Source organism: Maylandia zebra, linkage group LG2 (genome assembly GCF_041146795.1).
Source record: "Maylandia zebra isolate NMK-2024a linkage group LG2, Mzebra_GT3a, whole genome shotgun sequence".
NCBI lineage: Eukaryota > Metazoa > Chordata > Actinopteri > Cichliformes > Cichlidae > Maylandia > Maylandia zebra.
In genome coordinates, this window is record NC_135168.1 from 34,732,234 (window position 1) to 34,874,391 (window position 142,158).

The 142,158-nt window shown below is 41.5% G+C and overlaps 10 protein-coding genes across 16 annotated transcripts in view; 6 read left to right on the forward strand and 4 right to left on the reverse strand.

Annotated features, from left to right (window-relative positions):
- clint1a (clathrin interactor 1a) overlaps positions 1-7,365 on the forward strand; it is a 12,093-nt gene extending 4,728 nt beyond the window's left edge. Inside the window, exons 3-12 of one of the 2 annotated variants that reach the window (XM_076891500.1) lie at positions 26-122; positions 557-665; positions 1,028-1,192; positions 1,338-1,512; positions 1,694-1,910; positions 2,041-2,131; positions 2,695-2,754; positions 3,367-3,671; positions 4,657-4,867; positions 4,974-7,365. In XM_076891500.1, coding sequence (XP_076747615.1) covers positions 26-122; positions 557-665; positions 1,028-1,192; positions 1,338-1,512; positions 1,694-1,910; positions 2,041-2,131; positions 2,695-2,754; positions 3,367-3,671; positions 4,657-4,867; positions 4,974-5,317 — 1,774 coding nt within the window. In that variant the 3' untranslated portion in view covers positions 5,318-7,365. Of the gene's footprint in view, positions 1-25; positions 123-556; positions 666-1,027; positions 1,193-1,337; positions 1,513-1,693; positions 1,911-2,040; positions 2,132-2,694; positions 2,755-3,363; positions 3,672-4,656; positions 4,868-4,973 lie in introns of both variants that reach the window. The other variant, XM_004541110.3, reaches the window with a different exon arrangement.
- Positions 7,366-9,472: 2,107 nt separating this feature from the next.
- lsm11 (LSM11, U7 small nuclear RNA associated) lies at positions 9,473-11,590 on the reverse strand. Its single transcript, XM_004541105.4, has 4 exons — positions 11,078-11,590; positions 10,489-10,628; positions 10,331-10,414; positions 9,473-10,018 (listed from the first exon to the last, which is right to left on the reverse strand). The coding sequence occupies exons 1-4, from the start codon at positions 11,529-11,531 to the stop codon at positions 9,692-9,694; spliced, it is 1,005 nt and encodes a 334-aa protein (XP_004541162.1). The 5' UTR covers positions 11,532-11,590; the 3' UTR covers positions 9,473-9,691.
- Positions 11,225-18,104, forward strand: thg1l (tRNA-histidine guanylyltransferase 1-like). Of its 4 annotated transcripts, none has more exons than XM_004541109.6 (7): positions 11,225-11,359; positions 12,184-12,297; positions 12,385-12,561; positions 12,659-12,828; positions 12,912-13,000; positions 14,669-14,776; positions 16,718-18,104. In XM_004541109.6, the coding sequence occupies exons 2-7, from the start codon at positions 12,194-12,196 to the stop codon at positions 16,877-16,879; spliced, it is 810 nt and encodes a 269-aa protein (XP_004541166.3). In that variant the 5' UTR covers positions 11,225-11,359; positions 12,184-12,193; the 3' UTR covers positions 16,880-18,104. The 4 variants fall into 4 exon arrangements, with proteins under 4 accessions (XP_004541166.3, XP_004541164.3, XP_004541163.3 ...); XM_004541107.5 differs by having other exon boundaries at positions 11,228-11,359; positions 12,100-12,297; XM_004541106.5 differs by lacking the exon at positions 11,225-11,359 and adding an exon at positions 11,740-11,880 and having other exon boundaries at positions 12,100-12,297.
- A 1,410-nt stretch (positions 18,105-19,514) lies between these two features.
- Positions 19,515-36,731, forward strand: adam19b (ADAM metallopeptidase domain 19b). Its single transcript, XM_004541104.4, has 23 exons — positions 19,515-19,813; positions 20,050-20,162; positions 21,675-21,745; positions 27,911-27,989; positions 28,180-28,256; positions 30,116-30,317; positions 30,397-30,462; positions 30,812-30,883; positions 30,980-31,146; positions 31,274-31,358; positions 31,480-31,619; positions 31,740-31,917; positions 32,005-32,094; positions 32,222-32,417; positions 33,448-33,556; positions 33,665-33,881; positions 34,114-34,191; positions 34,582-34,690; positions 34,795-34,924; positions 35,005-35,107; positions 35,210-35,536; positions 35,623-35,714; positions 35,815-36,731. Exons 1-23 carry the CDS (start codon positions 19,678-19,680, stop codon positions 35,819-35,821), a joined length of 2,844 nt encoding a protein of 947 aa, XP_004541161.2. The 5' UTR covers positions 19,515-19,677; the 3' UTR covers positions 35,822-36,731.
- A 3,702-nt stretch (positions 36,732-40,433) lies between these two features.
- Positions 40,434-42,524, reverse strand: gpr151 (G protein-coupled receptor 151). The gene has a single exon (XM_004541103.2). The coding sequence runs from the start codon at positions 42,267-42,269 to the stop codon at positions 40,944-40,946; it is 1,326 nt and encodes a 441-aa protein (XP_004541160.2). The 5' UTR covers positions 42,270-42,524; the 3' UTR covers positions 40,434-40,943.
- Positions 42,525-44,478: 1,954 nt separating this feature from the next.
- On the reverse strand, positions 44,479-87,604 carry ppp2r2ba (protein phosphatase 2, regulatory subunit B, beta a). Of its 2 annotated transcripts, none has more exons than XM_004541099.4 (10): positions 86,646-87,604; positions 57,397-57,494; positions 56,065-56,230; positions 54,074-54,186; positions 51,602-51,779; positions 51,136-51,300; positions 49,017-49,186; positions 48,331-48,422; positions 48,102-48,225; positions 44,479-46,364 (listed from the first exon to the last, which is right to left on the reverse strand). In XM_004541099.4, the coding sequence occupies exons 1-10, from the start codon at positions 86,722-86,724 to the stop codon at positions 46,209-46,211; spliced, it is 1,341 nt and encodes a 446-aa protein (XP_004541156.1). In that variant the 5' UTR covers positions 86,725-87,604; the 3' UTR covers positions 44,479-46,208. The 2 variants fall into 2 exon arrangements, with proteins under 2 accessions (XP_004541156.1, XP_004541157.1); XM_004541100.4 differs by lacking the exon at positions 86,646-87,604 and adding an exon at positions 65,116-65,882.
- A 99-nt stretch (positions 87,605-87,703) lies between these two features.
- rpl26 (ribosomal protein L26) lies at positions 87,704-91,294 on the forward strand. The gene is made up of 4 exons (XM_004541102.2): positions 87,704-87,857; positions 88,520-88,691; positions 88,787-88,927; positions 91,129-91,294. The coding sequence occupies exons 2-4, from the start codon at positions 88,524-88,526 to the stop codon at positions 91,255-91,257; spliced, it is 438 nt and encodes a 145-aa protein (XP_004541159.1). The 5' UTR covers positions 87,704-87,857; positions 88,520-88,523; the 3' UTR covers positions 91,258-91,294.
- Positions 91,295-93,738: 2,444 nt separating this feature from the next.
- Positions 93,739-95,636, forward strand: atp6v0e1 (ATPase H+ transporting V0 subunit e1). 2 transcript variants are annotated; one of them, XM_023154520.3, is made up of 4 exons: positions 93,739-93,966; positions 94,470-94,517; positions 95,071-95,194; positions 95,289-95,636. In XM_023154520.3, exons 1-3 carry the CDS (start codon positions 93,863-93,865, stop codon positions 95,162-95,164), a joined length of 246 nt encoding a protein of 81 aa, XP_023010288.1. In that variant the 5' UTR covers positions 93,739-93,862; the 3' UTR covers positions 95,165-95,194; positions 95,289-95,636. The 2 variants fall into 2 exon arrangements, with proteins under 2 accessions (XP_023010288.1, XP_004541154.1); XM_004541097.5 differs by having other exon boundaries at positions 93,740-93,966; positions 95,286-95,636.
- Positions 95,637-95,903: 267 nt separating this feature from the next.
- Positions 95,904-99,931, forward strand: bnip1a (BCL2 interacting protein 1a). Its single transcript, XM_004541096.5, has 6 exons — positions 95,904-96,013; positions 97,233-97,325; positions 97,424-97,515; positions 97,597-97,701; positions 98,187-98,305; positions 98,494-99,931. The coding sequence occupies exons 1-6, from the start codon at positions 95,933-95,935 to the stop codon at positions 98,688-98,690; spliced, it is 687 nt and encodes a 228-aa protein (XP_004541153.1). The 5' UTR covers positions 95,904-95,932; the 3' UTR covers positions 98,691-99,931.
- A 1,014-nt stretch (positions 99,932-100,945) lies between these two features.
- On the reverse strand, positions 100,946-102,982 carry nkx2.5 (NK2 homeobox 5). The gene is made up of 2 exons (XM_004541095.5): positions 102,558-102,982; positions 100,946-102,060 (listed from the first exon to the last, which is right to left on the reverse strand). The coding sequence occupies exons 1-2, from the start codon at positions 102,904-102,906 to the stop codon at positions 101,447-101,449; spliced, it is 963 nt and encodes a 320-aa protein (XP_004541152.1). The 5' UTR covers positions 102,907-102,982; the 3' UTR covers positions 100,946-101,446.
- Between the last annotated feature and the right edge of the window lie 39,176 nt (positions 102,983-142,158).

The window sequence follows — 142,158 nt, forward strand, 5'->3', positions numbered from 1 at the left end:
CCCCTCCGTTTTTTTTTATAAACAGAGCCACCTTCATGTATGAACAGTTCCCAGAGGTGATGAACATGCTGTGGGCCCGCATGCTGCGGGACAACAAAAAGAACTGGAGGAGAGTCTACAAGGTCTGCCTCAGTGCTGTTGTAAAATGACACAAACGCATGTTCTTGCATTAATTGTGAAACAAGGCTTGAAGACCTAAGTGCTGAGAACATTTTTCATTCTGTGGAACACTTTGGACTTGCTAAACTAAAATTAATAGATTTGATTTAACTTTAAAGGCCTTTCTCCTTACTTTTAGCAATAATCGGGTATCAGCAAGAACTTTAAGATTGGGTTAAGCTTTTTTACAAATAACCTACTGATGGATTTCACTCAGCAAGAGATGTGAAAACAAACCACATTGTTTGAAACACTGTGATTGAGAGTAAACGAAAGTCTGACACAAGAATCACAACTTGAACAAACTGGGTTAACTCTAAACTTGAAGTTAAAAATTAAATCTTAAATCTTTTTTTTAATTTCCCATTTTGTTTTTTTCTTCCCCCCCTCCCTTCAGTCTCTATTACTGCTAGCCCATCTCATCAGGAACGGGTCTGAAAGGGTTGTGACTAGTGCCAGAGAACATCTGTATGACTTGAGATCACTAGAAAGCTACCATTTTGTAGGTAAGGTATCATTCTGGTCTTCTTTTTTTTTCTTTTTTTTTTAATTTAGATCTTAGATGGCTAGACATTTTGTTTGCTGAATGTTGTTGTAATGAGGTGAAAAGTTCTGTATCAACAACAGCTTTAATGTGGGCTGCAATGAATGGAAGGAGGAAGGAGGCCCTAAGCAGTGCTTAGTCCAGAAACTCTTAGCATACTACTGTAAAGCTGCTTTCAGTGGCCCAAACCATGTGTGTATTTTAGACTTTGTTTAGAAGGAAGGACACAATAATTATTATTCTTTGTCTGTGTCTGGATTTTGTGTATTACTGTTGTAATTTAATCAGTTTTGTTATTCTTTCTCCTTAAATTGCTACCCTTAGATGAGAATGGGAAGGACCAAGGTGTGAATGTACGTCAGAAGGTGAAGGAGATGGTGGAGTTTGTTCAGGATGATGACAGGCTTAGGGAAGAACGGAAAAAGGCAAAGAAGAATAAAGACAAATACATTGGTGTATCCTCTGACAGCATGGGATACAGAGGCTACTGTAAGTCCACAGATGTGCACATTTTGTAAATAGAGGTGTTGGGAAAAGAGCAGCTGGAACTGATGTGATTACTTTTTGGTGCGGAAGTATAACCTGATATCCTATGATGTCCAACTCATGTTTGCTTCTCTTTTTCCACTAATAGCGGGGGACAGGTATGACTCTGGTGATAGAAAGTGGGATGATGACTGGGAGAAAAAAGGGCCATTCCCCTTCAGTGATAAGCTGGGGGAAATCAGTGACAAAATTGGCACCACCATTGATGACACCATAAACAAGTTTAGAAAGAAGGACAGAGACGACTCACCAGATCGATTCAGGTAGGATACAGCCTCCGATCTGATGCAAGGAAACTAAACACAAAAGGAAAGTTTCTTGTTGCTATTTAGGACAAAGACATTTGAAGATGTGATCACAGAGCTTTGTGTGTTTCTTGACGGGTAGAATGTGTACAATGATTGTGTCTGGTCACCTTACCTCTCATGTTGTTTTTGTCCCTAGTGACAACGAGGAGGACAGGGGTCGATCATCTCACAATGGCCAGCAAACAAAAGAGTTCAAAGATGAAGAGGAGACTGTTACCACAAAAAGTCTACAGATTGTCCAAGCAACAGAGACGACAGCAACACGGAAGAGAGGAGGGCCATCCAAGAAAGTAGACCTTGGGGCCGCAGCCCATTACACAGGAGACAAGAGCCCAGATACCACCGCCAAACAGGTAGCAATAGCGCTCTTCAACAAATGAAATGAGAGAAGATTTTATTGATATGAGGCTGGTTATGTTTACTCTGAATCTTGAGTTTTTAGCTTTCTTATTTTATTTTTTTGGTTGTTTGTTTTAATTCCAGATGCAGCCAGCCGCAGCCCCTCAGCCAACCAATGCTGCCCTTGCTGATCTACTGATGGTGGACACAACACCTAGTCAGCCTGCTGCCACAGGTATAATGTCACTAAGTTTGAGAAACCTTTTGTGAAGCACACTTATAACCTGTCTTATGAGAAGATTGATGAGACTATTATCAGTAAAAAAAAAAAATTTCCAGTAGACAAATTGGACAGGATCCTTAAAGAAACTGATGGTCTCTGCCCAAAATGAAAAATACCTTCCAGTCACTGCAATTGTGACATACCAGTAAATCCAGGACTAACCGTTTTAGTTCAGCGTTACAGTACCACAAAGAAAAAAACTCCAGAGTAGCTGCACGAACACACTAGACTCTACTGAAAGTGTGGTGCCCAGCTGCTGATAGCAGCTTCCCATTTTTTGGGGACAGCAGGAGGAGGGAGTTGATGTATAGGAACTAAGTGCACCAGATGTTTTTGGAGGAGTCCCTAGGGAATGGAGAGGGCAGAAGCACTGAACAGATGTTTGGTCCCCTCCACCTATTCACTGCTTCCCCCTCCCCTCCCTCCTACAATTCTGACACTAAGGGAATGCTAACTATGGTGGAATGACACCTGGAGCTCACTTGTTTTAAATTTATTTCTGTTTCTCAATGCAGGCCTGATCGGTGGATTTGCCGACTTCTCCTCACCTGCTGCCTCTGCTGGACTGTCCTCGGGTTGGTTTTAAAAGTTTTTGGAGTGTGTGTGTGTGTGTGTTGTTGGTGTGTGTGTGTGTGTGTGTGTTGTTGGTGTGTGTGTGTGTGTGTTGTTGGTGTGTGTGTGCGTGTGTGTGTGTTGTTGGTGTGTGTGTGTGTGTGTTGTTGGTGTGTGTGTGCATGTCTATGCTGTCCTGTTGCAACCATACCACTAGAATATTCAGAGGGATTCTGGGAGGGAGCCCTGGCCATATGGAGCCTGCTACCTGCTCTGCATAATAAGAACAGACACACATCAACTCCTGTTATGGATGACAAGGAGATGGGGACAGAGGAAGAAGTTGGTGGGGGTGGAGAAAGATGAGAGAGATTGAGAGAGGGAGAGAGACATTAGGCCAGGCCAGTTCAATAAAAATTTAAAAAGAGCCATCAGTGGTCACTGAGAATGTCCTCAAAAACATAACCTCTTTAGCTTTCTATTGTTTACTGTCAGGCTCAGATTTGTGATTTTGCTGAATCATATATTTGCACGGCTCACAGTACAAATATCACTGTTTCGATGGCAAATAAAGACACTCATGCAGCTGTCTGTTTTTTGTTTTTGTTGTTTTTCTGCCTTTCTTGTTGCAGCAGCACAACCCTCTAACCCCAATGGAGACTTTGGAGAATGGAATGCTTTTCCTGGAGGTCAGATGCCAGCATCTGCTCAGACTGGCAACATGAGTGGAAATGACCTTTTTGCACCCATGAATGCAGGTCCTTCTGTTGCCACCCCAACTGCTGCCCCGGCCCCAGCTTCAGGCTCTGGTCTTGCCTCAGCAAACCTGTTTGACTTGATGGGGCCAACACAGTCTCTCACCTCCTCTCAGAGCCTCAGCTTTAGCATGAGCAACACACAGAGTGTGAGCACCACGGTCCTACCCCAGTCTAAGTCACAGGTATGCATGATTGCACTCATTCATACACACATCCTTGTTAAATTATTGATTGTTCTACACATCATTACAAGAGTCCTATCGGGTGTAAATAGAATACAGGTGGAATCAAAATCTCTTGGGTCACAGACTCTTAGGCTTCATGGATACAGAGCTAGAGATATGGATTAGTGTGTGGTATATAAAGCATAGCATGAGATATGAGACATTGCTAGCTCCAATAGTAAGTTCGAGTGATTAGATCTGGATTTTCCTCAGCAATATTTTTAGATCTTGTCAATGCCGAATCTGAATTAAGCATGTTTTTGTGAATTCAAAATGTGTACCTTTTATCGTACCACATGCTTGTTTGCTCTTGGCCTACAAATTCAAATGCTGTGCAAAATTTCTTTCACATGCTGTTTATAATAGATTAATTCCAGATGTGACAAGCTAGATAACTATTATCACTAAGGGTCAAATACTTCCATTTATCCTCTTACTCCCACTTTTTAACATTGCACCTTGACCTCCTTGTGTGATGGAGACATACTTCATGTGATTGAAAGACAAAGGACAAGCGGGATGGTGGAGAGTTAATGTGCAGCCACTCCAGATGCTCATCTTCCCCTGAGACCTTTCCATAACCACCCACTCCTCATTTTACTGACACCGAATGAGAAAAATGAGATTTGAGTCACAAAAACATTAAAAGTCCAAGGAAAGTTCACATATGTTGACTGTATCTTCATGTAAAAAGGGTGTTGACCTACTTTAAAGGGGGGAAGACATTCACCTCTTCCATTTCGTCTATTTATTTTAAATGATATGTTTTTATTGAGTTAAGAAAGAGACTCGGGTAGATTTCCCTCTGTCGAGGTTAAGTGGGTCATGCTAAAGGTTTAGAGGCTTGAATAATGAAGTAAAAACTGCATCTCAATTTTTTTTATGAATTTGGCACAAATGAGCTCTTTTTCTAACATTTTGCCTGCTTGTTTATCTGTGCCAGCCCCTCCAGACAATGGGGGGTCCTCTTCAACCACAGCCCATGCAGTCTCTCCAGCCTGTTCAGCAGGGAGTGTCATCTCAAGGTGCAGGAGCCAAAGCATCCCTTCCATCCACCTGGTCAGATCACTCTGTTAACATCAGCCTGGACTTCCTAGGCCCTGGAATGCAGCCCCCCAAACAGGCCCAGCCCAGTCTCAACACTCTCCAACAAGGTGAGAGGATTAGTACTTCAGATCTGACATGAATGGCAACAACCTCACAGTCCAGGTTCTGGCTTAAGTCTTTTTAAAATTTGAATTTCTCTTTTGTTATTTCCAGGCAACCAGGCACCCGGCAACATGCTCTCCCAGGGATTTTCCAATATGAGTCTGGGACCTACAGCTGCCCGACCTCCTGTTAATCCCATGATGCACCCTGGTGCTGGCATGGGGATGGGAATGGGCATGGCCCCCAATCAGGGCATGATGGGAATGGGGATGAACATGGGGATGCATCAAGGTGGGATGAACATGGGGATGCATCAAGGTGGGATGAACATGGGGATGCCACAGGGAGGTATGACCATGGGGATGCCTGGTGGGATGGGGATGGGGATGAACCCTGCGATGGCCCAGCAGCCCAAACAAGATGCTTTTGCTGACTTTGGAAATTTTGGAAAGTGATGGAACTGGAGAGCAAAGATTATAAGAGGAGCAGTGGCAGTCTCCCTCTCCGTCCACTGGTGAAGGATTGTTAAGAGCTGCAAACAAAGAGTACTTGAATGTCAATAATGTCAACTATCATAATACCAACACCCTGCAATCTCTTTTTTATAGTAATATGATTTGGATCTAAGTGAATGAGTGTGTGCGTGCGTTTGAACGAATGATCTGTCAGGTCTGGGTTCATGGTCAGGCACTCTGATGATGGTGTGCCTTGTAGGTTAGTTGTATATCAGTGAGCAGAAAGAAGAAAGTGCCACTGAGAGAATGTCAGGGGGATTTGCTTTATAACCTCAATCAAATGAAATCACCAGAATTGCAAAAAAACACAACTAGCTGCGTTTGTTTTCCTTTTTTCCTTTTGCTATATAATGTCGATAACTTGATGAATCATGAATTTCGATAGCTTGATCTGCCATTTTAACTTCCTAACAAACATTGAAGGATGTCAGGTTACCTCTTTCTTTAATGTCATCGTTCTTCCTTCAACGTGTAAATAGAAATCTGAAGCCCTAACAATAAGTTATGAAGCTCACATATGAGAGGCAGTGACAATGTGAAGAATTGTATCATGTAGACCAAATCTGATATGAATTAAGAACTATAACAAAGCACATTGACACCTTCTCTTTGTACATAAGTATCCAGACTTCAAATGTGCCTGCAGCTGGAGTAATTAATTATTTGCAGTGAACGCTATCAATTGAATTTGAGGAGTTGCACCTGCAAGACCATGAATTTGCCTTTCTTATTGGTATATAGCTATATTTTTCTTCTGATAATTATAATCAGTTAGCATCCAAATGAGATAATCAGTAGGTAGAAAAGCCTTATACAGGAGTAGAGTGCCTGAAAGACCTTTGCCTTTTCTCTTCAGTCAACCTCTTTGAAGGCGACAATGTGACTGCAGTGTTGAAAATAGCTGCGAGGATGGAGTTTTTGTGCTTGGTACAAATATGCCTGTGCCTCAAGCCAAGTGTACTGTCTGTACAGATGGCGGATGCAGTTGTTTCACTAGTTCTGTTTGTTCATCTGATTCAACTTTTTTTTTCTTGTTTGTTTGTTTTTGTTTTCAATCTATTAAGGCCAGTGAGAACTTCAGAGCTACAAGACACCAAGATAAATTCATTCAAACCTCAAGTGTTGATTCAGACTGTTAAGATTGTAAAATGCAGCTGTCTGTTAGATGTTCATCAGTGCATTTTGGTACACGACACCTTCCATGTTGATTAATGTTGCACATTAAAGCAGGAGCAGGAGTCCTGAAAAGATTTTCTGTCATAGCCACCATCAGTCCGAGTCTGTGTGTTTAGTGACTTATCAGGTACAGACGATTGTGTGAGAGGAAGCATTAACCTGCCGTGTTTCAGATCAGCATGTTGGTTGGATTGCATTTGTGTCATCGGGTAGCACATCATGAACAGTCCCATCCAGCTGTATGCCAGTTTCGTTATGCTATAGATGTACACAACATTGCACTTCAGTGGTTCAAGTGCCTGCCGGTGGTTGCCTCCTGATCCTTGTGATGAGTGATAGATAATCAAAATTGAATCTTGACTGCCTGACATTTTTGGTGTGTCGACGCTGAGATAAATAATTCACTGACCACAGGAGAAGGCGGTGGATTCTGCAGCCTCAGGAGGATTTAAGTTGTGTTTTTCTACTCTCAACCCTCCTCTCAAGGGCTCATAAGGCTGAGCACACTAACACATAGTAGCCTTGCATCGGTGTCTGAAGCATTAAAATGACCAAAATCTGTTTGCTGTTTTTAGTTTTGTTTTTTTTTTCTATTATATACATATATATATCCGTAGAGGTTTGTTTTACGCATTTTCTTTTCTACTTTAAATCCTCTTGGTCCTCTCAAAAATGGGATTGTTGAAACACTAGTATATGCAAATGTAAGATCATGGAAATCCTTCTAGAAAATGAAATTTTGCATTATTCCCATTTTGATTTGATTTACACATCAAGATTCTTTATCTACAACATTAAACAGTTGATTGAAATTTGCTAATGGTGTGTGTTATTTGGTGTGTTGTGTCATTAGCCTCATTCAAAACTGCTTCAAGCAGCAAAAGTGAAGCATCTGCACTTGGCTTGGAAATTACATTTACTTGATGGGAGTTTAATTTGTGCCAGTAACGAGACGGTGTTCAAAAGGCCGTCTGTAAATCAAAGAGAAAAGTTACGCGCTGCCAGATGCATTATAGCTCAGGTAGATCCCCCAGCATTTTATCTTTTTGCCGGCCAGTCACAAGGACTCCTGTACCACTTCAAATCTTTATTATGGATCTCTTATAACACTGATATAATGTTTAAAAAGGTCTTTCAAAGTTTTTCTCTGGACGCTTTTCTGCTTTTCAACTCCTTTTCAGTCCAGTACCTGACCATTTTCAGAGGAATGTTATTTTTGCCTCTTGTGGTCAACAAGCAACTTCACAAATAATCAGTATAAAATTAAATTTTTAAACACAGTTTGAGAATTTATTTTTTGCACCAACAAGGTTATTTTCACAGATCTATAGGTGAAAACCTGACATATCGCAGCATAGTGTGTCCTTAAAAATTTTAAAATGAGAAAACTGCTCAAGTGGAGGACAAAAGGAGTGGAACTAAACTATAGATTAACAGTATCTGAAAGTCATGTCCTTAAAAACTAAAGAAGTCTGAACTCTTATGCAAGCAGTCCTCTGAAGCGTAGAAGTGGTCATACCAAATATTTACCTTAACGCTTGTTATAATTGTGCAAACTCTGATTTGCCTTGCATATTGTAACCCTGTATGTTTGCACGTTTGAATAAACCTGTTTCCAGGTTTCTTAGCAATATATAAAGAAATGAGGTGACTCAAGACTTTTGCACAGGACTGTATTTCAATTGTTAATCCAAACTTAACAGTTATAACTCTAGCTCTAATTTTAGCCAGTGAGTTTATCACTTTTTGATCATTCAGCTTGTCCATTATTGCTGATTAAGTAACTTTTCTTGTGAAACCAGTTGTGGTCCACGTAGGTCTTTAATTAACTGTACTTCTGTTTTCTGATAAGTTGAGCTAATTCCAATTTACCCGCCGGGTCCTGCAAAGGTAGCCCAGGCTGAAAAAACACTGATTATAGAACACAAGAGAATAAATCAAGAAAGCAACGAGCCAGCTGCAGCTCCTGAGCTCAACACATGCTTTGAACCTTTTGCACTTTCAGACTATCGGGACTTAAGGAATGCAACAAAATCCTTTTGGTGTTACAGTTAAGGAAGCGCTGGATTCTTTTATTTGTCAAATTTATAGTCTCTCCCAGTGCAAGTGATGGCCTCATTACTCTGGTATAACACACACAAGAGACAGATGTTGCAGTTGTTGCCACAATTAGACCACACAATCAGTACTGTGCTCTGCTCACACTGCATCAGGGATTGTTGGAACACACTTTTGTGACAAACACAGCTTGCATTAAACAATTGACCCCATTTTTTCCCTCTCTGGAGAGGCCTTTTAAATGGGCTACACTAATAATATTCTGATACATTATATGAAAAGTAACGTTATATACAGTAAATGAATAAAAGCTCACCTTACTCATAGAACATGCCCCACTTATGACATAAAATATATGGAAAGAGGGTCAGTCTCTAAACAAATTAAGAGACGCTGAAATGCAGAAAGAAATCTGACGCAGACCCAGAAACATTGCAGCGACGGTCGTTCTGTGCCACTCATCATCCAAAACTAACCTCTGTCATTTAAAAAGGAAAAAAAAAATGCAACATCTTTACAACTTCTAAGAGATGCAGTAAATCGTGCTTTTATGGGTAATGTGCCCATTAAAGAGTAAAAGCAATCTAAGACGTCAAGACAAATGACAGCTTTTGAGTGCCATCTGCAATCTCGAGCTTCACAAACTCAATTATTCATAATGCATTTATGAAGTCCGCTGAGACTGCGCCGTCATTCCCATTCAAACTAGCGGGGAAATGCAACATAAAGGGACAAGCTCTTTGAGATGACAATGGCCTGTTCGATGGCTCTGGTGTGTTTATGGTGCCACCTGCTGGGAGACAGCCATTTCACTGGGTTTCCTTTACAGGGTGTCAAATAAACTAAACAGGCAAAAACAAAACACACACAAACACACTTTTCTGTAATTACAACTGGAAAGCTTTTATTTATCAAAAGCAAAATCATTTCTCTGGTGGGCAAAGACAAACCTCCATATCAATATGATATAAATCATCAGTCTGTGATCCATCTGAATCTCTAGAATTTGTCAGTACTAGTTAGCGCAGAATGCTCCAAAAAACCCTGCATTGTTGCCCGGGATCAATGTAAGAGTGAAAATCAGAGCGGCTGGGGGTTAACCAGGATGACATTCTCGCCACGGATGAACAGCTGGTTGATGTGGCGCGTATGGACCTTGCCGTACGTCTTGGTTTCTTTCTTCTGGCGAGCCTGTGGACTTTGGACCACGAGCAGTGTTTTGTTTGCATCCTTTTCGGTTTCAGCAGCTCCTGACAGATCTGAGTCTGCTGTCCTGCTGTCTCCTCTCACACCAACGGCAGGAGAAGAAGAACGACTTTCTGGAGTCTCTTTGGGAGAATCTGCAGGCTGCTTCTTCACCGACTCAGCACATTCAGAGGTTTCCTGGAGACTTAGCTTCTCAAAAAGCTGCAGATACAAAGATTTGATCATTCTTAAGATTTTCATCCAACTGAACCACATAAAAGCGCTCCGTGTGCTCTATATGTATATGTAAAAAGACCTTTACAATTTAAGCCAGCAATACTACTGTCAGCTTGCTTGCAAGCATTTAATCAGCAAAGCACAGATAGCTGTTATTATGAAGTAGTCATTAGAAACTAAATGTTTCTAGCTTTCCTTAGAAAATCGAAGGACAAAATTTTACTCGTGTGTGTGTGTGTGTATATATATATATATATATATATATATATATATATAGAATGAAAACTCATCCATTACCCGTGTAGTGGTGAGGGCTTTCTCATGATAGAAAGCCTCTCCAAACAGAGGCTCTCTGTACGTTTCATCCACATCCACCATCGCCTGACAGCGAGAGATAACCAACGATTAAGATACGAAATTTGCGTAGTTCAAGAATGCCACATGAGATCACTGACCATGTTCCAGAACTTGTCGAAGGCCACGACAAAGCCAGAGCACACTCCCCTCAGACCTTTGAAAGTCCTGACGTGAACTTTGACTCTTATCCTCTCCTCCACGCAGCGGTACAGCTCCCCCAGAGGACTGCCTTTACACACTGAAAACACAAGACAAGCAGGTCGCACAGCTGCTTCTGCCTATTATGATAAATGATACAGGGAATTCAGCTAAAACTGATGCTTCTTTAAAGTAACAAGTAATGCTAAAATTATGAATAAAATATTTTAAAAATGAAATATATATATGTGTGTGTGTAATGTTGTAATGTGGTTTTCATTTTATTGGGGGCAAAGGGGTTATACGTAAACCACAACTAGGAACCTGCCAACCAAGCCATTCTGCGTCTTTTATTACTCCAGTAGTCCTATTTTACTGGGACATTTTATTTTATTTGTCGGTTTATTTGGGGTAGTCTGTCAGTTCTTAGTGTATTCTAATAAATACAAATATCGTATTCTAGTCCCTCCTAAAGTTTAAAGCGGCTCAGTGAAACTGCCCAGGCGGGACTAGGTCTCCAACACATTACATGATGAGTGTTGAACCTACGGGGCATTCTCGTCAGGACATTTTTCACAGGTTTCTGCCTCCTCTTCCTCCGCGTCGTGCCGCTGCTGCTTTCTCCCTCCTCTGACTCAGATACCGGGTTGTTCACCATGAGTTTCTTCAGCCTCTCGATGCGCTCCAGGTCAACCACGCCTTTCATCGCCTTACGCTGCCTTTTCTCCACGTTCTCCGGTTTAGCTCTCCCGCGGCCGCCCTTCAGAAAGCTCTCGTACTCGGCCACGTTGTTGAAGCACTTGATGTTTGGGATGGGAAGCTGCACTGTCGGTGAGTACAAGGCCAAGAGTGGATCAAATTTATCCGAGCAGACGTCCAGTTTATCTGCGCCATCGTCCTCGGCTTTACTGCCAGCCTCCGGCGCCGAGGCCGGGCTGGAGCAGGGTGCTGACAACGTCTCCTTACTGTCTGAATTTACACTTCTTTTTTCCCTCTCCTCCATGTTCAAAACAACCGAGGAATTCTGGGTATTTTGTCGTGTTTATCAACTGGACTACAAGTCCCATAGCCTCCTAGATGTACAGTATCTAGTTTAGTTTCTATTTAGGCACAAGATGGCGCTAGAAAGCAAATTACTTTCGTAAAATCTTTAAAACTTAAAAAAAAATTCCGCAAAGCATCCAAAAAAATTGAAAATTGAAGCATTATTTTTAAGGTGGCTGAAGAAACGGGAAATTATTTGCGTTTTATTTTAAGTCTACCGTAGCTCCGAAAATTTGTGTTCCGGGTGATTGTAGTTCCTCTACGACACAATTTCTGGGCGGACCGTATACAAACCAACGTGTTTGAATGTGCGGAAGAGAATTATTCTTATTATTTAGATATATTTAGTTTATATATTCGCTAAATAGAGAACTGACATACGTATAACACAGATCATTTTAATAATAACACTTTCCATCATTTGAAGTTATTGAATTTAGTTTTTTATATCATAGTAGTTGTCCGTTTTGACTGAATATTTTCCCACTGTTGACATATAATTTTCGCTCCTTGTGCTTTCTCTTCAGGATCATCCCAATGCTAATTAGTACAGCGAGCAGATTTGGTGTTTCGTGCTGTTCTCTTACACCTTCGGTCCGTCTTTTCTCCAGATCCAGTAACATGGCCAAAAGTAAGTTTGAGTATGTGCGCAACTTCGAAACAGATGACACCTGTCTGCGGAACTGCTACATTGTCGTGAGACTGGATGGTCGCAATTTTCACAAGTGAGTATTCTTCATTTGCGCTAAAACACCAGGAGCTATTTGAATCCAAATTGTTGTTTTGGCGTCTTAATGCATTATGTGTTTCAGGTTTGCAGAGCAGCACAAGTTTGCAAAGCCCAATGACGACAGGGCCTTGGGGCTGATGACAAGGAGTGCACGCTCTGTCATGGAAGAACTGGAGGATATTGTTGTTGCCTATGGCCAAAGTGATGAGTTCAGCTTTGTTTTCAACCGGTCTTCTACCTGGTTCAAAAGAAGAGCCAGGTGCTGATGTTTTACATAATGTTGAATAACATCATTTTCACACAGACATCTTCTAGCATTTTATCTGACTTCATTTTGTCCCCTCTTTTCCTTACAGTAAGCTCATGACCCACGTGGCCTCCCAGTTCTCCTCCTCGTACGTGTTTTACTGGAAGGAGTTTTTTGAGAATCAGCCCCTCCTGTACCCTCCGGGATTTGACGGACGGGTGGTCCTATATCCTAGCAATCGTAACCTTAGAGACTACCTTAGCTGGAGGCAGGCAGACTGTAAGTGCAAATGATGCTCTGAATGGTAAATCACACATTTGGCGTGGTGGAAATATGTCACATTGTGTCTCTGTTTCTTTAAGGTCACATAAATAATTTGTACAACACAGTGTTTTGGATGTTAGTGCAAAGAAAAGGACTCAGCACAACACAGGCAGAGGATCGCTTAAAGGTGAAACACAATTGATTAATGTATTTTTGAGTGTAAACTGGCAGCTGCAAGTGCTTATTAACAGATATAAGTATTTGAAAAAGGTATCATCAAAAAATCATATTAAGGTAATGCCCACATATTTAAGGTTGTAAGCATCGATATGTTAAAGACTGTCGCTTATAGTCAAGGTCATCCACACAGTATTCAAAGTGTACCATGTCCCAAATGACACACTGGCTTCTACCTACCAATAGATTCCAGCAGCATGTTTTGTAGATCCATATCAGCTGATCATGTGTCAGAAAAAAACAACAGTGAATGCTCACATCTCTCAAAATGTGCCATATAAAGGATAATTGATTGCCATACTTGGTGATTTTTTTCTTTCTGGCTACAGATACGTTATGGTAGGTATAAAGCTTTTCAACTACGAGTATCTGGTCTCCTAAACAGCATCAGGAACAAGCTAGTGGCAGTGATGGCTGGTGCTGATATAGTTATGTATTATCTATTACTTGTAAATTAAAAGGTTAATTTAGGGTATTGAATATTGTGAATTAGCCACAGTAAGCAAATCTGCCCTTTTAACATTTCCTAGAAGGAAGGTGAGGTCCCAAAACTATTAGGAAAGGGATTATTTCCATTATTTCCCCACACGCTATAGAAAACTGCCAACCAGAAACAAATAACTCACCAGACCACCAAAAAGCGAGGAAACAGGCGATGAGCCCCCAGTTGGCACAATATGAAAAAGGCATCCCCTTCCCCTGAGTCCCAAGTAGCCATAAGAACAACTTCTTAGTTATGTATTAGTGTTATATTTATTGAACAACAGATTTCCCAAAAATCAGAGTATAAAATGAGTGAGCCAAGACCACAATAACAAACAAGTAGAGCTATCCATCAACACAAACTTACATGACCTGGCAAAAAGTAATAAACCCAAATATATAAGTTTACCTACCCGGACTGTGAAAATGAATAAATTGGTTGATTCGTTAGCTAAGAATGTCTTAATTGTAAAAATTCATCTATCAGTATAATTTCAGTTTAAAAACAAAACAAACATCTTCTCCATTTAATAATATCACTTATATACTTACACAACACTTGGCTTTAGGGGCTGATAAGTTTCAAGGTACTATTTCTGATATTTCATCCGAGTAAACAAAGAGGTTATTTAAAAGATGTAAGCTTTCAGCTACGTCATTGTGAACAATTTATTACTGTGCATTAAAATAGTGTGTACAGGAACAGGTCTGTCACTAGCTATGACAGCTGCTACAGACTGACGCAGCTGTCCTCTGGAAATCACCTCATTCTTGTGGGGGCTGTCTGGAACCAGCTGATGGGTTTTGGGTGGATGTTTAGGCAGCATGAGTTATTTATTTATACCTTATCCAACATTCATGGTTCATAATTCCTACGTAATAATAACAACAACAAATAATAACAAAAAAATGACAGAGTGGTTTACTATTTATTTCTTGTTGATTTTCTTCTAGTTTTAATTCCAAAGTAAAAGAAACAGCCACTATATATAACCAGCGGTTTGGTGGGCGGTGGTGTTCCTGTCATGCTTTTGTTGTAGCTGTTTATAAAACTGTACTATCTAAAGACCATGTGAGGGATTGTGTAGCTACACACCTAAGTTTGGATGTCTCACAGTATTTCTGCCTTTTTCAGGGAACATTGGCTGGAGATAAAAATGAGATCCTCTTCACAGAATTTGGTATCAACTACAACAATGAATCTGCCGTCCACAAGAAAGGTACCACCCTCATCTGGGAAAAGGTGAGGTGCTCAAGAAGGGTTTTAAATCTATTCCCCTATTCCGTGGGCTATCTACTAAACTCAAAGGATAGAAACAAAGTATAGATCCTATCACGCAATTATCAGTCCGATACCGATACAGGCATTTGTGTCAATACTATTGATATTTTGATCAGTCCACCCACCTCCATTCATCAGGTTAGGTATGCCTCTCAGTGAAGTGCAGGGACACGCTGATCCAATCAGTGCGGTACATGTGCAGCCCTGGACATCCATGGCACGAAATCTATTATTGCTTAATCTAATGTGCATGAACGCCACTTGTCCCTGTAAGAAATTGGACTCAGTCTGCATGGGGGTTCAGTACCTAGTTAATATGTCAGAGTTTTTTGTTGGAATTAACCAGACGAATTGCTCCACCTGCGGCAATGCACCAAATTCTGTGTCAAAAAGTTAGGGCAAAACCTTTTAACAGTTTGAGGTGACGTCAGAACCTGTACATAGAAGTTTGTTGTTGTCCAGAAATTGAATCCAAGGTTTAAAAAAATGCCTAAAAACCTGAATTCTTTTAAATAGCCAGCAGGATCAACTCTTGTGCTTGCATAAATCAATTCCCTTGTTATGAGGTTTCTCATTCACATCACGTAGACATTGCTTAAGATTTGTCTGCCATATTGGACCAGTAGGGAAACATGTGTATTCTTCTACTGGTTGGCAGTGGAGTACCTGGAGGTTGCTGGATCTTCCTTGGTGAAATATTTGCAAAGAAGATGCTGCACCCAAAAGCTCATAGTGATTGCTTTGGTTGCTAGCAGGTTTCCAAGGTTGCCTGCGGTTCTTCCTGTTTGTCCACAAGCTTTTGCTAACTACTAGCGTAACAGTAATAACTTGAGAAAGTGTGACGCAAATTGGATAGGGGGAAGATTAGCCTTCAAAGTAAAAGTCGCACCTTTTGAAACTTTGAAAGTCCTACCTTAACATAACACATTGTTTTATTTATTTTTTTAAGTTATTCCCAAATTTCCTGTGAAATAGATGTTAAAGCAGGGTATGCATTTTAGAATGGCTGCCTTATGGTTGATAGATTGCTATTGTATGGTGCAACATCAGTTTTCTTCTCCGTCACATCCACCCCTCACTAGTTAGATCAGGATTTATAACACCAGTCAAAATGCCTCTCTCTCAAACTCAAAACAGTAGTCCACAAACCAGTGGGCCATGGGTGTGACCATATTTATATAGTCTGTGGTTGTTTTTGCATGTTTAAGCACACTAACGGCTCGCTTTTTCAAATGGTGTCTGTTTTTCTTCTTGTTAGAAGCAGTGAAGTCTGAGATTGAAACATTAAAATCACCACACTGCCTTTTTTCCCCTTTATTGGTATTTCTGTTGTTGTACATGAAAGAGAAATGTCAGCAGCTGCATACACTTTTTTTATTGCACATGACCTCACATTGTGGATGGAGTGTAAGAGAAAAGAGTTCTGCCACTAACATAGCAAGAAGCCATTTTTAGAAATTTCCTTTTCATGTAATAGTAGCATTTCCTTTAATAGGACATTTATTTATGCAGTTAGATGCTCCTTGGTTGTGAAAGGGAAATTTAAACTCACACAAAAACAAAGAAAAGGAAAGAAGAGATTTTCATAGGATCAAATGTATAAATAAATAACAAAGTATAAATCACTGTAATGTGTAGTGTGTCAGGCTGCCACTTGCTGTGGTACTGGATGTAGACCTGACACTAACTGCAGGAAACGCTGGTTTCATAGAAATTTAAGTTAGGTTGCATCACACTGCACCAGCTCCTCTGAGGGTTTTTTTTTTAAATGCACTCAAAACCAAATCCCACAAAATAATTTTACAGGGTTTAGGTACCGGACTGATTGATTATGTACTGCTTATCTATTCTCCAAATGTTGAACTACTTATATTAATCAATTTTCTCATTTGTCTTATCTAGCGAGATGAGACTGTCATTAAACGCACAAAGCTGCCAAATGGGGAGGAAAAGGACATGCCCGTCACACGTAGCAGGAGGAGGGTAGAGGCCTACCATTGTGACCTTATAGGAGAGCAGTTCTGGGAGGAGCACCCAGACATCCTGGAGGATGACAACTGCTAACCGAACCTTTCCTGTTGAAGGAGAACAACTCTGAACGCATCTGACCTCGGAGGTGGTCGGAAGCGGACCCTTTTAAGCAGCCACTCCAGAGCTACAGCTTTATATTGACTTTGTGTCAAATGACATGTTACCCATGAAGATCCAATGTATTCTTACTTTCATATATAAAAATGTTCCTAATATGTTGGAACTTCCCTTCTTTGACTGCATAATGATGTCTGTCATGTTTAAAGAAAAGCAGATGTGAGTGTTTTAATAGTGTGATATCTATTTACTCCTGCATGTGGCTCTCCTAAGGTTGCCTTTCCTAAAATATGCCCTCATCTGATACCATGAATGACATTTAGAATACTACCAACACTTGATCTTTCAGTACTTTTGACATATTTTCTCTTGGCCTCCTGCTCTTATTACTCAGGGGTATTCAGCATGTGTCAAATCTATTTTACCTTAAAATTCTAATCCTTGAGTTTTAATACTACTTCTGCAAAGCATTCCCTTGCAGTGTCCAGTAAGAAAAGAAATAAGCAGAGTAAAGCAGAAATCAATACCTTGACAGGAACTCACGGCCTTGTCTTGAAGCCAGCTTACCATTTAGAGACGTGAATGGGCTGCACTGTCATCGGAGCTAAGAATACCTCACACACCCTGCATACACTTTATCCTTGACATGTGCGCTGTGGGGTAGTTATCATCACACTTATAAATGACCGGCTCAGTATGAATGGCTGCTGGAAGCCTAAACTAGTAGGAGCCTACTGTATGTTGTTACTTTAGGTGGACTCGGTTGCAGTTGATATTTTTGGTTCTGTGACCTTGTTAAAAGCATTTAGCTGTACTGTATTTTATGTAATTAGAATTTAACTTTCTAAGCACAGATGTGGAGCAAATTCTAATACGGAGGCCTTTTTGTTTCAAATATACAGCGGTCATTATCTAGAATGACTTCATGAACAATTATATACAGATACAGTTATATAGTAATTAAAATATCAGCATATACTATATTATACTGTATGTTACTTTAATAACATATATAATCTGCCTGCCTGAGTCATTGGCAAACAGTCCGCCCAGTGGTTCAGCGTGTGGCCTAGAAAGTTCAGATAGCAGAACATGTTAGAACAAGTGGTGCAGTTATTTAAAGACAGCATATGCAATGCCAAACATTTACTCGCAGGTCTACTAAGTTAGACAATAAATTCAGGAGTGACCTAAATTGTAAGCTTGTGTTTATTTGGTTTTTTTTTTTGGTTAGTCCTTCAGTTCTGATAAGGTTACTAAGCTACTGGTAAAATGGCCAGATGGTGTGTGATAACGCCAACTAAATTTAAAACACAGTCATTAGGTCATTTAAAAAGGAAAACACACACAGCCACTGGACCCATGTGGGTATTTTATGGCATTTTTCAAAAGGTCTAGTAGCTCATTGTCCAGACTATCCTTTAATTATAACACTGAAAGCTTTTTTTTTAATTAACTGAAAAACAAAAGAAATTTCTGTATTGCATAGTGAAAAAAAATCTAACTTTTGTCATTTAATGGTTTATTTATTACCTAATTACTTTGGTGTAGTATGAATGGTAATCAGAGAGGTCTTCATTAGTAGGAAAAGCTGTAAAACTTATGAAAATACAGTTAAAAGTTCAAAATTTATACCCTCCTTTACATTTTCCAAAGCAGTCCAGAGATTCTGGTCCCCGGGCCTTACATTTGACAGCCCTGTTGTAGACAGTAGCTTTTAATCTTTAGCAGCTGTCAAAAAGCTTTACATTTGAAACTAACATGACTCTGCAGATGTCCTAGTGATGTCATCAGGAATGTCTTAAATTGGAGTCTAAGTACATTACCAATTTTAATTATTTCATAATAATTGTTCATAATTATTCTAAATAATTATGAAAAACATATATAGCACAGCTAATGTACACTTATCTTTTCATTTATATATTTTCAATGTATAACATGAATGCAACAGTCCATTGTCTAGCCTATGGTGGCATTAAAGGTCCATAACTTGTTCTGAGAGACACTGCAATGGATAAGCATGTTATAAAAAGAGAACAACAGAAAGCCTCCATTAAAAATTGTTTTGGTGGAAAAGAAAGTGAGAAATGAAAATAGTAGTCAAATAATGGGAAGTACATTCTTATTAATGTCTTTTGTCCTGTCTTCCTCCTTTTACCTTTAACTGGTGGCGCAGATGGCTGGCGTGGTTCTGGTAAAGGTTTCTTCGTGTTAAAATGAAGTTTTTCCTTCCCACCGTCGCCAAGTGCTTACTCGTAGGGGTCGTCTGATTGTCGGGGTCTTTTCTGTACTATTTTAGGGTAACCTTACAATATAAGTGTTATTGTGATTTGGGGCTGTATAAATCAAACAGAGTTGAATTAAACATGATCTGGTATTTCTGTCAGTTTTGCCACGGCTTTGTCTTTCAAATTTGTGGAAGTACAGTAGGATATCCTTTGAAGTGGTGCAAATAGTGCTAAAATAACCATTTCAAGACTTCTAGAATAAATTAAATGCGCTAAATTGATATATTTTTTAAATAATCCCGTTTATAGATTTTCACTTAAAAAAGCGCTGTGATCGTGATTTCCTTCTCGCTCGTTTGTTCCTGACTGCTAGTCTGCCTCGTCTCGGCTCATCGTCCTCTCTGTCTGTCGAAGGGGAGTGGTTAGGCAAAATGGTGTGCCAGCATCTCACGGTTTGCCTCTGTGATGTGAAGCAACCGGGCCGGATCACCGCACATTTATGCCTCTGCTGAGCGACTTCACCCGGAGCCGTTTGTTTTTAGAATGCGTCCAGGAGCGCGTCCTCCACCACCACCATCACCACCTCCCTATGCCGCGCGGTGCTGTGTGTGTGTGTGCCTCATAGTTGTCCTCTACTGTACCGTCACTGCTGCTGTGTCTGAAGCCGCTGTTTACAATGGTGAGTCCAAGTGTTCCCCGGCACGACTAGAATCTGGATGCCTGCTTTGAATAGACGACTGTTGTTTTGCGCAGGGATGCATTCCTGTTTAAATGGTTGCATCAGGTGTGTGTCGGTTATGTAGACGACAACGTGGATCTCCAGTGTTGTTTCTTAACTAGCAGCAAAGAAAAGACGCTAACTCTTATTCTGTGGTATTTTCAACCTTTCCCTCCGTTCCATGTGTTTCTAATCAGGAGACACCAAACAGGCTTCGCTGGAAAGCATCCTTGAGAACGTGGAGAGTTATGAGATTACTTATCCCATATGGCTGCATCCTCTCAGACACAAGAGGTCTGACAACAAAGAGGTGAATTTGTCTCGCTCTTTGTCCTTCTGACTAACAAAATGCTTTAGACGCACTGACACACATCCAGCTTTAATATAAAACCTTTGTGTAAACCACTGCTGTGAAAAAGTGCTTGCCCCCTTCTTGAGTTCTTATATTTTTTGCATATTTCTCACTCTTAAATGTTTCAGATCCAACAAAGGGATCAGGCAAAGATAACCAGAGTAAATAAAAAAGCAGGTTTTAAATGATTTTAAACGATCGCTTATTGAGAGATAAAGCTGTCAAAGCCCACCTGGTCCTAAAACTAATAACTAGTTGTGGCACCATCAGATTGCAAGAACTGCAATCAAGCGTTTGCAATAACATCACTGTGGAGGAATTTTGCCCACTCAACTTTGCAGAATTGTTTTATTTCAGCCAGATTGGAGGGTCATGTCAAAGCATATCCATCTAATTTAAGTCCAGACTTTAACTAGCCCACGCCAAAACCACCATTTAGTTGTTTTAGGCATTCAGAGGTGGACTTGCTAGTGTTTTGTAGAGTGTCCTTCTGCATAACTCGAGTGTGTTTGAGCTTCAAGGCACGAACTGATGGCTGATCGTCCTCCTTCAGGATTTTCTGGTAGCGAAAAGAATTCATGGTTCCATCAATGAGGGCAGTCGTCCCGAAGCAGCAAAGCAGCCCCAGACCATCACACTACTACCACCACCACGCTTGACTGGTTGCTGTGATGTTCTTTTTATGAAATATGAATTACTGCGTTAGTTTCATACCAGATGTAACTGGACTCAAACCTCCCAAAAAGTTCTGCTTTTGTCTCATCAGTCCACAGAATGTTTTCCCACAAGTCTTGGTGATCATTATAATATTCTTTGGCAAAAGTGAGACGAGCCTTTGTGTTCTTTGTGGTCGGCAGTGGTTTTCAGTTTGGAACTCCCCCATTGTGCCGTTTTACCCAGTTCTTATTGTTAAATCATAATCGCTGACCTTAACTGTGGAAAATGAGGCTTGCAGTTCTTTAGATGTTGTTGTGGGGTCTTTTGTGATCTCCTGGATGAGTCAAGTATGCGCTTTTGGGGTAAATTCGGGAGGCTGGTCACTCCTGGGAAAGTTCACCACTTCAAAGTTTTCTCCATTTCACCCATACAATGTCTCTCACCATGATTCACTGGAGTCCTAAAGCCTTAGAAATGGCTTTGCAACCCTTTCCAGACTGATAAATGTCAGTGACTCTGTTTCTTTAGATTACAGTTTGTTGCTTTTTGAGATCTTTTAGCCTACTTCATTCTTTCAGACAGGTACTAGCAGTAATTGGGGCTTATAGAGTGTGGCTAATAAAATTGAACTCAGCTTTCCAGAACATGTGTTGAATCACAATTAATTCATGATTTGAAACATACAAGTGTGACAAATATGCAAAAAACAAAACCAAAAATCCAACAACTAAGAAATCAGGAAAAGGGGAAATACTTCCTTGGCACTGTCACTTCTTCTCACTGATTAGTATGCATTTAATGTTTTGCTTCCAGCATCCAGCAGAGGCACAGGTTCTCATCACAACTGAGGGCCAGGAGCTCAGACTACTATTAGAGAAAAATGAGTGAGTAACTTGAGTTTTCAACACCAGCCTTATCTTTCCATGCAAAATCAGTAAAGCAGTAGTTTAGAGGAGCCGATGAAATCACTCATCGACATTGTTCCTTTGACTTCCACAACATGCCCTTTCCATACCTCTGTTTATTTGGCCAGATGTTAACTGTCACATAGACGCATTTATAAGGTCAGCGCCCCTTGAGGGGGTGCTGAGAAGGGGGATGAGCAGAGGAAAGCAGGCTGATGGTTTTTGGACACTGGAGGGATGACACCCGATCCGTTCAACCAGGGCATGATGAGGCAATCAGGAAGTGAGGACTGTGCCTCTGCATCTAACGCCCTCTAATCTGATGGAGCGGTTCCTGTCCAATAACAATGGATTGGTGATAGGAAGGGAGCTTGGTGTCTCATCTGTTTAATAGACTGTGTACTAGTTTGGGGGGGGGGGGGTTGCAACATTGAGATATCAGTGGTAACAACGGAGCTGCGGTTTATCACTTTTGGATTCGAGCCAGCGCACAAGTGGACTGGGAAGCTTTTAGGAATATTAGGAATGAAGTCCGTTTTTACCCTCGATTGCATACCGTCTCTGTCATTCATTGACTCGTAGGCACACAAATACTAACAAGCCCCGACTCCACCGTGTCTGACTGACTGCCCCCTGAGGGGATCTTGCCCCCTGTTCTCCAAACCCAGCAGGTGGTCACTCACTTACATTTCCTCCTGAGTGAGGTATTTCGCCTGCGCATGTATGATAAGAGAGTAACTGAAGAAGATACGCCACAAAACCCTTCAACAAGGTGTTGAATGGTGCAAATAAAATATGTTACAATTTTTTCCTAAGAAAGAGGAACTACAATCCCCGCTCGGTACTCAGGACAGGAAAAAATATTGTGAAACTTGTGTTCTTTTGTGAAACTTCTCATTTTTTGTGCAACAGAGAAGCTGTGAGAATGGATTAACTCATAACAGTTTTTTTCTGCCGCAGTCAGAGTTACGGAGATTTCTGTAAAGATATTTACTTTTTTCTGAAAAGCTGGATTTAGTTACTGAAGCAGTGTATCCTGTGATGCACACACTTTAGTATAAAACCGAATGTTTTGATTCTTTAATGTACTGTGTCTGAGAGCTATATTGAGCTGAACAAATGATGCAAATATTCCATCCATGCATCCAGGCAACCATTGTCTGCTGTTTTTGCTTATGTGGATGTAGGTATTGAAGTCAGAAGACAGTTTAACATTCGTTAAAACAACAAACAAAAAACGAGGCTTCAATTCACCTCAGCTCATATTTCCTGTACAGTGCGCTGCATGAGCGGTGCTGCAGGTTCAAAGAAAGCTTGCAGCTTCTTTTGTAGATTCATTGTTTAGCTGAGGCTCAGCAGTGTTGCCCACCAACTCTGTTGCCCCACAGAGAATGCTATTCTGGATTAGCCTACCCTGTTTCTGTTTATCCTTTGCTGGTCTAATGTGAGACTTGAGTCAGGGCTAAGGCAGAAAGCAGTTTATGCCAAGGGAGATTAATGTCTGATTTTGGAGACAAGCCAGAGAAAATGCTACCAGTGTCCACCCTGTGTCCTGGTTACTCCCTTATGTCCTCATTGCACCTAAAACCGGACAAGAATTCAATTCAATAAAAAAAAAATAAAAAAACGATGTGAGAGCTCCAGCTGTCCTCCTTAAATCACTTCAAATCTTAGGGGAAAGCATAACTGTGAGTTTATGTGGGCATCAGCCCCCTCCCCATGGCTCGAGTCAACACTCAATCCATTTCTGTCCTCCCTGGTCATGTTTTTGAATGTGTGTGTATCTGTGTGGCTCTTTAGCATTTATACTTCACTGGTGTGGTTGTGTATAAGCGGCTGCCTGAGCTTTTATCTTAATGAAAGACTGTAGTGCACCAGCAGAGGGTTAATTCAGTTAAGAGCAAGGCAGGGGCCATAGTGAGTGCTGACTCAGGTAGCAGGAAAAGGATGTAAAAACAGAGTGAGCGAGGCAGGAAACAGTAAGAAACTGAACGATGAGCTTGAGGTGTTGAAAGTCATGAGAAGAGGAAAGCAGATTCTCTGGTCAGTTCTGGTTCAAAATGTGCCGACACTCTTGCTTCCTCCTCCGCCTGACTTTCTCTGTTCTCCTCTTTAGTGTCCTTCCTGCACACCCTTAAGTGCATTAATCTGAATTAAGCACTCTCATGGGAAGATCACACTATACTGTTTCTCCTCTCCTTCCTTTCCCCTCTTGTCCCTTGCCATCATGCCCACACCTTATATGTCTTTCCACTGGCCAACTTAAAAAATGTGCACCCCGTTCTTTCTCCTTCTCTCCCCCCTTCTCTCACCTCGTCTGATATCCCCCCAGGGCTTTAATCCAAATATACATTCCCACATGTTCCCTGCGGTCAGGCTTGGGCGTCTGCGGCCACACGCAGACAGACGACACTCGCAGACACATTTGTGCACCCCCAAAAAGAACACAAACATGACTTGAAAGCGCAGATCTGATGGATTGCAGGTCTGTTGAACAGAGAGTGGGTTCATGGATTTGCTTGTCCTTGTTTCCCTTGTGCCTATGTTTAGTTTCACAGCCGTCCTGTTTGCTTAGATGCATTAATCTAGGCCTCTGTGTTAGCCTGTGTGTGTGTGTTCAACCAAGGCTCCGCACACACAGAACGTTAGCCTCCATCTGCAATAAAAGCCTCTTCATCATCTGTTGCTGAGAGGTAATTTGACTTTGCATCAGCCTTCCCCCTCCTCCCCGTCTTCCAGCTCTATGTGGTGATGTCATCTGATACTATGAGAGAATGTGACCCACTGACCCTTAAAGCATTACCCCAAATTCCCTCTCGCTCCCCCCTTCTTTATCTCTCAAGTACATTAGCATTACTCTTCCCCCATCCCTTCTTTCTCCTCTTGAGGCTGAACCAGGCCTTTGTCTCAGCTTCACTGCCAGACCGCCGTGATTCAGGCATCGCCAGGCTCCTCAATCACAGCATCTGTCCAAGCGCTGGATGACATCCAGTCGCTGCTGCTGACCGCCATTGGACAAAGCTTTTTTTTTTTTATTCCAGTCTCTACTTGAAAGCTGTCACAGTATTCAGCAGAATACATAAAGCTTTGGGGTATTCCAAAAGTGTTGCTGGAGAGTTTCACGGCAGTTGACTCAGGGCTTTGTGGTGCCATTAAATTGCATATCTGGCCAAATTATTACTGATTTAATAAAGGGTGTAAAAGTTTTTAATTATCTGCAGTATTTCATTTAATTTCAATTTCAAATGACTAACTAAGTGATATTTATCTTTCTATTTCAGTTATTCTAATATGTTTCACCACCCTGCAGGTTGTCCATTTACTTGAACCCTGTATAGTATTTTCATTTCTTTCTCTCACTGAGCTCCAACTTCTGGAGACGTTGGTGATTAGAAATGAAACTCAGACACACCCGCAGGTTGTTATTCTCTGGTTTCTGTGGTTGTAACTCGCTCATCATTAATGCACACCTTAGATCTTACAGTTAGAAGTGCTGTAGAGTCAACTTTTATGTCACGATTGCTCAGTCATTGACTCTGTCTTTTGAGTTCATTGTTTTTTGTCCCCAGTTAAGAGTTTTTCAGTGTTCTTGTAATTATAGATTTCTGGAGTTCTATGTTTGTGGTTATGATTAAGTTCTAGTCTAGTGTATTATCGATTAGTATTTTGGGCATTTTGGTTTTGTCACCTGTTATTTTTATCAGCCTCCCCTGTGCTCATGTGTCCAGCTAAGTTTCCGTCAGTGTAGGCGTATTCATGTTTTGTTACTTCCTGTCTTATTTTGCCAGTCCCAGTCTTGTGTGTATTGTGTTCAGTTTTGGGTCCCCTTGTCTTGTTACTTAGATTCTGTTCACCCGTGTTTCATTTTCCTCAGCTGTATAATGGTTCTCTAATTACCTCATGTGTATTTCACTTCCTTTTGGCTGGAGCCCAGCTTTGTTTTGAAATTTTTTTGCGCATTCCAGTGATGAATTTCCTTATTTTGAGTTCAGCCACTGTCTCTGGAGTCCTGCACAGTAGTTAGTCATGGTGTGATAAATCACCATGAATGTGTTGAATCTTTCCAATTGCTTCACCAAAAGGCAGAGGTAATATCACAGAAGCCTCTGTACCGTCTGCTCTGAGATCGATTTGAGAAGATGTATGTTGTTATTGGGAGATATTATGTAAAATGCCCCCAAATTTGTGGACCCATAATGGTCACGTGCTGCAGAACGATACGGGCCTCGACACAGGCTTCATTTGGACACGCCCCCTTTGCTCGACACAGGCCTCGGGGCTTCAACATCAGATGTAACATCACGAATATTGGGTCCTAAATCTGTCTACCGTGCAGCATATTGTGAGATTTTTAGTTGTTATTTTGCCATGTTTTAAGTCTTTTCTATTTCTTAAGCATAGACTACCATCAACGATACCAAAGTAACTTACAAATACATTGCTGGGATTAGACTTTTCATTAAAACTTTCATTAAAATGAGTCCCCAAGGAATAGCAAGATTCAGCTCAGAAACTGCAGCTGACTGTCAAGTTAAGGATAAGGGAGAACAGAAGTGGAGTACTTGTGTGGTTCCATTAAGGAAGAAATGACTGTGGAACAGCAGCAGGCTAAAGTTCAGTCATCTAATGTCATTAATTGCCACAAAATTGGCCTACAGTTAACACAGAGGATGATGGGAAATGTCTTCAGGAAGTTAGGGAAGCTGGAAAACTTGTGGAATTACAGATATAAATGACATTTAGCTCAAATCACAACATGACCCTGTTCATGCTGACATCATACGTCCCACCGATCGTTTTGAGGTCCCCCTTTAGAGTTCCTATTGGTCTAGGTGGTTAGCCAGCCCCTTCTTCCTGTGAGTCCTAATCTGTTAAAAGTAGTCATTTTGTGTCTTTGCTTGTTTTATTTCAAATTCTCATCAGCAGGCTGTCATTGTCTTAAGAGGCTTGTTTCCTTCTTGGCATCGAACAGGGATGAAAAAGAAAATTTGCATCATCCTTTCAATGAGTTTAACACTGGTGGATCTGTGCTAATTTGCCTTCCTGGTCAGATAGTCAGATTAGAAGCCATTCTTATCCTCGATAAAGCTTATAGGTATAGGTAGGGCTAAATCAAGTGACTCAGAAACATCCCTTAGGTACAATACCGATCCAAGGTTTTGGACTGGGAGGTAGATGGTCTTTTCCTGCCTTTGGGCAGAACATAATTTCCAGCAGTTTAATCATTTGTTCCTCATTGAAATATATGGCAGTGATAAGGATCTTCTCATTTAACTTAAGAAATCAAATTTGGCTGAGGCATATTTACAAGAAGATTACATTTTTATTTTTCTATTTCCCTTAAAAGCCACCAGATTAAAAAATAAATGAAGAAGCAATGATAATAAGGAAATCTTTAAGATCTTTGGTCTGTTTGAGTCAAACTCCTGCAGTTTAATGCTTCAGGAAACAACATCAGTAGATGTGCTTGAGTTTCTCTGCAGTTACAGCCAGTTGCTGAGTTGGCCTGAGGAGAAGATGAAGATGACTTAAAGTTTAAAGTTGACTGAAAACAGGAAGAATGGTTTGCAATAAACATTGGACTTAATTGTGCTGATACAGATAAATAGAAAATAAGAGGATTATGATACTTTATCCAAAGAAAGCTTTCGGTGTCATGCATATGCATGTTTCTGCTTCACAGCCTGAAAAATAGCAAAGAAGCTCAAGAGCACTTGTAAATAATCCATCTGTCAAACAAATGCAGTCAGGACATGCCAACAACTGAAGCTGTCAGCATAGGGAAGTTATCATCTCTTGCTTCAGCAATAGACTAGTACTCGCCAAGAAGTAAAAAGGATCACTGGGGGATGGTACATATGGCTTTGATTACAGTTTCCCACATTCTCCTGTGCGCTCTCTTGTCACCAATAGGCTCTTTGTTTAAATCTTTAAAGCACTTTGTTTTTTGGGGAGCGCCTGTGTTAGAGTGAATGTTTTACGAGCTGTGGGCTGTTGCAGAGAGTCTGTCCTCTGCTAACCTCTCAGCTTCCTGCAGTTTTGTATTTCACCGTCTTTTCACAATATTGTTGTTTCCATAGACTGTATTACTGTCACAAAATACAGAATATTTTGTTGTCCCTGAATTTGTTTTTTTTTACCCAGGCAGCTGTTGGCCCCTGGATATCAGGAAATATGGTACACACCCAATGGAGCGCGCAAGTCCTCTTCTCGACCCAGCACTGTGAGTCTGCGAGATAGTTTCATGCTCTTAGGCTGCGGAGGGGAGTCTTAGCTGATAAACATCAGTGTAGTTGATCAAGTCAAGTGGGAGGAGGGTAATAAACAGTTAGTGACAGGTTTTGGCATAAATACTACTACTTCTGTTTACATTAAAAGGTCAGTGTGTGATGAATGAAAATGTTGTTTTTCAGGGACACTGTTTCTACCATGGCGAGGTTCAGGGCATGGAAGGCTCCAGCGTTGCTGTCAGCACTTGTTCAGGGCTCAGGTAATAAAAAATATTTCTTATTATTCATTAAATCCCTCCAATGAGCAAGCCTTTCATTAAATTACATTGGTCTTGAATTATCAGTCCCATCCTATCTTTAGGAACTCATAGTATCGTATCACCCAATTAGAGCACTTTGCTCTCAGACTGCAGGCTTACTTGAGGTTCTTAGGGTAAAAAAAGTAGAATGGGATCCAGAGCCTTCAGCTTTTAGGCCCCTTGTCTGTGGAACTGGCTCCCAGTTTGGATTCAGGAGACAGACAGTCTCTCTATATTTAAGATTAGGCTTAAAAGTTTCATTTTCATTTTTACAAAGCATATAGTTAGGGCTGGAACATGTGACTTTAAACCCTTGCTTAGTTATGCTCCAACAGGCCTGCGCTGTTCGGCTTCCCATGATGCACTGTTTCTTCTTCAGTCACCTCTTTTTACTCCGTGTGCATTTAATCATTAGGTATCATTATTTATAATTAATCTCTGTTTTCCCCTCTCTGATTCTGGTTGGAGCAGAGGTTTCTTCCTGTTAAAAGGGAGTTTTTCCTTCCCACTGTCACCAAGTGCTTGCTCGTACAGTGTCATCTGATTGTTGGAATTTGCTCTGTATTAAGGCAGCATTTTTGAGGTGTTTATTGTTCTGATTTGGCGCCATATAAGTCAAATTAAGTTGATTTAAGACAGGGGAAACCATGCATCCGAACAGATTTAGAATATAAAAAGTAATAAAACTTTACAGTAACATATATTTAAGTCCAACTCAAGTATGGATGGATGTAGATGGCTCAGAGTAAGAGAAAAGTTTCTCAAGTTTGTTTGAAAAAACACCATTTAAAGCTACATGTTCCATCCATAGATAAAATCTTTAAATTTATCCGGCAAGGAAAAGAGCTGAAAGGACAAAAAAGAGGATGTTTCTGTAAAGTCAACATTTTCTGAAAAAGCAGAGGTAAGAGCTAAAAGACGTGATGGCAGGGGAAAGAGCTGTGCTTATACAAACAGGAAATTGTTTGATACCGACTAGATTGTGCAGAGATTATATTGATCAGCTGGTTGCTCAGCTCATTCATTTGCTTATCTATAGTAGCAATAAGTTGCTTGCTTTTAAAAAAAACCTGCTAGAAACAAGTTTCTCAAACTTCCTGTCTAAAACATGTACGTATTTCTGTTTTATATACGTGCTGAGAGACGTGCTGAGAATTCGACAGCTGGGCAGTGGGAGTAAAAGATGTATGAATTTGACTTCCTTCAGCTTGTGATCAAGCTGTGCCTCAATAAATAATGTTACAGGAAACAGCCCTGTGTACTGTCCGATGTAGTCTCCAAGTTTATTAGGTCACTGGCTTCAGTGCTGGTTCATTGAGTACAGCTCGGTACTGGAGATCTTGTGTGTTCTCCTGATGCACCTCCAGAGCAGCTGCTGCTTCCTGCTGGAGACACTCAGAGAGAGAGAGAGAGGAGAGGCAGGCAGCAGAGGGGGAACTAGTGAGGGCTGACAAACATCTTAGTCGTGCGTGTGTGATTTCTTTCTGGGTTAATGTTCTGCATCTGGAGGATGAGCGAATAACATCTTCCTGCTAATGTAGATTCTGCAAGGGAATGCAAATACAGCATAAAGGGATGTTGACGTGTGGGCGTCTGACTTCTCCAGATGTTTTCTGCAGCTGCACGGCCCGCTGCTCTGCATGCACTCGTGTGTGTTTGAGTATAGGTGTCTGTTATGATCAGTGGCTTTTTGAAGAGGATTGTTTATGTCAGCTGATCTTTATTTACACAACAACGGAGAAAGAGAGAAGCGTGACCTTCTGTCGCACAAATATTAAGACATCGCTGATTTTCTGAATATGACTGTTTTTCCCTCCTAGGGGACTAATTTCCCTGAACACGAGCATCAGCTACCTGATAGAGCCTCTTCCTGTTTCTACGGATGCTGATCGGCACGCTGTGTTCCGAGCCGAGAGTGTTCGTCTCCCCGGGGGTCACTGCCAGCATCACCATGGCAAAGTGGAGCATGAGGAGGGGCTTAATGACTTTATCAAGGGAATGATGTCACCACAGGGTTTGAGGGTGAGCTCAGTAGCAGTAACCTCATCGATGACATTCTTTGAGATTTATTAAAACATGATTATGTTGTCTTTCTCGTCAGGAAAAAAGGGAAGTGAGTCAGAATATGAAGTACGTAGAGCTGCTCATAGTTGCAGACAAGACTGAGGTGAGAAAACAGTGTACTCAGATTGGGTGACTTTTGCAACCACACTGGGGGGGGTTTGCAGTGAACCATTAAGATGTGGTAGCGGGGAGTGTGGCTTTTCGTATGTGGGATTAGGTGTGTGCCATCATTATTATTTATGACCTGTAAAGTTTGCATTATGTATAGCTTCCCACTTCATGCAGTTGCAGGTAAACCCAATTGTGGAGAACGCTTGCAAAAAAAAAAAAAGGTTCACTTCCTGTTTTATTTCAAGTGTGAGATGTACCCTTTATGGGAAAGATATTTTAACAGATGTGTAGACGTTGAGTTTCTATTTCTGTGTGTTCATTGTGGTTTATGGTCGTTGCAGTTTGAGAAGCACAACTCTGATCTTGACAAGACGAAACAGAAATTAGTGGAAGCAGCCAACCTAGTTGACAAGGTAACATCTGATTTGAAACCAGAAAAAAAAAGGAAAAAAACCCCAGATACTGGAGTTTAACATGCCTATTTTTATTCCTTATGCCGACACCGATAGTACTACAAAGCTTTAAATATCCGTGTGGCACTAATTGGTCTGGAGGTGTGGACCAGCCAGGACATGATCAGCGTCTCCGATAACCCGCACAGCACCCTGGCAGCGTTCCTGTCTTGGAGACAGAAACAGCTACGCAGTCTCCCCAACGACAATGCTCAGTTGGTCACGTCAGTGTTTCTCATTCACTCTAGTACATTTCATAATCATTGCGCAAGACAGTAATAAACACCGGTTGCAGTCCAGCGGGATGCTCTTGACTTGGAACTAATTTCAAGTGCTCTCTTTTGTCTCCAGGGGGAAGTCATTCCGGGGCACGACCATCGGGCTGGCACCTCTCAAAGCCATGTGCTCCGAATACCAGTCCGGCGGAGTAAACATGGTGAGGGACGAGTGTGTTTAGATTTAAATTTGATGATGCTACGCTACATCAGCATGCATCAAGTCAAAGAATCACACGTTGATTTCTGCTGATCTTAAAATTCTCGTGCTGTGTCGAACAGGACCACTCAGATTTATCAGTCGGCGTTGCTGCCACGATGGCGCACGAGATGGGACACAACTTTGGTATGAGCCACGACATTCCAGGTTGTTGCCAGGCGAAAGCAGAAGACGGAGGCTGTATCATGGCTGCTGCTACTGGGTATGAAATTCAGCTTGCCACAATACAAAAAATTGCATTCATTAAACCAGGAGAAAGGGGATAAATGATAGAATATGAAAGAAAAAATTGAACCTGATTTCTTCCTTACCTCATGCTCAGGGATCCTTTTCCTCGAGTGTTTAATGATTGCAACATAAAGGAGCTGAAGAGCTACCTGAGCTCTGGAGGAGGAAAGTGTCTCTTTAACCTGCCCAACACCAGGACAATGTATGGAGGGCATCGCTGTGGTAACGGTTACCTGGAAGACGGAGAAGAATGCGACTGTGGAGAAGAAGAGGTCAGTGGGTGTTTCTGTGTATGCACTGCGGGTTTTTCTTTTGATGGTTTTGCCAGGCTTCATAACTCTACAACACGTTTTGCCCAGGAGTGCACAAGTCCATGCTGTAATGCCAACAACTGTACCCTGAAAGCTGGAGCTGAGTGTGCCCACGGAGTCTGCTGTCAGAACTGCAAGGTACATTTATTAGTGTACATACTATTTAAATGGGAAATCACCAACCCTTATTCTCACTAGTACAGAATAAATGTTCTACTCTTCTAACTTTATTTATGTCATTACTCTTTTGTCTTTCACTGTGAAGCTGAAGAGCCCGGGTGTGCTGTGCCGTGCTCTCTCGGGGTCATGTGATCTTCCTGAGTTCTGTGATGGCAAAACAGAGTCTTGTCCTGCAGATTTTTATTTAGTAGATGGCACATCATGTGCAGGCGGGAAGGCCTATTGTTACACCGGCATGTGTCTGACCCTTGAGCAACAGTGTCGCTCACTTTGGGGAAAAGGTGGGTAAAGCGGACTCTCCATCTATAGCTAACTGCTGTTTATCCTCACTTAAACGCACTTGGTTAATTGATCATCAACAAGTCTCAGCACCTCATAAAAGCAGAGGTTTTGGCAGTTTGCTGGTCTGGAACATGCAGGTGTGTTTTAACATAATCCTACAATCAAGAAAGTAATCAAGGTGTTGGAATAGTCCAGGCAAAGTCCAGAACTCAGTCCGAATGAAATGTGGTGGGAACTTAAGAGAATTTTGCATAAACAAATTCAAACAAACCTCAGTGAACGGAAGCAACATTGTAACAAAGAGTCGTCCAAAACTCCTCCACAAAATGTTGAAACTGATGAACTCATACTGAAAATAACTACTTCAACTTATTTCTGCTAAAGGTGGTTTTGCTTCTAAAAATGGTCTTTATTATTAAAGGATTATTAAAGTTTATATACATATATCTTATAGACTAACTTTAAATCAGTATTTTTAGTGAACAATAACTTAACAAAAATAAAACTGAAACAGTCAAATTTTACAAACTGTACATGGTTTGAAGGTGCATGCACTCATGCTTTGAACTTTAAAATGGTTTTGGTATTATTTTAAATACCAAAACCACAGGAACAATAGCTCACTACTTTTTAAGGAAGTGACTGCACAAATAATATCTCTTTTCTTTTCATCCGTAGGGCTTTGAGGGGTTTGAGTCATACCAAGTTTCTGGACTTTTTTTAATTAAAGAAATGAATGTTAAAGAGATAAATATCCAGTCAGGCTCAGTGTATTTAAAGATGAGTCCTTGATGGGTCACAGGACTAGGGATTGTTATTGGACAGTGTCCATGTTCATGTGGTGACAGAGCCTTTGTAGTACCACAGGAGCCACATTGAACAGTAAGGGATGCCATCTGGTCTTCATCAGACGGTCAAATAACACAACCTGACTGTATGCCTGCATGTGTGTTATTGTGTTTGCGTGAGCTCACACTTTTAAATATGTTTCTGTGCATTTTTTTGTTGTTGTTTTTTGTTAAACCACAGATGGTCGTCCGGCCCCTGACCTGTGCTTTAAGAGGGTAAATGAAGCTGGCAATATGTATGGGAATTGTGGCAAAGATGAGTCTGGGAATTACAGGAGCTGTAGTGACAGGTGAAAACCAAAACGTTCAGCAACAAACTAATCACACTTTCATTTACTTCTCCCTCAACTGAAGTCTAACTTTGTTGTTTTGGGTGGGGGGTTCTGTTTACATGACAGGAATGCTAAATGTGGGAAAATCCAGTGTTTGGCTTCAGCCTCCAAGCCTATTGAGCAAAATGCGGTTGTCATAGAAACCACGGTTACTGAGGGCTACAAAAGAATCATGTGCAAGGGGACACATGTGTACAAGCTTGACAAGGAGGAAAAGGAGGCACAGGGTGACACTTTGGATCCAGGTCTGGTCATGACGGGCACCAAGTGCGGCGAAGACTTGGTGAGAGTTATGAAAATGTACTAAACAGAGTTTGCAGTAGTAGTAAAGAGCATGTACCAGTACTACTTTTTTTTCACCCGATCTTAAGTCACAAACAAAGCAGACAAAACTGTTTCGATCAGACAGAGAAAATGGATCATCTGTGATTTCAGTTTTCACCTGAAAGGGGATAAGCAACCTGTCTCGAAGCGCTTCTCTAATGTTCCTCCTCACGCTTCTTTTGTTTGAACAGATTTGCTTTAACGGATTATGCCGCAATGCATCTTTTCTCAGAGCGGCGGAATGCAACGCCAAGTGCCACGGACACGGAGTAAGTTTCAGTGTGTCGCAGAAGAGATGCTGGTTTGATGGATTTCTCTGGACTTCTGAGAAAGATTTGGCAGCTAGCCTACAATTGCTGAAAGCTGGCAGCCCTAAGCAGCGCTGCAGGAACGGTCCAGATCCTTTGCTTAATTAAAAGTAGCAACACAACAATATAAAAAAAACATATCATAAACAAGTAAGGGTTTGGCATTCAGGCATCTTACTTATGGGAAACCACGGCTGTATTATGCAGCAATATGGTCACCTCTGTAAAATGTTCCATAAACTATACAATTTTTTTCGGCAGAGCCTTTTTACTACATTTTGTTACAAAACATTGACTTCCTGTCCCTGATTCTCCTTCAGTCATAAAAAATGTGACTTATTCTCTTACCAGCTGTGCAACAACAACCGTAACTGCCACTGTGATCCAGGCTGGGCTCCTCCTCTCTGCGACCAGAAAGGATCAGGGGGCAGTGTGGACAGCGGGCCTGTCATCAACCGCAGTGAGACCCATGCACCAATCATTTATGTGCAGTTAATTAAAGTTAAAACAATTTTTTTGGTGTTTGTTTATTTTCTGACTCTTGTCTATTTTATATTCCAACAGGAAGCGTTGGTACAGCCCTCCTTACTTCCTTTCTGCTTCTCTTGGTGGGTTTGGCTGTTTTTGCTTTTTGGCGCTTCGGCAGACATAAGCTCCCCTTGCTGAAGCCTTCTGCTCCACCACCAGTGCCAAAGTATGTAGTTCTGAAGTTGCTAAACACTAAAAACGTACTTTGCAGATAACGTTTTTCCTTTGTGTTGTGCGAACATCCAGAATGAATGAAATCCACACTTCCGAGCCACCTGACGTCAAGCCTCTTAATCCGGAAAGTCGTGCCAACGGTCATGCCAACCCAACATTCTTGCTAAAGAATTCGGTAAATAAGCCCACTCTTTGACCACCTAAGTAATGTCTGTCATGTAATACCATAAAAAATGTTGAAAATACTTGTCATCTTTGTGCTTTTCCACATGGGAAGCCTTCCCCGCATCCGAGCCCGTCTGCCCCACCTCTACCCAGGAATGGTATTGTATATCCTGCAGGGAAGCCTCCCCCTGTACCAATGTGTGCAGGAGAGCAGCGAAAGCAGACACCACAGCCCCAGAGAGTGATCTCTCCTCAGGGCCGCACTCCCCCTGTCCCTCCAGGACAGAAACCCAACCAGGCTTCTGCACTGCCTACAAGACCTCCACCTTTACGCTCCCTGGATGCCAAAAACTCGTCACAGCTTTCAGCAGTACCCAAAAATAGACCAAACCCCCCAAACAGACCTCCACCGCCTTGCCCTATCAAAAAACAATCAGGGGTAAATCCTTCTCTTCTGCATTAATAAGTAAAGTGTGTACTTTTGCAACAGTGAAATAAATGCTGAACGTCTCGTTTGTCTTGCAGGACCCTGTGAAAGGCCCACAGGTTACCACCAATGCCTTGCAACGAGGAAAACCTGGTTTGGCTCCATCTGCTGGACAGAAAATGCCAAACAGGTAAGTGGTCTTGTGTTCTCAAATGTCTCTCTGTAGGAATAAACAGATCTTAATACCGTCCTATATTTTATTAAAATTTTCTTGCACTTCTTCTCTCTAGAGCCTAATCTACAAGCTCAGGGAGGCATTGGGGACCACTGCTTACATCCAGTGACAGACTGCCTCACAATATATTTTCAGTGCGGTGCCAGGTCGTAAAAAAGGTGATAAGCGAGGAATACTTGACGCTGTACACTGGTGTGCAATATGTGGAAAATTATATAATTACAGCAAGTTATAAAGTAGAGATGTTTTAAGCCTAAGATTTAGGCTTAACAATGAGTGCTTTGTGTATTACATGTGTCTGCTTTATCAACTTTGAAGCTAGAGCTCTGAATTGAACCGCGTTTAGTTTCTTTTACTTATGTTGGTAGAATTATAAATGAAGAAGTATTTATTCACAAAATCAATGAGAAATGAATGTTTACAGAGAAACCATTGTACCAAACGTGATGCCTCTCAAAGCGAATTAGCCATAAAGGGATGTCTTATATTAAGAAAAGATGCCAGTAATGAAGTTCTTATCTGTGAATAATAATGGGTTTTAACTGGACTGATAGTAACCAGAGAAAGACCTGCATGCCTGTAAGTTTATTCTTATGGTGAAAAGTGCATGTCTGATATGTAGCAGGAGCTGTGAGGGACTTTTTTCCATTTCTTTAGTTTTTAATTTCTTTAATTTAATTTTTTTTAATTGTCTTTTTGAGTTCTCATGCCCTGAAGGGTTTAAAAGGTGGTCGTGTAACCGCAGGCTTTGGAGCAGTAATAATTTGGCATTACTGTTAGGTGCTTCTAAATATTGTGTCATATTGTGACTGCTTGGGGAATTGTAATCTGTAAAAGGGAAATGCAGAATGCCAACTCCCATGTTTTACCTCATTATCAGACCTATGCAAACACAGGGCTTGTGTAACACTGTGTCTGAAACTGAAATTCAAATGAACACATGGGTAAATAAAAAGATATTGAACATTTTAACAGGTTGTTGTTTTTTCAGCTTTTTCTTCCTAGCTTTCACCAATACAGCTGCCAGCAGCAGTTCTTGAGTTCAGATACTTGCTATGTTAGATTAAAAAAAATGGCTTTTTTTTATAAAACCAAAAAGTGTGTGAAAAGTGTCAGTAATGAACATATAATCTGACTTTTCCCCTTCATTGTAAGTGCTATGTACAAAAACAGCTCTAGAGGTACTTTTAAACCATAGATTTGAACATGACTGCATCATAGAAAACTTCAATAAATAGCAACTCTGAGGGATTGTAAATTATTTTCCTGTGCATTCTTACAGTAAACTGGAAACACCTTTATTCACCCTGTTCACAATTCTCTTAAAGTGGTTCAGACTGCATTTGCAGAAGAAAAATAAACTCTTAATTTTAGCGTTTACATTCATACTTTGGCCACCAGGTGGCAGCACAACATGCTGGAATCAACACTGACACATTCTCACATGACCAAAATAGAAACTTCACAGCCAAGGCTTATAGTCTTACAGTGAAGGGATCATCATTAGTATTTCTTTGGGGAACTGATGACCACCCGACTACCAGTTAACTCATTTAGTCTAATCTCAATGCTGTCGTCGCGTGTTCTCCTCATAGAAGGATGTTTTTTGAACATATTACACTAAAAATAGTCGTCCATATTTGATTTTTCACATCCTGTTCTTCCTGAAAACAACTTGGTAGTAGGAGCAGAGTGGAATAAGATGAGCCAGTGGCTACGTTTATCCATGTTCTGTGCACTGACAGCCATGAAATATAATGAACTTATTTTTTTTAACTGTTTTTGGCAGCTCCATCAAAGCAACTGTATCCAGGTCTCAAATATTTTTATGTTTGTTATTTAGAGATCATTTGAGGCAAATGCTGTGGGGCAAATTGAGTCAACAGTCCAGTTTACATTGTACAGCAGCACATTTTCATTGTACAACTTACTCATTTTCCCGTATCTTGGATATCACGAGTTAAAAAAGAAAAAGGCTCTTTTTACCCCCGTCTCCCTTACCAGTTCTGTGCTGAGACAATCCACTGTGCTAAATTGGAGTTGAACTGTTTTTTGTACATTTCCCTCTGCTTTCCTGTCACTCACCTGTCACCAGTGTTTGTATAAGTGTAAATGGCATCCCCTCTTAGTAGGGCTAGAAATGCTGAAAGGTGTCTACCTGCCCTTTAGATCTCTGCATCATTCACTGAGATGAAAGCGCTTTGATTTATTCTAATTAAAAGACCATTAAATACCAGGGCCAGACCCCCCAAACCAATCTATCTCCAACACAAAGACAGCCTATCGCATGCACACACATATAGACACATACACAGTAGTTGACTCTCTGTGGACTGAAGAGCCAGGTGATCTTCCACAGGCATTGGTAGGCAAAGGTTTTAGCATGTGGCTTAATTGCAGCCAGCCTCCCCTGCTGAGCGTAATTAGTGTTCGCTACCATGTCACTTCCTGTGGAGGTTCATTTATTAGAGATGATGATTGGCTGTGGGATGAAACGCGGGGGTGACACCCCCGCCTCCCCTCACAGTGGGAGAGGGACACAGCCAGGAGGCCAGTAAAGAGAGGATCTCTCCTGCTGGATGCTCCCCTGCCTTGTATAATGACCTCATTAAACCCAAGTTGTTTTGCCACTTGTCATGTTGATCATTTAACACACACAAAAATTCACTTTTCGCCAGTCGGCCTGAAAATTCCTCTTTGTCCTGACTCTGTTATCAAGCTATTTCACATTTATTATTCAACACTGACACACCGATGCTTTTTTATTGCTTACTTTCTTTCAAAAGTAAATAGGCTGAATTCAGGATGAACTATTTAATGCCAAAAATGGCATACACTAACAGGCAAACACAGGTACTACTAATCAAATTAATGAAGGCTCTATACCTAGATGAGAATCTTTATTAATGTCATTAGTAACACCTGAGTTTATCAAATATTACAGTTTGTGAAATAAAGGAGCAGACACTGGGAGGCAATCGCAGTTTCCCCCACTGCAGCATAATGTTGAGCTGCCTCTTGGTTTATGCGGTGTAAGACCGTAGATCAGCACACTGATATCAGAGTGAACGCAAACCGTTTCTTTGTGGTTATCCATTGTGTAACAGAAATGTGGGTTATTATCGCCGAGAGGCTAATTTGTGCTATGACAATGGCAGTCACTTCACATCAGCACGCGTTTACAGCCAGTCTCTTCATTGCATGCAGTAAGTGTCTCCATTCTCTCATGGAAGAAAAACAGATCAGTTAATCTGTTCCATAGATTTTTTTATTGATTATTTTATTATTATGAAGTAAACACCCGACTGGGGGCATGATTTCCAATATGACAAGTGATGTATGTAAGCTCTGTGGTCTTGAGCAATCACACAGAAGTGTGAGGGAGTTGTTACTTGGGGCAGGTGCAGTCTGATCAGGCACAATAAGTAAAACAAACTCTAATGCACGCACTAAAAAAACGTGTGCATGACACCATTAAATATACAGCTATACTATATTTTGCATATTCGGTCTACATTATAGCATGTAGAGGAAGTGCACAGGCTCCTCTTGGCTGAAAATAAAATGATTTAATGGTAGCATGCAAATCTTGGAACAATACAAAAAAAATCTTATGAAGTTTAATTGAAGGTTTGGGTTCAAGCCTGGAGTTTGATTGTTGTGCACATGCTTTTTGGAAATCACTTCACCTGCCAGTAACTGTGCCAAATGAGCAAGCGAGATGCCTGCCAGATATTAGCAGCTCCTGGGGTTTCTGTTGAAATTGGATAAAATCCCACAACTGCAGATTTACTGGCTCATTTACCAGACTAAATGCTTCAGCCAGAGGTGCCAACAACCATGGCTGTAAATAACATCCGTGTACTTTTGTTAAAGATAGTACAACAGCCACGATTAATGTTCAGTTACTGTTTGTTTTTGTTTTGCAATAACATTGCATTATTTCACCGCTGAAACAGCAGAGGTGAAAACTTCAGTCCACTAATGAGGGTCTAGCTTTTTGTTGCCTTCAGTGTTTATGGTCAGGTCACTACCCCAGGGACTGATGGTGGGTTGTATAGTTAAGTGTTGCTCTGATTGATGTATTTTGCCTCTGGCAATAAAAGGTCAATATAAATGATTAATGAGAGGAAAATGTCATGAGGGAGGGGAAAGAGAAAACAGGGTGATTAGAACCTAAACTTTCCTCTGCTCTCTCTTTTTTTTCAACCTTTTACCCTCATTTTAGGATGTAAAACCCTGAGATTTAACTACACGTAAAAAAATAAGAATGTAGGTCTTTCATTAGGGAGGAGGAGGAAGATTATTCAGAATGGGCTTGAGTGTTAATCACAGCAGCAGACAGACAAATTGATTACAGATCAGCAGAGTTTCCACTCGTGATGTTTATCCCTTTTACTGTGATACCTGTTATGTGTGTTTAAATCAGTGAAGAGAGAATTCCTTGTGAGATTCCAGTAAAACTGCATGTGAGTTCAGGCGACAGCTCTTTCTCTCTAATTATAAAACTTCAGCAAATCTAATGAATACCCTTATGAAAATACATTCAATGACCCGATCAGCTTGAGACATGTTTGATGCATCCCTTTAGGATGCTACTGTATGTGCGTGAGTGCCACTGATTAAACCAATAACAAGAATATTTTTGACACCACAAAAACAACCACACTTGAGTTAAATTTTAATACTCTTTATTAGATCACAAAACAATCCCCACAGATCTTTTCATTTTTGTGCAAAAAAGCTGGTCTACTTTAGCATTACTTTATAACATTCAGAGAGTATTTACATGCAGTTATTGCACAGCTGCAAAAATTATTTTTTATATGTTCAAAGAGCAGCATGAAGTCCAAATAATATAAGCTGGCAAATATTCCACAGAAACACCAGGACATACAGGATATACAGATCTGTTCTACTGTGTAATTTACATAATCATTATTGCCAGAAGTTTCTATGTACAGCCACCAAAAATCACCTTACTCTAAATATAGTAATGCTAACACATTGTTGTGAATTCGGTCGTTTACACAGATATAGATGTAGTCCACATTCACACCGATTGCACTTCTTACCTTTGAATAATACTATAAACACACCTGACAGAATTACAGTTATTTACAGTTCAGCACTCTGCAGTCCTCTCAGCTTCGGTCGGGTGATGATCGGCTGAAAAGGTGGTAGCTATTTTTTTTCCTCTATGCTTTGGTTCTCCCACGGCACAGGGTCGTTTTCCTGTGTGAGTGATCCACCTTCCCTCTCGTGCCAGAACTGCTCCACATCAGGCAAGACGCTCCCATCTTTAAGACTCACGGTGTCCGCTTCCCTCCCTCCTCCTTCTGCTCCGACTTGCTCCGGCTGAGGCTGAGCCTCCCTGGTGGCTTCCTTGCTGCAGCCTGATTGAAGGCTTCTCTCCCCCCGCAGCTGACCTGAGGTCTCTGGTCTAGGACAAGGGGACTGGAGAGTGGTGGGGTTGTGGGGTCCAGGCTTAGGTGGCAGTTGCTTGCGCAGGGTGAGGCGTCTCCAAAGCCCCCTGTAACCCTCTCTGAACTCCTCGGAGAGAGAAAGGACAATGAGAGGGTTTACCAAAGACAGAGAGAAGGTGAGCAGCTGAGCAGAAAGGATAAGGAGAAGGGGAGGAGAGGAAATAAGGGGCTGAGCTCCTTCAGTTTCCTTTTCTGCAATCTGGCGCTCCCAAAGCCACACAACCCAGTGAGGAATCCAGAGGACAGCCATGGCCACAGTGAGGCTGAAAAGCATTAAAGTGAGCTTCCTGGATCTGATCTGTGTACGGAGATTCTGACTCTTACTGGAACGGCGCTGGCACTGGCCATAAGCCTTCCAGAAATACATAAGGGCAATGCTCAGAGGTGCACAGTAGACCCCCAGAGGATACGCTTTCACATACACAGACATGAAATCCTGGGCTTCAGGAGGAACCGTCATTACGCACACCAGCCCACGGATCTCTCTCTGCAGCCGAGCAAACAGCCAGTGTGGGATGGTGACAGTGCAGCCAGACAGCCATATGAAGAAGAGCACCACCAGGATGGAGCCCAGGTGTATGCTCACCTGCTTGTTTGGATTTGACACGTAGCGGTAGCAGGCTTTGGCCATGATGGCCACGGTGAAGCTCTTCACAACCATGCAGGATTGGAGAAACCAGTCGGCTGTCTTGCACACCACCCAGCCTAGATTCCAGCTCGTCTTGGAGTATGAGGCAGCCCTGAAAGGCACTGTAAACATCAGCACCAGCCCATCTGCAAACATCAGGTTGAAAATGAGGGAGTTGATGAGAGACAGTTTGCCTTTGTGCGCATTAGAGAACAGGATGACCATCGCAGTGAGATTGCAAGCCGCGCCCAGGATACAAATGACTCCCAGAATAGCTGGCACCAGGACCCTGAGCTCAGTCGTGTCCAGGTGCTGGAAGGAATCGTGTTCACTAAATGACCACATGTCTACAGAGCTGTTCACCACAGTGCTATTGGTCCCACTAAGCTTATCCATTGTTTCCAGAAGATGCTGATCTGGTCACAAGAAGATAATAAATGAATTTTAAAAAATAATTGAAGGCAGGCAGGAAATGTAGGGGAAAAATGCCCTGGGCGGAAAAAATGTCCAAAAACAATGTGACAATATATCTTGGAGTTTACACCTGTTCAAATTTAAGCACCAGAGAAGCAATGACTTCGCAGTGTACAGAGCACCTGACAGTCCTCTGGTTTATCCCGAGATGCGATGATGCAGCATCTCGAGCAAGTTATAAAGATGCTGTTTGATTGACAGCTGCTGTCCCCAGCTGGCAAAATGTGTGTAGACTACACCCACATGGGGCCAATTAGGAAAATCTCAGCACAGATGAATATACTGGATTGGTGCAAATGATTCATTAAAGTTATGGTCTTAACAGTAATCAGATTCCTTAAATAAGAGTTAAAGGTAACAGTGTCTACCCAAGGCACTACCATAAACTGTGACCTGCATTCACTAGACATCCTGACAGAGTATGTGATTTATCAATGAGGTGGTTGGGACATAATCACAAGCTTCATTTAAAATGTTTCTTTTGTTTTGTTTTTTTTCAAAATTTCATCATATATAAACAACAATAGATATTAATATTGAGCTTCCTCCAACGGGTGGCTGGCCTCTCCCTTAGAGATAGGGTGAGAAGTTCAGCCATCTGGGAGGGACTCAGAGTAGAGCCGCTGCTCTTCCACATCGAAAGGAGCCAGCTGAGGTGGTTCGGGCATCTGACAAGGATGCCTCCTGGGTGAGGTGTTCTGGGCATGTCCCACCGGGAGGAGGCCCCGGGGCAGACCCAGGACACGCTGGAGAGATTATATCTCTCGGCTGGCCTGGGAATGCCTTGGTGTTCCCCCGGATAAGCTGGAGGAGGTGGCTAGGGAGAGGGTGGTCTGGGCTTCTCTGCTTAGGCTGCTGACCCGTGACCCGGCCCCGGATAAAGCGGAAGAAGATGGATGGATGGATATTAATATGAATAAACCAACCAGAACCAATCAGAAGAAGTCTCCTGTAAATGTGCTCAGATGAACAGTTTTTATAATTTTGTCTTTGTAAACCACCACAGTGAATTTGAAGTTAAACACTCATGGCATTAATTGTTTAAGAAATACAGCCCCTCATTTTCAGCGACTCAAATGTAACTTCACAGACTAACATCATTTTAATTTTAACACGTTTTAATACTTGGGTGAAATTCCTTTAAATCAACGAGTGCCTGAAGTCTATCACCAAATGTTGTGTTTCCCTACCAGACCTTTCATTGCAGCCACCTTTAGTTGCTCTAGTTGCATTTTCTTACTATCAGCCTGTCACAAAAACACATAATTTGTTAGAGTTTGACATACAATCATACCAAAGATAAGTTTGAGAGGCATAAAATTATAGTTTTGCAACAACAAGATCTATTAGCTGGAAAACTTCATAGGCAAGTTGAGGACAAAAGGTAGCCAACATCCAAAGAAGAGCTTTGAATGTCTATACTACTCAAAGAAATTACAGAAAGCTTGCCTCAGGATGTTCAGACTGTGGTGAAAAATAAAGATGGTCATAGCAAATACTGATGAAATGACAACAAACAGCCTAAAATGTAGGAATATGTAGTATGAGGTGTGGTCCAGAAATTCATGTGTAGTGAATTAAAGCTGAAAATTGCATCTTGATTGATTTAAAATCCAACATAGTGATATACAGGCACAATATTACAAGTACTTATGGACCAAGCTGTAACTTTGCTTAACCTCCTAGGACCTGGCATCCACATATATGGACATCACATTTTGGGTTATTTAGACCAAAATACCAAAGACCAAAATTTTGCTCTCCTAAGGCCTGATATCCACTTACGAGGACATTATACTGCTACTGTTCTATCAAAATTGTAAACAAATATCCTTATATGTGGCTCTTATTTTTCTTAAAAACAAAAATAAGGTAAAAAAAAAAAAAATCTGTTAATTCTTTGTTTTTACATTCATCAGGCCCCAATCAGCCCAAATATCAAAGAGAAATTAAAAATGCATGCTGTGGAAGAGTTCGGGTCTTAGGAGGTTGAGGAAAATCCCATTTCATCAGCTGGACTGCCTTTATTTGTCTTAATTTTTGTCCACACGAGGGCGCCCTAACACCACAAGCAGAAACGGTCTTAGCCCATAAAACATCTTACATAAAGTTTGATAATTGATTCAGCAGGTGTTAACAGAGAAAGTCCACCAGTGCATGATTTGAACTTGCACATCTTTATTCTTTTTTTTATTCAAAAAAAAGTCCAGTAAGCATAAAGACTGCATGGTATTTCATTGCATTTCAATACATTCTGAGCTATAAAAGTCTTTTTTTTTTTTTTCAATTAGAGTGTCACAAAGGAGGTTGTTTAGAAGACATTACTGTTTAAAGGAATCACACTTAATTATTCCCTGATTTCACAGAGTTCACTTAGACCTTTGACTGCTTTGCTTTACGGGAGTTGGCCGGTAAGAGCCGAGTGCTGAAAGACAATCTGCTACTGTTCCATGTTACCCATTTTCAGCTTGATGAGAAACATGGAAAGGCATTGCAGCAATCTAATATTTATATAAAAAAAACTGAATAGTGCCCCAGATGATCTGCAGATGTACAAATATAGCTATACGCAGGCTGTCAGCTTCATCAGAATCAGATCCAACGCATGCAAAGAAAAAAAAAAGCTATGCTAGCATTGTTAGGCCAAGAAAATCTCAAGTTTTAAATTCAATATGTCAACACGATGAGTCGACCAATCTACAGTCTACAGATCATTTTTAGTACTATCCAAATAAAGAGAAAATGTGGCAAGAAATTTAGAAATGAATGTGACTTTGTTTGTGTCTCTTGCAAACTGACAACATCAGACTGACTTGCAAGGTGAGAGCAACAATTACTTTGTACATATCACAGCATTCTCCCCTGAGCTCACAAGCATGAAACCAGTGCTCTAATGTAGAATTGTGACTACATTGATTCAAGCACTTTTTCTACTTGGGACCTGTGTGGAGCTTTTTTTGTGTGTGTTTGTTTATTTAGAGAGAAAGAAAGAAAGAAAAAGAACAAAAAAAAATCCTAAGTTAACATTTCATTTGAAACATTCACACACTCCCTCCTTGTAGCCATTACCCCTCCTCCCCACCCGACCCTCCCCTCCCCTCCCTTCCACTACATCGAACCCCCACATACCAAAAGAAGGCACCACAGCTTCTAAACAGACTCATTGACCGAGAGAAGGACTTAACAAAAACAAAAGCGTTAAATAAAACCCAATGACACAGCCTGGAAGGGCTTCATTCACATTACAGACTACAGCAGTCTCACAAGGAGACACGAGATTGGTACTAGAAAGACTGTCTGTGTTGTGTCACAGGCAGCGAGAACTCAGTTTCTGCGGGTCAGAGATTAACAGTCTTTTCCTCTTCTGCAGCACATTGCGCTGTTCAGGAATTTTGCCTCAGGTAGAGGCTGCAGGGTTGATCACATGCATTGCAGCATGAGAAGACCGAAAGACAGGGGGCACTGTTGCTACATGACAGTGAGCCACCATCACGTAGGCCTGGTTTCTGTCAGTGTGCTCTATTTTCTGTTCATTGTGCCCACATCTGCCTCTGTCCTTAGGGTCCAGAGTGCTGCTACGTCATAATGTGATGGTAGCAATCCTCTTGTTGCATAAACGCATGGGAAACAATTCTTCGGGTGTCCGCATGGCTAAATAAATTAAATTATAAGTCAAATTGAAGAAGTTCATTCTTGATTTCAAGGAATCAAGTTGTTGCTTCCTAAAACATGTGCTGTCCACTTCCCCCACTTTAGTCACTGGATACTTTTACCCTGGTCGTCATCAGCAGAGTCGGGGAATTCAAGACAGCAGCCCCTTACAGGTGCAGGGTCAGGGGTCAGCAGGGGGCAGGCTGCCCTTTAGTTGACCTTGTCCTGAAAGATGTATAGGTTGTTGGTGGCTGCTACAGCAATGATGTTTTCATGTGGGTGCCACGTCGTGTGAAGGATCTTCTTGCTGAAGTCAAGGCTGTCGACGCTGATCTCATCCTTACGCCGCTTCCCACCTACACACACCTGGAGGACAACAACAAAAATGAAGAGGCATTAAGAAGTGGGAGTGTGGCAGCTCGCACGTTTCACTGATGTCAGTCATTTGAAAGATGACGGGGTGGGTGGGGTGCTGACTAGGCTTGTAGCTGGCGTCAATGGCGTCACTGAGCTGGACCTCTAAACCGTGTTGGTGCTAAGCGTTAAGAGGCCCATGCTCCAGTTTTGGTGAGTTAAAAGTCTGGCTGTATTTATTAGGTATCTGTGTCTGCGAGATATAAATGGATGCATCTTGATAACGAGCCAAGCTAGTGTTAGCTGATAGCTTTGCACCCTTCCAGATATGGTCAGTTTGGTTCAAAAACCTCTAATGGTGATAGCCAAAATGCTAAAAAATAGGACTTAAAAAGGGCTATTACCAACATTTGTTTCAGGTTTGGTCACTTTACAAAGTTGATATAAGATTGAGTTAGCAAATTAGCTAGCCCCATAGCTAGCTGGTATATAATGATGTGCTACGTGATCGCTAGCATGACAAAGTTATGTTAACATAACATAAACAGTAAAGCTGGAGGGCAAACGCTAACAAACGGAGGACTTTTTTCCACACGATAAAAGTTAACATAAGGGTTCCCAATGGTTAGGGGCAAATGCAATTGCATGGCAGAAGACATTACTGTAAACTGACCAAACGTCAGTCAGGAGAACCACCTAGATAATCCATTCACAATACAAGGTTAGTCATTAATATACTGCTGCACGGGCTGGGCTGTAGTTACATCGTAAGGGTTTAAAAACTGAGCTTTAAAGTGATTAGCAGTAATAAAAACCGAGAGAAGCTGACAGTGATCACTGACTGTTTTTAGGGGCTTGTTGAGATTAAATAGAACAAGATACAAAGCATTAAAACATGTTAAAACACATGACAGCCTTATTAAATGCAGACTACTTTGGGCCCGGAAGCAGTATTCATCACGTCATCACTTAAAGACCGGATTACTGCAGTTTGAAACATAAGACTGCACTGTGTACATATACTAAACACATTTCTTTTGTTCATTTGTGTGTTGTATTCAGTCATGATTGTCACTGTTAAGTCAGGTCTGTTTTGATATTGAATTTCTGGACTTGTACAGCAGATTTCTAGTGAGGACATTTTTATCAAAGTTACAGAATATAAGGAGGGGAAGTGAATTGTTTTTAGTGACACCATTACTTTAAAATCTCAAAACCGACTGGTCACAAAAACTGCTGGTATTTACTTAATCCTTTTTTTTTTTTTGTCATAAATGAATATCATAGATGAACTCAAAGACATCTGGAGGTGCCACTTTCAATCAGTGAAAATTACAGCAGGAAATTTCACTATTGACCAGCTTTTTATAGATATTCAATAAATCATTTGGCTTAGGAAATAATTGACAAATTAATCGATTATGACAATCATTGCTTAAACCCTGAACTAATTACATTATCAATGAGTCTGTCAATGATTGCCTCTGATACTTTGGTGAAAACATGTCAGAAAATAGTGAAAATAATGTCAATCACAGGTTTCCAAATTAACAAATTGAATACTTTTGCTTGACAAATCAAAAGATATTAACTGTCACAGATCCACACAATCCAGCAAGAATCACAATTTTGGAGAACCAGTGAATAATTAGCATTTCTCCATTAGAAACTCACTTGCGGTGAGGCATTATAAGACTAAAACCAGATGTCTTTGAATTTAAAAAGGATAACTTGTGTTGGTGATGGTACCTTGCGAGGCTTCAGAATAGCTCTGGGTTTGCTGTTCTCTCTGGATGCTTCCAGTGTGACATCGCGTTTGGTATTTCGGTCGAACATTCGGAAAAAATTGTTGTAAGAGCCGGTCATTATGACGCTGAGGAGGGAAAAAAGAAGAGAGGGGGTGTTATCGAGAGGGGTGGCTGGATGGACCGAGCGGTTGGTAGATCTGGTCGATGGCGGCGCTGAAAAGAAGTCTCACCTGTCTGATCCATTCCAGACGCACTCAAACTTGTCAAAGATGCAGTCGTTTTCGTACAGAGAACACAGCTTACCCCGTAAATAGTCGTGAACCTGAAGAACAAAACCAAAAACATGACAATCTGCAGTACTTTTTGGATCAGTCTTTATAGGCCTTTGGAGTTCTTCGCATTGCCTTTTAGTGGGCAAACACACCGAAACCATAAGCTGCACCACCATATGCTCTGCTTTCAGTAATCCCTCAAGACCTGGTGACCTGTGCTAAGATGCTAGGTAGCAGGTGGAGGCTGAGGTGGAACTGGACAGAGAATCCCTTGAGCCCGGTTGATGGCCTTATCAATCATGATCTGCCCTAAGATGGCTTCCCCTGATCAGACAGCGTGGACGTGACTGCCGTGACCACACAGTGGGAGGTTCTGCCCTCCGGGTTCCATCAGCGCCTATACTATCCGTCTTCTTACGGACATTCAGCTCAATAAGCCCTCCTGGGGTAATTGCTACACATGACACGGTTACAGATTGGCAGGGTGACAGTGAAACAGGATTATATTGAGTGATAAGCCTGAAATCAATAAGTTTTGATTTGATCTGGGCACAGCGGTTATTTACTAACTTCAGCAGCGGAACATTTTCTTTGGAGCCCTCAAGCTATCCAAAAAGCACACGAGAGAACAATGAAAAGCGTACCTGGTACGTCTCGAGCGGCTTGTTCTCCATTTGAAGGTCCCACACCTTTACAGTGAGGTAGTCTCTTGTCATCAGGTAGCGTCCGCTGTGGCTGAACTTCACGTCAGAGATGGATGAGATGATTTCAGAGAAGAAGGAGCGAGTGGATGGATCCTCTGGCTCCTCAAAGTCTACATGTAAAAGAAAATGTATAAAGCAGTTATCTTTCAACAGAAGATTTTACACTGTTGGTGCTCGCTGCTTTAAAGACTTTAAATCGCTTCAAGGAGGAAGATTCGGTTTGGGCAGTGGAGGCTGCTATTAGAAAACAATGACAGCCACGACAATGCCTGGATGCTGAGTTTTCTGCAGCAGCTGCATCTCCTCACAGAATTACATGTGTGTTTAGGGAGATAGTTGTGGGTCAGCATGGTGGGTAAATATTGGTTATGATTCATATTGATTTTGGCAGCTGCTGTTCCGTGTGTAGGCCAGCACGCTGGGGATAACAGACAGGCATTCCATCGTTAGCTGTCAAGTTATTGTTCCTCCTCCTCCTCCTCTTTTCCTCCCACCCTTCCTACCCTCTCTCTCTCTCTCTCTTTAAAAAAAAAACCAAAAAAAAAAAAATTCCCCCACCATTCTCCCCCCACTTCCACTCAATCCCACTCCTCAGCTGAGGCCTGGAGAATAGCTCTGTGATGTGTCAGTGGGGAGTCTAACTAGGGATGCAGTGTGAGAGATGAAAAAAAAATGGGGGGATGAGGAAGGGATAAGAAAAACAAATCAATGTCAAAGTGCTGGGTCCATATGAGCCCTGCTGGATTTGTATGTGCGCGCGCCAGCGAATGCGTGCGAATAAGAGCAAGTGTAATGTGTGCATGTATATATGCATGTGTTATGTGTGCCCCTGCCCTCCCTCCCATCCAGATCCACGGGTGGATAATAGGGTCCCCGGGGAGTCAGCAGGGGGGCTGTTTGGTCCCTCTCTCTATTTGTCCTGGGGCTCAGCTCACTGGCAATCCTCGGCGGCCATTCATCCTTCCTGTAAAACTAACTGATAGCAGCGTGCTCCAGAATTTATTTATTTTTATATATATATATATATATATATATATATATATATATATATATATATATATATATATATATATATATATATATATATATATATCCTTCTATATAGAAGGAGATACACTATGATTGTGACTTTGTGTTGTGTGTGTGTCACAAAAAGGAGGAGTGGTGTGTGAGTGCAGGAGAGAAGGCTTTACATTGCTCTGAGCCGTAAACGTTAATGCAGTGAGACAGTAGGTTGGTATTAACAGACCTCTCCTGAGGCTAACAAGAGCACCTGCCTGCTTTGCCTGTGTGTGTTTGCTACAAGCACCTGTCTAGGAATGGCACACACATGCCAAACAATCAGAGTATGAAGCCGACAACTTCAACTGCCCAATGTCTCCAAATGTAAACATTTTTTTTCCAGCTCTCATGTGATGCTCATGTGAAATTCAACAGGCCGTGTTGGTGCTGGGTCCAGTGGATCCATCAATACGTCTGAGGAAATGAGTGACATTATTGAACAACAGGGTGTGTCCATGAGGGACTAATGCGATTGCTCTTAAGCCATTGATTTCCCAGCAAAAATGTCAATGTATTCATTATTCATTCAGCTAAAGTGTATCCATGTGATGTCAAGCTTCGGAGAAGGCCATTCATTGTTTGAGACGCGCTACAAGATTTATTCGTGTGTTATCAATCGTGGCATATTGAGCAGGGGAAGCCCACATGTCACAGCTGAAAAAAAAAGGTGGAGCTGAGTGTGAATTTACAGCCAAGGTGTGGAATATTGGAATCGGGCTATATTTCCCTTGTTGACTACCATCACCTCAATGGCAATAAAGGCATCGATGGAAATTGTTGATTTTTGCGGTTTTGCGTCCCGTGAATTTTGCAGTTCTCCAGTATCTAAATTTTGTCTGCCTTAAAGGAATAAATTAATACAATAGAACAAAGGTGTTCAGTATTTCAGTGAACCTTTAAAGAATTGTGGCTAGATAAAAACAGCCACGTTTCTGGTAGGTCTACCTGAACACTAAGACACTTATTAAATCTGCTCCCATGATGCTCTGGTACTCACATTTGCAGTGCTTGTCGCAGAGTGCGGCTTGTCTCATGTCACAGAGGCGTATTGAACCTTTGCTGCTACTGTAGGCAAAGGTGTTACACTCCTGCGGGTGGAACTCTGCAGAGGTGATTACTTCCGTCAGCTCCTCCATGTTGGCTGGTTTGATGTCCACAATGTCTGAGAGAGAACCGCTAAGGAACAGAAGACTACAGTGGACATGTAACCCACAGAGTAAAATGAAAAATCGTGCCACTACTGAAATGCAGCCCTGGAAAAAAATACATATTTTATGTACAAACTGTTACTAACAATGATTTTTTTAGAACCTCAAATCTATTTATCACCCTATCATTATTAATTAAAAAGAATTAAGTGTGATTTTGAGTGTTTTTTTCTTCTCTTTTTTGTCTTTTTTAAAAATGAAAACAATGATAATCATAGGAAAAAAAAAAAAAAAAAAAACAGAACAAGAGGATACTGAAGCTGCGGTCGGTGATCTCCAGGTTCCACAGGTTTATCCGAAGGTCATCGGTGGAGATGAAGGTCTGAAGGTCGGAGTTGACAGAGATGGAGTTGATGTGGTAGGTATGGGCGTTGCTGAACACCCGTCTGGCTGTAGCCTCGACCATCAAATCCATAGGCTGAAGCACCGGCACCTGGAGTGAACATTTAAGGGAAAATGTAAAGTAATGCAGACAAATATGCAAGAATAGAAAAATCAGCTTGAGGTTTTTGAGGGTAGTAATTACTAGGCTGGCCTTCTGTGAGTGTATCTGTGTCTATACTTGTGTCGGTGTGTGTGATTGTCCAGATATTTTAGTGAGGACCATTTGGGCAGTTTTGTGTGTGTCTGTGTGTGAGGCACAATCGGATGACTCCGGGGATTTATTTGACATTTACTCCGCAAATCTTAATGACACAGAAGCTCAAGGGCTGCTTGATGAGTTGGTTCAATCAGACCGCAAATATCTCTCTGCTACACAGCTACCCAGTAATCACGCCTCCTTCTCTTTCTCCAAGTCACTCCTGCTTTCTTGTTTGTGTGTGTGTGTCATGGAGAAAGAGAAAATGGAGAGAAATCGAAGGAGGTGGAAAAAAAGACATGGCCCGAGGGCATCGGCAGGCCCTGCTGAGGAATGATAACTGAACTCTGCAGAATTAAGACAAGCTTGCACAGACACACACACACACACACACACGCAGACACACAAGAACCCAGAGTTGCACATTGCTGCTCGGGCTTCAAAGAAGCCCAGTACCAGTCTGCATGCAGCCCCCCGTTGGCCAGATAAAACCCAGACAAAGAGAAGAGAGGGGAGGGAGCGAGGAGAACAAATCGGCTGCTTCTTCCCTTTTTCTCTCGTCCGTTGCTGGCACTGACAGAGACATGGCAGCCCAGCAGGCTGCTGTATCTCCGTGGATGTCACTTTATTTCCATGTCTTTCACTGGCTGTCCAGAGAGACACAGAACATATTAACCCATAACCCCCGAACACTGACAGTTGTGCCGTTCAGCTTGCCCCTTGCAGATTCGCTGTGATCTGATTGTCTTTGTAACATAATATATTTATACATTTCTGCCTTAAAAATAATACTTCAAAGTAAATCAGTAGGTTATAATGTTTTATATATGTCTTTATGAGGTACTGAATGATAAACTTTAAATCATTGTATGAATTCTAGGATGAATATTAGTGAATTCCTCCCTCTCCTCCTCTGCTTTCTCCCCCTGCTGAGATTTCACAGCCTCTAAACAGGATTGCCACAGTCCCGGCCTGTCCTCCAGGTTGCTATGATCCCCTGGCCAGCCAGACAAAGAGGGACAGACACGCTGAACACAGCACTAATCTGCAATGGCAGACACACACAGACACAGTCCTGTGTGTCTGTGTGTGCCCTCTTTTGTGTGAAAATTAAATAGGTAGCGGAGTGATAAAAACGAGAGAGAGAGAGAGGATGATCCCTTCACGGTGTTCATCTCAGCGCACATATTGATCGCTCATTCTCAATTTCTTCTGCCAGAAGTTCAAAAGAGTCCAAAGATAGCAGGTTGCTTTGTTGGTGTCAGACTCTCATTTATCGGGACTGAAACTGATCACAAATGAAAAAACAACTGTGACACACACAGGCGTGCAGCATATGTCACTAAGAAGTTTATGCTGGATTAAAGGCTATCATAGCATAAAAGGCTGAATGCTAAATTTTGACTTAATCAGCTTATCTGAACTCTGCTTGCTTGGATTCCATGTGCAGGTCTTTCCAGAAACGCTGGTTCATTCAAAATACGTGAGCCTGGGTTACAAGCAGCAGTTGTGGGATCTGTAAAACAGGAATCTACCAAAAGGTTAAATGAAAGATGCTACTGCTAGGTGATGCTTTTAATTTCATTTTTAAACTGAGCACCACAAATATTCTTAAATATTTCTGATATCCATGCATAAATAAATAGTTCTCCATCCATCTACCCTCTATCTGTTATCTGGGTCATGGGGGGCGCTGGAGCCTATCTCAGCCTCCACAGAGCACAAATATTCTTCATTTTTGTTATTTATGGATATAGTGGCAGTAAGTTGTCATGTTTTACTTTTTTCTATAGTAGTTTTTTCAGTCTTAAGCCACCCGGACCACTGATGCATGGCTTCAAATATTTCATTTTTGTCAGATTTATCGCAGTCTCGTTGGGTCATCCAGCCTCCCCTCAAATAGAAAATCTGTGGTTTTTAGTGACAGAGAATAAAAACTCTGCCATCACTGACTCTAATTTTCACGTCCATAAATTGCAGTCCATTTCATTGTGGACTAATTCAAAGTAGTGCCATCGATGCAATGTTTTCATTCCACTCAAATGTTGTGCACTGTCTAATAAAGTGAGTGTAATCTAGTCGCAGCCTATTTTCACCGCAGTGTATGTGACATCATGGGTGTTGTGACATTCAACAGTTTCACATACCCGTAGAGTGGTGATGGTGGATGGGTCTCGGATCCGTCCGTCCTCATCCTTCAGGTTGTAGCCTTCAGGGCGCTTATCCCTCTCACTGATCTTCCACAGCTTCACTGTCTTGTCTGAGGTGGACACGTCACACAGGCGCACAGACATACACAAAATACAGTTAGATCACGGCTCAGCAGAGTGAATCTCAGATACAAGATGGATGCGGGGGGCTGGGGATACAATCTGGCAAGTAGCTGGGCAGAAGCCAGCAAGGATGATGAATGGCGACTCCTGCGTAGATTCTGATGTCACCGATATCAATCTACAAGTTGACTTAATTTCCCTGCTGCTGTTTATACCCTCGCCCCTCCCCTCCCACACCCTGGAAAAGCCATCTGGGTTGCTTTTCAATTTTTGCATCATATAAACATCGGTTACATCTCATCTTCTCGGTCTACTGAAGTGGATGGCAGCCGCAGTCAGGTTGTCTGCTTTTTTTTTTTTTCCTCTCCCCTCTTAATTTCCGCTGCGATGCCGGTGTCAGAGCAGCGAGGCCATCGCCACAGGACTCTCCACCATCTGCTCCAGCCACCGCAAGCACGTCTGTAGCAGCCATGCGTGAAGCCCACAATCTGCAAGACGTCTCTCAGCTGATGTGTGTACTTGTCTGCTGTGGCTCTCGTACATGTACGGCGTGTGTGGTGGCACATGCCTTAATATGTGGCCCTGCTGTGACAGCCATGCATGAAGCCCTTAATCTGAAACTCTTCTGCAGGTGACACTTGCTCACCCAAGCAAAACAAGCAACACTGTGTTCTCCCAAAAAGTCAAAAAGACACTGTCAAGTGATATTCATCACACCTCCTTTTACATCAACTGCAAATCTGAGCATTCTGCAAAGTGACGAATGAATCATTTTGCACAGTACCTGACTAATAACACTAGCTCACATGTAAACATACTCCAGTGTAGGGCTGGGCGATATGGCCTAAAATCCCTATCGCGGTATAATTTGAAGCACGTGCGGTAACGATATATATCGCGATATATTATTTTCTTCTGTATAAGGTATTTTCCACACTATAAGGCACACTTAAAATCCTTTAATTTTCTCAAAAATCGAGAGTGTGCTTTATGTATGAATTCTGGTTGTGCTTACTGACCTCGAACCGATTTTGGCGTGCAGAAATCTGTTAAAAAATGTTTTAGTACAACTTTGGTAAGCCACACTGCTTGATGAATTGTCAGAGCATTACGGCTGCCGTAGTGAGGAGCTTCGCGGAGTAATCTGGGTCCAAAACTCCGTCCTCTTCAGGTCCCAAAGTCAAACGAACACAGAGTTAAAAACGGTCTAAATTCTTTCATCTTTAATAAAATCATCAGCGATGCTGCTTTACCAGGTGTAACAATTAAGTTTAACATCCAGGCATCCATGAAAACAGAATTTATTAAATTTAACGGAGTTAGAAGTTAACAGGAAGTTAGCTCGCTAGTTTCCACCTAAACATGATATACCATGTTCTGACTGAGAGATTTTTGAAACTAATTCAAACGTACAGCTCTGCTACCACTTCCAACATAAATGAAGACAGAAAACTAAACAGCATTGGTGTTTGCAAGGTTACTGAAGTAGGACTACCTGGTATATAATGTTGTGCTACGTGATTGCTAGCGACACAGCTATGTTAGCATAACATTAGCGCAGTGAAGCTGGGGAATGAACGCCAACTTTTTTCCATTCGATAAAAGTTAACGTGAGGGATTCTGGTGGTTAGGGACAAATGCAATAGCTGCGATGCTTTCGACCAAAACAGGCGCTGCTTGATGACGTCATCAACATGCGCTATCACGATAGAGCGGTGTAGTCAAAATCTTTATCGTTGGCCAAATTTATATCGTTTCTATCGTATATCGTTTCTATCGCCCACCCCTACTCCAGTGATAGATTATTGGTTCTTTTGACCATTCTGATAGTTGTGCTGCTCTTACAGCACCTTAGGTGTACTGACCGTTGGTGGAAAGCAGGAAATATGCTGCATTCTGCTGAGGAAGCCATTTGATCTTGTTGATCTTCTCCTCAATCTCCAAACTCTTCAGGTAGTCAAACTCTGGCTCATGGCTCTGGAATGTGCTGTAAACATTGTACTCCCCACGACGCTGGGGCTGACTCTTACTCTGCAGAGGAAGAAAAAAAAAGAAAGTGAAGCACAGGTAGACTTTGTTTTTTTTGGTGAAAGTTTCATTAGATTCCCGTGATTATAAGACAGGTGTAAATGATTCAATATTAGATCTAGCATTTTGGAAAAGATGTAATTTATCTTTAATTTATCTTAAATTCCCCCTTAGGAAGCTTACTACCAATAATAATAATGCATTTTATTTAAAAGCACCTTTCAAGACACCCAAGGACACTTGACAATAGAATAAAATACATAGTAGAACAATGACAAAACGTAATAAAACACTTTAGTCAAGCTTTGCATTTGGGGATCTCCTCTCCTAATTCTGGTTTGACACAATTACATCAAGCCCCTACCTCCACGGATGAAAAGTAAAAGTTACATGGAAATGATATCTCGTTCTGAGGCTGCGAGATAAGGGTTTTGGGGGGGTCACCATCTTGTTTGGAAAAATGAGATATGACCAGGAGGGGCAGGTCATTCACTGGCTAACAACTTGTGACTGAAACAACAACAGTTGTTAGCCAATGAGCTAACGGGTAGATAAAATAATTTACAAAAAAAGACTTAATTTTTATGCCGTATGACCCATAATATGAACCATAAACGCAGCAGGTAAGTGTTTAGCATTTCCCATATGTAGGAAAATGGGAAAATATAGGATCAGAAGTCTTTTATGCAACCACAGCCATTGGCATTTGGTGGCCCTCAGACAGTATGCAGGATAGGTTTAAGGAACTTCCGCGAAGACTTCATTTCCCGACCTGGAAGCTATACTTTTTTTTTAGTAATATTAAAATGTTAATACCACAGGAAAAATTAATGAGCGATTTCATGGTGGCCACATCCATTTTTTTTATACAGTCTATGATATATTTACATAGATTCTGGAATATTATATGTTGAGTAACAGAACAGACTAGATTTTCGAATTGGGGCTTTCAACAGTACTTTTGTGCCACATTGTTACATGTCTTCATAATGTTGGTCCAACAAAAGCTTTTTGTTTTTTAGCATATTTACAGCTGTCCTTTTGAAATACATCCTCTTGCTTGCTAGTTATCAAAAAAACAAACAATCCAATGTTAATGCTTTAAGGCTGTCAAATCCTTTTCAGCTGAAGGACAGCATAATTATCACTGCATTGTTGGCATTTCCTACCTCCTGCTCCCTTTGGAAGACAACCACTCTACCTCCTTTATCCCCAGTGGCCAACAGCTCCCCCGATGAGTTAAACTCCACCGTTGAGATAATGTCAGCTGCAACACAGGAAGCAGAGCAGACAGGGGGAGAAAATGTCAGTGTGAACAAACCTGTCAAGTATCTGACAGAAAAAAGGAAACACTTTTTCAATGGGATCTTCTAGAAAACACTTCAGGAGAAAAGGGAGGGGAATCTCATGACAGTCCCACAGAGGACTCCTCGGTGCAGACAGCCCAGTTTGGAGGAAATATAGGTTAGGAGAAACCACTGGATGAGTCACTGCATGATAATTGAGACTCTTGTCTGATTGAAGTGAGCCAATCTGTGTTATTTAATTGCACTTCTGCTTATTAGAGGACTCTGCCGCCGCACTCTTGCTCATCACAAAACACATTCAAAAAGCTTTAATGTGTTTTAGCAACATCAGTTATCAGTTGCCTGTATTTTACATTTTGAAGCATCTCTGCATAGCTACAGGTTCACCAGAAAGTAAATATCGGACACCTACCCTTAAGGTAGGTTTTCCTCTCCTCAAAGACATACAACTGCCTGAATTTAGGAAAGGCTAATGGTGACTGTAATTACGTATTATACAGCCCAGGGATAAATTGTCATATCATAAAGTCTGTCTCTCACACACACACACACACACACACACACACACACACACACACACACACACACACACGCAAACCACAGCAGAGGCTAGCCCGGTTTTAAACAGTGACAATAATATTAGACAGAGAGAAAGAGAGAGAGCGCTTGTTGTTTTGTACCCCCCACGCCCTCTGTGGACCTGCTGCTGGTGGAGCTCTGAACAGGAGAGGGGAATGTTGCTATGGAGACCGTTTCCATCTCTAGCAGCAGTCAGAGAGAGAGAGAGAGAGAGAGAGAGAGTGTATGTGTGTGTCAATAGCTCTCTGACTTAGTTGCTGATGCTAGCTGTAATTCAGCAGAGAGAGAGAGAGAGAGAGAGAGAGAGAGAGAGAGAGAGAGAGAGAGAGAGAGAGAGAGAGAGAGAGAGAGAGAGAGAGAGAGAGAGAGAGAGAGAGAGAGAACGAGTTCAGTTCAATGCAGCACACAAGTTCAGACAATAGAGTCCCCATAGACGGACTCATCGCTTCACAAAAACCTGTCGTGCATGGTGGAAATGACCATGCATCCTGTCTGTGTGTATACTGTGAATCTGGCTCTGTCCTCCTCCAGTTTTAATTTAAATGTTAGAGAAAGTCACAGATGAGGCCAGAGGGATTCTTACGAGCACGTGTTGATAATGACATGAACTAATTATATTTGAATGAAGAAATAATGACCTTTCACAGAGAAGACAAAGTCTGACCTAATTGCAGCCTGGGAGAACCCTTCAATGCACCATGCTGGTGTTGCATGTACTGTAGCAACACATGCTAAAGGCGCTCTGTAAATGCATTTGTACACCTCATACATGTAGTGCATGTATGAGGTCTCTCTCTCTCTCACACACGCACACACACACACACACACACACACACACATACACAGTAATGTCTTCCAGTACCACCAGGCCAAAGTCACTCATGTGAATCGAATGGAATCGGCTTAGCATTCAGCATTCTTTAATCAAAGCTGGTTTCGCCCTTTTTTGCCCTTCTCCTCTCTGTTTCTGCCCCCTCCCCATCCCCCCCCACTGCCTCTCTTCTTTTCCCTTCCCTCATCATCATCCACACATTAAGTCACTGAGGGGAAACAGTAATTGATGGATGCTATTTAACAAGTTTACACACGAATACATCCTTCAATCATCTCTTTGAATGATCAACCAGGCAGAGCCAGTGGAGCTGAAACACACGCTAACGTGATGGAATGCTCCCTTAAAAGAGTTTTTTTTTCTTTCATGCAAATGATTTCAGACCAGACATGACTTGTAATTGCGTTTGTGAATGGCAAACATCTTCTTCAAATGAAACTTTATGACAATAGAAAAATAAATTCGCAGCACTGTCACAGGTGGGCAGGGTGTCTCAAATGATTTCTGCTGTTGTCAGTTGTTACATGACCAAGATGACTTGAATTAGAGGGAAGCCAGACACTGGACTGATCAAATGCTTACTTGGATGGACACACACACACACACACACACACACTTTCTCTCTCTCTCACACACACACACACACACACACACACACACACACACACACACACACACACACACACACACACACACACACACACACACACACACACACACACACACACACACACACACACACAACCAGATGAAGCCTATAAATCCTGTGGCCAGCCAGGTCTGACAAAGACAGGTCAGCGCTTCCTGATGCATCAGAGGGATGCTTGAGATAACACACATCCATCACCAGTAATAACTCAGACGAGCCTGCTGGCCTGCTGCTCAGATGTCTACATGGAAGACTGAATTAAAACAGGCATGGCACAGTTCTTATCTGCTTCTATCCAACAATCTGACCCCCAATAACCCCTTCACTGTGCAATATAGAATTGGCAATCAGACCAGCTGGATGGAAACATAGATATGCATCGATTCTGGAATGAAAACCCCGTACGAAGAGCCAGAGACACAGGAAAACCAGGAAGGGAGGGAGAATATTGAGTTTATTTATAGAGGCCTGTGCACAGCACACCACCCAAAAGAGAGAGGTGCCACTAAATGCAATCACAGAGAAAGGAAAGGTCTGGGGAGAGAAGTCGGTTTCTCAAAATAGCTCAATAAAAGCTTGTACAGCAAGATTCACTGGCACAGACACCGGCAGAGACCAAAAATAAGAGTGCCCTGCCTAACCTCTAGACAACGCATAATCCTGTCAGGAGCTAAGGCAACAAGAAAGCAAATTGACGTTGATCTCGTGGCACTGCGGAGTTGTGTAAGACACAAAGACTTGAAAAAGGTGTGCCTGAATAGAAAGCAAGTTGCATAAGGGGTGTGCAGTATTTCCAGGTAGAAGGAGGGACGTGAGCAACCTGGTGCTGTGCAAAAGCTTTGTTAGAGGTAGAGGGGAAAGGATTACAGCACTTGTGCTGAGCTGCCTGCGTCAAAGGATCAAGCCGGAGGATAATTCAAGTCTGTTCTCACACTCCCTTTCACCTGCCAGTCTTGTTCCCTCAATGACAATTAACAAATGTGTCTTTAGTGCCATTCTTCCTAGGGAATGAATAAACACACGCTAGTATTACATGCTCTGGAAATGGAGACCATTCATGTGCTGAACAAGCAGCTGATAATAACTTCAATTCACACCACCAACAATAGAGATCAATCACATTTTTGAATAAACCCCACTACCTACTGGTCTGGTACCCCGTCAGATGATTAAGGGTTTATTCAACTCGATTACCTTCACATAAAGCAACAGAGCACAATGCAGGTCTCCTCATCAGAAGAGAATGACTCTTTGTAAGATCTGGAGTGAACAAGCTAATTAACCTGGTTTCTCCAGGATCAGCCCCATGAGACTGAGACAGGGTGTGTGTATTTTGTGTTCCTTTTTCTTGCATGTGTGTGTGTGGATTCTTTTGTGCATGTATCTTTGTGTGTGTGCATGTGTGATTTTTTTTTGTATCCCCACACTCCAGGGAGTTGAGGGTGAAATGGGCAAGACGTGATACTGCTTCTCTTCTCACACTTCATTAACACATCGCCGTGGTACACATCTGACTATAGACACAACACGAGGCAAAAATGGAGCAGAGGAAGAGGGGATAGAGGAACCAGCATTCATCCCCTGCAGGCCCTAAGCTGAATACCAAGAAGAGTGATTTCAAATTCTTGTTATTTGGTATTCTTTTAGAAATTGAAAATAGAGAGCAGGGGGGATGGTAGGAAAGCGAGGATGCGCAGTATTATAATCCCCCACCAAAAACAAAAGCTGACACTCACGCTCGATCTGTCTGCCTGCGATGCTTTGGTGAAATCCCTTTCATCTTCCTGTTTCCATCAAAGATTAGATGGCTGCTGTACAGACTAAAACCTTACATTTATTAGTGACCTTATCACCAGCACATGTAGCATTCTGAGTGGCGCTGCTTCCTCGACAGGACACGGGAATTAGCTATCAAAACTTACAAATATATCCCATTATAAAATCCCAGAAAGGTCAAGAACTGCTTAGCCTTGAGGCTAGCTGCACCCCGAATGACTCACACACAGTACGTCTATTCCAGTGCTAACTCATCTACTGACCAGGAAGCCATATCACAGTAGAAAAATAGGACATTTTTGTCATCGTCCTACAGTAGCAACACCACGGGTATTCTTTAATAAATTCTCATTAAATTTTCATGGTGCTTCAGACTTAATAAGAAGCTAATCAGGGGATGAAAGCAGCTGCTGAATAAGGAGTGCGACTCGCCCCAACTTCACAGCTTGCCATTAAGCCTCCGCTACCCCCCTCACCATCTCCATACATGTACATGCACAGTCTTTCTTGCACTATGTGGCGAGGCGGGGCGAGGCGTTTTGAGTGCTTCATAGTAAATAATGGATGGGACCTGAGGGTATGGTGGGCTAAGTCTTTTTATGCCGGGGTCCTAAAGTGTGGCCCCAGGCCGTTTGCCTTGGCACAGCCGACAGAGCTCTGGCTCTGTTCTCAGCAGCAGCGGCGGCAGCAATAAAGGCTGTGAGCCCTCTGTAGTGGGACTGCATCAGTATTCAGTGGGGCTAAAGAGGTCACATCACACACAAGCTTGTATCAGACAGATGTATAACAGCAAAGCAAAGAGCAAGAGGTAGAATGTGAAGAAGAGGGGGGGGCAGGGGAGAGAAAGAGGAAGGGATTACATATCCGACCAGTTGTTCTTTAAGTCATTGTTCCACTAACAAAATTGTAAAGGACCAGAAATCAATACTAAAGCAGGCGTTATGTTAGGTCCTGCCTCACAGCCAGAAAGCTATTTGCATTTTTAAACCCAATGTGGTGCTATTTCATCCATTATCACAACATCCAAGGAGGAGGTGGCTGAAAATGAACTGTTGTAGGAGCACCACAGTCCACTGACTCAACACGCGTATACACAGCCACGGTGAGAAATCATCCATTCTGTCACCATTAGCAACGTGTCATCTGCAGGCGGTTGCCGAATGCAAATCAGAGTGTAATACAATTTTCTCCCCTCTAGATAATAATGATGACTCTGGAAACTTCACTTTAAAATTGAGGAGACTTTGAAATTTCATGCCTGACTACGAATGACTACAGCGTGTTCAACAGAGTCAGTGTAACCACCCACAGACCCACCAAGCACTGAGGGGTGGGATTGGTGCAAGACAAAGGTCAGCTTGAGTGACATCATTAGAGTATCCTGCTTTTGTGGACAAGGATTGCCTGAGGGGAAACCCAACCAACTCACTGCTGCTCATCAGAACCATTGTGTGTGTGTGTGTGTGTGTGTGTGTGTGTGTGTGTGTGTGTGTGTGTGTGTGTGTGAGAGAGAGAGAGAAAGTGTGTGTGAGTGTGAGAGAGAGATAACGTGTGTGTGAGAGTGAGAGAGAGAAAGAGAAAGTGTGTGTGTGCGTGTGTGTGGTCTGCACATACTGGGTCTGATAAAAAATGTGCAGTTGGAATTCATAGAGATGGGCAGAAGACTGACTTTATAGCACTTAAGGGTGACAAGGATTTAGAGGTTGAAAGGAGACACACACACACACACACACACACACACACACACACACACACACACACACACACACACACACACACACAGTAATTCATGATATATGAAGTGTGATGATCAGTCATAAATTACAGCAATAAAACATAACAAAAGCAGACATCTGAAAAGCACAGATGGGCTTCAGACTGGATGGTCCTTTGCTTTGGGAGGACATATTTGACAGTCCTCGTGCTGAATGAATGAGATGGTAGATGGAAGAGTGGGAGAGACAGAGAAGGAGCGACAGGGAGATGAAGATTCCCTGCCGTTTTTAAATCTCAGCGCACACATCAAACAAAGATATTCATCGCACCCTCTCGCGCACTCGCTGCGAACCGGTGGCAGTGAGTTTAGTTGTGAAAGAGAATCATCTAAGCCCTAGGCAAATAATGGTGCTCTCCATTTGAATGAAGAAAAGGAAGGAAAAGGGACGAGGGGAAACGGCACAAAAGCGTGCAAGAATGAGAACATACGTATGTCTTTTGAGCCCTGACTTTGTTTCTCCTCCAGCCTGCAATGGCATCTGTAACCTGAGCCCCACAGAAGCTCTGTGGTGGCTCTGACCCACCCTGCAGCCACTCATAACCTCCAACAACATCCATCCTGTTCAATTGTGTAGAGTGTGTCCATAAATATCTTATCCCATGTGGAGCTCCATAATATTTGAAATTACATTCCTCTTTTCACTGATTTTGTTCCTCACCCAATCTTATGGTAAGTGGGTGGCAAAATGTGTCTGGTGTGAAAAAAACTAAAGGATTTCCCAGTTCTGCAGTAACTATTTATACAATTGGCAAGCCTTCCACTGAAACACTGCATCAAACTGAACAATAAAAACCACTCAACAGAATAGGACAATTAAGCTGAAGATGGGAGATGTCCACTTATTAAGGAATTGAAAATTGAGCTTAATCTGTGGTTAAAAATATAAAGTTATTCATATGTGGCCCTTGGCATTTACAACAAATACAGTACAGAAGGGCATTTAGCCTCTATGAAGTTTGATTGTACTGCAATAATTTTAAAACAAAAAGCCATCAGACCTCAATGTTTTTGTAATCTCAATGCTATCAGTGCAGCAGATAATGTCTATGAGCAATCTGCATAATTGCATAATGAGATCAACCACCATTTTCACCTATAAATCAGTGTTTTATGTTCATTAGCGATCCAAGGAGCTCATAGAGAAAAGCTGGAGCTAATTGGCAGAACATAAGGGAAGTATTAAACATCACTTTTAACAGGTTGGAACTCAAAAGGCTGATGTCTGTGGTCAATGAGGAGAAACACATGCATGGAACAGAGCAACATTTGTAGCTGCAGGGTGGGAAAAAAAGGTTATGTGCATTGCATACAGTGAAAACGTGTGTCTGTGGATGCATGTGTGCTAGAGAGAGAGAGATGGATCCATATTTCATTGTGTTGTCTCCTTGAATTAGGGCACCTTGCCTGCTCCTTTTTTTTTTTTCAACAAGTGCACACAGAAGGAAAAAAAATACATTTTTTCCCACTACTTCACACATTCTCTTTAAACTCAGAAACTAGGGAATAAAACATTCTGTACTGGTGCCTCTACAAGGAACAATCCAAACAGATTAAAAAAACCCTGATTACTCTGATCAAGATGCTTATTATAGCGCTAACCGGTGATGGGAAACCACCCCATCCTGCCCAGTTATTACATTCTCACTGGATCTTCACCACAAATGACCAGAATGTTCCCGTAATAACCCCAGCTTATTCTGTGACTAAGGTGATTAAACGAGCTTTAAGTGATCCCACCTTTATGCATTTAATAGTCCCCGCACAGCATCATTATATAGCCTAACATGAGGATATTTATTTTTATCATCTATTTATGCCATCTTATGTGTAACCTGCTGTCATTTACGGGCTACTTAATAATTAGATTGACCAATTTCTTGCTGTGATATTAGCATCCCTTTAGCTACAGCCGCAGGTTATTTACTGTCAAACACCTTTAAACTGTGTTTCTTTTCAACATCAAAATACCTTCGGTTGCATAGTTGTGGTCGCGAAGGAAGCTGTTGTTGATTTTCCGGGTGTCACTCTCCTCCTCCATTGAAAAATCGGCTGATTCGAAATCCTGAAAGCGGCAGACCTGCTCCCATCCTGCCCGGTACCGTCAGCAGGCGGGCTGTGGGACCAGCGGGGGGCCTGTCATGGCTCCAGATCTCCGGTGTAATCAACACAATCGCGATCAAATACCTGTGATGACGACGGTGCACGGGGCAGGTCCTGTCCACACCTCGGGTGGCATCCAACAGACCGACCGTCCGCAACGCAGTGACAGTGTCGACTCCAACAGTGGATTTAATAGCCTAATTATTGCAGCGCGTCATAGGTGCGTCTGCCTCAGGGAACTCTTCAAACGCGTATCTCCCAAAAATGTCAGCACGGAAAACCTGCAGCTTAGAGCTGATGATGATTTCAATAAACGTGTTCTTGAAGGTTGAACCTGAAGTAGCAGCAGCAGCATGGGCGCACTCCGTAAATCTGTTCTGGAGGACTGGAGTTTAGGCAGGCGAGATTTTCCCCTCCCAGTGCCAGCGGGGCGGGCGGGATTATGCGTCAACAAGCTTGCTCCGATCACCTCCGCATTTCCATGTCATAGCCTACAGCGATGCATCTCCACTTTTTCTGGATCCAGATTCTGCATGGTCTCCTCGCTCTTTCTCATTCATTCATTGATCGAAACGGCCCGGCGCCTGCGATCCCTGCAGCTCAGCTGACTCACTGTGCCGGATAGCGCAGAGCTTCACTGTAGCTGCCCACTCTGCTGCTGCGCTTCAGCAGGGGCCCCTCCCTGCTGCTTGACGGCTGGCTCTTTAAAAACCTACAAGCAGCAAACGTGACGCTCAGTTGAACCACCAGGACTAGTAAAGACTTCAAAATCTGTTCACAGATTTTTGAACCACCGAGGTTTGTGTGTGTGTGGGTGTAAAGTCACTGGTAGCAGGTTGCTCTTAAACTACCATTCCTCCATTCTGCTTCAGAGGCATCTATGCACTGCAGTGGCTTGTGTTACTTTTCTTCTAATTAAGACCCTAAAAACAGCTATTCAAGCCACAACACTGAGGTTTGGATGGATGTGTTATGAGGTGCATGACATGTCACATTTCTGTCCGAACACATGACAGAGGATTCAGAAATTAAAGGCAGAGAGGGGTCACAAAGCAGAAAGACCGAGACAGAGAGAAGGAAAGGTGAACTTAAACTAGAGAACAGAGGTGACTAGAAAGAATAAGAAAAAATAACCAGAGGCTGATTAATTAGATTAGTAAGGTCACCATCTGCGGCTCTTTCGGGAAAGATCTGATTTCACTGCTGAGTTTAATGACGACGCACAAAACGAAGCTTCTTCTGGTCAAACCATAATCTTTAATGAGTGTGTGTGTGTGCAGCATCAGAGTGCAATGCATCTCAGCTCTATCTACTCACTTTACGCTAAATCTCTTTGGTACCACAAAGGGACTGGGTATCTGCCCTGCACAAGCCTCAGCGCACATAGCATCAGCAGAGATTGTGGAGCCCCCTCTACTAAATGCATTAGCTCTCTAATCCACAGGACCATTTGCACATCCAATCCTCTTCTCCTCTACTAATGGGGATCTGGCTGTGAGGGAGGCATGCTGCACATAGCAAAAAAGACAGGGGCCTCCTACACATGCTGTTTTACACCCCATCAACCTCCAAACTCCATCTCCATCAGAATACATTACGGGGCATTATCCATGCAGGGGGATAATGAAGGCTGCTGGAGCATCCGTGAGGACTCGTGGTTCACGTTTCCATATTTACAGTCCTCCACACCTTTAATGAAATCAGCAGAGAAATGCTGCCATCCTTGACCCTCTTAGATTTAACTGAGTGGTCAATAGCATTTCCCACCTCTATCAATATTTAAACAGGATATACGGGGACAAAAGAAACACAAAGCCCTCCTCTTCAACAAAGACTTTGGCTAAGTCACAGCTGAGCAGGCCGAATAAACTGAAATGGAATCGGCGAGACAAAAGGGTTTTATAGAATGAAGCCACATGGATGAGCGGTTCAGTTTTGTCAGATTTTGTTGGGAGTTGAGGGGGGAAAATTATGAGGCAGAAACATGGTTAAAGCACAGATATTTGACTGTATAATGAAGGAATAAGTGGAGACTGCTGCTTGGAGCCAGAGCCTGGGATCAATGCTACAACATCCATACAATATCCTCTCTTCCTGCCTTGGTCCCATTCGCTGTGCATACAAGTCCTTACCTGCATTCCATTCCCCTCCAGCACTTCATAATGTGACTAAGAAAGTAATTACAGGTTGATACACTCATATTCTCAAAGCCTTCACTCAAAAGGCCCCAAGTTTCTTCACCCCGCGGCTCAATTGATGCTGTCCTCCTCCTCAGAACACCAAGCTACTTGTTCTCCTCCGCTACCTCAGCTCTCTCGCTCATTACACCCCATCTCCTACTCCACTGGGTAAGACACTAGTGACTGAGCGTCTACAGCCCAGCTGCTGCGTGTCAGACTTGTAGGAAATGCTCTGGGGGGCGGCCAGAATTGGAGAGCGTGTCCTCAATTCTCCTCGATCGTGTGGACAAAGTGGGTTAAATTAGACTCCAGCAGCACCAAACACAGGGACACAATCACGTGGCAATGATATTTTAGTCATGGCCAATTGCTTTCCTTGATGTGTTGTAATTGTTTGACCCGGGGATTCCGGTGAAGGGCTACAGGAGGCAAAGACGCTGTCTGCATACCAAAAAAACGCATGCATACGCTTTTACATATAGATACTTGAGAACACCGCAGCTGTTCGGCACAGTTCCCTATACTTCTACACCTTCATTGCAATTACCTCATATCTCAGAACTTCAGTCAATAGTGTATTGATCGGTGGATAATGTCAGGTTTAAATAGGCGAAGATATTGACTATTGTCATCAGTTAATCCAATAAATAGGAGGTTGTGGTAAATAAATCCCAAAGCATATACGCAAGGTAACCATAGTTTGGGCTGAAAATGCAATAATTTATTTTACACCAGTTATCTTGATTGTAAATTGGTCATGTCAAATCTTAGACACAATGCTACTAGAATACCTTTATTTGTTATTGTACGGCTATATAACAAAATCTCGATCATCTCTCTGAGAGATTTGTTAAGTCCTTGATCCACCTGCATGTGTCATCACCGATAGCTAGATTTAGCAGTTTGGTCATGATTATATCAAACGCAGAGCTGAGGTCTACAAACAACAATCCTGCATATGTCCCCAGGTGTTGAAGGTGAGTCAGTGCAGCATGGAGACGGCGTTTATAAGAACCGCTGTTGACCTGTTGGTCCAGTGTGGCTGGAAGTGAAGTAATCTAGTGATGCTTTTTAGCATGTTCACTATTTATTTCAATGTACTGACATGCTATCGTTCTTCAACTACCAGTATACACGAGACTGGAATGTTTTGCAGGGTTTGTGATTCATAAATCAAATTTCCTATAAACATGACATTTTCAATTGATGGTGCAAAAGGAAGAGGTAACTAAAGTTATTACAATTATTCCAGAGGGGAAAAACAACATCTGTGCCACATTTCATGGAATATCATTGAGTAGCTGTTGGAGGCGTTTCAACAGAGAACCTCGTGGTTTCACAGAGGGAAATGTCAAGAGATGATCAGTCATAGGGACACGCCATTTGGAAACATAAATGAAGACGCAAAAAACTGTGCCCCGGGCCATCGAGCTGGTTTATCATATATTTCATCAGATTTCAAAACTCTGATGTGCTGGCAGAGTAAGACTAAAAGTCAGCTTTTTTTCCACACAAGTAATTTCTATCATTCATTTTATGTTCATGTTCATCACAGCTTGACTGAAACATGCCCATGTCAGAAGGCAGAACACAAATGTTATAGTCTTACCTGTTCATTTAACTGGATGCAACATGACCAGGGCACTCATTCAAATATGAAGAAACATGTTCACGTGACATTTGATTAATGATGAACGGAGCATTAAGATTGAGCTGCTGAGCAATAATAATATCTATAAAAGATTTCACAGCATGACATGTTCAAAATTTCTTGACAATTTATTTGACACTTGGAACAAGTGGTGGACTGACCGACTGAGGCTGCCTAAAACTGCTCGCTGCTGCAGCTTCAAATCCAATATTGCCATAATTGCTAATTGATTTACAGCACTACCCACAATGCTTTAATACATTCAGATATTTTAAATGAATAGCTGCCGTCCCTTGAACAGCACAACAAAATCTGTGATGGAAAGCAAATCTAAACTGCCTGAAGTCATACAATCATGCAAATTGAAAACTATGGATTATTTTACTCAGGAAAGCTGTGGTTACAGAATTAAGATTTAACCCTAGGCAATGTTTGACCTACTTTGTTTCAAGATTTATTGTAGAATTATGAAGCAGGTATTCTCACAAAACAGCTGTTCCTAAAAACTGCCATCATTTGACCAGGATGCTTTAACTGAACATAAGAAAGGACTGTATTATTATATTATAATAGTCCAGAGGTTTGAAAGCACAAAATGCAAAATAAAACAAAATACATTAAAAACACTAAAAAAGGCCATTTTCTTCCTCTTTAAGGTAGAAAGGTAAAGCTGTAATTCAAAACATATACAGTAAAGCCTATTTAGTAGTTGAGCTGATTTCGTATGACATGCCTCAGTGGGACAAGCTGTATCAGAGCACAACATGCTGAGCTACACAGTTGTTATGGTCATAATTTTTAATGTCTGTTCACCGGTTTTAGATTTTTTCTGTGTTACCCAACAAATCAGGATGATAATCATTCAATGGCATTAAATTCCCTCTCCAAACATTCATTGCCTGCCATTAGCCATGCAACCCACCCTGGCATTAAGAGCAGCTAAACACACGGGGGTAATAGGATTGGCCTGGCAGTCCATCTGTCAGGGGACTGAGTAGCAGCAAACCCCAAGGAACAAGTACCTGGCCTGGATACGCTCTCTCATTCTGCCCTTTCTTTGCGGTCTACTACGGAAATATTTATACGGTTTTTAAATGTAACCTCTGTGAAACTAAAACACTGCCATTCAAGCACATAAATGCCAGAAAGAAAAGGTAAAAAGCTGGAAAATACAGTCTCTAGTGGGAGTTTATAACCTCCTGGCTTTAAGTAATATAAAATGCTGCTACTCTTCTGTTAATAGACTACAGATGGAGATACATGTAGTCGGCAAATGAATTGAGTCAGGGTGGGGGAGGGATAACAGAGGAGAACTCAGGGCCTGGAAGAAGGAAGGGGAGAAAGATAAAAAGATGGATGTATAGTTTTGGTTGAGGGCATTAAATCAAGCCTAGAGGCTGTCCCTAAATCAGTAGGCTTTACTCTTGGTGTCATTCCAATTACATCAGGATGAGACTAATGCTCCATTGCTCCGAGACTTCAGACCAGCAGGACTGGATTTTCTGTTTCCCCCTGACTCTCTAGTCCCCTCCCCCAACCTCCCCCCCCTTTAGCTCTCTATCTCTCCCTCCTTCGCTCTCTCTCTGCCTCCCTTGATAATAAATTAATTGAAAAGAATGCATGTACAATGATTAGCGCAGGACGTAGCATTTTGGTTGAACATTAATCAAGCGAAATGATTGTGTTTGCATGTACACACCTCAAGAACAGAGGCATGGATGCATGACCCACATTGGCATCTATATAAAGCAGGTACCCTAATCACAAAACACACACATATACACACTTATAATAGCCTTTGTTGTGTTAAAATGTTACGAGCAATAAAGCAACATACAAATTGGCCGACAGGTGAAGAATCCTACAACGCTGCTACACATTTTGATTTGTTTTCTGACTACACAGTCTAGTCTTGCTGAGAGGAAATGGTGCCACTTAACAGAAAATCATTGCATTGCGCTGCTACGGTTGCTAGGTAACTGCAATTGAACTGGCATTGCAATGCAACACAACAGCTGTCCACATAATTGGACAATTAAGATCTTAAAATGTCATTATTTTGGTTATATTCATCTCTATAAAGGCTCAAGCACGTCCCAACACATTTTGTACTAGTTGGGTTAATGGGAAGAACACAGAGGGCTCATGTTCGGAGGAAAGCTGGCTTTCATTAGTGAAAATGATCAGCGCTTTATTGGGAGAAAACAGCAAAAACAAAGTCTGTCTGTGCGGCCCTGAAAGACTGGACAAACACAGTGTGTTGTCAAGTATGCTATATTTAACCTACAGGACTTTCCTCTATGTGTGGACGCATGAAAGACCGACTGGTAGAAAGTAGGTTAAGCAGGTTAGTGAGTGCCTACAAAGCCACCTACCCATACACAAGTAGGGATCAATGCGCAGCTTATGTTCAGAACCGTGGACAGCTCTGCACTGTGCTGAAGCTAGCAGAAAGTGAAAAAGGCCTAAAGGGGAAATACAATTTCTATAAAATGTTTCTCAGATGTCGTATAGCTCGGCTTTCATTTGAACAAATCAGAGAGAAAAGCTAGTGGAGTTAGTTCAGGAGCTGCTTCTAATATGAATTAACTAGTCAGTATAATAAAAAATGACTATCACGAGTTTTCACAGCCTTTTGTGTCTTCAAATATTTTCTCTGTATCAAACTAACAATCAAAAACTAAGAATAACAAAACAAAGAAACTCTTTTCTGTAAATGGAATTCTTTTCCAGCTTTCACACAATTATACGCTGTTGTAATGTACATGCCTACTGTGTGTGCTGTAGTACCATGCTGAAGCACTGTTATGTGCCAGCATGTAGGTAATCACGCTTGTTGGACAGGGAGTGTCTATTCAAGAAGAACTCCTGTTACTAACAAGAAAAGCAGCAGTGTGGAAATAGCCTGACCCCACATCTGAACATTCTTTTCTTCTTTTTTTTTTTGCTACAGCTTGCCAGAGAGGGTTCCCTGCAGCCATTCAGTCATGTTTCAACCAGCCCCATGTGACAACAGAACATGTTCTCTGTGCACCTCGGTTCAAGACTCCCCCACCCACACACACACAGACTCAAGCTCTCACACGCAAATGCACATTGCTTTATTACAATAGTCCACACACACGCACTCCGTCAACAACAAAGACAAACACATGCAAGCATGTCACACTTAGAGGCTGTAATCTCCAGGAAAATCCCATTTGGCAGAGCAGCTGCCAGCGTGGATCACAGATAGACTGTAGTTGTGGTGCCCACAGGGTAGCAAGCTGTCCATCCACACTTTTCTATCAAGTAGAGTCGCCAACCACCCACCCACCCCCGAAACCGACACGCACACCTAAAGATGAGCTTAAGATGGGATCAGGCCCTACCACTGTGATGGTAAATTCTTGCCATTTGCCACTCTAATAGGTAGGTGTCAATAAGCTCAAACAGCCTTTTTCTCATTTAAACAGGGCTTTGCTTTGTTATTTAATTTATTGATTTGTTATGAGTGGGATCTATGTTGCAACGTAGCTGCAGGGATTTGCCATTTTTGATGTAGCATGATGTGAGGAGACTTTCTGGCAAAAGTGGTCCGTCCATCTGTCTGCTTATCGTGCTGGCTGGCTGTCAAAAACACTTTCTCTGTTGATGTGAAATGAGACTTGGATAATAAAATAAAATATTAAAATCATTCTAAATCTTTCATATGCATTACAGATCTAATAAAAAACAACAACAAACTATATCCACCCATCACAGCATCCACAAATGTATACAAAATAAGATTAAACATACAATGACAGCATGTCATGTGCTCGAGGCTCCAGTATTAAAGGAGATAATCTTATAGCACCACCAACTGGTAAAAAATTAATATTACATGCTTGAACCTAGGCAACGATTTAAGATTGATTTAGCTTATTTTAACTCCGGCCATGATCCCTAAAAGCTGTTTGTCAGCCTGTACAGTTTACAGTACCACAGTTATGCATCTGTGTAATTTGGGTTTGTTTACTATTACATTCACATATTTATTGATTTTTTTGGACATAAGTGTGCCTACATTGTTAAAGATAAATGAGGCTGGGTCCTGTCTTTGTTAAGACCAGAAAAGCAGGATGTGCATGTGCATTGTTGAGCAGGGATGCACCCATCTTATTCGCCCTTTTGTATTCACTATTCATTTACTAAAGTGTCTCCATGTGATGCTAAGCTTAGAGAAGGTCATTCACTGGAAGAGACCTATTGACTGGTTGAAAGTCGTGGCACATTGATTGTATGTGTGTGTGTGTGTGTGTGTGGGGGGGGGGGGGGGGGGGGGGGGGTGAATTTGTGTTCAACATTCAAAGATGTAATTACTTTATTTATTTGACACTTGTCTATCTGGTGCAAAAAGGCATAAATAATAATCAAAACAATACAAAAAACCATCTTGCTATTGATTTTGTAACCAGCTGGCAGGCAAATGCATTTTTTCAAACACTAAATTTTATAGTGCATCCCTTGTTTTGAATATATTTTGTAGAATAAATTAGTCAAAGATAAAAAAAAGCAGACCTTAACCATATTAGAATTCAGAGAAATATACCAATATTAGCACGAAAAAGAAAAATGTCATAAACATATAATGTAATGGATGTCATTTTAACAAGTACTTTTGTGAATGTTCCATTATAATGGGTCATAACACAGTTCAGACATTGAAGCGGGCATTAACAGTTATTTATAAATGATTAAACAAACAGGTGTCCTTTTTATTGTTCTACTGTGAATGAACCAAATTAATTAAACACACACACAAATAAAATATATTAACAGTCAAATATAGTAAGCCAAATTAAGATAAAAGTGAAATTCACCGTTGACTCTTTCAATATATAACTTGTCATCAATTCATAATTCTCTGAAAAATGTGTTTATTATTTCCAGCACACTGATTCTTGAGTTATTTCCTAAGAACTTGCTTTGTGAGGTTAAAACTGAAATCTAATCATTTTATCCTTGAATCCCAAGAAAGTTTGTGGATTTTTTTTTAATAGATTCATGACGATTTGAGATGCAATTGTTGCCAGGACAGCAGACGTTAATAGTAGTTTTCTCTGATAAAATATAGATTGCATATAAAAGATGGCTGTAGCCATTAATGAATCTCTCTTTGGTTTGTGAGGCTGTGTTATAAAGCCTCAAGATATGATGAGCAAGTGAGTATTATACTTTAATGTATAATATTGTAAAGGAAACAAAACAGGAAACAAAACATCAATCAAAAAATTGCTCTCTTTTTTATTCGGGCTACTGAAATTTATTTTGAGCTACCAAAAACTGAAGAGTCCCTGCCCGAAGGGCTACCAGGGATTTTGAAATTTTGCGAGCCCTGAGATATATATATTTTTTTTCTTACTTTTTTCTTTCAGCAACATTAAATTTAAAAACTGTACTTTTGAGTTAAAATATATATTTATAATTTTAATAAATGACAAATTAAAAAGGCATGAACATTTTTTTTGTATCGAAAAAATATCGAACCGTGACACCAAAGTATCGAACCGAACCGTGAATTTTGTGTATCGTTGCACCCCTCATATCTATCTATCTATAGATATAGATATATATACTTTGATCAGGCGTATCAGCATTTTAACTTCTCATTCTTTGTTCCACATTGAGAAAATGTCCCATAATTTTTATGGACTCAACCCTAGGGACAGGAACTTTTCTAAAGTCTACTTGCTTCCAAGGCCACCCTCAAAAAGTCACCAGGTACACTGATTTGGCCACAATTTGATGGACCAGCCACAACAAACACTGGGAATTTGCTTAGGACTTGAAGCTGGTGGAAGGTGACTGTGTTATTTTTCAATTTCACAAATGGAGAATACACAATGTGGACTCACTTTCAGCTTTAGTGTCTCAGACAAACACACTCTTTGCTTCAGATTTAGTTTTAGTTTGTTGGGATCTGGTCACCCTACTGCCATGTGATATGAATTATACATAAATTAAATGTGTGTGTGTGTGTGTGTGTGTGTGTGTGTGTGTGTGTGTGTGTGTGTGTGTGTGTGTGTGTGTGTGTGTGTGTGTGTGTGTGTGTATAAGATGTGGGTCACATGTCAGTAGGAACAGTTATCATATACTGTATCATCATGTACAAAGAATTAAAAGAAGTACATGTGAGTATAAGATTACACATTTTTCATGGTCATGCCAGGTTCGTGCATGTATGCATGTGTACTGCTCTCCCTGCATGTGATGTGACAGCATCAATATGGAATCCATAATTTGCTCACCCCTGGCCTCAGAAACAAAGCATAGCTAATTACTCTGGTGACACAGAGGGCACAAGCTGCCAGCTGAGGGCCTGGAGGAGAGCTTTGAGCTGAACTAGCTGCGAGAGGTCGACGTGTGGAAGCGGCCCTGTGATCTGTGATTTCTGAGTGTTCACCACAGATGTTAGAGGCCATACACTTGGCTGCACAAGTATGCAGATAAACACATTCATACGGATTTTTAAGGGCAGTGGCGCTAAGAGGACCTCCATCTCCTCTGACAGACGAGTGAGTGAAACCGCCGAGAGAATGTGAAACGAGGCGGGGAGTCGGGCTGGGAGTTTTGCCTTACAGACATGCTTCAGTAATCACACAGCAAGGAGGCAGACAGATAGGATGTTTCTTTGTGAAACAGCCATTTCCTCCATGCGGAGGTTCTTCCTGGCAAATCTAGCTCCTGGAACCTGACCCTGCTGCTTACAGTGAAAACCAGTACGCTCAGACAATCACATGTTACATGTTCAAACTGTTGCTTTTCCACTCAAGTGCTATGTTAATGTAAAATAGCAGCAATCAGACACACTGAAATATGTCACACACATCTGCGGGGCACACGTACTAATCTCACAGCTAATGGCTTAAGTTTGAGGTAAACAGTAAACAGCCCTGTGCGCCAGGACAGCTTGGTCTAGCGGCACACTGTCAATACTAATGACATCAGGACACAAAGTATCACTATGGAAACCTGGAGGCCCTGGGTCTGTCCCACACCCCTGTGTACTACCGGAAGGCTGCAAGAAAAAGAAGCCCAACTGGGGAAATAAAATGAAAGCGAAGGTAAGGAAAATCAAAAACAGAGAGTGCTAAAGGATGGAAGCTAGTGAATGAGATTCAGTAAAATGAAGACGGGTGAAATCAAGGGTGAGCCAATTGCCTGAAAGAAGGAAAGAGAAAGAGGGGGAACGGGTGAGTTGTGGGGTTTGGAGGCAATGGTTGGTTGAAGCTGGTTTGGAGCCAGAGGCGAGTGCTTGGTATGAAAACAGGCAGAGCAGTGTGCGGCAGCCAAGCCTGAGATTTAACTCTGCCGGAAGAGAGCTCCTTCCCCCCACCAAAAAAAAAAAAAAAAAAATCTGCACTCTCATCTTCTACCCCTCCTCCTGCATGCATCACCCTATCCATCACACACTCCATTCCACAGCCCGACCGCCTCTCCTTTTACTCAGCCACACTTTCAAACAGACCAGATGGGCTCAGTACACCCCACTGTCTGCTGCCATCGACATCACTGTAATGCTACCGGCCTCCTGAGCTGTTTTACTTCCAAGTACAGTTTTGCTAAAGTGACTGCTGCAAAACCAGCTTGGCACTGGATCACTGTGAGCAGGTCTAACAGTATGAATTAATGTGTGGCTCATTAAGGGGAAAAAAAGCAATACCTCTCATGTTAGATCAGTCAGAGCATGTTGGGTCTTGGCCTTCAAAAATATTTACTATCAAGCGTAAAATTGGCTGCTGGAGGGAAACTTAATTTAGCCTCAGTATTGTGCTTTGTCACCTGCCGGGCCGCCAAACACCTTTTGTGCTACGTGGGTCACAGAGGCATTTGGTCAGAACAATGTGAACTAATCACAGGAAGCCACATTTAAGAAGGAAACGAACATCGTAACAGAGTGGGTACAAACCCACTGTAGTCTGAGTTAAAGTCAGACTACAGGTGCTGGAAGATTAATAACTGCCTGTTTGTCTTTAATTCTCTTGCACAATTTTATATGTAAGAAATGCAATGTTTGAGCTTTAAAATGTTTTTGAAAATTTCTTCTTTACAAGCAATTATGTAAATTGGGGTTTAATAATATGGGCTGATTAGACTGAGATTTAATCAGTAATGTGATTTGGGAAATCGCATTGTCTAATTTAATTTGAGTTAAGCTTTTTTCTTTCCTCCTTTTTGGACTCATTGCCTTCTGACTCAAATCAGTTTCTGTTGAGCCTCAGCAGGCTCGAGAGATGGCGCCTAAGCAAATGAGATAACAAGTGCTGAACTGACAGACTGTCATCCAGTCACGTCTGCATAATCCCAGAGTATGGTGCTGGTGTCATGGTGGGATTTAAAATCTGGTTGCAGTGAGACAAAGGTGGTCAACAGAACACTTGGCTAAGAGTTATTTAAAAAGCAGAACTACTGAAAAATATTCATCCAGTTAAAACCTGTTTTAATATGCCTGACATCCTTTACTTTTTAAATTATTTTTAAGCATGTGGATATAGTACATGTGTTGCATTCATTTCATTCTTTTGTAAAATTAGTTTAAATGTTATGTAATAAATATCTAGCACAAATATTTTTGATTTGATATTTTTCTTCTAGAATCAAATCAAAGCATATTCAGAATGTATTCAAAATTTAAGCTGTTATTACCTGGTACTGTAATGTACATAACAAAGTCACAACAAAGAAAAGCGATATTTAGAGTCCTCCTATACAGTGTTGGTCAAGTTACTTGAAAAAAGTAATCAGTAACTAATTACTGATTACTTCCCCCAAAAAGTAATCCCGTTACTTTACTGATTACTTATTTTCAAAAGTAATTACTTACTTAGTTACTTAGTTACTTTTTAAAAACACGATTTACAACATGAAGAGGTGATAAAGCGATAGATCTTTCAGCCCAATTCTACCTTTTCTACATAATCCATCATACAAAATGTAATCAAATGGAAAAGTCCCTTTTTTAAAACTTGTTTTATTAGTTTTAATCTTTTAACTTTATGCATCAAGCAAAAATTTAATTATATGCAACATTCTCTGACTGGAAGAAATTTGTTTAATATTTAAACCTATTTTCTGCACATTCCAGCACATAAAATTATTGTTTTTTTTTGTGTTTACACTCACTCATTCAAATAGATGCAAGTAAAACACAGCAGAAAATAAATAAAGTCAAAGACTCAGCGGCCCTTTTGCTCTATTTTCACCTGTAAAGCAGGAGCAGGGTAGGCGGAGGTTTACCCTGGTGCAGGTGTGCCGCAGCGGTCAGTGGAAGAATCCGCGAGTTTCTCTGTGAGTTTCCCATTACGTCGTAGCGCTCTCGGTGCTTGCTCGGAAGTTTAGGGGGGTTTTTTGCTGTAAAAAGAAGTTTTCTTCCCACGCACGATGGACGCTAATGTTTTTGTCACTTTTTATGGAATCAAACTTAAACTAAGGTCAGTACTTCCACGCTTTAAACGCTGCAAGCTCATACTCGCTCCCGCACTCGATATATTATCCACTGTTGATCTGCACACAGCTGTTTTCACGAATGTTGCACTTGCTTACGTCACTGTCATGAGACATTCTCGCAAAAAAATCACAGTTTTAATAACGCAGTAACGCAGCGTTCCTACGTGAAAGTAATGGTAATCTAATTACCGTTTTTGCAATAGTAATCCCTTACTTTACTCGTTACTTGAAAAAAGTAATCAGATTACAACGCGTTACTGCCCATCTCTGCTCATATATCATCCACCATATACTTATATGTTGTCAGTACAAACAATGGCAGTAAGAAACATAGTTTTAATAGCCCTGTATAGCATAAATCATTAGCTTGACCCTGAAGACCTTGGTGGATTTAAGCCAAAGTGTAATGGATTGTTGACATCACTCTACACCTTCAACTTCAAATCTTTTATTACACCCAAGAAACATATAAGCAATCATAAATACTAAATTGCTCACTTTAAGTGTGCGGCAGATAGCTGCTGTTTATCACAAGTCGTCAATATCAGACGTGACTTATAGGTGAACAAAATATAAAAAGACTGAGTTCTGGTTTTCATGTGACATCATGTGTCGGAGAGCTGGATGTTCTGTACTCTGTGTGCGCTTCCATGTGCAGGACTCGGGGGTTGTGGGGTAGCACAGTGAGTGAAAAGAGACCGCAGGGAGAGGTTGACTGGTACTCCGTGTACTGCTGTTGTCTGCTGCTTCATACTGTAACATCTGGTTACATTATTTATCCAGTGCCATGTCTTCAGTGTATAACACCATTCAGATAGGACAGTAAAAGCTTTCACTGCAGTATGGCGCGAGCAGTGATGAAGCATTCCTCCCTCTTCCCTTCTCCCTCACACACACACATGCAACACTATACTCTGTGGTTCTGACAGATAGAAAACATAACAGATGACTCATAAACATCCTGCTATCTAAAGCTGTCTCTGCTCCAGACAATGTTTTGGTTTTGATTCCTGCCTCTTATCGACCCTAATGCTCAGGTTGTTTTGTACAATCAGAAGTGCAATGACTCTGCAACGGTGGATGGCTATTTTCAGAAGGATATAGGAAAAACTATGCTGGGAAACCATAAAACGGGCACCTAAACCAAGATCTAATTGGATCACAGCTATTGCTTCTATGGGTGCGGTTGGGTTTGGGTTTCTACAGGCAGCTGAAAGGAATACCAAGTCATGTCTGCTCCTTAAACTGAATGCTTACTATCCTCACAGCAGATGACATTGTCACCTCTCCTTCACTGTTTTCCTGCAGCTTTTTGGTAGGATTCATGTGAAAACAGCATTATTCTATTTTATTTTCACTATTCCCAAAAAAGAACTATGGTACAGTAACACTACAATTTTCATGCAGTTATATTGTTAGTTTAAATTATTTTCTGTATATTTTCTGTATAAATAAAAAGATTTTTAGCCACTTGGGGGCAGCGGAAACTACATGTGAATAAACAGGTATCAATATTAACTCTAGCTTAACTATTCTGGCCTCACCAGCTAGCCTTAACTTTGTATTTTAAGTGCTGCAAACTATGCAGTATCAAGAAAAATAGATACCTGCCCCAGTATACACATATATATGTTATCATCCCCACTGCACTCAGTATACATATGAAAAAAATATCTGTGACTGTATTTACTGTATATAGCAACTATTTTTGTAAACCATTATTTATTTATTTTCCATTTTTTTCTAATATCTAATATTTCTAATAATTCACTTTTTCTCATTGAGCCTTGTGCTGCTGTAACATGTGAATTTATTCATATGGATCCATTGCTGAGACTGGACCGAAAAATAATGTTGTAGGCTATGAAGCCATAAACCTTATAGCTCTTTGTGGTTTTATTATTATAATCCCTCTGATAAGCATCCAGTTATGATCCATTAATACAGATACATTATTTATAGCTACTTTAAGACTATTAACTGTAATAAAATTGGACATTGTTAAAAGTGCCGGTAGTTTGGTTTGCATTTGTGCTACATGTTTCTGTTGCACTCCTAAAGTTCTATTTTTTTCCACATTAGCTCAACCCCTACATCTGAACTGTACAAAAAACCCCACTGAACTACAAGTGCCAGTGTGTACCTCAACCCTTACACAACAAATACAACAACACCCACACAATCGGTACGTCTGCTTAAAGTGAAAAACCTGATTTCTTCCATTTTGGGCTGCATTGTTTCAAATACGCGTGGTCGCTTTGTTTTGTCATCTCTTGTACCATTTGTGCTTCTAATCGGCTGTATATTCTTGTCACAGCCGCAGCACAGTCTCATTAAAGTTTCATCCAAGCTAGTCTATTCTTCCAGTCTAAATTCACAAAGCTTTAAAAGGCTGCAGCGCAAACAAGAGAAGTCTGTGTGTGTCACCTTGGCATGCTGAACACTTGTTATGCCTTCCACTCCGGGAAGTCTAATTTTAATCGTATTGTGTGCGCTTCATAATGGAAATCACCAAAATAGGAATTAAAGACGAGAGCTAGGTATCAAAACTATTTTAATTACACCACAACAGTATCAAACGAATACTTCCTCTATAAGCTTGTTTAGCACACTCAAGACTATATATTGCACTGACTGCCTTATCTTTTTTTTTCCAGGGCCTAATAATAATACAAGATACAGGAGCACTGTCATGCCAAGGGTTTAATGAATTGATTTTTATTGCACCACTGTGAGCATGTTCACAATAACCTGCCTCATTCAACATCTCTTTTATAAAACCACAGAGGCAGATGGGCGGAGAGAGGGCAGAGGAAGCCCATCCTGATGTTCTATATATACCTCAGTCCCAATAGTAGTTGTGTCTCTGCTGCAGCCCGTCAGCTGGAGCACAAGCCCAGCAGTCAAGCTTGCAAAGGAGCCCCTTTGTCTGGCTCCCAACCGGGGCACAGTCGATGCTGTTTAACAAAAATGAAAGGGGGGGGTCGTCTCACCGTTAAGTTGCAGGCCAAAGGATGTAACATAATGTTTATTCTACTTCCACATATGACGAAACAGCGATAAAGAAACAGGACAAAGAGACCTGTGTCACTGTGTTTGCTGTAATAATACACTAACCCCTGTGAGGCACAGAGTCTCACTCATACTGTAAATGTGCGCTTCTTTTCTTGTTTTCCTGCAGATTTGCTGCGGAAACTTAGCAGGAAGTGTTTGCTGTAAAGTGAGATTACGGGAAAATCCTGTGTGAGGAGGACACTGATATGTTATGGTGTTTTTGTCTCACTGTGCAAGAGAACGTCATGTTTCTTTCAGTTGTCAGTGGCTCCTGAGATCCTCTGCTTTTTCCAGATAGTGTATTATCTGCCATTTATTTCCGTCTGTTACAAGCACCCAACTTGTCTCGCTTTATTTAATTCAGTATTTAAATAATTCTTGTATACTTCATATTCCTCGCCATTGTCTATCTAGGCTCTCCTTTTGTTGCTCTCTCTTTCCTCTCACATCCATCAGGTTGCAGCAGATGGCTGCCCCTCTTTGAGCCAGGTTCTGCTTGAGGTCTCGTCCTGTTAAAGTTCCCCAATATTCCGAGGTGACTGATTATAGGGAATTTTCCTCTTAAGGTCTTCTCTCAAATTATTGTAAATTCTTTACCTTGCAATATAGAGCAACCCGAGATGGTTGTAGCTCTAAAGTGGCACTAAACAGAACAGTTTTGTTTTCATGTTACTGTAAACTGCCTGTGGAGCAAGGGCAGGAGCTGTCAAGAACCAGACTAAGATACATATTTCTAAGCTTAGGCCTAGGCTGCCACTCGTTTGACAAACCACCTAATTTATCTCCCATTTAGGACGGGCCAGTCCATCTACTGGTTAAGAACAGTGACAGTGAACCAAAGCAATACAGAACAGTGACAGTGAACCAAAGCAATACAGGTCATAAAACATAAACAGTGCACTGAATGACACTAAAGGGATCCGCATAATTGTTTAGTTACTTGGAGTTGCTCGGCCCCATGTTAAAATACATTTTTATTTAGTACAACTTTAATCTTTACACAGCTGGGAAAAAAGAATGGATGCATGACTACAGCTTTGGTCATTCGTTTGCTAAAACCGAAACAAATCTTCTACTTTGTCATTCTAATCCTTTGCATGCAGCCACACTTCTTTTTACATTTACACCACTAGGCCTATGTCATGAGAGCACCTGCAGGCAACAAGCCAGAAAAGTGTCTTGCTCTAGGGGAGATACAGCATGGGACGTCAGAGGAGCAATCCAGGTGGGAAGAAAACCTTTTCAAGGGGCGATCGTGGCTCAAGAGTTGGGAGTTCGCCTTGTAATCGGAAGGTTGCCGGTTCGAGCCCCGGCTCGGACAGTCTCGGTCGTTGTGTCCTTGGGCAAGACACTTCACCCGTTGCCTACTGGTGGTGGTCAGAGGGCCCGGTGGCGCCAGTGTCCGGCAGCCTCGCCTCTGTCAGTGCGCCCCAGGGTGGCTGTGGCTACAATGTAGCTTGCCATCACCTGTGTGTGAATGGGTGGATGACTGGATATGTAAAGCGCTTTGGGGTCCTTAGGGACTAGTAAAGCGCTATATAAATACAGGCCATTTACCATTTACCATTAGGGTACTGTTCAGTCTTTGAAACCTCCTATTAGTTGTCTTCTCTGTTTTAGATAAGCTTTCTAGAATATGTGGAAATAACCCCATTTGATCTTTCCTATCTCAGCTTGGATACTATTTAATTAACGAGTTAAAAAGCGAGCTAATGGACATGCGATACTAACTGCAGGAGTATCCTATCCCTTCAAGGGCTGTGTCCTTTTTGACAAGCTGAAGCAGAACAGTCACACTTGTAAGTGTGTGAATTATGTGAGTTTGGTATGTAGGGTGTTTGTCCCCAACGGCATGCAAGGGCAGGATGATTACGACAAGTGTGTTTTGAGCCGTGAACTGGGTGTCTGCCAGGGTAACAACAACAGAGCAGGATGTAAGATAAGGGAATGAACACACACACAAGCATATGCGATGTTCCTCAAACACAAACACACGCTGTTCTTCAAACAGAAAACTCCAACTCAGTGTCATGCTTTGTCAGACTGTCGACAGAAGTTCCCCTCCGGCAATGCCACGAAAAGCTCTTACAAATAAAAAAACCACGATGTAGCAAAAATACACAAATGCACATGCGTGGCACGAGACACGTGTCAGCTATACCTAATAATCACAGAGACTTGACACAGATCTAATCTTCAAAAGTTTAATTAATTAATTAAAAATCACTTCCCTTTTCAGCTTTTTTCCCCCCTAGCATAATAATGTACCACAGGTTTCCCCTTAGACACTACAGCCAATAGATGAGGAAGCTGATGCAGGACTTGCTCTGCTGATTGATGGCAGTTTGAGATGTGGTGAGATGTCAGTTGGGGGTTGCACTTTTTCTTTTTTTCCTGACTCAAACACAAAGTATCAGCAAAGAGAGACACACATATGCAGTCCCTTCAGAAAACTTGAAGACTTAATCCATCACACCCCTACTGACAGACTCATGAAAAAAGGAGAAAAGTGAACACCAGGGGACAAAAAAAGACAGATAAAAGCCACAGAGAGACCAATGCAAACTTATAAACTTATACAGGGAGGCAGACAAAAGCTTGCAGTGTATCCCTCAGAGACTGGACCCAGGTGAATCCGAATGATGCTGGCACATTGCTCTCTACAATGGCCCAGATAAACAAAGAGAACACACACCGACACACACACCATGGTCAGTGCAGTGCTTATATAATATATTTTCCACTAACATGGTAACTGCACACTCATCTTCCCTGCGGTGAACTCCGCTCAGCTGGAGCGGACATGAAGGAGGACTACAGTGATGCACCACCCAGCTTCCTTCAGACCAGCATGTCTGAATAAGGGGCAATAAATGCCAACAAGGTCAAAACGGGACACGCGAGCAAAAGCTTTTACGCAACGCAAGCGCATGCATAGATTCTAGCACAAAAACATCTACCTTCTCTTACTTTTTAAAACACACCCAAACACATAGTGTGCAGAGGTATTTATCTCTCTTTTTCTTTCTTTTGTTTTTAACACATCATATTTCTAAGGTGATCTGCTGTGTCATCTCACTCTGCTGGCCTCCAGCACATGAGATTCAACATCTCTTACTCCTGCTTTCTCCATACAACTGTTTCATATTTCTTCACACAGGGAGCAGCACAGGATCGTGTATCATATTACTGAGGCTGAACAAGGCAGCCGTGGTTTTTTTCTTCTTCTTCTTGATCTATCACTTCCTCTATTATACCACTCTCTCATGTCAGGCGGAGGGATGGAGACTCAGAAAGTGAGTAAACAAGCTTGGAGTGAAGGCAGTGAAAAACATTTTGTATGTTGGCCGCACCTCTTAACATCGGGGAGCTCAAACTGGGTTGTATTTGCGATCGAATGCAGTAATGATAAACATTTCTATCATATTTACGCCATGTGATCATGGTGAGAAACTAGGCTACAGGACAAGCAGGTCAATTTATATTTTACAAGATAAATATAACAAATTTATTAAAATCCACATATGTACACTCTGAGTATAAAAGAAATGTTTTCCAAACTCATTTGTTAAAAACCTTTTTTGTAAGTTATTTTGTTGTGATTCACATTTTGTGCAATGCATTGCTCCTGATCTCATTAATAGCCTGCATCCAGTATTAGATAAACACACTTTAAACCTTGGACCTTGGATTTTATACAGATTCAACATTAGTGTGGCCGATATAAATAAGATGAAGTTTATTGACGTCAGATACTGATGTTTATCTGATGTGTTGTGTCACTTTTGTGCTGATTAAATGTTCAAAAGCTGTGTGATGGAGATCTAAATGACTTTGAAACAGGTATATGTTCAAAATGCACTCAGATTTACTTCCACTGCACAATCAGAGCTAACAAAAAACAAAATAAACTGGCACTGGCTATGAGGCAAACTGTTAGCCATAATTTCACATCTGATGCCGCTTTAAGTGCTGTAATTAATGTTTGATATTCATACTTTTAATGGCTAATCAAGATTAAATTAGCCAGAAGGATGGGGGGGAGAAAAATGAAATTTAGAACCGGGAAAGATCTGTGATGAAATAGAGAAGACATGTAAAAAGTGCAAGAGTAGGTAGCCTCAAGTGCTTCTTCTTCTTTGGTGAATATATACAGTATATAGGTCAGCTCTACATGCTGTGAAAGACCTTGTTGATGCCCACAACATACTGGGATGTACAGTGTATCACACTATCTTCCCTTCTACCAGAAGGCTGAGGGCAGAGCGCACACAGGAAAGAGGGCAACCATGCAAAGCTAAATAATGCAATGCCTCAGTCTCCACATTATGACCTAGTAAGTGGTTGGTTATACAAACACTCAGACCCTCTTGGGCTGTGTCTGACAGCACAATCAACAGGATTATGAAGTCATTTCTCGGTCTAACGGCATGTCAATTCACCATTTTAACTTCAGGGACTCCAGAGGAATAACTGGAATGGGTGAATGTGAGAGGTTTGGGCGATATCTGGAGATGCCTAGATGCTCTTGAATTAAGTGATCTAGGCAGTGTGAGCTGGTGAAATGAATGAGAGAACCATGAGTAAGGAGCAATGTGGGTACTTGTCATGCAACTCCACAAACTGACTTTCTCTCTTGGCATCCTGTAGGCCTGTGTGTTGACACCTTTAAAGGGAGCAAAATGCGAGTGGAGTGATACTGTTTACAAGACACAGTCTCTCTCTCTCTCTCACACACACACACACACACACACACACACACACACACACACAAACACACACACACACACACAGAGCCTTGGAACACTTTCTATAATTTGCATCAGAAATTGAGAAAGGGCTCCTTCAACTTCATGCATAGTGTCAAATCTGCATTGGTCTGGGTTAACTACTGGTTAAGCCTTAGCCCTTCAAGTGGCCAGCCTAACTTCTGCACATGTGTATCATATGTGCAGCAGCATAAAAACATTGATGTCACAAGGCACAAACTAAGCGACTCACAGACCCGTGAAAGCCACCCCCGGTTAAGCGTTCCACCCTACCTTCGGTGTGGCAAGTGGAGGACAGGATGGTGCTCGGAGGGCGGAAGAGATACGGGAGATAACGGGAAAAACATTTCATCTTCTTCTCCGGTGCTTGCTAACGGGTGTAGAGCGCTGCGTTGCGGGCTCCACATCCGCACTGCTGCCGCCGACAGCCAGCCACAGAGGATCCGGGGAGGTTCGGAGAGGAGGAGGGGGGAGTGAAATAGGCTCTGTCCGCGGTGCAGGGGGGCTATGACAGCATCACTTTTTCACAGGCAGGCAGGGAGGCAGGCAGGCAGTAGGCTCCGGTAGATCTGCGCTTCACCCGGGGAGCGAATAGCGCACGGTGTCAGCGCGTCTCCGCTTCGGCAGGTCTCTCCGTGTATGTGGGCGAGTTTGTCTGAGCAGGACAGGGGGTCGCTTCTGTCCTCTTATCATGGGAGGTCAATGTATGTGTGGTCTGCTGGTGTGAACACCCTCCTCGTGTTTATTTCTCAGTGTATTTGGGTTTAAATAAAATAAAAAAAAGAGCAGGAAAAGCGCAATTACATCTGCGAGAGCCAGGAAGTTTTGCCTTATAAATTTGGTAGTCTGTTTTATATTAAATGTAGCTAAGGGCAAATACTTTGATTGGAAATTACACTGAATGTTTTTTGGGGTGTGTATTACCGATAGAACATGTGTTTTGCCGATCTATTAGTGCTACTCACACTTATCCCTGATGCCTAAAAGAGGGTTGTGTGGTGCACAGAGCCCAGAACTTGATGAATCATAGACAAAACTTGTTTGTAGACCAGGTTACCGATTAACTAAGTTTAGCGCCATCTTGTGGAAATATTTAATGTAGCTAGAAAACATAAGTTATAACGTCACAAAAAACAAACCTAGTAAACATCGTTGTGCATGTTTACTAAAAACGCCCCTGCAATTTTATCAACTAAAAATTATTACGTGGCATTATTTAAAAAATAAATTTGTTATGGTGAATAAAAATCTTAACGGTCACCTTCTTTTAGTCGAATTTAACTCCTCGTAGCACACGCAGCACTTAAACAAGTTTCAGTACGACGAAATTGTGTCATCTTTGCCAGACCCCTCTGTGTTTACGCTTGCGTTTATCTGTGTTATCATTTTAAACACTGACTTCTCGCGAGACTTGAGTGTGAACTAATGCCAGCGGAAGTAGTTTGCGAGTCTCTTTTCCGCCGGCCATAGAGGAGCAAAGGCAGGGTAAGAATTCCCGGCAGATGAATTCGCCAAAGTTATCGTTATCCATCCTGCTTTTAATACCACTGTGTGTCCGTATACAAGTGTAAACCCCACATATACTTCAGTACAATTAAAAATCAGCGAATATTGGCTTCGTGTTGACGATGGATTACTAAATAAACGCTGTCAGTAGTTGGTCTCCCTGTTAGGTCCTTCAGTATCCGCATGTCGGTTAGCGATAGTGAACCAGCTCTACTCCTGGTGCTAGCCTTTAATATTTGACCAATTTTACATTCTGTAACTGTAATGGGCTTTTAAAAACATTGTTTTGGAAGTGTGTAGTTTGTTCAACCACTGTACCGAGTTTATGTTGATATCCCGCTTCGGTCTGACGGCTATCTTATGCTAACTACTTGAGCTAGCTTAATAGTCGCCTTTAAAACGTAGCACAACCTAGCCAGGTACCTAATACAGCAAAATAACACACATAGTGGACATTCTAGGTTTGGGTTCTCAGTTGCTTTATGTGGTGTCGGAAGATAGTAGTGTGTACTTTAACCCTACATTCTTATATTTTCTTAAAACTGTCGATCCTGATCCACAATTTGAGTGGACTGTTTTGCAAGCAAGTGCAGCCTTTATCGCCTGGGTTTGTCAATGTGCCATTACTTGTTTCTTTACAGCATCATGAAGCTCAATCCCTTTGTAACATCCTCCCGTCGCAAGAACCGTAAGAGGCACTTCAATGCCCCCTCACACATCAGGAGGAAGATCATGTCTTCCCCCCTGTCTAAGGAGCTCCGCCAGAAATACAACGTGAGGTCCATGCCCATCCGCAAAGATGACGAAGTCCAGGTAATGTGGTTTGTATTGCTAAGGGGTTCTTTTTTATAGCTGATGTGCAACATGTTAGGCAGATTAGTCTGACCTCCTTGTGTATTTACATACAGGTTGTCCGTGGACACTACAAAGGCCAGCAGATTGGCAAAGTAGTCCAGGTCTACAGGAAAAAGTATGTCATCTACATCGAGCGTGTGCAGAGAGAGAAGGCCAATGGAACAACAGTCCATGTTGGCATCCACCCCAGCAAGGTGAGACGTAATTGAATAGATACTGAGTTTGTGTGAGTAGACTTGTTCCGTGGTATAGTCACACATGGTGCTTACTGGCTTCATATCTGTTTGGTTTGTTTGTGTCAGGAAGATGTAGTCTTGAGCTTTTCATGTCACAAGCTCTTAAGCTGATCAACACAAATTCAATGTGGAGGGTAGCTATATAAGTATTTCTTGGGTATTTTGGGGTTCTTAGTGTTTTTTATCTATTGTAATTTTGAAAGTTGAGGTATTTTAGCTCTTGATGTTTGTTTCTTTTCCTAACAGCTGGCTCAGAGCCCTGTTCCAAGAAGCATGTTCAACAAATAAAGTTTATATATAAACTTTGAGTTTAAGTCTAAGATCTGCAACTCTTAAGCTGTGTCCACACTGAAAACAATTGTCGTGTTGTGCCTTTTAGCCGTATTCTTCATTCTGTGGTAGTCTTTTCAGTCACTGGTCTGAAAGTGTGAGGGGTCCCACCTACTTCACATTGATAACAGTTACTTCACTCAAAGTCGACAAATATCATTCACTTTTTGTTGTCTGCTTACCAGATTGCTTTGAACTGCTAAAGATTTTGGTTTCAGAACAGCTGATCAGAATATCTTCATTGAACTTGAGTGTTCACCTTTAGTTAAGCACATGCATGAGTAGAAAAAATGTAAAGGAAGCCATCAGTGGAGCTCTGACACCCAGAATCATAGGATCGTGGGATTCCAGCATTTTCCTCATGTCTGGATTAACAAACCGAGGGATGTTTGCTAAATCTGCTTCCATGAGTGGGCCCCAGTCACTACAGTTGTAAACTTCAATAGCATTCAGGTGCTTGACTCTCTCATCTTGCAGTCGGACAGACTACTTGACTAGTTGTGGTTGTGTGGGACGGTAGTAGCCAAAGGCGGTGTGTGTTGTGATCTGGAGATTGTAAACTGGTGTTATGGTTGATGTCGTTGGCATACTCTCTGCACATGTATGCAGAGAGCAAAGTAAAGTGGAGTCAAATTCCTTACTTGTTAAGCACAAACCAAATAAGGGTGACTCTGATGTATCTGATTCTGCTCATTGCACTTCAACGCCACCTTAGACCCATTTAAATCTGGATACTGGGTGTTGTCCAGTCGCTGTAGTCTGCTGCTAAATTGATACATTTTCAAGACTCAATCACTGCATTAGTGCTGGTAAAGAAGAAGTCAAAACAAGTAAACATTTTTATTATGGAGAATTTTTCAACTGCTGCGGTAGTATCCCGCTGTGCTATTGGGAAATCCCTATGTTCCTGAAGTTAATTTATCAAGGGACCAACTCACTCCCACTTGTCTCCAGTGAGGCTGCAGTGTTTTCAAAAAGAAAAGGAAACTTTACATCGAGCCCAAATGACACCAAATCTCACTATGCACCAGCAACTCACTAAGGACTTCTTTTGTGGACAGTCTAGGATTACTAGATATAAGAAGATGCCATATCTAAGCCAGACTTCAGGTTTCTATATTACACGTGTGTAAAGCTGCCTGTTGGGCTAAGATTTGCTTCTAACTAATTATGTCTTAATCCTGCTCCCGGGTGCACACCCTAAACTCTGATTACAGGTAGACTTGAGAGAAATTTCACTTGGTATTTGACACAGTGTTTCATCATACTCTGACACTTGGTGTTATGAGCACTGAAATTGAAAAATCAAAGTGACCAAATAACATTTTGTGAAGTGCAGTTGCTCTGGTTTAGCTGGATTATAGATTTTTTCTTTCTTTTTTTTTAAATTTGCTGATGCTGTTCGGTTTTAAATTGCAGTGTAATGCATTAAACTACCACAGAACCTCTTTCTGTCAGTTCTGTAAATCTGTAAACACTGGTGGATAGCTGAAGCAAGTACAGAGCTAATGGGAGAGCATGTGACATCCTAGATGCGGAACATTAGTAATTTAAGAAGAATTATATTTGAATTTCAGCATGTCCCTTTTGATTCAATTTTTTATTTTTTATTTTTATTTTTTTTAAACGTAAACTGGAAAAGCAAGATTTTCCTTGTAGAGTAAAAATAATAATCCTTGGTTACAAAAACAGTGGGAAATGTTTCAATTATTAAGCAATGTCTTTTTGTTAAATTTTATTAAAGAGATTTGAAGGTAATTTCAGACATATTGCTGATGTATCCATGAGAGAATACATGTTTGTTTACCAAGATGTTTTTGTGTCTGCAGGTGGTCATCACCAGGCTAAAGCTGGACAAAGACCGCAAGAAGATCCTGGAGCGCAAGGCCAAGTCTCGTGCTGATGGAAAGGAGAAGGGCAAATACAAGGAGGAGACCATTGAGAAGATGCAGGAGTGAAAATGATCTTTTGCTATCAATAAACTCTGTAAATGGACCTCATGTTGTCTGTCATATTTTCGTTGTAACGCCCTAAACTCGGGAATGTTTTTTAATGTTTTATTTTAAACATGCTTGTCTTTTTTATGGAAATTAACACTTGGGTATACTGTATGCCTTCAAAGTCATGTTCAAATCTCTAAACAGCACACTGTATTATAAGGAATTTAATGAATTGGCCAGTGCTGCTGCTTAATTAAAAACAAGCTGACTGACTACACACCACCTCAGCTTCTATGTTAATTGATTTCACTATGAAATGATGAGGTGAAAATCCAAAATACTGTGCAAGAAACAAAAAAATATTTCAAAGCATTTAAGCAAAAATATGGAAACCCAGCATTTGCTCTAACAGATCCAGATTAATATACTTTATGGATCCTCCAAAGGAAATTACTTTTAAGGCACCAGGATAAAGGATAAAAATGAAATCTTATATCCTGACAGGTGTGTTCACCTGTCACAGAAGAAGAGAACAGTAGGAAACCATTTTGGTTTTAAACGAGCTGATGAATGAGGATTGTGGTGACCGTGATGGGCTGTCCATGGTGGACAGCAGGTAATTCAGTGACCTCTTGCTCCTCACTGAATGCCTCTGGGTCCCTGCTGCCATCTCTGACAGTGTTTGAGAGGGAAGAAGAAAAAAATAGATTTTGCAAGAAATTTTACATTAAATTTAGCGAAACTAAAACATCATAGGAGGAGAGGCTACCAATTGAATGAAAAAAAGATATACAGGTGAAACTCGAAAAAATTTGAATATCGTGCAAAAGTTCATTTATTTCAGTAATTCTACTGAAAAAGTGAAACATAATAAAAACTCATTACATGCAAAGTGAGATAATTCAAGCCTTTATTTGTTAAAATTTTGCTGATCGTGGCTAACAGCTTGTGAAAACCCCAAATTCAAAAGCTCAGAAAATTTGAATATTGTGAAAAGGTCCAGTTGTAGGCTCAAAGTGTCCCACTCTGATTAGCTAATTAATCCAAAACATCTCCAAAGAGTTCTTGAGCCTTTAAATGGTTTCACAGTCTGGTTCAGTAGGAATCACAATTATGGGGAAGACTGCTGATCTGACAGTTGCGCAGAAAACCATAATTGACACCCTCCATAAGGAGGGAAAGCCTCAAAAGATAAGTGCAAAAGAAGTTGGATGTTCCCAAAGTTCTGTATCAATGCACATTAATAAAAAGTTATGTGGAAGGGAATGGTTTGGAAGAAAAAGGTGCACAAGCAGCAGGGATGACCAGAGCCTGGAGAGCATTGTCAGGGAAAGGTCATTCAAAAGTGTGGGGGACCTTCACAAGGAGTGGACTGAGGCTGGAGTTGGTGCATCAAGAGCCACCACACACAGATGGATCCTGGATTTGGGCTTCAAATGTCATATTCCTCTTGTCAAGCCGCTCCTGAACAATAATGTCAGAAGTGTCTCACCTTGGCTAAAGAAAAAAAGAACTGGTCTGTTGCTCAGTGGTCCAAAGTCCTCTTTTGTAATGAGAGGAAATTTTGCATCTCATTTGGAAACCAAGGTCCCAGAGTCTGGAGGGAGAATGGAGAGACACACAATCCAGGATGCTTGAAGTCCAGTGTTAAGTTTCCACAGTCTGTGTTAATTTGGGGAGGCATGCAGGTGTTGGTCCACTGTGCTTTATTAAGTCCAGAGTCAAGGCAGCTGTTGAAGCTGAAGCTGGCTTCATTTTCCAGCAGGACTTGGCACCTGCCCACACCTACAAACGTACTAAAACCTGGTTCAATAGATTCTCTATGGGGCATTGCCAAGATAAAGATGAGAGTCGTGAGACCGAACAATGCAGAACAGCTGAAGGCTGCTATTGAAGCATCCTAGTCTTCCATAACACCTCAGCTGATAGCATCCATGCCACGCTGCATTGATGCAGTAATTCATGCAAAAGGGCCCAAACCAAGTACTGAGTACATATGCATGATTATACTTTTCAGAGGTCTGACATTTCTCTATTTAAAATCCTTATTTTATTGGTTTCATGCAATATTCAAATTTTCTGAGCTTTTGAATTTAGGTTTTTCATAAGCTGTAAGCCACGATCAACAAAATTGTAATAAATAAAGGCTTGAAATATCTAAAAGGTGAACCTATATTAGTTTCAACTTTTAAGTAGAATTGCTGAAATAAATGAACTTGTGCACGATATTCTATTTTTTTCGAGTTTCACCTGTATAACAATGTGTAATATTCATATACTATTTTTCACGTTAATGAGAGAAATGTAGTAGAAATAAACATAAATATGGCACAGTTTGTCTTCCAGTTTGTCCGCTTCATTTTATGCATATGGAATATAACCACAAATAAAAGTTGGGTTAAAACGCAAATACTTTTCGCCATTTATTTAATTTAAGAATTAATGAAAACGTTTCACAACACAAGCACTTTGAAATTTGCAGTGCAGTCCCTCCACTTCCTCTTTCTCCGGTTCACAGTCATGTGATACGTGTTGCCTTCTGCGTGTCGTCGTCGGCTGGGCAGCATACATTTAGTTGAAAGTTTATACCTCTGAAGTCTTGTGTTTTTAGACGAAACTCACAATGGCAATAACTTCGTTTGCGATCGCGATTTCCGTGATGACTGTGTTCTGGGGTATTGTTGGAGGAATTGTGCCTTGGTTTATCCCCAAAGGACCAAACAGAGGGTAAGTTGGTTAGCTTAGCTCCGACTGGCTATAAGGAGTTTACGGAAGGTTTTTATGTCAACGTTGTATTATTTTCTTAGTTTTTATACAAACAGGTGAAGTGTGCGTGAGCTAAATTTACTGTTGGCGTTTTGTAAAGCTGTTTATTACACTTACATATCACCTTTAAACCCTGTTAGCTACTCTAGTTACTAAAACTTAAGAGTTAGCTAACTAAAGCTAATTTTACTCTGGCTTCGTGCTAAAGTTCCTCACACCCCTTGGCAGTGAATCCTGCTCTTGTATTTCAGTACATAATACGACCATTAATGGATTCTATTTTTGGAAAAAAAAATGCCAAAGTCAGTACAACTTCCTTTATTTGTCTGATTTTCAGTTGCATCACGAGATCCAGCTCGTGAATGTGGATGAATGGCTGGATGTGTTTTAAATCCAAAAACTCGCAGACATTAAATATTAGATGTGCTGTTTATATATTTAAAATGTATATTATTTCCCCACAGTGTGATAGTGACGATGCTGGTGCTAACTGCAGTCTGCTGTTACCTTTTGTAAGTATTCACCATCCGGATTCCTTTTTTTTTTTTTTCCACAGACAGGCACACACACACAGTGGTACTATATATATCTAAAAACAATAGAGGAAGCCTGCAATGAATCAGGCCTATAATATAAATGGCTGAAGTGAGCAGTCAGTTAAATATAAGAGAACTATCTTCTTGATAGGTGATTAATGCATTTGGATAATTACAAATTGGTCCACTTCTGTTGCTCCAAGTTAATTGATGCACATTGCTTGAAAATAAAGCAGACTATGCGTATCTTATTTAAGTCATAAATTATTTACATTCACAGTTTTGAATGCATCTGGTGTTTTGTTGCATGCTGGCAGACAAAAGGGGGCAGTATAGTCACAGTAGTGTTACAGCCATGTGAGGTTAATCTCCCAAATGCCCCCCAAGCTTGATGCTGTTATAATAAACCCAGGAGCTGGTTGCAGTGTTGTGACAAACCGTGGTGTTCATTCAAGATGACATTTTTATTAGAGAATATGATGTGAGTGTTTTGTTTGTGATCTTGATGGTGTCCTCTCTGTTCACCCAGCTGGTTGATAGCCATTCTGGCCCAGTTGAACCCGCTGTTTGGGCCTAGCCTGTCCACTGATGTTATTTGGTACCTGCGCTATCACTGGCCTTAATTTGCCTTTCTGGGGCTCCCAACCCTTAAGGTAAGCTTAAGACTATACCTACATGCTACTTTTATGTAATATATTAATACTTGGATGCCTCTCGTCTAATGTTGTGTTATTATTCTCTCAGCAGCAGGATGACCTTGCAGTGCTGCACACCAGTGGATGTTTGCCATTGCAGAGATCAGTTGTCCCCAATTGCCTTAAAACTCTGAACCCTGTATGATTATTGAGTGGCACCAGTGCCTTGTGTATATAATGACTCCCAAAGGGCTGTGAGATCTGTGTGGATGTGCTGTGACCTAAATTAAAGTAACATTTCCTTGTTGCAGTTTTGTTTATATATTATGTACATTGTGTTCAACAATATTGTTAGCATGGATAGCAGTTGTTGTGTGAGTGTGTGTGTGTATGTGTGAAGTTTGTGTCAGCTGGTTCATCAGATAATTAATAAATTAATAAACAAATCATTCATCCATAATTGTTTGTAATTATATATTTTTTTCAAATATAAAAGTGTTCCTTTCTACATAATTATGTTGAAAGTCATTTACACATTAAACACATTTATGTCACTAAAATATTTTCATAGGGCATAGAAAATGCTGTTGTTTTTTTGTAATTTATCTGAAAAAAATGACCCCATAAAACATTTTTCATGCAGTCATTATCGTTGACGTTTTTTGCGTAACAAAACACGTCAAACAGCGACGTTGACGTACGGACTTCAAATTGGCCTCTTTGCTTTCCGTAGCTCCAGCCGGCTACGTTGGCAACATGGCGTCGTCAGATGTCCACGTCCGAATATGCGAACAAGAAATACTCAAATATGACTTGGAAATTAAAGCTCTCATCCAGGTGCGAATATTTCTTTGGTAAGACTGCTTAGTGCTGCGACGGGACACGTTATTTTTTGAGCGTGTCACATAGCGGAGTTGTATTAACTTGGCCTGATTTTATGAGGTGTAGCGACCGTCTCCGAAAGCCTGCACCGGAACATTTTCTATCAAAGTTACAAAGAGGCTGTAAAAAAAGAATATTTTCAGCCAAGATTTTATGAACAAGATGTTGTAATAATAATGTAGATAACCAGCCGGTGTTGTGTTGCGCTAACTAGTGATTTCCGGTATATACCAAATGATGATCCTCCCAAAACAGGTCACTTCTTTATTTTATATATAACCCCTTCATAAATCCCGTTGACTGCAGCCCGTTTACATTATAAGCAAAACGAATACTTGCCATAAAAACACATCTGAGATCACTTTTTGGTACATCACCTGTATTTAAACTGTTTAAAATAACTTAAAGCTCTAGTGTGTTAAATATTTCTATCATGAATAATAGAAAACCATTTAGATTCAGAAAATTGAGATTGAGATTAAACAGCTCCTTTTTGTAGGAGAGATGTGGCCAAGAGGCTAAGAAATATTTGCAATGTTTCTTATTTCTTTATTCTCTGTTTTTAATTCCTGTTGACTACAACCTGTTTATCGGTGTAAAAAAAATCTTTCTGGCAGCAGGTATTTAGATGTTTTCATTTAAACGAAGGATTAATGTAATTTATGGACCTAAATAAAAATCTACCTACGTTAATCTTTTTCAAGTAGTCAATGGACAGGAAAGCAATTCAATAAAAGGCGCGCTGGAAAATCAAGCATTATTTTCCAAACATGTACCGGATCAAGTGCCTCACTTTTGCGACACTAGTAAGCACAAGGCAGTGTAGGACCATATTTGGTAGAAACTATTCATATTTTAAAATGATTTTAGAGCATATTTAAATATAAATGGTTAAGTTAAACTCTATTTTGCAAAACTTGTCAAAAAATATTAGAAAGCTGGTTAATTTGGGGGGAAGTGTCGATAAATAAATACATTAAAAAAATCCGCTTTGCAGGAAAAAGTGAAAATAGTTAAAAGGTGAGGAGGAGGTCTAAAACAGTGCGAATTCCACAGTTCAGCTTGAGAAAGCAGTGTTAATATGCAGAACAGCTGTCGTTTCAACATGTGAACAGTAACAGCAGTGTAGCAATGAAATGTCATGACTTTTATCCTTGGTTCAACATTTTACCAGGATATCAGTGAGTGCACAGGCCCTCAAAGCAAGCTGACAGAATTAAATGGAGAAGTGAAAAAGAACTTCCTCAGCTTAAGACTACGGATTCAGGTGAGAGATTTTTACCAATTAATAGGCTGTACATCGGTTGCTTGAACTTTTTTTTCTTTTAATTGTAAGCCCTTGTGGTTGTTTTGCTTCCATGTTAGGACTTTGAGCAGATGGCAATGGAGCAGGACAAAGAGTCAGACAAGCAGGCCTTGATGACTCAGGTAGAAGGCCACAGAAAACAGATGCTCAGGTAATGCATTTTGCCCACTTTAACACTTTAAAAGTCTACTTAATAAAAGCTTATTCATTTTCTTTTTTGTATTTTTTGCAGTAACCAGACAACCTGGAGGAAAGCCAACCTGGCCAGCAAACTTACAATCGACAACATGGAAAAGCAGGCCCTTCTTAATGGAGCTGATGATTCTGTGAGACAGAGGTGAGCTGAAGATTGTCCTAATATTTAAAGACCACTAAATCTCAGCTTTGCACTTAAGCAACGTTTGCTTAAATGCAAAGAAAAAAGACTATCGGGGAGCGTGCTTTTTCTTCACGTGCCCCATTTTTGTGGCACAATCTCCCTCAAGATATTAGGCAGGCATGCTCGGTGGAGGTTTTTAAAGCTAAGTTGAAGACCCACTTGTTCACCCTATCCTACATGTCTTAATTCTATGCCATTTAGTTTTAAATTTTTTTATTGTTTTTAACTTTTATTATGTTTTTAACTTGTTATTGTGTTTTTAACTTGTATTGCTGTGTATCGCTTTTATTTATTTATTTATCTCTTTATTTTCAAATAAAGAGATAAAAATATTATTATTATTATTATTATTATTATTATTATTATTATTATTATTATTATTATCATTATTATTATTATTATTATGTGATGCATTCTGTTTGCATGCATTCTTTTTAAATCAGGAAGATGACCAAAGAGGGTCTGGCCCAGACCACCAGCGACATCACCGAAAATCTTATGAGCATCAGCCGAATGATGGCCCAGCAAGTTCAGCAGAGCGAGGAGACCATAACGTCACTAGGTTGGTGAATGAACAGTATCCTGTTGTTTTGATATACTTTTTTAATTTTAAATGGCATTAAAGCATTCTTGTTTACTGAGAGTAATTTAACAGGTTATACTGTGTTAATGCACACGCTCGGAATATAATGTCTATTTATATCAGTGACAAATGTGTAGCCCCACATTTTTTTTCTTTTCTGTTTAAAGCAACCTCCTCCAGAACGATCCAAGAGACAAATGATGAGTTTAAGACAATGACAGGGACCATTCAGATTGGGAGAAAACTCATCACCAAGTACAACCGGAGGGAGCTCACCGACAAGCTGCTCATCTTCCTGGCGTTAGCTCTGTTTCTCGCAACAGTGCTCTACATCCTAAAGAAGAGACTGTTCCCCTTCCTGTAGACCAGAAGGGTTCTCCCGTGAGCATGAATGGTACTTTCCATAGTCAGTGGGAATGATTTAAACAACTCTGAATGCTGCGTGCTATGCTAGACGCATTACGGCGTCTGCACGGCAGAATGCGAACCGCTTACTTGACTGAACTGAGACGCTGCTGAGAGTGAAATATTGTCCACACAGAGGGAGAGCGACCTACAGGCCTGCAGCTCAGAGGCAGACTAAAGGAAAAAAAATATTTTGGCTTCAGGATGTAAAACGTGTCTTTGTGTGAGGGGAAACTTGTTTGCTGATTATTATGAAACATGAAATATGGTACAGCATGAGTAATATCATGGTTTCATTTGGAAAAAAGAAAAGTCATTTTTAGCTTCAACAGTTTTTTTATTGGCAAGTCAATCACTGAACTATTAAAGTAGCATGCAATGCTATTAATTACTGTTAATTCAAGGCAAAAAATGCTATGTAATGACATTATATTACAGACATATATATTTGGGATCAAAACAAGGCCTGTACATGTTTTTGCATCACCAGTGGAAACCAAGCCATTTACCACAATCCAGTTTCCCACAATTACTGTTAATAACGTTCCAGCTTTATATGTAAATGCTATTTGTGGGAATGCACTGTGCAACTTACATTACTGTACTCCGTAATGATGAATTAATGTTGTTTATGTGAAAAGAATATTTAAGTACTTTTTAACTTTATTATGATTCAGGCTCAATTGCACTCACTCCTCACTGTGTTTTCCTACTTGAACAGCACTCGTAGGTTGTATATACACTTCTAACTGTCCCTATGTTTATTCACTTGGCATGCAAATCAAAGTTAAAAAAAAACCCCTTTATTAAGTGTAAGACTGGATGCAGTCTGCTCCGTCTCTGCCGGTGTGGCTCTGCAGCAGAGCAGAAAAGCTCCGAAAAGCACCAGCAGTGTTCGCACTGGCAGAGATAGGACAGCATGCAGCCCTGCCTTTCTTCAGATAAGACCCGGAAAAGCAGATTATTCCAACCTGTTTCCCTCTCCCTTTCCAGCGTGAGTGGAGGGTGAGGGATATTTTTAGGTTTGTGTGGCGCTGTTATCTGACGTTCCCTTTTCAACACTACAGAGGAGAGGGTGGCCAGAGAAGCCACATGACCTTGCCACCCTTTGGGCAATTGCCTGGCATTGCTGTTTCATTTTTATTATTTGTAAATGTCATCGCTAATTATTAATAAACACAGTGGCTCCCGTCTTCTTTAGTGTGTCTCAAATGTGCATTTGTCACTGTATTGTTTACAGTAAGATAGCAGACAATAGAGTATGTGTGAAGAGACCTGAGAGATGCCTAAGCATCTCTTACTTGTGTAAAGTGGCGGCAGTTGGACAGAGCCAATTTCCAGCCTGTTCGTATAGCCGCACACTTAGACAAAGCCTTTGGCTCTCTGTCAAGCAAATTGGGCCATTCTTGCATTTAGCACCAAGATACTGACAATTGAGTGTTTGGGTTTGTATCTGGATAAGTGGGCAGAGGTCTCTGAAGTGTACACGACACCACACTGATGGTGTAAACACAGGGATCGGGTGGCTAATGGGAGACCTCTGCAACTTCACATTCATTTAGTAAATTTGACTTTATAGAGCTTTGGTATTGTTAGTATTTAATACATCATTTTGATACTGGGTGTATGTTCAGTTGGAGAGTAACAGCTGTGTTACAATAAAAAGCGAAAGGTTATATTACAGTAATTTTCAGTAATCCAGTGTACTGTCCATAAAAAGTTACATATATTTGATCTGGTCACACCTTGTATTTGCCACCATGTTTCCAAGTTCAGGGAATAAGACTATTGACTTTCAGGAACAAAGAGAAGATGAAGAAATAATTCATATAAAATTTATCTACATAAAAAACTGATCATTCGTTTCAGGTTTTCCGTATTGGAACCCAGTTTGAAACATTTTAAAAGGTCAAGGTCACGGCTAGTCAAAGCAACCTTATAAACATGTGTAAAAAGTACATGCAGCTGACAGTAGGTTGTAAAAAAAGTGTAAACATTTAACAACCTTTTACCTTGTTGAAGCCTACTGAATGAAGCTTTCTAATAGGTACTTGAGCAGTTTAACCAGAAACAAACCATGGGGTGGTTTGATAGATGTCAGATTTTTTATTTTATTTTTATGCATGTTTACCAGTATATAACCCACAGGTGTGCATTATATGTGCTGTTAAAATTATCGTTTTTTTTATTGGATGATTTAGTTGAATTCTTGTGGGGGGTTTGTGATGTACAGTTAGATAACAGAGCCAAAACAGACACGATGAGGACGTGGTTGTATGCTAAAAATTTTAATGATAATAATAATGGTAGTAACAATAATAATATAGAATACATATACAATTATATCATATAATTAAGTTGTAAGTTGTTTTGTTTTCCACCGAAAATACTTTTCGTAAAAAGAAATATGTAATAACCACCTTAAGGAAGATATGGAAAAATAGAAAGTGAAATCTGGCAATATATAAAATTAAAAAATGGCATTTATTATGTTGTTTTTCGCTCAAATTAAATGTGCGCTGAAAATAACTTAAAATGTAACACGTTTAGAGGAAAAACTGGTGCTGAATTCAAACGGAAACTACGAGAAATAATTCATCAAATATAAGTAAATTACACAAACTCCTCAATGTTTTAATTCGTTGGTATACACGCATGCAGTCATAAAATACTATTAAGGTAAATTAACATCTTTTTTTCTTCTTCTTCTCTTGTTTACCACGTCCTAATGCCGTGTAAGGAAGACACCCCGTTACTGGAGGAGTATGTGTTCTGGACGTTACTGAAATCCCCTACCCCAAAGTTCATGTAATTGCCGTTGCTGGAGGTACCTTGCATAGTCTGCATTGCGGCTGCGGGGTAATTGCATGCATAGTTCGTGTTGCAGCTGGAGCCGGTGTAGTTGCTGAAGGCTGTGTAGTTGTTATAACTAAAATGGTTAATGTGACCCATACTGTAGGAAGGATTGTAGCTGGTCGCGTCACTCGCGAGACAGGGCTTCCCATCCCTCACCAGCACCGGCACCGACACCCTCCTGGGCGGCGGCAGGGACACCATCTCCAGGCTCTGGTCCTGCTTCTGCCGCTTGCACTTGTACCTCCTGTTCTGGAACCAGATCTTCACCTGCGTCGGGGTGAGTTTGAGAACACCGGCGAGGTGATCTCTCTCCGGGGCCGAAAGGTACCGCTGCTGTTTGAAGCGGCGCTCCAGCTCGTACACCTGTGCCTGGGAGAAGAGGACCCGGGGCTTCCTGCGCCTCCGAGGCTTGGGCCGGTCCTGATCATCGGCCTTTATGTCCTCCACAGACTCTGACGGAACACTGAATTCGCCTGATTAAGACAAACACAGACAGAAAAAGCACAGAGAAATAACTGAATTAGATTAGAATTCTTCACGATTTTAGAATTTATATTCATATTTTTTATTTTGCGCTGTTATAACGATCATAATAATTGGCACAGGTTCGGGCAGATTGCCCGGCCATCCGTGCGACCAATCATTCCTAATATGATTTACGCACAACGCTATGATTTGTCATTTCATACCAAAGACGTCAATGATAGTTTGGATTTTATTACATTTTTCAAATTAATTTTCAAATCAGTATTAAAGTTCACCAACTTTCATTTATGTTTAAATTTCAAAGGTTTCGTTTTAGGGCCTTTGTCCAGCAGCCCCCGTTTTTCTTGTATACTTTCTTGTGGTACTTATTGCTTTAGTGCAGATAACATTCAGAGAATCTGCCATTATTCAAATCAAGCACATGTGTATCCAGGCCTAGGTTTAATGGGCCTCCAAACTAAAGACAATTCTTTCTTTAGCTCACCTTTTCTTCTTTTCCCCTCAAACGCATCAGATTTTCCACCCTTATCTATTTCCATCTCCATGAGGGATTTGCCATAAAAGGTAGAAGCAAAGTTAAGTGCATTGCCTCTGCCGGCTCTGGAGTCGTGTGTGTCCTCTACAAGAAGCGAGGCGGCGGTGGACGAGATGTCCCGGAGAGGCTCCTGCTTCATTCGGCCCAGCATACAAGAGGAGGAGGAGGATGTCGCAACGGTGCAGCAGTCCATGCGAGAACAATCGTCCAAAGAAGACGCCAGAACGTCATGAGTCTGCTCCAAGTTTAATATATCCTTAACAGAGAAGGGAGTGGACGTGCTAGGGCTGGGAAACATTGTCAAAAACCAGAAAAAGAAAAATAATCTGTTAATCTGTCACATGGAGGCCAAAAAGAAGTCACCAAAAAAAAAAAAAAAAAAACCCAAACAAAAAACCCCACCTTTCCTTCTTGGATTTACGTATAAGTTTGGTATACCGGACTGTTCTTGAGTGAAGTGTGCATTTTGAATGTCAACTCTGACTCCAAACTTTTTTCTTGGCCCCTCTCTCTCCCTCCTTTCAGTGACGCAGAGAATGAGGGAGGGACGGGGGATCCAGTGGGACCTTGAGCTCTGGTACTCCCATTTACTGACGTAAAGTGATGTTTGGTAGGTTGCATGTTAGGCCTGATGTTGGTCATAGGTCTATTTCTTAATTTGCAGCAAAGTAGCCTGCTTAACCAGCCTTTATACTCTGCCCAGAGCAAATAGGATTGCTGTAAATATTCCACTAAATCAGTACATCCTTTCATCCTGTTGGAGAGAAACACATCTTATTGTGCTTTGATTGAGGATGTCACTGGTTTATAAAGCTTCTAAATGAAGTATCCATCTCGCCGGATAGTGTTTAGCACTGCTGTAGTCCATTACGCACAATACAAGCTCCGGATGTTTATACAGGTCTTCAAGTACCAAATAAATAATTTATCTGACATACACATCAAAAACTTGCATTAGCGACCACTGACTTGCATTGTTTAACTTTCTGGGTGGAATCAAAATCCATTAATGCGCCTAGATGGTCGTCTGCGCGTGTGTGCTTGGGGTGTCGGCCCGTGGCTCTTCTGAGGGGAAACGGAGCAGACAAGCGTCAAGAAGGAGGGAAGCAGACAACAGGTTGGGTCCCTGAACAAGGAACCTGAAACCAGGAGTGACACACTCTGCTGTCTGCCTCTAAGAGATTTTTGGAGACGCTGTCTGTCTTATCGGGACGTGATAACAGATGACAACAAGCTCCCACCCAAGCTGCAGGCCGGGTTATCCTAAAAAAGTGTCATGTGTGACACTTTTGTCTTATGGCAGTCAGAAAGTCCCAATTCGTTCAGCCGGGTTTACATTTTCTGTGCATCTTCTCTGTCCTGTTAAATACAGGCGCACTGAGATATCAATTAAGCATACAATCATTTAGTTCTTAATTTAACAATGATAATTTGGGCAATATGACTTCAGCTGTCAGCAGTGAAATAGAGACAGCTGTGCGTAATGACGCGTAACCTACATGGGTTCCCCCTCGCACCATTGGCACTAAACCTCCTATTAATGCCTGTGGAGACGGTCACAGGAGACAGACAGTATTATCGTTTGTTTTATCTTAAGCGTTTAGCGCAGCCACGGGGTAAATGGGTCCCCCCGTCTCCGATCCAGCGATTGTGTTTATAGTTTTAAAGACTATTTGTGCGCCTCGCGAGCTGATGAATGGCCATAAAATCTTTCTCCGGCCCAGCGAGAGTCAACACTGGCCCGGCTCTTGTCGTAATAATTGGTTAAATAAAGTAAACGCGCTTCGGGGAGGCTCAGAACGTGATGGAAACGTTTTCGACATGATTAATTTAGGCTGCCCATGCGCAGTCAGAATGAACGTTTCCATATTTTTTATAGCATCAATTGCAAAAAGAGATTTAAAGAAAGGAGCCATATTATGAACATGCATGCAGAATTAAGTGAAACTCCCAGTCCTACTGGATACTAACTTATTCTGTCAACTGTAAATTGGACATGACAGGTCTGGCATGTGTTTCATATCCCTAATGCTTCGTCCTGCAGAAGCCCCGCGGTCCCCTTTGACCTGTCTTTCTGCAGCACATCTCCAGCTCAGATAAAGCTTCAGATAAGGTTGCTTAAAAACTTCCGCTGCAGGAACGTGTGGGTATTTTGAGGGTTGTGTGTTAGAGGGAGGCTCACTGCGTGTGTGTATGAGAGAGAAAGAGAAAGAAAGATAGCAGGATTTTGTGGGGTCTTAGACCGTTGGCTGGTGCTCTCTGGCCTCGAGGCTTTTGGATAATTTAAATCCTCTAACTGGCTGATTATTTGCGTTTTGCTATATAATAGTTAACAATTAGATTACACTTTCCCCGTTAACTTTATTGTTTCAAATGTCAGAATATTGCAGTGGTGGACAGAGTAGACCGATACAATTAAAAATTGTCCTTCAGCTGACCTTAGCTGTGCGTGCATGTATATAAAGTCAGGTTTATTTTGCGAACGCTGAATGTACTAATGTAAATAACTTTACCAGTCAGTGATGAAAACAAAGGACATTTCTAGGAATTCTTCAAATAAAATAAAATTCAACATTTTATTGAAATTCGTGAGTCCAAATACTTTTATCCATTAATGTTGGGAAGAACAAAGAAATAGTATAATCTACATTTTATACATGATATATTACACCAGCTATATTATATTCTATAATTTGTCTGTTATTCCAGTGGTTAAGTAAAAAATAAAAAAAGGAACCAAAACAAAAAACCCACAGAAACTACTGTTAATACATGTAAATATGCAGGTAAGCATGCACATAAACAATTATGGCATATATACACTAAAACACAAATATGTGGTCAGTTCTGAATAGTGCTTATTGAAAGACTTATTTAAAAAACAGAAAGCAAAACAATACGAAAACTGTATTACTGTGCAAAGGTTTATGTCAGAGTCTGATCAGGCACACAAAGTCTGTTGGAAGACAGCAGCCCCAAACATACAGGAGAACAATGCCTGTGGGAGATTTGGTCCGCTCCCTGCAGAGGCCAGATCTCAACATCATAGTCAGTCTGGGATTATGTGAAGAGACTGAAGACAATGAGAAATTGTGGCAAAGCTTTCCAAACTGCTTGGGATAACCTGCTTACCGAAAACCTTTGAAGACACTCTTTAGGAGAAATGAGTCCTTCTTTTTTCTTCAAGGGAAAGGTTTGTGACACTGCATCAGTTTAATTTTTTTAATCCATGTTATGTAGTTTATTATTAAGCTTTATGTGATTATATGATGTTTATTAATAAATACAAAATGTTAATGTTATTATTTTTAAATGCATCCTAATTATACATGTAGAGTATGAAACATTTACATAGCAACACACCCAAGTTTACACACTAGATACACTCAAACTTTTGTCTTACTTGCTAGAAATAAAGGCAGAGAAAAGTGAATTAGTGTGGTGACTTTAACATGAAGGCTCTACCAAAGTATACCGGCAGTCAGAACAGCAACACACCCGAGTTCATACAGAGGTAAGGAATGGATGATGCCGAACTCTGTAACAGCTCTAAACTTCTTTGAAAGTTGCCATTTAATTAGGGGATATCTGATGTAAATTTAAATGTGAAACAATAATTTACATGAAGAAAAAAAAAGAAAAAGAAGCACTGCTTGAGAATTATTTATTTAATTACAAAAAAGCTCCTTCAGAAAATTTGGAATGTAAATTTGTCATAGTCTGTTGCTATATTTTCCAATCATTTCATTTATTTCATTTCATTTATTTGTTCATTTTCAGGCACAACAAATACCTATATTGAACATAAAATGCACAAAACAAAAAACAAAAATTGCCCGAAAAAGGAGTGGGACGAAGAAAACTTATTAAATCCCACCCCTATACTCACTCATCAACAAAAAAAACAAACTTCCCGCAGCTACGCCCATCATTGCATACAGACCCATCAACAGCCCCGGGCACATACAAGCATCTAAACGGCAGCTCGCAAACAACAATTAGAGCCTTCATAACTGAATACAGAATATATAAATTATAAATTGCATTACCACAGGTAACAGGCAGTAATAACTACAAGTAACAAACACACATACATATACATACATATATATCTACACACACATGTACATATATGTACATACATACGCACACTTTTTTTTTTTTGGAATCCATACCAGCAATGGTAAGAGAACAGACATTACAGAGCACACTAAAAGCATCATTGAGTATACTGTGACCAGACCAACTGTTTGTAGAGAAATTTAAATCTATGAATATTTTTGCATTGTTTCAATTGTAAACTCAGACTGTTCCAGATTTTCACACCACATACAGACACACAAAAACCTTTACGGGTTGTTCGAGTTCTGGGTAATTTGAATTCTCCAAAGCCTCTCACATTATAAACCTTTTCTCGAATTTCAAATCTAGTTTGTTAATTTGCCGGTAAAAGTTTAGTAAAAGCTTTATACAAAATTATGGATGTATTGTAATTAACCAGATCCTGGAATTTAAGTAACTTTGCCTGAAGAAAGAATTTGTGAGTATGATCTAGATAACCAGCCTTGTGAATAATACGCAGTGCTCGTTTCTGTACTGTGACTAATGGATTAACATTAACATTTTCATTACAGTTACATTTTCCTACTGTTACAGAAATGAAAACAATGAGTGACTTGTCCCATAGGAACAAGACATATCTCCTACTGTGATACACTAAGTCAAAATCAAACTAATCCAACCAACCATCTAAGCATACAACAGCATGTTATACTGCTCCAAAGGAGAATATTTTCAGCAAAAATCCATCAATTTCACATGAACAGCAGTTAGTTCAAATTTGTGAACCATTAAAAAACGTTTAACTGAATATCTTCAAAGTCCCAAGACTCAGAAAGAGTAGTAGTTAAATTGAAATTCTGTATCCTGTATCCTAGTTCAGCATAACTGTAGTGTAACCTTTTTATGCAGAGACCACTTAGGCTGCTCCACCCTGAACTTATATGTCACGTTTTAAGGTAATTCATTGTAACTTACAACTGGATTTCAAATTGCAGTTTTTTCCAAAAACATTTAAACACATCTCCAGAAACTGTGGCTCAGTTTTTCAATACTTAAAGAGTTTTAGCTTCATGTGGCTATGCTACATATTTACATCCATACACAATTGAATGGTTCTTCCAATTGAGATGAACGGATGCAACATGAGTGAAACTAATTGGTAATCAGGGTGTTGTATGCCTGTGTCTCTAGGTGAACAAAGTGTACTAAATGATGCAGTTTGTGTTTGGAGATTTGCAAAACCTCCACAATGTTATTTGAGTGAGACCAGTGGAATTGTGCTTAGGGTTAAAGTGTTGTTAAATGAGTTTCCATTTTCAGAACTGTGTGCACAGTTTTTTCTGTGTTTAAAATATGTATCTCCTTAAAATTCAAATTACAGATGAGCCCTAAAGTATTTTCTTCTCCCGGTCTTAATATAACACATCACAGTTCTTGTGTGGCCCAGAAGACCTACAGTGTCAGATGCAGCTGAAATTCATATCACCACCTGTTTTTCCATCCTTGTTTTCAAGACTTCATTACATATTATGTTTCCTTGTGTACTTTCTTCTTCCCCCCATAATGGGTTATACAGTCCAATTTGCTTCCAGTTCAAGGTCAGGTCTTGGCAACTGCACTCTCATGCTGTGTCTCCATCCACGCTGCACCCTGGATGTTTCTCACAACATAAGTAAGAGAAGGGGACCTGATTATTATGTAGCTAATACTGGTGTGGTTTACTGATCAATAAGTCAAATCTAAATCTATCTCTTAATTTTAAGCTCTAAGACTTCCATGTGGTTCCTACAAGAAACAAAAAAAGTGCTTGCTGTCGTGATGAAGTGGGTTTTTATTAGTGAATTAAAGCAATAGAAGTCATGCTGTTGCAGGGATCATTCAGGGGTCAACACTGTCTCATTCATCAAGCGACACAAGTGTAACCATAAGCATCCGCTGATCCAGATTCAGGTTGTTGTAACTGGAAACTATCTGAATATGGCAGTGATGTTGAGTGCCATCTGTCTGTGGATCATTTATCTTTTTTTGTGATGGAGAGAGCAGCATCCCCTTTATCTACCCTCCATCCTCTCACCCTCCTCCCCCATCCCTCATACCCACTCCCCAGGTCATGTTCATAAGCTTGGCAAGGCTTCACACAATCTTTTGCTGGGTTCAAGGTGATGTTCGAGCCCCCAGGGGACATAAGAGGATGGATCTAACTCTGCGCCTAATTTAGTTTTGTCTACGGCCCTTCACAGCTGATGTTTGAGGTCAGTAGTGGGATACTGTGTTGTAGCTTATGAGCTGATGAATGGATTTTAAATGGGCAGATTGTGCTTTGCTGACATATACAGATTGTACATGCTACAGTGATTTTAATGGGGGTAATCCAGCAGTTTAGTACTGCACTTCCATAAATTTAGGAGACTTATGAGCAGTAGAACAGTTTAGGAGCCACTCCTAAACTTATGCACTTATCTCTGCAACCAAGTCCTTTTTAACATCCCTCATATTTTTTTTTACATTTTATTACACATCTGTTACACATGTTCCCTCCAGAGTCATAAAAAGCCTTATCTTGTCACACTTGTTTGGTTGTTGGTTTTTTTTTTTTTTGCTTGTTTATTTGTTTCTCTTTTTCACTTGTCTTATTTCATGTCCATTCTGACCAAGGGTGATTTCCTGCACTGTGTTTACCTGCCATCACAGTTTTTTTTTCTTTCTTTCTTGCTAGTGTATTTTGCTTGCACCCACCCACCAGGTTTGCAGTCCTTTCCTGGTGTTCATGTGATTGCTTTGTCTTCTGGATTCTCCCTTACCCTTCCTCCCGTCCTGCTGCCTGACATGTTGCCTTCACCAACTGTTGAGACTGTTCAGCGACCCAGTGACACAGGTGGTTGCAGGCTATAAAAACTAAATAAAGTCTAAATAAATCTGTTTTCTTTTTTGTAACCAAAAAGAGATTTCTTAGTAACACAAGATTTTACATTTCATAGTAAAGCACTTCTTGTGTAAAAATGTCTTAAATAAAATAAAATAAAATAAAATAAAATAAAATAAACACTATTCCCTGACCTCATCAGTTTGAATTACTTATTTATTGTTATCATGAAAACTGGCCACAGGGGGGCAGCATCACATAGTACTTACTAACTGTCACACATCAACATCATATTGTTTATCTAAATAAACACCATGACATATTTTATCTTATACTCCAGTCAAATTTAAATGACAGATTTTTTTTTTTAAACCCAAATTGTTGGAAATTTCTGAATGCAGGGTAGATAAACATCTACAGCCCTGTTCCTTAAAATCTCCCTCTGTGCTGTGTAAAATATGGGGTTCTTTATAAAAGTGTATTTGTCTTATCTGAATTCTGCGTAAATTATGTATTAGGAGCTGTATTACTCCCCTAATGTTTACCTATTTATAAATATATATGAATTCTGCGTTCTCCCTTCTTTAAATATTAGTTTTCTTGATCCTCAGCTCATGGGTCCTCAAGTGAACTGGGACCGACTACGTGCCCCGAGGTTTGTAGGTTCTCACTGCCAGCCCGTTTGTGCTGCATCAGCTGCCATTGCTTTATGGTCCTTAAATTACCCAGAGTTTACCAGCCAAGTTCACATGTTGAGTAGTCTGTTTTTCACACCACTGGAGTTCACCAAGAAATGAGGTAAGAGCATTGCTAATAGGCTAAATGACCAACATTAGAATAAGTCTTGTTGGTATAGCTTGAGTTACACACATGGCTAAATGCATGAAAATTCATGTGGAGACAAAGAGCGCCGATCTCTCTTCATGGATGAGTGATCTGCCACCCATCAGATCCTGATATGCACATAAACACACACACACGATACTGTCAGCTGTAACATATTCCTCCAGAAGCTATCATGTCGTTGGCATCTTCATGACTGCTTCCTGTGGAAAAACACATAAACACGTCATTCACTTGCTCTGAATCAATTTTCATCACCTCTAATTGTGTGGCAGGTTCTGCAGCGTTGAGGGGTTCGATCATTGTGTTGTTATCTTGGCAAACAGATCCTGCCGGGCAGGTCTGGACACTGATTCATCCAACTCTGGCCTATTATTTTCAGTATTTGACAGTGGACTTCTGGGAAACCCATGTGATAGCTTGACCCAATGAATAGGGCGTCTTTTAAGCAGGCTAAAAAAAACACTTTTTTTCAGTGCTTACTATAACATACTGTACTGTACTGTTGGTGCTTCTGAGACACCATGCTTACTACCTTAGTAAGCATATGTCTGTATAAGGTTACTGTACGGCCACTGTGTGTTTATAAGTGGGAGAGAGAGACTGTTATTGTGTATCCTCCTCCTGTCTTCCCTCACTGCCTGTCTCTCCCTCTTTAATGGGGACAGTATGAGAAGAGAGCTTGTGCTCCGTCTGGACCTTTCTAATTGCCCCTGCCACACAGGCCTGATACAGCAAGACCCTGTGTTCCCAGCAGGTCAAGCATGTGTGTGTGTGCGTGAACGAGAGAGAGAGAGAGAGAGAGAGAGAGAGAGAGAGTGAGAGAGCGAGAGGTAGCTAGAGAGACTTGGGCAGACAGACTCATCACTCAGGTGGTGATCCCTTGAGTCCACCACACATATTCAGGCCCCACATAGAGAACACCATTCATTATAAATTTCAGAGCAGAGGAGTGGTTAGGAGAGACATGAGAGGGGGAGGAGAAGGGGATGGAAGAGAGTACAGGACAGAAAGATGAGCAGAGGTGAGCATGTAGCACAGGTAAAAGTTATCTGTCACATTATAAGCCCAATGAATTCTACTTAAGCTTTTGAATGCCCTTATTCACCACTCTGGTGAGCAAAACCTTCTTGGGATGCACACACATAGACACAGGGATCCATGCAGCTCTATATTATCTTAACATATAATCTTCTCGCAGCCCTAAGGCTCTCTGCTACTGCCAGGCCAGGTTATGAAATCCACCCAGGGCCAGGTTACAAAAATCCTCTCTGTGGCATCTGCCATGGAAGGCAGCTCTGTGTTGACAGATGGGCACAGCATTCCTGGGCCTGGACCTTGCCAGCACACTGCCAGGAGCTGGACTGAAGGAGCCATGGAGAGGCTGGCTGGCATTTCTTTACACCTATGTGCTTAATTTCTGTGGCAACCTCGAGGCACGTACGACAGGAGTTACATTCCCTGAATGCTGCACGTTCAAACTGACACGTAGAGCCAGTGATGACTGTTACTGGGAAATAAATAGATGGGTTCAAATTCAGGCATGTGTCCATTAAACAGACACTAAATTGATTTGTCCACTCTCTCTTGTCATGTTGTTCTGAATTTGTGTAATAAGGCTTGACTTTCAGCCACAGAAGTGTCTTCATTCTAGTTTTGATTTACACGCAGCACTGAACTTACACTGATTGGCAAGTTTCTTTCCCCCCCCTTTCCTTTATCAAGAGGTTTACCTCCATAGCTGAAGCCGACTTAGACCCATGCTGGCCCAGTTATGTGATCTATGTCTAGTCAGGGAAGAAAGTTTGACCCCTTCCCCCATGCCTGCCTCGTGCTTCCACAGGGATAGTGTTTTACATGCTCAAGGTGAGTGGAATACCAGCGCAGCTCTGTTAGCCCAGCGTTTTACTCACTCAGGGTACCTAAGTCTTTGCATAACTGGCCACCTGCTTCAGGACAATCCAGGTCACACCGATAAAACCCGCTTAGCAATCGCCCATGCTGCAAATGACTCTGAGTTGCAACTCAGATGTTTATGAAGTCGATATGCAGTTTTTCATTTTAATATTCCAGACATGGGAAAACAATGTACAGTGCCTTGGATTGTAGAGCAGCAGAGCGTTTGGAATGCAAATATAGCTCTTGGCGTGGCTGAACTTATTAAGCTGGCATTCTGCAAAACCATGCCACATTCTCTGCAATCACCACTCTTTAACATCTAACACTGCATGAACACAATGTACCAAGACGCAGTGTACAGAAAGTGCCCTGCCAAGTCCTGCAACAGTGAAAGATAACAGTGTTTACTCCTGATTCCTGAACCAGTCCCAGTGTGGACCGATGTATGCATGGGGGTCAGAAAGATAGACTATTGGGGAGAACGGGAACATTGGCAAGTTCCCTACTGACAGCCCGGAACAAAAAAGGCTAGCAAACGTGAGCGAGTTGCTGACCTCAAAAATCACTGTTAAAACACAGTGTCCCCATTTAGTAATTATCCTCCTCCAGAGATGAGGTCAGGCTGAAAATCAGCTAAAAACAAAGTGGGATAATAATGGCAGCGGTGATGAAGGAAGCGAGTGAATGAAAAGAAGAGGACATACAGGGTGAAATGAGAGAGAGAGAGGAGAGAGTGAGGTGGAACTCTCTGCTTGGTGTGAGTGAGCATGGGAAATGCGTGGGACTTATGGTCCATCGTTGGCACCAATGATGGGGATCTGTTTGGTAACTGATGCACATATATGTATGGAAACAAGTCATCAAATGACATTATATTGGCTTACCCTCATCCAGACCTCAGATTTAGTCTTTTTTTTATTAGAATTATCCACCTCAAATGGGAATTGCTTTTTGTCCCCGTAAGAGGAGTAAGGACCCTGTTGTGGAAATAAGTTTATATCCCCGCAACATTAGTAATACAAGGACACACAAAGATAAACACAATTGAGTTAACAGCAAGGCAATCACTTTTCATCTAAGCTACTCGCCTGCAATTGTTTTCTTTTGGAGCCTTACATTTCTTTAATCATTTAAACTCATCACTCATACACAGTACACAAATGTCCTTTTCACTCAGATGGGTGGGAGGCAAAACCAGTGCTGCCTAAATTTTACCACCAGGGGGCAAAATCTGGTCAGAAACCTTAATGTAGTGTCTCTGGAGCTCACGTGCACGTGAGCAAACGGCACAGAAACACACATATTCTCAAACATAGGTGCATAGATGGCTTTAAAATGTCAGCAGCCCTTTTACATATACCAATGTTAAAATGTATACAGTCAATCTAGATTTCTAGCAATCTCGCTGAGCAGTGTTATCACATGAAATAGTCCAGCGCTGGCTTAATAAACTGACCCAGCAATTAAATCCACTAACATCTGCACAACTGTCATGTTTGAGCTGCTAGGGCTCCAGTCTATTAGCTCAGCTCATGGCAGATTATGGCCTGTGGTATGCTTACGTTTAGGCCAAATTTCGGCAGGATTCAGCACGATGCAGTCTTTTCTCATGTCTAGGTTATTTTTATGGCCGAGGTGGTGGTGAAACCACTGGGAGGTCTGATTACCCTTCAAAAAAGCCAACACAGTCAAAGCTGTCTGCAGTGGTTGATACAGAGTGCTGCACTGAGAACCCAGTTTTGATGAAGCAAGGCTGCACAGGGCTGCTGTGTGCAGTGGCAGTATGTTGTTAAACAGCATTTTACTGTATGCTGCACGTCTGGCCTACGCAGCTTTCCTCATGTTATGTTTCTAGTTTTCCTATATGTCTTTGCAGAGACGTTAGCCATAGGTGGTTTAGGTCAGCTGTTGTCAAACCCATGCTGAGGGCTGAGGGAAACAGAGCCTCTCAGGGCCATGACGTGTGCTGTGTTACTGCATGCGTGTGCACTTTTATACGGCTTTAATTACAGGCTGTGAACACAGACAGACTTGTTTATTCTGCTGCATAGTATACACTGAGGCCTGGTTGGCACCACAAACACACGTGCCACACACACACAGACACACGCACTCACACACACTGCTTTGTAGTAGTAAAAAGTATCTATTCTGAACAGGTTGTACCTGCCAGTTGAGTGACTCACTTGTGTTTTATGTCCAATAATTCAGTCATTTGTGGATATCTGAGTGCAGGACACCATCGCAAACAAGCATTAAAGTGTTCCTCTTTTCATCATTGTATGACGAATTGCTCACATCTTTTTCTACTTTTCAGGCTTTAAGCAAATTAAAGTTAGAGTATAATAATTATAGCAAGCGATCGCCACCATGGAGTTGTATTCTAATTCCCTTAGCTTAAACTAACAGGCTATTTAAAGAGCATCAGTCTAACATAGGCTGCTTTATTTTGAGTAGACGGAGAAAGTATAAATAGACTTTGAGTGCAACAAGCGAATGCTTCATATGAAATGGCTGGCGTTACATCATTGCCTGTGAGAGTGAAGTTCTGGAGAGGCACCGGGCTCTTTGGGCCAGCCATTATGGTTTGTACTAATGTTCTGGTTTCACAATCCAAACATTCTAAGAGCTGTTATTTGCTCTCTTTTTCCCTTTTACTCAGTAATTCTACTGCTTTTTTTTCTTCAGCCAAGCAAAGCTGTCAACAGGAGAGTATAGGAGGCTTTAAAGTGGGAGACAGAAAAGCGATGGATGAAGATGAGTAGATAGACAAGATGAAAAAGAAGGAGAAACGAACGGAAAGCGACGCGACGGCCTTGGCTTTCAAGTTTATTAACCTGGATTCAAAGTTATAGCACGTCCGTGTCTTTCCATTTAAGCACGAGGGGTCCATTGCCCACAAATCTTGATAATTAAAGCATAAAACATCAATAGTAAAGTGTATCTCTGTGCAGACAGTATGAGGTCTGAGGAGGCTGCTAGTAAGGCAGCAACTGCCATGTGGTTGTACTGCAGGGGTTGTACTCATCATTACTGTTGGCTTCAGCTGATGCTACTGACATGACTTGTATAAGTGAATCAGTGCCGCTGTGAGACCTTCCAACTGGTAGCTAAATCACAGGACAAACCATATCCCCCATAAAGCATCTCTCCTGCATTTATCCTCTGTCATCTGTAACAGACCCTGCTCTTTTTCAAACACAGCATAGTGAAGTATGGCCGAGTCAGCATTTTCAGACACCAGACTTGTGTCTCTGCGTTGGCTCATAGCTATGTTATTCCCTACAATGTCTGGTATTTGAAAGAAGTTTAATTTTGAAGTGCATGGATAATGAGATGAAAATATAATTTGTGGCGGGGACAATTATGATGGGTGCCTGTGTGTGCTATATATGAAGTAGGACTGTGTCATACCCAGCTGCGTTTATACACTTTTTGTTTTTTCCTGTATTCTTAGAGAAAAGAAAAGTTCATTTGTCACGGTTCTGGGTCAGTTTGACCCAGTATTTTGAGATATGTTTTGGTTTATTTTTGAATGATGGATTGTTCTTTATGTTTCTCTGGTGCTTTGTTGGGTTTTATGATGAATCTGCATTTCAAGTTACTTTGGTGTGTTTGATTGTTTCCTTATTCTTTTAGTGCTTGTGATGATGATGATGATTATGATGATGTTCTATGTTCCAGCTTATTCTGGTTTATTTTTAGTTCTGCCCGTGTTAAGTCTGTGTTTCTTAGTCTGCGCTCTTGTGTCTTATTTCCTGTTTTATTGTGAAAGTCTATGTCTATGTTAGTCCAATTTCTCCTAGCTGTGTCTCCCTCCTATTGCCCATTCCCTGATTACCACCCTGTGTATATTAGCCCTGTGTTTTCCTGTGCTCAGTGTCACGTCGTACCCTCAGAATTATGCCTGTGTGTTCAGTTCTCAGTGTCATTGTTCAGTTCATGTTTTTGTTTATCACCAGCAATAAAGCTAAGGTTCTCAGTTTCAATTCAGTCTCAGAGTCTCGCATTTGGATCCTCCTCTCCATCCGCCTGCACACAGAGCCCTGACATCATTAGATAATTTCAAATCGTCATTTAGGCTATTATTACACAATCCAATACACCAATTGAAATACGGATGTTCTTATAAAAGGTCAAAAAGTAACATGTCAGCCATGTGTGAGACAGTCATGAACACACATCATTTTTGTGCCTAAATACATGAAAAAAAGACCTTTTTTAATGATTATCCTAAATGCTAACAATGCAGCAAGATAAAACCTGGAGCATAGCAAATGCAAACAGAATCACGCTAACCTTAAATTTACTTTGGTTAAATAAAGCTCACGATCCTTATTTCTAGATCATTTTCAAAAATAAATCTATATATTAAACAAGGAAAAAAATCAGAAGATTCAGATTTTATTACATCATTATGGTCATAGTTCAGCTGTGGATTTAACACAGCCTGTTAATGGCTCAAAACAAATGGATAACACACAGTTAGTTAAAATTTAAACAATTATACAGTATTAATTGTCAGTTATCTATCCATCGATCTTCTTCTGCCCATTCAATTCATAATCGTAGAGCCTATCTCAGCACTCATATGGCAAAAGGCAGGGTGCACCCTGCAGAGGTTGCCAATCTATCATAAGGCTAACATTCACACCTCCAGCCAATTTAGCCTTACATGCATGTCTGTGGGAAGAAACTGGAGTACCTGGAAAGAACCCTAAACATGGGTACACATCCACACAGAAAGGCCTCAGGTGGCCAAAGATTTGAACTCAGGACATTACCTGTCAGGTTATTCTAACTACCACTCCAAGATGCCCTCCCTGTGTTATAGTACCGTGCAAGTCTGTGCAAAAGTAGTGTGTCACCCATATTTCTTGAAATTTTGCTAGAAAAGATGGGAAATAGATGGAGTGATATGTATTCTTAGACAGGCTTTCTTGTAATTTCTATAAGAAAATTTCAGGAATAGTTCTCCAGAGATATTCCAAAGCTCTGGATGCTGGATGAACACAGTGCTCCGCTATACATGTATAATTTTTGCTGAAATGGGAATGTGTTTGGGATCATTGTAATGCTGAAAAATAAATGAAAATATTGCTAATCCGATTCTTTCCAGATGGTATTGCACAATGGATCAAAATCGGACTTTTCTGCATACATAATTCCATCAATTCTGACAAGATCACCACATGATAAAATGCAGCACCAAACCAGGAAAGAGTCTCCATCATGTTTACAGATGGTTTTAGATACTTCTTGTTGTACCTCTCTCCTGACCTCCTCAGAACGTGACGATTATGATGATGATGAGTTGGGCTAAAAGTTTCATATTTGGATTCATCACTCCATCAGATCTGTTGCCGGTGATTTTCAGTCCAGCTCTTGTGTAATTTGGCATACATCAGCATTTTCTTACTGTTTCCCTTTCTTAAGAATAACTTCTTGAAAGCCACTCTTCTACTGAGACCATTTCTGACTAGGCTTCAGTGAACAGTAGATGGATCAGCTGAATGGCCAGATGCATCTCTCAGGTCATGTGTCAGGTCTTTGCTGGAATTTTTTCCTATTTCTTAAGGAAATGACATGATACTGTTCATGTGCTGTAGATAGTTTTTAAGCCTGCCAATTCTTTTTTGTCCTTCAGTTGTCCAGTTTCTTCAAATTTTCAAGGACAGACTGCATACCATTCTCAGCCATGTTTCCAAATAGCTCACTGGAATCAACTTATTGGTGCAAAAATACTCAGTCAAACTGTGTCATCTTTTCATTATCTGGTAAAGAAATGGGAACAAAATTGTGTGTTTTGGAGACAGTACTCAAAGTACTTAAAGACACAATTAGATCTTTGCTAAGTTGTCTGCAATGTGTAAAGACAACACCAGTTGAGTGGCACATGAACAGTATCATGTCATTTCCTTAAGAAATAGGAAAAAATTCAAGCAAAGACCTGACACATGACCTTGAGTTGAGTGGATTTTTTTTTTGTACATGAGTGATTTATTCGTCAGTGTTAAGTGGTTTAACAGACGCACAGAAACCAAAAAAACATTTGTCTGAAAATAGTCAGGTACAAGGAGTGGACTGAAAATGACTGAAAAAGCAGCAGGTGTGCAAAGAAAAACTTCGAAAGAGCTTCAGAAAGCCTGGAGAACTACTGCTCAGATCACCAATAACTACAAGACAGTAAAACTCCTTGGAAGCATAATATAAAGAGATGAGGGGTGGCTCAAGGCTTTTGCACAGTTCTGCCCTTTATCATTTTATTGTGGTGCAGGGATGCGACAAAAGGACTGGACAGGCAAACATTTGAGACAGTGGGGGCCTTTAGATAACCGATTCAGAAAGGGATAAACTATGATTGAGAAGTTGTTACATACAGTATGTGCACAACTGTGTTTGTATTTGAACACGCAAATCAGAGGATGCACAGTATGAAAAGTGTAAGATTTCATTTTAAAACGAATTCTGCAATTAATAAAGTAATGCACTGGTGCACCTTTATAGACAACATAACAAATTCAAGAATATTAAGAACAAATATCAGGAAAATGTCAGTGTAGCCACATTTTCAAAAGTCTTGGGGAGCACAGTGTACAAAGCAGGAGAGACACTATCTCAAGGTGCACAAGTGGATTAGTGAACTCACCACACACTGGGACAGCTGGAGCTGCCAAATTTGAGGGCAGGATCTCCTCAGCAGATTTCCATTTGTTTTGCCATTTTCAGTGAGCTCATACTTTAAAGCTAGCTGCACAAACTGATGAATGACTTCTTCGTAGTTCCAAATAGACATAAGGGACATGAGCAAACCTGACTTGCTTTGGCTCAAACGCTACAAAATCATCAGTCTAGATGTGATTTCAATCAGCCACCTATCCCCAGTGGGATCAGTTTCCTCAGTAATGCTAGTTTTGTCAGAGGCATTATGCTACAGTTAGCTAAATTAACACGAGCTAGGCTGTTACTGTAATGACTTTTTGCCAGTGTAGATGTCTATATTACTAATTTGTACTTATAGTTGTTAGAATATGTCAGTAGAATTCACAAACTGGACAAGTAGTCCCTGCGTGGACCATACAAGTCCATATAAGAATAGATAAAATTTTTAACATGTGGTTATTTGCTTTCTGTCTGACTTTTATTTTGATAATGTGCTTTTTGGTAAACTTTCGCTGGCAGATGCAGTTATCTCTGAAAAGAGCCTGGACATTAATTTCCCTATATTTTAAATTAAGTTAGCTTGTTCCAACTTATTTCTACATGCTACATGAACAAGAATGAGGGCTAGTCAGTATAACAATTTGTTAAATAATGAAAATGACTTAATGATTTATGATTTATTCAACTACTTTTTAACTAAATAACACCTGATAATTCATACTTACTGGGATATGGCAATACATTTGCTGTTAAACGACACATCAGAAGAAGTATGTGTTACTACAGGGAAGTTACAACCACTGTCACACTGTGATATTACATGTTGCTATACAAAAAGGGGATAAATGCAATGTCAAAGACTACAACATCAGTCAAAGAATGGTGGAAGTTCTTAAAAGCCCTTAAAAAAATAAAAGAAAGCATGCTCTGCCAGGTAAAAAAAATATCACTGCTCATTTGAAAGCACGTGCACTATTGCTTGAAGACCTTTCTGTTTGAGATTCCCCACTTTCATAGCCACACAGATTAAATAGTCCTGTGTTTAGAATGTAATAGGGCCAAAAAAAAAGCAAAAACTCTGGACTGTTAAGTCAAGGCCGCCATCAATCAAGTCACCAACTCAACTGGACACTGTGATTGTACATGCAGTCCTCGCAGATGGAAATGTAATATTTTGACTAATAATGTGTGAGTTGAAGGAAAATCAAATCACCTCTGGGTGATTGAAAAAGTTATTGGAACAAAATTTGTTTAAGCATGATACAAATGGCAGGTCCAAAAGAAAAAATGTTGGTTCATTACAAGAACTAATGTTGGAAAAATGAACCCGCGGTGTTTTTTTTTCAAGCTGGCATGCAGTTAAGGCTAACAATTGGTCTTTCACCAGTTGTTGGGCTGCTAAAGGCACTTTTGTCAATGGCTTGCCATTATTTCATTGACATAAGTCATGTTTTCTTAATCTCTAATTACTCTGCAATTGCAAACCAGCTGTAAAATCACAAGTGTGGCCCTTTTCTAAATGCTGTTGGCATGAGCTGCCAAAAATGTCCCAGCACTTTCTTTCTTTATTCTTTATATAATTAAAGTGAAACTGCTGGAGGTCATTGAGAGCATTCTCACTGCATATCCACTGTAAATGCAGATCCATGCATCAACCTCATATAAGGCCACTGATGGAATCTACACTAATCAAATAAACAGCTTTATAATAATGAATCTATAAACGGCTTCAATAGGAAATAGTAAAGCTTTGGCTAAGCGCTTGATTGTAGATGGCTAGGTTTTCCAGGTGCTTGATTGCAGTTCCAGTGAAAACAACTTTTTTGGATAATTGTCCTGCCATCTCTCTACCTCCCAAGTGATCCATTTTGTGAGAGACAGAGAGAATAGAGAAGACAGAATCCTGGAAAAAAGGCATCGGACCGTTTTCCTCCAAGCATTTCTCATTCAAGTTAGACAAAAACTGCAAGACTAAGTCACATAGAAAAGAAAGATACAGATACTATAGTCTAGCACTTCCAACACAAGGCGCATACTGGAAAACGTTTTGAGGGAGTGCCTGGCACGGTTGGCACAGTGCCGTGGCCTGTGCTGCCTGGTGCATGCCACTCATTTCTGCGTGAAGCTGAAGCTGTCGCCACATGGACAGCTGGCTGAGGCCTGTGCAGCCCCACAAACAGCCACATCCTTTTTACAACATCAGTTTGAATGCATAATGTCCATAGGATCTGCATCAGTTTACCCTCTCTAAATCACTACCATAGACATTTGTCTCGAGACTGTGAAACTGACCTTAGACTAGTGCCTGGAAACAAAATGACACCCTCCGGCATTCCACAGCAGTGCAGCAGGACTCTGTCCTGAGTTAGATGAGCCTGCTTTCAATCAGCTCACATCAGGCTGTATATCAGGTCTAATTAGTGTTTGTGGGGCCTGCAGCACAGAGCTTGTTGTGAGACATGAGCTTTCCGTGCACTGCAAGCTCTCCCCTGCACGGCACAACCAGACCTCGTGCCTATACAGCATGTATTGCGTGGGATGTGACGCACAAGTTTTATGGGCTCTCTATTTCTCATCTTAACAGCACATGTGTCACAGTCTGAATAAGATTCCACAACAACTGGATCAAAAACATGAAACACGGACAGCCGTATCCGTGCTGCCCTCGCACACACATCACGGTGCTCATCAGTGCTAAACGTCTTCCAAAGCTTACAAGAGTGGGTGGATTTAAACTTTTAAAAGACAACAGAGGGCTGCAAGGAAGGGGATTTGTGGGGAAAAGTTCATATGATATGTCACTGTACAATGCACACATTGTAAAATAAACTTTAAGACTACAGGGGGAAAAAGCTGCGAAGCATAGGTGTAACATAGGTGTGGGTTTCTGAGAATGGAACAATACCTAAGAGCTTAACGCTTTTATCTGTTAGGATAGATTATTTATGTTTATTTTCAGGAAAACACATCCTTAAAGCTCCACTTGTTGGTATTTTTGCAGTTAGTTTTAATAATTCATAATCAGATTTTTGTGCTGACAAATGCACAGAAAACTTCTGCAACTCAGCTGTTCTCAGTAATTCAGAGCTGTTTTGTGTCCCTCAGTGCATTGTTTTGGTTTTATGATCCAAATTGTTACTGCTTTGCCTCAATCTTACCGCTGTTATGATGACAGTGAGAACTGTTTGTCAGAAGTTGGCAGAGACTGAATGTTAGACTTAGATTCGGGTGGATACAAACATGACTCCAGATGACGCATGCTGGATGTGTACATAAGAAAAATGTTGCTAACATTTTCATCACAAAATCATAAAGGAGAGAGTTATGCTAATTTGCATCTCTGTCATTTTATTCTTGGACCCTGCTGGTTTAGCTTTGCATGATTTGGTATTCAAGATAACTTTTATTTATCTTAAACAGACCCAGGCTGCAGCGCCTCAGTTCATATACTGCTAAAAAAAAAAATAGAAAAACTTGTTAGTCAGAGCATAAGTCAGTTAAACTTCTGTGATAGTGATCTGGTCAGTTAAGTAGCTGAGGGGTTGGAGGTGGAGGCCTCTGACATTTTTCCCTCCTCTAGTTTTGCATTTGGTTAGGGTCACTGTCACTACTGGTAGCATGAGGTGATGCCTGGACCCTAAAGAGCTTGCACAGGTAGTCCAGGATGGCACGTCAATTTTCTGCCATTGACAGAAAGTTTGCTGTGTCTCCCAGCACAGTTTCAAGAGCATGAAGGAGATTCCAGGAGACAGGCAGTTACTGTAGGAGAGCTGGACAAGGCTGTAAAAGGTCCTTAACCCAGCAGAAAGACAGGTATCTGCTTCTTTGTGCAAGGAGGGACAGGATGAGCACTACCAGGGCTACAAAACGACCTCCAGGAGGCCACTGGTGTGAATATCTTGGAGCAAACAGTCAGAAACAGAGTCTAACATCCTCTAGTGGGCCCTGTGAACTGGCCACCTGTGCTTTTCACAGGTGAGAACAGGTTGACATCTGTACATATGACAGATGTGAAAGGGTCTGGAGAATCCGTGAATGTTACCTGCAGACACATCGTTCAGCATGACAGGTTAGGTGGCGGGGCAGTGATGATCTGAAGAGGCATATCCATGGAGGCACACACAGAGCTTTACATGCTGGGCTGTTGCGATTTCATCCCAGTACCTCTTAGACACTGCAATGAAATTCTTGGACCCATTGCCTGACCTTACACTGATTCAGTAGGTCCTGGGTCAGCCTCATGTGGTAAGACTCTGCAGGCAGTTTGGCGAGAGCATCTGACAGTTCCTGGAGGATGAAGGAATTGATACGGCTGACTGGCCCCCTAAATCCAATAGAAGACCTCTGGGACACAATGTTTTGGTCCACCGATGGTGTTGGGTTTTTAGCTCAGACTGTTCCGTAGCTCAGTGATGTCCTGACCCAGATCTGGGAGGAGATCCTCAAGGACACCACGCTTCATTTCATTAGAAGCATGCCCTGATATTTTCAGGCATGCATACAAGGACATGTAGGCAATAAAAACAGCTGAGGACCAATTTGAATTGCTGCAGTGAAATTTCATCAAAATGGACTAGCCTGCTACATCATTTTTTTCACTTTGATTTCAATAATTTGTAAGTGGATAATGTTCAATTTCCATTAAGCAATGTGTTCCCCTTTCATTTCATTATAGAGATCCAGCATGATTTCTATTAAATTAAGATCTGATGTGTTTCCAAAGTGTTTCTTTAAATTGTTTTTTGAGCAGTGTACACTATCTTCATCGAGTTTTTTAAGCTTCTCTCCCTTTAAGTCAACTTTCTTCTGATTGGCTGCCCCTCACAAATAGAAGGTTTCAGAGCTCTGTGCCTCTGATGATTATATTAAGGCCCTTTCACACAGGAAGTGGCATGCACCGCGTTCACCGCTAGTTGAGCAAACGGCCCAGAATTTGTGTTGAGCAGACCGCTGCACGGTGCCTCTACTACGTCATTTTTGTGGCCACTAATGGTCTCCATGTGTTGTATATATGCCCACTGTACGTCACACCGCATCAAGTGTGCACAAGTGTTCCCTGGCCGACACATTCACGCTGTGCTGTACTTTTCAGAATTCAGGCTTTTTTTTTTAAATCAAAGATTTCTGACTTTAATTTCAGAATTTTTACTTTGTTTTTGTCTTCCACAGTTGTAATAAGCCTTCTCATTCAAAAGTAGAAAAGCTTTTTTAAAACGTGTAAAAATAGCTTCTTTTTTTTAAACTTATGTAGTAAGGAATTACTTATGAAGTGACCTCATTATCAGAAACCTTTTTAAAGGACTTCACATTGTCTCAACAGATGTGAGCTCAACAGTTGTTTTTATTTGCACACAGTGATCTTGTACTGAACAGGACTGCCACAAGCATGTGATAAACTTTAATTAGCAAGAAACTCTGGGTTTTTAAATGTTTAACACGATGGTATTACCAAAGCCAGGATGAGGAATCAGGACAGTACAATGGAAAGGTGTGTGCAGGCTGGAGACGTGTTTTGAACCAATCCACTGTCCCCCACAGCGTCTGTGTACTTCCCTGGCTAGACGCTGGCTGAGTTGTGCGACTTTATTGGGAAAATTAGGGTAAGTGGTGTGGTGGGGAGCATGTGGGCGGGGGTGAGTTACTGACAGCGGAATTTACTTACTGGCCTTCGGGAGACGTTCCTCAGTTACGCTGTGGCTGTTGAAAAACTAATCCTCGCTGTAAATCATGACATTATACATCCACACACCTAAAATTATCCAGCAAAGGTCAGGCAGAAAATTGTGACCAGGGTTTGGCTGCATTCTGACAAAGTCCTAGCAATCCAAAAGCAGACAAACATCCAGATAAACATAGTTCTATCACTCTGGCGACTTCACAAGGCTCTCCGACAATGTCCAAACATTGCAATTTCAATTTGCACGCCCTGAATCATTACACAAAATGCAGGTATTTTAGGTAGGCCGAAATTGTTTTATTATTTTTAACACAGTAATTGCAAGGCAAATGGTCTTAATTGTAACCCCAGCCTCTGAAATAAACAAGGCTAAAAAATGAAAGTGGTGATTATGGTTTCCCAGGGCCTGATGTGGGATTTGTGAAGCCACTGCCAACTGCATTTTCATGTCACTGTTTCGAGTTCCTGCTGAATATAGACACACTGAATCACTCATCAGAGTACATGCCTTAATGGAGGACAATTCGAAGGCTCCATCCAACACAGGGGAGATGCTGAATCTATCCACCCCCCCAACATTCCTCCCTCGGTGGAATGTTCCATATGTTGTACCCTCCACAATTACTCCAATCCCTGTGATTAATGGTGGAAAAACTGGACTTGACAAATAATATCTATCAGTGCTCCGTTTTTTCCCACAAAACAGTTAAATATTTACAGCCTGACCAGCAGACATGTACAAATTCCATTATAACATACAGGAAGGATTTCAGTGCTTGAGTTTGATTAATGCTCAGTGAGAGACAAAGTCTGTGAAGTCTGTGGACATGGATCTCTGCTCTTCATGATATGCATTTAGCTACCTTTAAACAGAAGCTTACATTTTCCTTGAAGGCTTACATCGGAAAATATGACCATGAAGTTAAGATGCATTATGCAAGCAGTGGTGTGTTGATGGGTTTTAAAGTGAGATGCTAATCTGTCATTGAAGACTGTTTTGTGGCAGCTTGCAGTGTGCAGCAGAGGTGAGGGTGTGACCTTTTCCTGCGTAGACTTGATTTTTGCTGCTTCAGCTTGGCATTCTCCTGTTGGATGGCCCTGCCCTATTTATGGCCATTTTGTTGCTGTGCCAATGTTATCTTTGGCCAGATGTAGGAAAAACTCAAGTGATGGCAGCAGGCAAAGCTTCACCCACACATACACACAATAACCAGAGAGCCTGTCACAAACAGGTGCAATGGTTTAAGACCCAAATTAGGTTTTAATTGTGCTTCTGTCTGACTTAGGTTGTTTATGGATCATTTGCAGGCTGATGTGGTGACCACACTGAAATCCAGGCTAGCAAAAACACGCAGACACATGCACACACACACAATAATGACGTACCTACATGGCTTTAGTGAGAGATAAAAACAGTACATTAAATAAATAGTTGACGGTTTTGTTAAATATGCGTATTCACATTCACCACAATGGCTAGTTATGCGACGACTTAAAGACACCTGGGAAATTTCATAAACTGCACTTCATAAAATGACCACTTGAGGCTCACTCCAAAGAAAAAAAACAAAACAAAAAAAACAAAAAACAAAAACAGGCAGGATAAATGTCTTGGCCCCTGTATGGACTTCTTCATTCTCAGCTTTTTGAAGGACATTCAGCGCTCTTCTTTGGATGATGGCTGTCGTTTGCTCCTTGTCTGTCAAGATGATCATAATTCAGTCAAATTAGGCAAGATCCCTGATACCACTGGCTCAAATGCAGCTCCGAACATTACAGAGAATCTACTGTGTTTTATAGATGGGTGGAGACACTCGCTGTTGCACCTATAGTACATATTGACGATGATTTGAACTAAAAATGTCAAATTTCATCACTCCAGAAGACATGTTGCCACTAATTATCAGTGCAGTTCTTGTGTTATTAGGCATAGCTCAGAATTTTTTGTCCCTAATTCTCTTAATGGCTTCTTGACAGCCAACCTTCAACTGAAACCATTTCTGATGAGGCTTGAACAGTTTACAGTAAATGCATCAACTGACGGATCAGTTGAATCTCTCAGGTCCTGTATCATGTCTTTGTTGTCCATTATGTGGACGCAACTCTGAATCATCACTTGAGCTAGGTGCCTTTTTTTAGTGCTTGAATGACTGACTGGCTGGTGTCAAGTGGCTTTACAAACAAACAAACAAACAAACAAACAAAAAAAAATTCCTCTAAAAAATGGTCAGGTACAAGAACTTGATTGAAAACGAGTACAAAAAAAAAAAAAAAAAACTTTTGAAAGTTTGTCAAAAGAGGCTGGAGAACTGTTACTCAAGACCACTTTAACAAAAAGTCTCTGACTTACTGGAAAGTTTTTGTTTTTAAGTTTTTGCTTATAAGGAGCAAAGCTTCCTTGCCATTTCATACGTCATTGCCATAAAAGGGGGCAGTTGCTAAGAACTGTCTGCTAGGCTTCCGAACTCTACCCTCTCAGCCATATTTGTGGCATTTGTTTGGAACATTTGTAATGTATTTACTAACAGTCTATCCAAGATGTCTGAGCTTCAGTTTTGCTAAATGTAGTTGCCTCTTTTGGTCTGATAATTAGCACTAACTAGGAGCTATCTGTGTATGTGTGATGCACTCATGCGGTTTGCTAACCAAGCAGTGAAAGTAAAGAGTGAGGGAAAGAAAAGCAAAACAGGGAGGGAAAATAAACTGAAATCAAATGCAAAACACAAAACTACTACACAAGACATGAACATCAGCGTCATGGCCATCAAACTTGTAACTTACTCCACAACCAACCTTGTAATTTAGACTTTATTGCTCTCTAAAAGAGTACAATTATCTCTTGGAGTCTAATGTTGTGTCAAGGCCAACACCTTGTGCGCATCTCTGCCAGGTCAAACACATACTTGATAGTTTGGTACATAGTGTAAAAGCTGGTATTGAATAGATCTTGGCTCAGATCCTGTTTTGATGCTAGCATAAATCAAAGCCAAACCTAAATGGAAAAGTAATTGTCATGCATCTTTAGAATCCTTAATTTGTTATTCATATTGTTTCAGCCATAAGTTCTAACTTAAAACTCATTACAGAAGTTACACATATTCAAAAATGAATTTCATAAGTATGCATATCAGCTGCACCCACCTTCCAAATTCCACATTCCTTCAGTATTTTTCTCCCTCTGTAATTAGCAGCGAGTCTGATAATGAGAGTTGATATCGGTGGGCAAATCCCTGAATAGCCAGTGGCAGCTTATCTGTCACAACAGGAGCTACCCTCTCTCAGCTTGTCTCACTTGTGTACAGATTTTCACACACACGTTTCCCTGCAGCTGCAAAAACACTCACTCCTCCATGGTTGCGCACACATTATTAAGCTAATTTGGAGCTTTAAAGAGAGTGTCTTGCTCCCTTTAAGCTGTGCACGCGGTACATCCCGTGGTGATATTTTAATGAGGGAACTCTGATCTACATAAGCCAATAAGCAGGAGGGCATTAGACGTTACCTCAGTTCATCCCTCATGCTTCCACTAATTTCTCAGCTCACGCATCTTTTTCTCTCTTTCCCTCTGTATTTTTCATGGCTACAGAAATATGTCATTTACTTTGTTTTTCTTTTTGTGCCATTTAGTTTTCTGCTCCGTTTTCTGATCCTTAACCTGTATTCGTTCCCCCCCCCTATCTATTAGAGTTTCATCAATGCAGAAGAATGACAGCTTTTTGGCTCATTCATGCAAGTCAGCGAGCAAAAGTACCCCTTGCCGGTACTTCTGCCTGGACCATATAAAACTAGCCTAATGACAGTTCTGGAGTCGACTCAAACATCAACATCAGTCTCCCAGCTAATGTTTGTGACAAGCCAAAGAGTAGCATAATTTTCACCACCAGCCATACAACACCCTCTCAGTGTGAGAATCTTTAAAGCATCAATTCACTGTCATGGTGGAATGTGTGTGAATATGCACATACCTTCACATGTGTGTGCGCAGAGGCGCAAACGTGGCACAGTGTCTGTGTCATTCCAACAAAAGTGTTCTGGCAGTAGACATGGTTATTCAGTATGACTAGGGATGGGTATCGTTTAGGTTTTATCCAATAGTACCGGTGCCAAACCGGTACTTTTGAAACGGTGCCGGTGCTTAAAAGGTGCTCAAACCGGTGCTTAAAGAATGGAGAACACAAAATTGGTCCTAAAACCTCTCATGTTCAGCTGTTTTTTTGTAAAAAGATAACAATGTTAGCCTTTTCTGCAGCTATAGGGGATTTATGGTATCACTCTTGGCTGGAAGCAGTGCTTAAACAACGGAAAAAAACCTCTCATGTTTAGCTGTTTTCCACTTTTTCTTTGGTCATTTTAGCCTTTTTGGCCAGGGTGAAGGGAGTATCTGCCATCAAACAAGAAGAAAGCCGCATGTAGCTATGATGATGTTTGCTAGTTCACCTTACATGCATTAATGTAATAACGTGGTTAGCCTGCTCAACGTAAATTACACACGAACAACATTAAGCTACTCACGCAGAGAAGAACGGCTGCTGCTGCCATCATCATCAGTCATCATTTCTGCTACACTAGGGGCCAGGACTCTCCTCTTCGTGTTTTTGGGGATGTTGCTAACTCCGGGTCCGATAACAGGCACCACACCCGAAGTAGATGTGCTCAGTGTGAGGTCTCGCAGCAAGCTATCAAATACAGCGCATTTCTCGGCTTTTAAAAAAAACACTATGCGTCGCCAGGTGTTTCATCGGATTTGAGGTGTTACCTCCTTTGACAGTATCACAGTAACAGCTTAAAGCACTTGTTGCAGGCTGCTGAGTTTGCATATTTTGCTGTGAAGTACAGCCAGACTTTTGACCGCTTCTCCTTGGTCATTTTTAATCTGTAGCTCTGCTCTAAAAGAACGTACGTACCTGGACTCGCCTACTATTCTTGGAAACGTAAAATGATTGGCTAGAATCTAAAGTGTATCACAGCTCAGGAAAAAAAAGCACCGAAATAAAGCACTGAAATGTGCTCTGCTTTTCGGTCTTGTTACTACCGTTTATGTCAGAACCGGTGCCATCATGGCACCGGATACCAGTACCCATCCCTAAGTATGACCTCGGGTTTTCTGACTGACCATTGTCACTTGAGGCTTTTAAAAATAGTTTTGGACTCCAGAATGGTGTACGTTTATCCCAAGCTTGAGTACAGAAGCCTTTTCACTGTTTGAGACACTGATGAGCCAAAACATTGTGACCAATTCCACCTAATATGCTGTTTTCCTTGTCAGTGCCAGCAGAACAACTCAAACCTGCCAAGGGATGGACCCTGAAGGTGCCCTGAAATATCTGGTGTTATGATGTTAGCAGCAGATTTTTTTTTATGTCTCGTTAGCTGCAAATTAGAGTTGCAGCACATCAGACTAACCCCAGTCCTTTGCTGACGTTTATTAATTAGATATCCTGCTACTAAAACCACTTGTTTTATTTAGCTCTAATTAGATCTGCTAATGTCACGAAGTGTATCAGTTTGCTGTTTTGAAACAAATAACTATGTAATCAACCACTAGGAGGCTAAAGAGGCTTATAGCTGCAATGGATTTGCAAAAATCCATGCTAGGGTCTAGAGCCGTTTGCTGCCATTTATTAAAACACTGTCAAGCAATAGTTTCACTGGATAAACTAAAGAAAAAAGTGACGGTCAGCAGAACATTTTGGAGCCCTACTCACCTTCTTTGCCTCTGTTACGCCCCAGTCTAGGGGTACAGGAACGCAACATAAGTTTGAAAAGATTGCCCCACCCTGGTCCCCAAAACCATACAGAGGGAAAACCAATTTCTTAGTGAACGGTGGTTTATTTTTCTACACTGCAAAATGAAGCTCCGGGGTGAACGAAGGCCAAAATAACAAACAAAACAAGCTAAGTCAGGAGGAGGTGCTATCTAAAACCCTATGTGAAATCAAAAATCAAACAAAAGACAAGCGCTACACCTAACTCCCTAACTGAGATAAACAGGAGAAAACAGTGCAAGGGAAAACAATAAGGCAGCTCACCCCTTCTGTTCCAGTGCTATTTAGAATGTGCTATTTACAATGAAAACTAATGTACACATTATATACAGAACTCAGAAAGTCACAAATGTCACAGGTTTTGGAGGCCAGGGTCAGGTCTGCTGCTGCTGTCAGTGGCTGCCCCAGGACAACTGCTGGTGAGGGATTTTGAATGAGACCACATGACCAGGGGACCAATCAGCAGCCGTCAGCTCATCCACTCAGGGACCTGCAAAGACTTAAAGACACAGACAAAGAAACAGCCACCAAAACAGATTATGGCCAGGGCCATAACACCTCCAACCAGATGCCTGCCGCCTGGAAACCCCTGTGGTTGCTAGGAAATAACAGGGGAATTCCCAACTGGTTGGTGAGTGGTTTCTGGCAGTTGCAAACAGGGCACAGCACCAAAAACCTCCTTGTGATTGCTTTGGTATCACAGATTCCAGTGGTACTTTGCAGGGAAGATGCCAACTTCCTCAACTATTCATCGAGTAGTAGTTGAAACTTGAAAGAGTGAGTCACAAAAAGAAAATGGAGAACATTTGCCTTCAAAGTAAAAGGCACGCCTTACCGCAGCTCTCAACATATTTCAAAGGCACAGCTTTTACTTTGAAGGCGAGTAGTCTATTTCTGGTTCGCGCTCCACTTTTCATAGTTTCACCACCGCTCGGCCAGTAGCTCTTGTGTGTTTGCAAGGAATCCGGCAACTTGCTAGGGACCAAAGAAATCGCAAGGGGGCAGCACCATATACCTCTTTGCAGTTTTACCCAGTGACTCTCAGAAACCTCTAGCAAGAAGTCTGAGAATACACATTTTTCTCTCGAGACACAGAGTTGTCAGGGTCTGACTGCTCTGTGCAACTGGGGCCTGACAGTGACTGACTGTCCCCAGATCACCCTCAATCTATACATAAGACATTATTCTCATAATTTCATATTTATTGAAATTATGAGAATCTTTATTTATTGAAGACTTGCGGAAAAGTTCTTAGGTAGAGTGACAAAGTGGCACAAGCACAAGATGGCGCCAGTATGTTCGGCTCGCCGTCACTCCTCCTCCTGTTTTTTGGTTTTTTGTTTGCTGTTCTTTGCCTTAACTGTGGAAATCAACTCGCTCCGGACTTATGACCGGCAAACTCTCTTTATTATTCGAGACTCAGCAGTGTCAGCACCTTTGTCCTCTGTCTTTGATGGACAAACAAGCGGTGTGCCTCCACTGTTCGATGGTATTCCACCTTACCTACGTCGCACCTGGTTCCTCCCTCCCAAGCTACACCGGAAAAAACGTTGGAGAAGACGAGGGAAGCGAAGTGGTCTCCTGGCTCGCACAAAGGCATTTCTATCACTCTCCTGCCTGGCTGATCCTCCCCTCGCTCAGATGGGTTTCTGCTACTCTGCTGCGGTGAGGGGCTCACTCCAGCCCAGAGGACCCTGGGTGAAAACCGTCTCTCAAACTCCGCCTGCTGTTGCTCCGGCTTTACCGGTAGGCCCGCTTCTTGGCCCGCGCCTCCCTCGGTCATCTGGCTCACTCCTCGCCATGCCGGCGGCGGCGTTCTCCTCTGGTAGGCGACTCTCTGCCATCTCCGGCCCACGCCTGGTGTTTGCTCCCTTCCTGCGTGACTCTCCGGGTCCGTCGCTCGCTGTTTCCGTTCCGGGTCCTCGGTCATCGGCTCTCCTACAGCCACGGATCCGCAGATTTGGTGCTACAAACTCTAACCTACGCCCACTCACCCGCATATCAACCCCGATGACAGCTACTGATCTCACCTTATCTATGGCTTTGATCAACACTCGATCCCTCTCCAATAAGACGTTTCTGCTCAAGGATTTTTTCTCTTCTTACGACTTGGATTTTATGTTCCTGACGGAGACCTGGTTACGCGCTGGTGAGACTGTGGCTTTCTCTGAGCTTCTTCCTCCAGGCTGTTGTTTTTTAAACACTCCCAGGTCCTCTGGCAAAGGCGGAGGCCTCGCCTGTGTTTTTAAATCTGTTTATGACTGCCATCAGATTTCTTTTTCCTCCTTTTCCAGCTTTGAACTACAGCTTTTTAAACTAAACTCATCCACTCCGTTACTGATTGCAGTGGTATATCGTCCTCCCAAATTTAACAAGGACTTTATCAGTGAGTTTGGGGAATTCCTTTCAGGGCTTTCAGTAGATTTCGATCATTTTCTTATTGTTGGTGACCTGAATATTCATGTGTGCTGTCCATCTAAACCCCTGGTTAGAGACTTTGTTTCACTGTTGGATTCCTTCAACCTTACTCAGTGTGTGTCTGGCTCCACACATGAGAAGGGTCACACTTTGGACCTTGTCATGTCTCACGGCTTGGGTATCCACATCTCTGAAATTTGTGAGAGTGCGTGTATCTCCGATCATTTTCCTGTTCTATTTTCTGCCACTGCACATTGTTCTGATGCTGCAGTTAAACCTCCTTCACGCCGTCACCGGATCATCAATACCCATGTACCATCTCAGTTTTCTGCTGCTTTTAGCAACTCTGAGCTCTCCACGGTGGACTGGATTGATTCCTTGTGTGCAGAAGATTTAACTGCTCTTTTCAACTCAACATGTACTTCTATTTTGGACCTCATCGCTCCCCTAAAAACACTCCGTCCCAAAGCTCACGCTGAACCCTGGATTACAGACTCTGTTCGTGCTCTCAGGCGCACCTGTAGGTGTGCTGAGAGAAAATGGAAAAAGGACAAGCTGCACATTTCTTTTAATATCCTCAGAGACTCTCTTTCAACCTATCAGAAAGCCGTTAAAGAGGCCAAGTCCTCCTACATATCAAACCTGGTTAGCAGTAGTGTCCATAAACCTCAGACTCTGTTTCGTGTTTTAAATTCCATTGTAAATCCTTACACATCCACCAGCCTCACACCTTCTGCCACCCTCTGTAATGACTTTCTAAAGTTCTTTGTAAACAAGATTTCCTCCCTGCAGTCTGTCATTCCATCTTCACCTTCCAATCCCTGTGTTTTGTCTTTGTGCCATTCTGCCTTTAATCAGTTCGAACCAATCTCTCTCTCTCAGCTGCATGAAATAGTCTGCAAGGTTAAGACTACCAACTGTTCCACCGATGCTATCCCCTCTCGGCTTCTGAAGCAGGTTCTGGACTCAGTCGGACCTTTCCTTCTGGTCCTGATCAATGCCTGCCTCAGTTCTGGTTGTTTTCCAACACCCTTCAAGCACGCTGTTGTTCAACCTCTCCTTAAAAAGCCTAATCTAGATCCATCCCTACTCTCTAACTATAGGCCCATTTCCAACCTCCCTTTTCTGTCTAAAGTACTGGAACGAGCCGCCCTCACGCAGCTCCAGCTATTTCTTGACAATAACAATCTCTATGAGAAGTTCCAGTCTGGTTTTAGAGCTCGGCATAGCACAGAAACCGCCCTTCTGAGAGTTTTTAATGATTTGCTTTTAACTGTTGACTCTGGTTGTGCTGCTGTCTTAGTAACCCTGGACCTGACAGCAGCCTTCGACACTGTTGATCACAACATACTGCTATCCCGCCTTCAACATTGTGTCGGTTTAAAGGGCACTGTCTTAAAGTTTTTCCAGTCCTATTTGAATAATAGGAGTTTTTCTGTTCACCTTGGTGAACTGTCATCTCCCAGAGCTCCTTTAACCTGTGGCGTACCTCAGGGGTCCATACTAGGCCCCCTGTTGTTTATTCTGTACTTGCTCCCTCTGGGCGATGTGCTCCGTAAACATAATGTGTCCTTCCACATCTTTGCCGATGATATTCAGATCTACCTCCCTCTGAGGTTGAACTGCAATGTTTCTTTGCAGCCGCTACTCTCCTGCTTGTCTGACATTAAGACTTGGATGACTCTTAACTTCTTACACCTTAATGAAAGCAAAACTGAAGTCATTGTGTTTGGGCTTCCTAAAGATCCCAACTTCTCTCTTGACTTTTTGGGACCCCTAACCTCCGATTGCACTTCTTCCATTAAGAGTCTTGGTGTTATTTTTGACAATGCTTTTAAACTTGATAAACAAATCAGCTCTGTAGTTAAGGGATCTTTTTATCATTTGCGGATTTTAGCCAAAGTCAAGTCTTACCTTTGCAGGAACGATCTAGAAAGAGTGGTCCATGCTTTTATTACTTCACGGCTAGACTACTGCAATTCCCTCTATGCTGGCCTAGATCGTTCCTGTCTACATCGCCTTCAACTGGTGCAGAACGCTGCCGCTCGCCTGTTGACCGGTTCAAAAAAAAGAGACCACATCACTCCGGTTCTCTGCTCTCTCCACTGGCTCCCAGTTGCCTTTAGGATTGATTTTAAAATCTTATTGCTGGCTTTTAAGGTTTTAAATGGCACTGCACCTTCTTACCTGTCAGAACTCCTTAGTACTTATCGCCCCAGGAGATCTTTGAGGTCAGCCGACCTGATGCTTTTAGATGTTCCCAGGTATAAATTAAAGACAAAGGGAGAGAGGGCGTTTGCTGTGGCTGCACCCAGACTGTGGAACAGTTTACCTCCTCACGTCAGACTCTCCAAAAGCCTAGAAACTTTTAAAACCGCTCTTAAAACTCACCTCTTTTCATTGGCTTTTAGAAAGGTTTAATTTATTTGTTTTATATATTTTTATTTTATTTTTATCAGCGAGGTGTTATTACGAAATTGTGTTCTATTGTATTTTTATCTGTATTTACTGTACAGCACTTTGGTCAGCCTTGGTTGTTTTTAAATGTGCTCTATAAATAAACTTGACTTGACTTGACTTGACTTTATGGCAAAACTATCACTTGCTAACTGGGTCCAAAACCTTCGCTAAAGGCCCATGGGCTCAAAGCCCTATCCAGGTGTTAGAAGGTTTAAATGGTACAAATTCCATGCTCAGTTTCCAGGAGCTGGTTACTCGTTATAGAGTCCCAAAGCAGTCGCTATTTCATTATTTTAGATTACACTCGGCCCTCAAATCGCATAATATTCAGTGGGGAGACAATTTAAAACTCTCAGTTGTAGAGCTAGTACAAAACTCACCTAAGAGAATAGTTTCATTTATCTACGTGAATCTATTAAAGCGGTTAAAATCCCAAGATTTTTCTATTAAAGAATGGCAAAAAGACCTGGTTGACCAACAGGAGAAGATAGCCAGGACCACAATCTGGGCCAATGTCACCAGTTCATCAAAGAATCCCGGCCACCAATTTATCCATTATAAGATATGTCCTCGAACGTACTTAACTCCTCAGAAGAGATTCCAGTTGAAAATAACCTCTCATCCTTACTGCACATTCTGGTCGACTGCTACTGTTGGAACCTTAATGCATTCTCTATGGGACTGTCCTGATATGTTCTTATTCTGGGGCAAGGTAATAAAGTTACTGTCATCACTGAGAAATATCAGTCTTCCTGTTGACCCATTACTACACCTTCTGCTTGATGACTCTAGGCTTCCAATGACAATGAAAGCTGGCAGGCATAACTGCGGCCAAAAAGCGAGTGGTTCAGAGGTGGGTACCACCACATGATCTCTCGGTGAAACACTGGTTACATGCCTTCTTAGATATCTTGTACTTAGAACTATCCTCAGCTAGGGTTAATCATGCAAACCCCTCAACAGTCCAAAACTGGCTAAAGGGAATTAGAGAGACCAAAAGGTTACTCAGGAATGTGCAATAGGGAGTTAATACATGTAATTCTCTTTTTGTCTTAAATCACTGACCTACTGTACATTTCTCCTTGTTCATTATGTTAACCTGTAGTGTCATTGGAATGTTATGGTTATACTGCAAAGGTGATATGTGTTGGTAGGAAGGGCGGGGGTGGGGAGGGGGAGGAAAGGGACTTGTAGGGTTTGGGTTTGGGGTTATGTTCTCAGGAAACCCAATAAGTTGTATGTTTGTTGTGGGCTGTATAAGACAGTTTCCCTTTGTTCTAAAAGAAAATAAATATTGCATTATACAAAAAAATAAGGCAATATTCTCTCAGCCACAAACTTCAGGCTCTTTCTCTATCACTGCAATTGCCATAAATTGCAAGTGCACACTCATAATATGGACATAAATGCATGTGAACTTGCTTATCTACAGGTAATGTTAGACAAGTCGTCTGGTGAAGCTGATTAAAGAAAAAGAATGCTGGAGGAAAGGGAGAGAGAAGGCATGCAACGATGGTGAAAATAAGTGCCAGTCAGGAATCTGGTCTTTCTAAAACACTGCCTGTTTTATATTGTTGATGATCAGTTTCAGTCAACGTGGGTGAAATGTTTTTCGTACTCTTGCTTGATGCTTGAATGCAAAGTTGTTTTAAAGCACTCTCTGACTGGCTTATACACTGGCCTTCTACATTACATGCTGTGACTGGTGTACTCCTAGATAATTTCAGACCTTGCACCCACCGACATGACAGACCTTGAAACCTTCTTCTTTCTAACATGCATGTGTCTATTAATCCCGATGTTTTGCATTTGTAATGTGGTTCACGTTCCCCTTACCACAATAATAGTGGACAAATTTGAATGTTTGATGTGTCTCTATACCAGAATTGATAATAGCCATATCTCTTCTTATCAAAACACACAACATCCTAATAGCAATTGTACCTTTTCTATAGCTCTTGTACAACTATGGTTACAGACTGCCTCCTCCCCCCCCCCCCCCCCCCCCCTTTTAATCTGTAATTCACTTTCTAATAAAAATAAATTTGACTAATAACACCTTTACTTACCACAAATTCTCTATAGATATCGCAATAACATCATTAAAGACCATTCTTTTGGTTATGACAATTGTGCAGCAAAAACCTGGTATTGTGACAGCCCTAAACAGCAAAATTATCCCAGCTGCCAGGGATAATGTCAGATTCCCAGCTTGAATGACTGTCTTAGTCCTTCTCTGGATAGTAACCAAACAATGTGAGCAACCCAAACAAATAACAATTAATTTAAGTACTTTGACAAGTATTGAAACTAATAAAAATCTATATAATCACAGTAAGTAAGTTAGCAGCAAAAGCTTTGTTGATTGCACCAGAATTCTCCATTTGCTGTGCTAAACTCTGTATTACAGCTGCATTGGTTCTATAAAATGGTTTGGAAGTTGGTTTTTTTGGGGGGTTTTTGTGTCCCGTTTGGATCTTTAACCATCAGAATTGTTGTCTTAAGGCCAAGAAAGATGCCAAGCGGATTTATTTTACCAAGTGGATCATCATGGCCTTGCCATATTGGTCCATTTGATTGACCTTTATTATAATTATGAATTTATTTTATTTTCGGTTGCTACAAATGGGACAGACATGACTGGGGGATAGGACAGGGAGAAAGAATGAAAGAAAGAGAGGGAGAGAAAGAAAACCAAAGGGGAGAAGAGACGGTGAGAAAGGGGGGAAGAAAGGAAAACAAACAAACAAACAAACAAACAAACAAACAAACAAACAAACAAACAAACAAACAAACAAACAAACAAAACACCTGGATCACCTGTATGGAGAAAAAAAAACAGAAGAGAAAGCAAACAACAAAGAGCAACATAATAAAAAAAACAGCACCATCACATTAAACTAGCTAGCAGTAGATAACAGTAGATACTAAATAATAAACGATATTGTGCAGCACGCAAGATAGACAGCGCACAATGTGCTTTGAGGCAGCAGCCAAGAAAGATGTAGTCCGCGTCTGTGAATACCCGTGTGTACACCTGTGTGCATACCTGTGTGGATCAGCATGCTTGTATTCCAAAGGTTTCTCCATGTAACGATCTGCTAGGGAGTGTGGGGAGCCATAGCCCCGTCCACCAGGGTATGAAGCAGGTATGGAGGAGATCCAGGCCCCAGATATCCAGAGGCCCCAGAGTACAAGGACCCGAGGAGGACCACCAAAGGGGGGGAACCGTGCCACCCTCCTGGGAAGAGCTGAGTAGAGCCCCAAACGAGAGGTCACCCCGCAGCTACGGAGCAGAGGCCAGAGGGGGTTGCAGTGGCGTGCCCGCGGGCTCTGCCGGCAGCCAGCTGTGCCAGAGAGGACCGAGCTTCAGGCCCAGAGGCCAGAGGCCTGAGGGGAGGTGAGGGGAGATAGGCCTCCGTACTTTAGAGGGCCTGAGATGTACCCAGAGAGGTTGAGTCTAAGACCCAACCTGACATATAGACACAGACGAACAGGCACACGCGGACACAAACGTGCATTCCCACCCCATATGCACAACCAAATACTCAGCACTCACCCAACGTGTAGACAGACACAAATAGACACTGCACAGACAGTCACACTCCCCAAACATACTCTATATCCCAGGTCCATGTACCCCCGCCCTCAGAGGGGCAAGCCGCACCTAGACCCAGGAGATGTAACCCTTCTCTCTGGGGTGGAGGCAAGTGGACCACTTCCTTATCTGCAGTAGCAGGGAGGCCCCGCATCCCAGACCCCAGTCTGATGCCCAGCACCTCCTCCCAGCCCCCCAGCCCTGACGGCTAACAGAACCGGGGTGAGTGAAGACCTCAAACCTCCCTACGCCCGCTCATATGTAGTGTTGCTGTGTGCTGTTCTAAAGTGCATTTAAAACTCAGGAGAGCATGGTTCCTGCTTCCTCTCAGAGAGCAGCACGGCTCCTCCCAAAAACCCTTAGTGTCTAAATGCATTTAAAATTGAGGGTAGGGCACCAGCGCCAGAGGTGGGTTGGAGTACACCGACCATCCTCTGGATTGGATGCTGTAAAACGTGCCCACCCCCAAGGCCCTATATGTATGTGTTATGTGAGAGTGTGAGTAATGTGGATGTCTAGGTTGCAGAATAAAATTGAGGCACAGGCGGCCAGAAGGGGACAGAGGCAAGCGGCCCCTCCCTGGGGCCAGCTCCCCCGCTGACCCCAGTAGGCACCCCCACACTCTGGAACCCACCAGGGCAAGGGGGCCCAGGCCCATCCGGACCGGGGCCCGCAGCAGCAGCACCGCCCAGCCCCACAGCGTCCGGGGCAGCCCACCCGACTCCACCACAGAGAAAACTGCACCCACCCCATCATCCAATCATCTCCCAAACTACACAAGACAATAGACACCCAGGTTGAGTTCATTCTCCACCTCTCCTATATCTCTCCCCCCACCTGCAGAGTGAGCTCCTGTAGTGAGGAGACCACCTGCAAAGATATAACAACCTCCCCACCAGTTAGAGAGCCCCCTAGTTGGGCCGATGCACCAGAGGTCCCCAGCACTGCATGGGGCTGAGCCCCCCTGCACCCACCCGCCCACTGCTCCGGCGACACAATAGCCAGGACCCAAGGCCCCAAGGCCCGGCCAGCACCCCAGACCGGTGGGCGGAGCACCCCCAGACCCCCTAGCCTCCACGCCCGTCCCGGACCCTCCCAGGGGCAGCCAGGCTACCAGGCCAGTAACCAACGTCCGCCAGCACAGACCCTCCCCCATCTCCGCTGTACGCAGCCACAAGGAAAACACCATCTAAGAGCCCCCAGAGCTCCTAACCAGGTCATGGCCACATCCGCCAGGTTAGGCCCTCTAGGGAAACGTCCCTAGGGACTCCCCAGATGCCCAAGGCCGTCCCTACCCCCATATCAACCACAATAGCGAAGGCAGGATCAAACCATGACCCCCCACCCCCACTAGGTGATGAAGCCGATCAAAGGGGCCCAAAGGGATTGATCAAATGGCAGAGGTTGTATCAAGACTAATGTGATCTATTAGATGGTCTTTATATTGGTTAGAATTAAGATTATTTTTATTTTTCCAGTTAATGAGGACCATTTTCTTGGCAATGCATAGGGCCGTAAAAACAACGTGGGCTGTGTTTATTTCTGCAGTGACCTCATCCAAGTTGCCCAGCAAGCACACTAAAGGGGAGGCTGGAATGTTACATTTCAGACACTTTGATAAGTCTTCACATATCTCATGCCAAAATTTCTGAACTGGTGGACAGAACCAAAGAGCGTGGATGTAATTGTCCGGTGTATTTGCTGTGCAGTGTGAGCAGTTGTTGGAAGGCGTATAGCCCATCTTGAACATCCTATGACCAGTATAGTGCACTCTGTGTAATATTTTGTATTGTATTAATTGCAAACTGGGATTTCTGATCCATTGAAAGGTTTTTAAGCATATCTGAGACCAAAGGTTTGGGTCTAAGTTGATTGCTAAATCTGCTTCCCATTTTGCAATAGGAAGGGATATTGATTCATCTATTTTAGAAAGTGTTCTGTATATTTTAGACAATAATTTGGGGGGTTTTAGACTAAAAATTTTACCACACTTGGTGGTGTTTGTAATTCAGCTTCACTGGGATTAAATTTCTGTTTTACTATGGATTTAATTTGTTGATATTCCAAAAATCGTTTCTTGTTGATCCCATATTGTGTAACTAGTCTGTCAAACGAAATAAAGTCTGTTCCTTCCAACATATGTTCCATTTAATTCCTTTGCAACTCCAATCTGGAAAGTTTATCATATTATTGTTTTGTAATATGTCCGGATTGTTCCAGATAGGTGTACGTTTGCATGGGATTAATGAAGACTCTGTCATTTTTAGAAACTCCCACCATGCTGTCAGAGAAGAGCTAATATTGATGCTTTTAAAGCATTCATGTCATTTGATGTTTGAGCTGATAAATGGTAGGTCTGAAATTTCTAGGTTATTACATAGTGCCTGTTCTACATCTATCCAAGGTTCATCTAAGAGGGTGTGTTTAAACCATCTAGAGATGAACTGAAGCCTGTTGGCTAAAAAATAGTGATTAAAGTTAGGCAGATCTAATCCTCCTTTATCCTTGGTCCTTTGTAGTGTTTTTAAGCTGATACGTGGGGGTTTATCTGTCATGGCTACTGAACGGACCCACGCGCAGACAGTTCTTTCAAGGAAACAAAAGGGGATTTATTTACAATAGGGATCACCTTAGTGCAAAATATATGTACAGTGAGTTGGGAGGGGGTCCAGGGCTCCAGGGAGAGAAGGGGGGGGGAATCCACACACACGCTTCCTCTTCCACTCAGTCACCGCCACCGCTCCTCCGCACACACGCACTCCTCTTCAGCCGCACTCGCTCCAACACTCCACACACTGCCCCACTTGGACAGGTCCGGTGATTCGGTCCAGAATCTACAGACAGAAGGTCAAAGGTTAGTTCCACAACATAAAACACGTGTAAGCGATTCTTCTTTGAATATGCCGCGAGCACGAACTCAGGTGGTTCGACGTTCCAGCGGTGAGCTGCTCTGTGCCACTGCCTTAAATAGCAGCTGGGGAAAACAGCCAGATCAGCCGCAGGTGGACACCATCCACAGGGGTGCGTGGGCCAAGAGTGAGAGCCCGTAATGAGCTCCACCCAGGCAGAGAGGAGGAGGAGAGACAAAAAACTAAAACTAACAACAACAAAACCTGTAGCCAGCGTGGGCCAACCAGAGAGACACGGGGACCGTGACATTATCTTTCCAAAGGAATTTAGAAATATACGAGTCTAGAGATCTGAACCAATCTTGTGATGGCTTATTTGGGATCATCGAAAATAAATAGTTTATTTTTGGCAAGACCATCATTTTTATAGCAGCGACCCTTCCCATGAGTGAT

Coding starts and splice junctions, on each gene's coding strand:
- lsm11 (XM_004541105.4), bottom strand. CDS start 11,531: ATGGAGGAGAGGGAAAAAAGAAGTGTAAATTCAGACAGTAAGGAGACG. Junction 10,629..11,077: donor TGTCCTGACGAGAATGCCCC/GTAGGTTCAACA, acceptor TTGTGTTTTCAG/TGTGTAAAGGCAGTCCTCTG. Junction 10,019..10,330: donor AAGCCCTCACCACTACACGG/GTAATGGATGAG, acceptor TTGTATCTGCAG/CTTTTTGAGAAGCTAAGTCT.
- thg1l (XM_004541106.5), top strand. Junction 12,298..12,384: donor GATGGTCGCAATTTTCACAA/GTGAGTATTCTT, acceptor TATGTGTTTCAG/GTTTGCAGAGCAGCACAAGT. Junction 14,777..16,717: donor CCACCCTCATCTGGGAAAAG/GTGAGGTGCTCA, acceptor TGTCTTATCTAG/CGAGATGAGACTGTCATTAA.
- adam19b (XM_004541104.4), top strand. CDS start 19,678: ATGCGTCCAGGAGCGCGTCCTCCACCACCACCATCACCACCTCCCTAT. Junction 30,318..30,396: donor TGTCACCACAGGGTTTGAGG/GTGAGCTCAGTA, acceptor CTTTCTCGTCAG/GAAAAAAGGGAAGTGAGTCA. Junction 31,620..31,739: donor ATCATGGCTGCTGCTACTGG/GTATGAAATTCA, acceptor CCTCATGCTCAG/GGATCCTTTTCCTCGAGTGT.
- gpr151 (XM_004541103.2), bottom strand. CDS start 42,269: ATGGATAAGCTTAGTGGGACCAATAGCACTGTGGTGAACAGCTCTGTA.
- ppp2r2ba (XM_004541099.4), bottom strand. CDS start 86,724: ATGAAATGTTTTTCCCGTTATCTCCCGTATCTCTTCCGCCCTCCGAGC. Junction 56,231..57,396: donor TCTTCCAAAGGGAGCAGGAG/GTAGGAAATGCC, acceptor CTTCCTCTGCAG/AGTAAGAGTCAGCCCCAGCG. Junction 49,187..51,135: donor CTGCGACAAGCACTGCAAAT/GTGAGTACCAGA, acceptor TTTTACATGTAG/ACTTTGAGGAGCCAGAGGAT.
- rpl26 (XM_004541102.2), top strand. CDS start 88,524: ATGAAGCTCAATCCCTTTGTAACATCCTCCCGTCGCAAGAACCGTAAG. Junction 88,692..88,786: donor GCAAAGATGACGAAGTCCAG/GTAATGTGGTTT, acceptor ATTTACATACAG/GTTGTCCGTGGACACTACAA. Junction 88,928..91,128: donor TTGGCATCCACCCCAGCAAG/GTGAGACGTAAT, acceptor TTGTGTCTGCAG/GTGGTCATCACCAGGCTAAA.
- atp6v0e1 (XM_023154520.3), top strand. CDS start 93,863: ATGGCAATAACTTCGTTTGCGATCGCGATTTCCGTGATGACTGTGTTC. Junction 93,967..94,469: donor CCCAAAGGACCAAACAGAGG/GTAAGTTGGTTA, acceptor ATTTCCCCACAG/TGTGATAGTGACGATGCTGG. Junction 94,518..95,070: donor GCAGTCTGCTGTTACCTTTT/GTAAGTATTCAC, acceptor CTGTTCACCCAG/CTGGTTGATAGCCATTCTGG.
- bnip1a (XM_004541096.5), top strand. CDS start 95,933: ATGGCGTCGTCAGATGTCCACGTCCGAATATGCGAACAAGAAATACTC. Junction 97,326..97,423: donor GCTTAAGACTACGGATTCAG/GTGAGAGATTTT, acceptor CTTCCATGTTAG/GACTTTGAGCAGATGGCAAT. Junction 97,516..97,596: donor CACAGAAAACAGATGCTCAG/GTAATGCATTTT, acceptor TATTTTTTGCAG/TAACCAGACAACCTGGAGGA.
- nkx2.5 (XM_004541095.5), bottom strand. CDS start 102,906: ATGTTTCCCAGCCCTAGCACGTCCACTCCCTTCTCTGTTAAGGATATA. Junction 102,061..102,557: donor TGAGGGGAAAAGAAGAAAAG/GTGAGCTAAAGA, acceptor TGTCTTAATCAG/GCGAATTCAGTGTTCCGTCA.